This window comes from Amblyomma maculatum, chromosome 6, assembly GCF_055883805.1.
Source record: "Amblyomma maculatum isolate TAMU_Amacu chromosome 6, ASM5588380v1, whole genome shotgun sequence".
In the NCBI taxonomy this organism is placed as follows: Eukaryota; Metazoa; Arthropoda; class Arachnida; order Ixodida; family Ixodidae; genus Amblyomma; species Amblyomma maculatum.
Window position 1 is genome coordinate 107,484,495 of NC_139349.1, and position 144,179 is coordinate 107,628,673.

Genomic DNA, 144,179 nt, shown 5'->3' on the forward strand with positions numbered 1-144,179 from the left:
CACTTCCGCGTGGTGGATGAACGAAAAATGTAGTTGTCGTTTGATCAGAATCGAGCCATAAGCGTGTTCGCAACACAAGCGTATCATTTAGAAATTCCTGGCTATATGCGCATTCTCTTCTGCAGGCGCCAACAGCTGCGAATGACTTGCCTGCATCTCTTCTTGTCTTGCTGTAGATACGAGTGGAAACAGTTTTGATCCCATTAAAAAACTTCATGGAATCGTGGACACAAAGATTAGGCTGTAGTACCGCATTTACCTTTGTCTTCGAAACTGGTGCCACCGGAAGTTGGCGTCATCATTTTTCGCCCATGGAGAGAGAGGGCCGACAGTTATTGATGGCAAAGACAAAATATTCCAGTGTTTTAAAATGTTTTACGTATTACCTCCCTTGCTCCGGGGAGAGGAGCAGCGGGATACTAAAGGAAGAAAGGTGAGCCGTTGCAAGCAAACAAGATCTCCTGGCGAGTTATACTGTACCTAACTTTGGCCAGGAGGTTGAACACAGAAAAAGGAAAGGGAAAAGGAGTAGAGAGAGTGATGGAGGCTACCGACAGGGCATGGCACGCAGGTGCCTTGTCACTTGCGTGTCCCACGAAACCGGGCCACTCGTTCTGTCAGGCTTTCTTCGGCTCTGTGTTCCTGCCCCGTGGCTCGTGAAACCAGCGGGAGCTCAGTACACGAATGTGCGCCACTGCTTCGGACAAGTGTCCCAGCGTGAGGGCGGGTCTCCCTCGAAGAGAAGCTAGCAGCGGCGATTTGCTTCATACTGTCCTCTTCGCTTCTGCCTCTAGCAGGGTACATCTGGCAGCCAAGCAACAAAACAAGAAGCACCAGAGGCAGCCGGTCTCACTACCACACTAGACGGGAAAGAAAGCACGGCAGGATCTTCGCGGATTCCCGGTCGTGCCCGCGCCGGCGGATTGCGGCGTTCAATTACGGCAGCGCAGCGGGCTCGCTTGCGCATGAAGTGGCGCGGCAGCGAGCTGCAGATCGGGATGGAACGAGGGTGGAGAAAGAGGGGGGCCCCGAAGAAACACGCCGCGGCTGCTGGCGAGCACACATACCCGGGCTTCAATGCACGGCGCCTTGCACACAGCGGCCATCCATCGTGCGGCTGACGTCGGGGCCGGCCGGCCAAACCTGGCGTGTTCTGCATGGCCCCCGCGGTTGCCCCTCCCCTTCTTTTCCTACTCCTCCGGAGCCGATCCTGTGTGTGTGCACGCGCTTCTTCTCGAAAACCCCGTGAAAACTTAATTACACCGCCGCCCGGACCGGCCACTCACCGCGATGAGCACCACCATCTCTCTCATGGCTCTCTCGCCGAAGCTGGCGTTTTTCAGGCCCCGACGGAAGGAGCGGCCGCGGATCGTGGTCGTCGTCTTTTAATTCGTCCGCGCTCCCTTGAACACAGACGGCCGGCCTCGGAGGCAGCTGCTCTCGACGCGTTGCGCTCACGGCCGACTGCGGAAAGTGATTTCGGCACCCGCAGCAATAATCATCCCCGGACTGGCTTTTGAGACTAGGATGCTGGGAGAAAGAGCGGAGAGACGAAAAAATACGCCGACACGCCTATTTGTTGTCATCGACTCCCACTCACCTGTTCTCTAGAAGTAAGAAATGTCACTAGCTCAAATATTTGACGCCCGGGTGGCCCTGGCGACAGGTCGCGCTGTCGTCGAGCGCCTGAAAGCGATGTTGAATGCTGGCATTTCGGGCACCTGGCCAAGGTGCAGACGGTTTTCGAATTTCAGGCAGTTAGCAGTTTCGGTATCGTGGTACGCAGGCCGGTATGTGGCACTTGCTTGATGCGCACCTTGTCAGTGTGATGGATCGCTTTCTTTTTCGGGAGTGCCATTGGATGAAGCTTCCCATGAAAGAAACTCTACAACGCAACGGCTCTTCTTGGTTATGTGACGTGTGTTGTAGGAAACCAGTAGCCGATGAGGAGGCCACGAGACGGAATACTGAGCATCCACCAGGCAACGCGGTCGTATTATCTTTCTTACGTTAATGTCGCTTTCCCGACTTTCATTAATGTCATGACGTATCCCGGGATGTCCCTTGGGCATGCAAATTCTCCTTCATGCGCGGAAAGTCCGCCTTCCCGCAGGCAAAATCAAATTATCTTTACCGAAGCAATCTAATCTGCTCGTTCAGGAAGTCACGGTACCTTTATTCATTCGTGCTAGAGCGTCCACAGAGCAGAATAATGTGTAGAACTTGGAGCGCCCTTCGCTCAGAAAGGAAACTTGATGGCGACGTTTAGCTCTCCCTTTCTCTTACCGAGAATAAACGTTTTTCAATCAATCAACCTAGAGCGAGTCAACACCCGCATTGGCACTAAAAACACTCGCCTTGTATCAACGAACATGTAATCTCACAGCGGGCGTTTTTTTTTATCTTCGACGAGGGATAACGCGCGGTTCTACCTATTCCTTTCCGCGTCACACTGCGATGACTGGACAAGAAAAGTCGGCCCACGTTCTCTGCTCTCCTCTGCCAGGTAAAAAGTGGTGCTACGGAGGAACCTCCAACATGGCCGTCCGAAATAGAGTCATACAGAAAAAGAGGGAAAGAGAGCGGACGTCCTCCTTGCATTTCGCGAAAAACATGAGGAGGAGGCTTCCCTTGCAATGCCGAAGCGAGAGGCGGCGGTAGTAGTGGCAGGGGGCAGCACTCTTCCAAGCAACGCACGGCGACCGAGCAGGAAAAGCATCGGAGAGGAGGTAGCTTGCCAGAGAGAGAGTCCAGGCTGAAAGGGAGGAGGAGGCTCCCGAGTAGGGGAAGAGAGAGAAAGAGCGAGCCGCATACTCTCGTTCCCGTGGCGTGTCATCGCGGCGAAACGCCTTGGCGTCTTCATTTGCTCCTGCTGTCGTTGAGTGCACGTGCGCGCAGTTCTTTTCGAGTGCGCGGATTGTTGCTCCAAAACGCTTTCGCGGGTTTCGCCCGCCGCCGTGTCGTTAAAGCCCCGTGTTGTTAGCTTCAGGATACTTGCCACAGTCGACGAGGATTACGGCTCGATGGACGACGACAGGCCGGGCTTTCTGGCGCGGGACGGCCGCTGCTGTCCGCCGGGCCCGCTGTTATGAAAGCGGCCGGCTGGCTGGCTCTTCTGCCGTCTCCCGTCCGGCGCATCTCTTCGGCTGCTCCGTGCGCGCGCGCCGGTTTGCAGTGTTGGTCGTCGTCGTGTGGCCGTGCTTTGGCTTCTGCGGGCCTCCCTTGAAAACGACCGTGCCGTGCGCGTTGAGGATGCCTCACCAGCTGGTGACCCATGTCTGACGTGCCGCGTCTGGCGGCCGCGGGCCTGCCGCTGCAGTTCCCCAGCGCCTTCGCGGCAGTGCATGCCGCCATCCCCGTAGACCAACGCACACACGAAGGACGCTATGTCTGGGAGCCACGGCTGCACGCCTTTCCACATGCCCCGGCAGCTGGGTGAGTTATGCGAAGCTTTTTTCGTGCTCTCTCCGTCCCGCCAAAGCCGGCACTGTTCCTGTGATGACACGCTGTCGTGTCTGTGCTGTCATGCCGCGGGATCTGCGTATCTATGCTGCGATTGTCATGTTCGTGCGCAACAGCATGAACACACGGGACTTGCTCATTGGGACTTGCATTACTGCGTTTCACAGCGTAGCTCCTTTTAGCGGGAGCAGTCGGTATGATTCACACGCGACCATTTAGGCGCCATCGGTTGCATTAGCCACCTAAAAGTAGTATTGCTGGTTGCATTTGCCGAGGCTGCTGTAGGGAAATCTTACAAGTACAAGATTTTATTGCTGAGGTGACGATCGGCGCGCATATACAGTGGCACGGATATCCAGTGGTCATAATTTGCTTTAGTGCAGCTGTCATGCAGGACTTCGCTAAACCTCTGTCATTTAGCTGGTACCATGCTGCCCATCGCTGAACTTCCTTATGAGGTATCCGTTGTACATGTACACAACGCACAGTGTTGTGACGCATATGCTCGGCAGGAATGAAAGTCTGCCGTCTGGAAACTTCATTCAAGATATCGTAAGTTCAAGAAATGTAGGCACATTTTTTTCGCTCTTTTTTATTCAGCTCATGTGTGCCGAGCACAGCCGTTACCGCCAACACCGTCAGCACGTTTTCTCTGTCATCCAGCTGTAACGCGTAGAGGAGGCCGTAAAGATACAGAGGCGATCTGTACAGAGATAAGCAACGTGCGTTATTTCGAGTGCTTCGTTACCTGCCAGTTCGATGTAGGAATGCCGTAGTGAACAGAAATACGATGCGCCTGTTTTGACTTTCCACTGTCGTGGCGCCCAGCCGCTTCTGGAAACAAAATAAATAAGCCGGAGTTTCGTCCCGAGCTGCGTGCCTGAGCCGGATCTGCGCCCGCAGGAGGTCTTTATTATGGTCCATCTTCCGTCCAATTGAAGGTTCCCGGAAAAGGAAAATATCGGTTTGCCAATGCTTAGTGCAAGCCCTGGAGCTCGAGAAAGCATTCGCAGAGGGCAAGGGCTGCTTCAGTACAAAGAGCTTATGGCTTTTAGCGCTTAAGTTTTCTTTTTTCTTGTGCCGCCAGTCCGCATGAAAACGCCTTGCACCATTTAGTCTGACAGGCCGTTTTATTTACAATACGAGGGTGTCTTGGACGATTGGGAAAAGCATATGTGCACCGCGTGAGAAGAAGTCTACTCGAGAAATTCTTGCTTGGTTTTAAAATTGCATCCCCGATCAGAGACCTCTAATACTGTCTCTGAATGAAGGCAAAGAGGACTGAAAAAGAACTAACATTTAGTAATATTATTCAGACAAAAGTGTGCCTCCTGGAATCACACAGAAACGAAGCAACAATTTGAAGTAGGCACGGACACTGCCACAAAGTTGGGAGTCACGGCATGACATTAGGCTTAAGTGTGTTGGCTAAACCTCATTCTGTGGCATCAATACACGCAGAAAATTTTCTTGCAGAGTTAGTTGGAGCACGGTCATTAAGATAAGAGCGGAAACAAGGAGGCGCTGCCTCGGGCCGCGCAATTTTTCTGCATTGGAATACAGGGAAGTCTGTATTTGTTCGCATTCCTGTGAGTGGCGTTGTTGGCTTCACATACACACCCAATCGATGCTCAACTGAGGATGCAAGAAGCATTGGCAGAATTGGTCTGTTGGTGGCATTTCAAATCACGGACACCAAACCTCCTTGACGTGCGGTGTACAATAGCAACTTGGCTCAGAATTGGTATTCTGGTAAGCTGCATGAATAAATTAGAACTGCTGCGTCTTTAACTAAAGAATGAAAAATTCTAGGCAGCATCAGTAAGTTTTGTGGAGATTCCTATTCCGTTTAAACGCACACCATGCACTGCAGCGCCGTTTAGTTTATGCTCGACTGCACTCCACATTGCAGAACAGTTACCAATCATTGTTTCTTTACGTGAAAGTCGCGATATTGCTCTCTGGGCTGTTTTGTGCACCTAGCGAAAACACGGTGCCAGGAGTAGCTCAAGCTCGCCGCACCTGCTCATAAATAGCTTAAAGAGTAAGTGTTTTGATATTGCGTGCACCCAGTCTATTTATTAGCCTTTTGAGCTGCAGTTAGCGGCGCAACATGTGTAGCGAAATTGCAGCCCTACCATGTTGCGCCATCTAGGAGCCGGCTTAAAAAAATGCGGTCGTTTGGATCCGACGCCGCCGATATCGCCTTGTGCTGTGCTCCGATTACGTCAAGGTTTTGGGCAGGAGTAAAAAGAAAACGTGTGTTAAAGCACGCAACATCATTTACTGTTACGCTTCTGGGGGGTCACAACAGCTACCGGAAAGCTGCCGAATGCGATTTTTTTTTTTCTTTTCGAATTCCGTAATACTTTTACGAGAGCGAACCGAGACAGAGCAAGCCCATAGCAGTACGGCGTGGAATATGCCAGCGTTTCGCTTATCTGGTATGTTTACTATTCCGTGAGCGCGCAGTTAAGGCTATGCTCAAAAGAACGAAAGGAGCCCAAAGAACGGGGACAGAAAGTACGTCAGCGCGCGAATCACCACTCTGCGTAATCAGTTCACCCATGTTGCAGTGAACATGTCAACAATCTCTTGATCTGGGCCAGTCCGGACAGGAGCTTGTGGCAAGCAGGGTATGGAAGTTCGCGAAGACGTACGTATAGCGCACTTTGTGAAGAACCGAGCCGCAAAAGAATGAAACCCGCCTTTAACCTTGCGCCGTACACAACGCCTTTCATTTGGTATGCACAGTTCTCGCAGACATCCGAGGGCTTTGCTGCGTTGAAAATTTCTTCCTGCAAATTGTACCCGAGCTGGCCGAAGAATGGGCGTACTTCCCTTTCTTTTGAACTAATTTAGCAAAGCGCACATGGTGTGTGCGGCGAAATGCACAAAGATTCCGAAGAAGCTCAGTCGACGCAAAGCAGACGTTCTCTCGTGGCTTCTTCCACTGTTTCGCATGCGAAGCGCCGCTTCTCGCGCGCGTGAGGTGGCGCCACTTGCTGCGGAGCAAAGGGCTCCGCCCTATAGTTCAAGGGAATGGGGCAGATTTAGCCAGAACACTGGGGTTTAAGGATAATGGAAGAAAAATAGGCTTTAAAAGGGTAAAAATAACCAAACGAAGGTGTTAGCTGATTGGTGGCTGAAATCAAGGCAAGAATAGGTACAAATTATATTACTATTTGCGGCTAGGCGGCCTGTGACGCCGCCGCGTCACTTTTGAAGAGGAGCCAGAACTCTGACGAGTCGGGACCTTTCTGTTCGAGTCGACAGCCTGCGGAGCTGACCAGTTGCAGAATTTCCGAAGTGACCCACTGGGTTACAAACGGCTGTGCAAACAAGAGCGTTGTTCGCTTACAGTTCGCATTTGCCTTTCAATTTCGTTGGTAGCTTGCACGCATTTCCGTTGCGGCTTCATATATCTATTCCGACTGCCTCGAATTTCTGTGAGTAATAGTAGTAGTGTAAGACTATTCCGTCAAAAATTACAGGCCAAGTTACAGGGCTCTTTGATATCCTGTGCACGTCAAAAATTACAGGCCAAGTTTCCACAGTGACGGGCCTCTTTGATATCCTGTGCATTTGGTAACTGGTTTGCAGTCACATTCCCGACTTCTCTCAGAAGCCCATCGCTGAATCTGCGACGCCATTGTGGTACCGAAAACTCGCTGTGTTCTTTTCTCAGAGCCAGATAAAAATCGTTGTTGTGGCCTCGAGGCCCTTTCATACTTTTGCTATCCCTTCTCCACCGTTTTTAAAAAAATTCCTCACTGTTGGCACTTCGTGCGCCCATGTGACCCTTTTCATACCCCTAACTCTTGTATATAGGCTGCAGCTGAATGTGGTCGTCCCAGCGTGAATCGCGCCGACTCTTTGCGCTGTTGTTGAGCGTTCTAATATCTCGGAGCCGGAGCCGCACAATTCGTCCTAACTGCGATGTAGTTCACTCATTCGCTTTCCATTGTACTCATTCCCTGCTTTAATTGAATGAATTTTTGCCCACCTATATAATCCTAGTGTTAGCTGAACAGAAACGAAACATGTTTTGTGAAAACGCGGTATGACGCGACCACTAAAGCCGCCTATCGGAAACCGTTAGCACGATAGTGCGAATTTTAGAGTGCAGCGCGTGCTTTACACTGAACTTTCACTAATTATGGGTTAGCTAGCTAAAGAGTGACGGTTTCAATTCTTAGGTCTTTCTTGAACACTTCGGTTCACGTCGATAAGTAAGCGTGACGCATGCATGTGGTTACACATCTGGGTAAGGCGTCTATCGCAGATTGTGTTGGTGCGTTTTTTTTTATAACTCTCTGGCGATGGGCAGAATGATATTGGAGCTGTTGCCTTTGCAGTCTAATGTATGGCCATTTATTGCCAAAGTGCATGCAGTGCTTATCGGCAAAGTAATAGTCACGGGACTAATCTGTTACAGACAAAATACTTCTGTCGTCCGGGGGTTAATTAAATGTTTTCGTCTAAGAGCTAGTTGGTTAGTTGTTCGGATAGTCGCTCCTGTTCGACGACAGTTTATAGGAAAAACGACGTCTTATATAACTTCTCAAGGTGCTGGCAATCACACATGTACGAGTGGAGAGGGGGGGGGGGGGGGGGGGGTCCACGGTTTAGGTACGATAACTCTTCTTTAGGAAAATAGAAATATGGAGTGCTGACACAGTTTGTTTCTTTGTCTATACACAGGGCTTCGAAAATTTCTTGTTCTGTCTGCGTTTTCTTGGTTACCAGTATGACATAACATGTTTTTCTAATAAACGGGTAGTGGGCGGGCTCGAAAAATCTTAACCATGATGATGCGATCTGTTAACGTAACTCTGATATCGAGCGCAGTTCGGGTTTTGAAAGTTTTCGTGGCTCTGGCGTAAGCATTCAGAAGGGACAGCGGCATAGTGTGCCAGCTGCATAGCTAACCCTGCCAGATGTCACGCGAGTACACAGAGCACACCAAGCCGTAACCAGGCGTTTTTGTGTTCGCTGAACAGGAACTGCAGAAAGAGAGTGCCAAACTTTATTGAAAGGCCAGGCAGAGAGGCCGGTGAACACGTGGCTAAGGCCTGCCACTCCACACCGATGAAAGGGAAAAGTAGGTAGTTGGGTTGCGTTTCCTTCTTCATAGAATGGAAAATTTTGCAGAGGGAAATTTTCGAAAAAAGAAGAAAAGACCAGTGTTGAGAAGGTCCTCCCCAGGAGACTGCTTCATTGAAAAAAGACGCGTGCTACGGAGGCACGAGGCCGGGTAATGTGGAAGAAAGGCAGGTGCAATGAAGCCTGAGAATCTCTTGAAGTAACGATTTTGGGTACCAAAGGCGCTGATCTCGGCACGGAAGGAATGCGCCTTTTCCGCTTCACAGTCGCGAACGTGAGCTTCGAGCATCGAAGCTACATTTGTTCCGAACATGGCACCGACCTGCTACTCGGCCTTTCCTGCCGCGGAAATTTGGCCCCCAATAAATCGTGAAGCTGAGTAAGGGGAACTGCCTACGCCAATACACGTGGACGACGAGAAAAACGGGGATGCCACTTCGATCGGAACTGATCTGTGTGGGAGCTATGTCGGAGGGAACCGTGTATGAGTTCCTGAGCCTGTTGAAAGTCTCACAACAAGACCAAGTGTGGCTGGTTCTTTAGTCAGGATTGGCTCTAAGACTGGAATGATTGCTATCCGCTAGTGCAGCTTCTAGCAAGAGGAGCTCCGGCTGCCGTGGAACGAAAACAATGTACATTCACTGCGGCAGAAATAGAGGAACAGAGGCCCTCGTTATGCATCATAAGACTCGCCAGGGAAGGGAAAGTAAAGGAACACCTAGTTTGATGTCTGATATCGATAGCAAACAGGAAGACGAAGTCGAGCGTTTTTTAAAGCGCTACTCGGATGTGATCGCTGCATCATAGTGTGGCCTGAGAATGCTGGGAAGGTAAGGTAAAGAAACAATAATGGAGTTTGAGATATTGATAAGAGGAAATGAAATAGGCACCTATTCACGCACATAAGCTGCAAGAACTGTTGGAGCAAATGTTGTATGTCGCAGTAAATGTTACAAGTTAGCCAGGGTTGTTCTGGCTAACCTGCTGCGTTGCTTTTCTAAATCGCAGCCCTGCAGGCTTAGTCGGCGGTCATGTTCACACCGACGGAGCTGACGAAGCCCTCGTCCTTGATAAAGGCCGGTTCTTTCCCGGCTGACCCCAATAGCCTGCTTTTCCCGACTGCAATGTCCAGCGCGCAATGCAGCGCCACTTAATAAGTTATGTATCCTCTCTATGGATTGGCTGCCGTTGACGCCCTTTCGCTGTATTTTCGGCGCTATCGCATGTCCAACATAAACCTACAAACTAAGGGAGGAGACTTGTAATTGCGGACAGGGTTAACAGTAACGCCAACCTCTCTCGAAAGTAAACATCTCCCTTGTAGCTAGTGTTCGGTGAACGAAGTTGTGCATCGCGCGTGGGGTGTACTGTTTTCCGGGGTGCGGGTGTATCGAAAGTTCAGCGTTCTGTCCCTACGGCTTCGCTAGTTCTATCGTGACTAGTACTCGTTTAGCGTGTACCCTCACAGATGCAAGACTGCTTACCGGCAGTAAGCGGCCACACGGGGATAACCATGCCGTCTATTCAGGCGACTACCCTGAACACAGCTGTACTTTAGCGCATTGAACCCGCATCACGCGGTCATTTGTCCATGATTACAATGCGAAGTACCTATGCGGAAAGGCAGCAGGCATTACAGTCGCACGTAGTGCTCCTAGCTAGACGCGTTGGTTACCTGTAGGCAGCATACTGCTTTGTTGAAGCTCGTTAACGCGTCCTGTTGGGCGCGCTCTTCACGCTGGAACACCAAAATCTCGACGGGACAAAATGAAGGAGCCGACAAATTGGCGTCCTTGTATGTGTGTATGCCTGCGCCCGCGCGCATGAATACTGGATTGGCAGATTTCCCTCAGAGCAGAAAAAAGGTGAAGGGGAACTGAGGTGCCTGTTCAGGTAGACTAGTGAATTCCTTCATATGACGGAGCTTCGGTCCGCGGATCGCGTATTACGTGTTCATCCTCACTACTATGTGAGGCGTGCTGTCGGCCCCGTCCTGCCCCATTCAGGATCACGCCCACTATAATTGTGCTCCTGCGCACTACAATAGATAATTGTCCTCCCACTGTAGCCCCCATCAATTCGGGGCGCGAGAGGCGGGGAGAAGCACAATTACGTGCGCATCATCCTAAATGGGCCTCACAAGATATCTGCAGCACTGCGAAAGGCCAAGGAGCCCTTGCAATTGTGCTCCTAAGTGCCTCTCGCCCCTGTACACTATAATAGAGAATTGTGCTCCTACTGTCACCCCCGTCAATTTGGGGGGCTAGAGGCGCGTAGGAGCACAATTGCCTATTGTAGTGCGCGTGATCCTGATTGGACCGCGATGCCTCTGCCTGTTGCACTGCTGCAAACAGCTTGTGAGGCTGAGTATAGTAGCTTTTGTCCGCAAGCAAATCAGGCCTTTACGGATCCCCTCTGTTGAACTTTCCCCCTCAGCACCTCTATCCCGAACAATCAACTACAGTACATATCAATCAGGATGATGCACACTATAATAGGTAATGGTGCTCCTAAGCTTCTCTCGCGCCCAGAATAGGTGGGGGCGACAGTAGGAGCACAAGTATCTGTTGTAGTGCGCCGGAATGACCGGCTCCGTGTTGACACAAAATTTTGCAGGTTTACGTAGAAGTCGTCACAATAATTTTTCTGGGATGAATGGGCGACTTGTTCGCCCTTACCCTTATAAGTGTAATCCTTGCGTGCTGACCAAGGGGCCTTCATGGTTGAAAGGGATGTCCCCTCACCTGTGACTGTGTACAGAAAACCTTTTTTTTTCTTGCGTGACTATGCCGTGCCTTGCCTGAAAAACCAGTTCCTGTTGACAGTCTTTGTGTAGTGCTACTTATATATCCATGATGAAATATATATGGTGCCGCTGCCCGCCCCTAGGCGGCGCCACCTCACGACACTTGCTTACAACGTCGCGGATGCTGCAGCCCTTGTATTGTTAGCGATAGCGCGAGCTCCAATTTCCCCCAGTTGTTTGTTTCTGCGAGCGGAAATTGCGAATTCTACCGAGCAGAAGTAAAATTTTGCTCACCTTTGGCGGCTTCGGAGGCTAGGCGTGTTTCTGGGCTCAGCGCGAATGTGCGGGTTCGAATGCCGACTGGTGCGCCCTGAGTGGACGCCGGCAAAATGCAGAAACACAACACCCTTTCACTCCAACCGAATTTAAGGCGGTCATAATCGTCGTGGGTTCCATCACACCAGCGTGCCTTGTAGGTGACCGCGCTGTTTCCTGATCCGGCGCAGTACACATTTCCACCCGCGTCCATTAGAACCGATATACATGAATTCACGTAACTCATTTTCTCAAAATTCGTATGCTATAGTGATCACTTTGGACTTCAAAGAATGTGCTGTAGTGTCACTCAGCTTATCTGAAGCGATGCTATCTACAGCGGTTTCAGAAGTGGGTGAGGTTACCGTGAAGAAAGTACGCAGTACTCTGCTTCTTTATTCTAATTGTCTTGTCTTGCGCGGGGTTTCATTCACAACCGCTCCGCTGCGAAAATTAGCTATAATGCAAGTGTGAACGTGGCCAAGCCACGCCTGCGGAACATATTCTTCAAAAACGACACCGCCGCTTTGTTTTTCTTTCTAGAAAACCTCATAAGTACGCCGTGCTGTATTTACAAGTCTCCTTTCGCGTCGGCTCGCCTTACCAATATGGTGAAAGCGAAGTCCATGACCGCAGCCGCAAGCATAAAGGGCAAGCGCGTCAACCAATCGACAATAGTTATGTTTTCAAGCCGTCGAAAAAGAAAGAAAAAAGAAAAGTTTTCATTTTGCATTTGACTCCGTCGACTTGCCATTTTGAGGTGTCTTCCAAGGTGATCGGCAAAATTTTTATTCAGCGGGTTGCATTAAGTACGATTGGGAGAGGACTTACCTTCCGAACAGTGTCGTTTATTTGCACGCCAAGCTATAAACAATGAATATATGTATAAGCAGATCAATTAAAAGGAAATGAGGGTGCTCGTTATAATACATGAAGGAAAGAAGCCAACAGTCGGCGAGGCCAAGGAAAGCTTTGGGGATTGTACTGTATGTCGTTTTTTTTTTTAAACTATTACTTGGATAATCACAGAAATTAGTAATGTAATCTGTTTAGGGGAAAGATAATTAAACACAAAGTAGAAGAAAAAACAACGTGCCGAAAGTACCATCCCCAATGCTTTCCTTGGCCTCGCCGACTGTTGGCTTCTTTCCTTCATATATATATATATATATATATATATATATATATATATATATATATATATATATATATATATATATATATATATATATATATATATATATAGTGTCACGCACTTCCCGCGGTACTTCTTGAAGGAAGATGAGGTTTGGCGGGATAAGCAGAAGAAGAGGAAGCTGGTTCTGCCCCTCTCTTGTGTGCTATTCTCTAGCGCAGCCTAAGATCTGTCTAAATAAACGTCGTAACAAGTGTGGTGGAGGTGCGGGGTGTATATATATATATATATATATATATATATATATATGCTAGTATACTACGTCGAAACCCGGGATGAATCGCTCGCTAACAGGAAACTTAGCTGATAGCTAGAAGTCCAGATTATATATGTATGTGATACTATCATGGACTAAGTGATAAAATTAAAATCGCTCAGAAGAACGAAGCATTATCATAATATTTCTTTGTACTGTACAGAATGCCATTGCCATGCTCAGTAAGTTGAAGAAAAGACCACAAAAGCAGATGTTTCTATGATGAATGACGGTGTCAGCCTGAAGGTTGCTTGTTCATAACTAGGCCAGTCAGGTGAATCGGCATAACAACAATAACTGATTAGTTAATGGACACGGTGTTGTCTGACAAAATAGTGTGACGATCTGCGTAAGCAGCGGGAGTGAGAGAACGTATTTTGCGGGCGAATAAATTACGGCGAACTCGTTTTAGCCCCGACTACAAGCATAAAGTTGTAACCAGTATAGCATTGTACGGGTGCCATTAAAGATAACGGCATTAGCGGCCCAAGGCCCCTATTTTTATTTGCGTGTGCTGCACATGGGGCATAAAACACGTCGAAGGCGTGTGCACAGGCGATACAAGTATAATACATATCGAGATTGCGGTCACACTGATAAGAAGCGTCGTCCGCGCGTCGTAATTGGACCGTTTTATGCGAAGCGTATCGCTTCGCATTTACGCACATGCTTATATGCGCGGAGTCAGTCTGTAGCAACCGAATCTGCGGCGGGCATTTTTCTTCCGTTCAGCCAATGAACGATCGACGTCAGGCTGATTATAAAGCGAACGAACCTCTGTTGTCTTTTGCCGTTGTTACGACCAAGCATCCGCATTTGCGCGCTCTATTGTTCGCCTGTGGGCATGGAAAAGTTTTGTGAATATGTGGTGATGGTCCATTGGCTCTAAGTGAGCCTGTTTCCAGGAATCCTGTTTTGTAAGCATGTTTTGCTTTGTGGACAACCTGCAAATGCCAAATTGGCCCTGTCAAGAGAACGTCTGGAAAAACACAAAGAAACGTCCCCCTGCGGGAAATAGCAGGAAGTGCTTTCTTTTGTTCACCCTTCCAGTCGAGAAGTGCTATCCTCCAGTGATGAATGCCTCCTATCCAAAGGAGACGACAGAGTGACATGTCCGCTGACGTGCAGGACAAGAGAAGAGCATGACTCATACGGCCATTAAGTGATTTCCCGGGAATGCAGGAAAGATTTGCAATTGTCGAAAAGGGACCATGTTGGGAGCCCTATGCGGCGCCACGTGCACTCGGGTTTCTGAGAAGTAAAACCCCCAGAACCAGCCTGTGGTTTCTTTGCTGAAGAATAGAAATGTACCTCCTCTCCTCGCCGTTCCCAAGCTTTTCCCGCCAACAAGTGATCACGCCCAACGAATGAATGCCGGACCAGTCAGTGCTTCAGACCATCAGTGCAGTGATGTGTTCGATTGGATGCCGATACCTGAGGGGCGTGCCCTGGATTTGGTTGGTCAGCATCTTCAGAGAGGGGCTGGACATAGGGGGTTTTTAAGGACGCTGCAGAGCACGAAATGTCGCTCTGGGCCCTGGGTAAACGGCTCATCCAGTCGCTTCTCGCTATGAACTCTTAACGCTTGCCATTTTGCTGATGTACCCTTCTTTTTCGTGTAAATAATCTTGTAAATAAGTTTCTCAAAGTGCCATTAAACCTGCTTGTACATATTTCACCAACTTCGAAGATTCAATCCTACTTCAACCCCGAGTCTCTGCACGCTACCAAGTGAAGGCCGGGTCGACATAGCCCCAGCGTCACGACAACTGGTGATCAGCGGTGGGATCTGAATCTACAAGCACAACGACTGGTGAACTGCGTTGGGATCTGAATCTACAAGCACAACGACTGGTGACCAGCGGTGGGATCTGAATCTACAAGCCACAACATCTGGTGATTGGAGGTGGATCTGAAGCTACAAGCCACAACACCTTGTGATCGGAGGTGGCATCTCAAGCAACAAGCAGGAGCAACAATCGGCCAACAAGAGGGCAGCTCGGAACATCGGTCGCATGTGTGGGTGAGTGCTTGGCTTTTCTTCTGATGTGGACCAGGTTCTAGAACAGGGTTAGATTTTAGAACTGGTAAAGAGAGTGTGGAAACGCCTTTAGGTTTGGTAGTTTGCACTGTTGTTTTGGAAGTAGCCGACACTCGGAGCGATCATGGACCTACAAAAGCTGCAGAAACCGGAACTGTTGCAATTGTGTGAGGAATTGGGAATTGATACAAGTGGTTTGGCACGAAAACCTTTGATTATAAAGGCAATCACAGATTTGGGAGCCGATGATGAGGAGCTCAGTGAAGCATGGAACCTCATCGGTCAAAAAAAGGAACAGCTCAGACAGCAGAAGGAGCGGGAAAAAGAGCAGAAAGAGCGGGAAAAAGAGGAAAAGAGGCGTGAGCGTGAACTTGAGAGGGAAAAAGAGGAAAGGGAGCGCGAACGTGAGTGGGAAAAAGAGGAAAAGAAGCGTGAAAGAGAAGCAAAAAAGCTGGACCAAGAAATTGAGCTCCGGAAATTAGAACTAGAGTTGAGCAAGAGGTCGGGCAATTGTCCCCAGCTAGCGGTACCTCTTCTCAACAAGGAGGCAGATTTCAAGATGTCAAAGTACATGCAGCCATATGTGATATCAGGGGATATCGGTCTGTATCTGGCTAACTTTGAGCGAACCTGCGAAAAACTGTCCTTCCAGCGAGACACTTGGTCTCAGAGATTATTGACGGTTCTGCCCTGCGAGGCAGCGGAGGTTGTCGCGCGGCTAAGCAAGGAGGACGCGGACAACTACGAGAAGGTCAAAGCTTGCCTTCTGAGAAAGTATAGGCTTAGCGCCGAGGCGTTCAGACAACGTTTTCGGAAAGCTACTAAGTCCAGGGACGAGAGTTACCCTGAATTCCTGTACAATTTAAGAGTTAATTTGGGCGAGTGGCTAAAGAGCACAGATTCCTACAGTGATAGGGACGCTGTAGTCGAGCAAATTCTTTTGGAGCAGTTTTATAACTGCCTCCCAGAAAAAGAAAGAAATTGGTTACAGGACCGAGGCGAAATTAAGTCGGCAACTGAAGCTGCCGAACTTATTGAGGAGTATGCTTCGCGCCGACAATTCAGCAACCCAGCAGTGGATAGGCCCCGCAATCCCAAGTTCAGTATGAAAAACCGTCAGGAAAGGCACTTTGCTAGAGTTGGAAACGAAGAAATGAAGGTTTCTTCAGGCAAATTCCCTAGAAAGGACGGCAGTGAGAAAAGTGGGGAAGTGACCAACGTGCAGAACACAAAGAATAAGCTTGAGGCTAGGAAGCCGCTCACATGCTTTAGGTGTAATGAGCAGGGTCACATTGCCGTCAACTGCCGGAAAGAAAAGATTGCTTTCTCGTATGTCAGGGACTGCGATGAAAATATGCAGCTTTTAGAACCCTACCTGCATGACCTAGTAGTCAACGGGAAGCCTTGCAAGGTACTGCGCGATTCGGCCGCAACGATGGATGTTGTCCATCCGGCGTATGTATCGCCTTCCGACTATACAGGACAGTGTGCATGGATCCGACAGGTAGTTGAGGAACAGAGTGTGTGCTTGCCGATCGCGAACGTGGTCATCGAGGGCCCTTTCGGCGAATTAACAACCGAGGCTGCCGTTTCAGGAAAGCTTCCTAAGTGCTATCCGTATTTGTTCTCCAACAAATCGGACATGCTGCTGCGAAAGAGGGGCATCCTTTTCGGAGACAGAGTTGTGCAAGCCTTAACACGTTCAAAGGCGCGAGAACTAGCTACACTGCTCATTCCAGAAAAATCCACAGCGGAGGAAACGGCAGTTAAAACAATGGTAAATGCGGAAGATAGCAGGTCAGAAAACTTTGAGAGCGAGGCATCTCAGATAAGTCAACTTGAAAGTGAGCTTGATGAGACGCGGAATGAGGACGTTCTTGAGAGTAACCTCTTGCCGCCAGTGTCTAGTAATCTCACGAGACTTTTAAGTGGAACCCGAGAGGACTTAGCTATAGAGCAAGCCAATGATCCCAATATACAGGAGATAAGGGAGCGCCACCGCGCCACTAAGACAGCAAACAATATTTCTTTCGAGATGAGAAAGGGAGTGCTGTATCGCTTATTCAAGGATAAGCGCGGAGTAGAGCGGGACCAATTAGTCGTCCCCCAAAAGTACCGCGGAGACTTACTGCGACTTTCCCATGGCAGCTCGTGGTCATGTCACCTTGGAATAAAGAAAACAAAGCAGAGGCTGTTGCAAGAATACTATTGGCCTGGATGTTTTAAGGACACGGAAAATTTTGTACGGTCATGCGACACGTGCCAGCGGGTTGGAAAGGCGCAAGATAAGTGGAAAGCTCCGATGGTGTTAGTACCAATCATTACCGAGCCGTTTCACCGGTTAGTAATAGATATAGTTGGGCCACTTCCTGTGACCGAGTCAGGGTACCGTTATATCCTCACTATGTTATGCCCAGCCACAAAGTTTCCAGAGGCTGTTCCGCTGCGCGAGGTGACGTCCGAGAGTGTAGTGGATTCGCTGCTGTCAGTGTTTGCACGAGTTGGATTCCCTTCCGAGGTACAAAGTGATCAGGGTAGCGTTTTCACGAGTGTCCTCACCACCTCATTTCTCGAGCGATGCGGCATTAAGGTAGTGCATAGCTCGATCCATCATCCGCAGAGCAACAGCGTAGAAAGATGGCACTCTGTTCTCAAACGAGTCCTGAGGGGACTGTGCTATGAAAACAAGCGCGAATGGGATACCTGCCTGCCTGCAGCGCTTTTCGCTTTGCGGTCAGTGCCGCACGAATCCACTGGATTTAGCCCAGCCGAGTTGGTGTACGGAAGGTCACTGCGCTCACCTTTGCGAATGGTGCGCGAAGCCTGGGAGGGGCGCGGAGAAGACCCAACAGTAGTAGAATTCATTCTGAACCTCTTGAATCGCTTACATAACACTAAGGAACTCGTTGAGGCCAGCATGAAGTCAGCCCAGGCTCGTTCCAAGGTGTACTATGATAAGTCAGCCCGTCAAAGGACGTTTTGTATCGGGGACCAGGTGATGTTGCTGAGAAGTTCAAGGCAGAATAAGCTCGAAGTACAGTGGGAAGGACCGGCTGAAGTCGTTGCAAAGCTTTCTAACACTAACTACGCAGTGAAAATTCCCGGTAGGCGTAAAGAAGTGCGCATTTATCATTGCAATCTTATGAAGCCTTATGTGCAGAGGGAAGCCGTGGTAAATCTAACGTTAAACCTTCCCGAGGAGATGGGGGACAACTTGATTTGCCTCAGCGGAAAAGGAAGCAACGCTCAGGAGCTTCTCAAAAAGACGGAGCAGAGAGGAGAACTAAAGAAATCCCAGCTGTCCGATCTGGGCGAGATAATAACAGAGTTTGAGGCCTGCTTCGTGGACAGGCCAGGCAGAACTGATTGGACTGAGCACGATATTGAGCTGACTTCAGACGTGCCAGTGCGATCAAGGTGCTACCGATTTTCTCCAAGGCAAAGAGAAATTCTGGATAGGGAAGTAACTCGCATGCTGGAATTGGGAGTAATAAAACCCTCGGAAAGCGATTATGCTTCGCCAATGATCTTAGTAGAAGCTCCAGGTAAAGACCCTAGGCCTGTGGTAGACTACCGAAAGCTAAATTCTCTCACCAGGGATCAAGTGTATCCTATTCCGAATATTGAGGAGAGAGTAGAACAGGTCAGTAGAGCGGCATATGTGACTACGCTGGACCTTACTCGAGGATACTGGCAAGTACCGCTCACTGAACGCGCCAGCAGATACGCGGCTTTCGTCACTCCGACGGGCAGCTACCAGCCAACAATGATGAGTTTCGGGCTCAAAAATGCTCCATTTTGTTTTTCCCGACTCATGGATAGGGTTTTAAAGGGGTGTGAAACATTCGCGGTGCCTTATTTAGACGACATTGCGGTTTTTTCCGACTCATGGGCGGACCATATGGTACATCTAAGAGCTGTACTGAGCCTTTTGCGTCAAGCTGGACTAACCGTAAAGGCCGAGAAATGTTGCCTGGCAAGGGCGACCGTGGACTACTTGGGTCACAATGTAGGTCAAGGTTTCAGGAAACCCAGCGAGATTAAGATTTCTGCGGTAGCAGACTACCCGCGGCCGAGCACGAAGACGGAAATTCGAGCATTCCTGGGTCTGACTGGGTACTACAATCACTACATCCCTAACTATTCAGCTTTGGCTAGCCCTCTGACCGACGCTCTCCGCAAGACAGAACCGACAAATGTAGTCTGGGACGAACAAAAGGAAGCCTCCTTCGTAAACCTGAAGGCTGTGCTGATTAGCCGTCCGGTATTGCGAGCTCCAGACTATGGCCGAGAATTCACGGTCCAGTGTGATGCCAGTGATCGAGGGTTAGGTGCTGTTCTCTGCCAGAGAGATGACGACGGTAATGAGCACCCCGTGCTCTACTTGAGCAGAAAACTGAGTTCTAGAGAGAGGGCTTATTGCGCGTCAGAGAAGGAATGCGCTTGCATTGTATGGGCCATTCAAAAATTGCAGTGCTATCTTGGAGGGGCCAAATTCACCGTAGAGACGGACCATTGTCCCCTGGCTTGGCTGCAAACTGCGACATCGAAGAACAGTCGCCTTCTTAGGTGGAGCTTGATTTTACAGCAGTACAATTTTGAAATAAGATACAAAAAGGGGAAGTTAAATGGGAATGCGGACGCGCTTAGCCGCTCTTTCTAAGCGGTCCGAGATGTTCCTCACCATGTATCCAAATTGATAATCAGGTTTTTTTTTTTTTTCGTGCGCTTGAATATAGATGACTATGTAAAGCAGCACGTTTGGTTTTCGAGGCATACGTGGGTCCTGAACGTCTTGAGAGTGGGCTTTTCTCGAACAACAATGGCAGTTTTCTTTTGACCTGGTCTCTTCAGACGGGAGCCGAGTGCTTGCTTCGACATGTGGTTGAGTTTCAGATAGCTCAAGCAATTTGGCCTACAACAATCAAGACAACGCGACATGCAACAGCGAGCTTCAAGCGTTCACGTGCAGGCCATTAAGTCGTCTCTTCATGCAGCAGCTGCGGCTGCTGCCCTCCGAGTCTCTTCTGGCGGGGGAGGAGGCTGTTACGACCAAGCATCCGCATTTGCGCGCTCTATTGTTCGCCTGTGGGCATGGAAAAGTTTTGTGAATATGTGGTGATGGTCCATTGGCTCTAAGTGAGCCTGTTTCCAGGAATCCTGTTTTGTAAGCATGTTTTGCTTTGTGGACAACCTGCAAATGCCAAATTGGCCCTGTCAAGAGAACGTCTGGAAAAACACAAAGAAACGTCCCCCTGCGGGAAATAGCAGGAAGTGCTTTCTTTTGTTCACCCTTCCAGTCGAGAAGTGCTATCCTCCAGTGATGAATGCCTCCTATCCAAAGGAGACGACAGAGTGACATGTCCGCTGACGTGCAGGACAAGAGAAGAGCATGACTCATACGGCCATTAAGTGATTTCCCGGGAATGCAGGAAAGATTTGCAATTGTCGAAAAGGGACCATGTTGGGAGCCCTATGCGGCGCCACGTGCACTCGGGTTTCTGAGAAGTAAAACCCCCAGAACCAGCCTGTGGTTTCTTTGCTGAAGAATAGAAATGTACCTCCTCTCCTCGCCGTTCCCAAGCTTTTCCCGCCAACAAGTGATCACGCCCAACGAATGAATGCCGGACCAGTCAGTGCTTCAGACCATCAGTGCAGTGATGTGTTCGATTGGATGCCGATACCTGAGGGGCGTGCCCTGGATTTGGTTGGTCAGCATCTTCAGAGAGGGGCTGGACATAGGGGGTTTTTAAGGACGCTGCAGAGCACGAAATGTCGCTCTGGGCCCTGGGTAAACGGCTCATCCAGTCGCTTCTCGCTATGAACTCTTAACGCTTGCCATTTTGCTGATGTACCCTTCTTTTTCGTGTAAATAATCTTGTAAATAAGTTTCTCAAAGTGCCATTAAACCTGCTTGTACATATTTCACCAACTTCGAAGATTCAATCCTACTTCAACCCCGAGTCTCTGCACGCTACCAAGTGAAGGCCGGGTCGACATAGCCCCAGCGTCACGACACCGTATTATCTCGTTGCGATCGACGTGATGAAATAAATCAGCGGGGATGAGAGACGTGTAAGCCGAGATGGACTCTTGGTTTCTAGTATACCACCCGTTGATCTTGTTTTATTCAGGTGTCTTTTGAGAGGAGAGAGTGATATAGTGGGCTAGTTGGTGTTTCACGGTGATACAGAGCAAGGAACAACGACCTCTTTTACTTCTGGGTGCTCCCTTTCGTCCTTGTTCAATTTGCTGTTCCACCAAATATCTTTTAAAACTTGGTTGGTTGGTTTGTGAGGTTTAATGTCCCAAAGCGACTCGGGCTATGAGAGACGCCGTAGTGGAGGCCTCAGAAATTTCGACAACCTGGGGTTCTTTAACGTGCACTGGCATCGCACATCACACGGACGCCACTCCGTTTCGCCTCCATCGAAACGCAGCCGCCGAGGCCGGGATTCGATCCCGCACCCTTGGGAACAGTAGCCGAGCGCCGTAACCACTGCGCCACCCCGGCGGGGCTTTTAAATCTTGGTGGCTAGGAGGTTATTGATGACAGATTTCAAAATTTCAGTGCTTTCTGAAGACATTCCAGGCGTCGTTACATTGTTCTAAACCGCGACAACGGAGGTCTAGGAGTAAGATATAGTCACTTAGGCCCTGGAAACAGACTGCGCGAATTATATTAACGCTCCAGTTTTCGCTACAAATTATATGTTTTCTCTCGCTTACCACTAGAATGTCGTTAACTTTTTGTTTCCTGAATAGCTCGTATCCCCGACGTTAACATGAACATGACCCCAATCAAATGAAGCATGCATATTGCTTCGACTGTTATCGGGGCAGCTAAGTTTTGCTGTTCTCTAAGTCTTTAATATATTTCCTTTTTATTTTTGTGGCCATTGACTTGGGCAGCATTCCTTCACTGTGAGCCATGTTTTCACGATCGTTGCCTGGAAAACGTGCTCTCTGTTTGGTACAGTCGGGCTTGCGTTTTTTTCCCCCTTCTTTTCCTTGCCTGCATCTTGTTGTCAATGCACCTGCGTGCAGTCACCAGTACCAAGCGATTTCCATTCCTTTGTAAACGAACGTCCCGAGCACGAATGTCTACGGTTTGACAGAGCGGGAGGCTTGATGACTTTATCTCCACTTTCGGCGAGGGCACAGCTTTACTCGGATCCGAACATTCCGGTCTGGAGCGGTTCTAAGCTCTCGTTTAAGACGCGGTTGCTACCCTAATTGGTGGACGTTGTGCCGCCATCTTTAAGGTCCATCTAACCCCTGCCTCGACCTTCGCAATCTGCGCAGCGTTGACGGCCTGGATCGTTCGCGCCGTCGCCAGTCAAACGTAATAACTTCATCCAGGCCGGAGGAGAAGGAATAAAAAAGTGCACGCGCGCAAGAATGCCGCTCCAGGCTTTTAGTATAGGCAAAGCACGGCTCGAACACTCTTGACAGGGAGAATTCGATTTGTATCGACGTTCCCACAACGAATCGCCATTAGCTACGTGACTTTCGCAGGTCGGTCTCTGATAGTGATAGGCCAACCTCGCGGCGGACTGGGCGACCGTGGAGCAACGCCCCGCCGCAGTTGCGTGCAGCGGCGTTGGTACCACGTGTTCGAAGAGGCATCGCCGTGGTGCCTACGCTAACAAACAAACAAAAAGAAAAAAAAAACCTAACCCCGAGTTTGGGCTACCTTTCAATCTAAAGCTCGGCGTTTTCGTTTTTATGATTCTTTGTGTACGTGACGTTGGAGAGGTAACTCTGCGCAATCTCTTGAGAAAGAAAATACGAAGTTCCTTGCCGGAGTGATATGGAGGGCTTAGATTATCTACTCGTTTCGGATTGGACCAACTGTGGGACGCTGTGTCCCTCTCGAGTGCACCCAACTGCGAAGAGGCAGTTCTCAAAGACCTCTTGCTATCGCTGTCTCGTTTTTACGGCTTTCCTCTGTGCGTGGCATCTTCTCCTGCAGAGGCACCAATCGCGCTGTCGGTTCTCATCGGCGCAGCCAATGGGAGGTGTCAGGACCTCCTTTCCCTCTGCTTTTCTTGGATAGACTCCACTGTGGGCCGGGCCCTTTTAAGGTGTCACTTCGATACCGTCGCAGTCAGGGCTGCAGAGCTTTGCTACGTGCCTATTGCCTGCTAACACACTCCCCACGCGACGTTATCTCCGGAATGGCGAAAGAGCAGCATCTGTCTGGTATCGAAGAGCTCCTCTCACTCGGCGCTCGTTCCAATCTCCGTCTCGGATCGTTTCCCTTGTTAGAGGCGCAATGCCTTGCGATGCCCTCGAAATTCTCCGTTCTCGCGTGAATAATTCCTGAAGTATTGCCCGTCGGCGCGGCGCTTGTTTTTGTATTCATATATTTTTTTGAGATCGTACACAAAGATCAAGTGCAGAGAGGCGCATAGCATAAAGGCGTCCATTATTAAGGTGAAATTATTAGACGCCAGTGTTCTCGAAAATGTCACCTGAAGTCAGTATCTGGGTGGATTATTCGTTGACGTCACGAGTCATGTGAGGTCATAAGGTACGTTACGTCACTACCAGTGACATTGGTGATTTGATGACGTCACTGGGTCATAGTTATATACATGAGCCACATGACGTGATGTGATGAGTATGTGATGTCACATAGCCAGCCAATCGGAAGCCTACGTCAAACTGCACCCTGAATGTCGCGAGACACCCACGTCTGACTGACTCAAAAAAAAAAAAAATTGCACATTGTCGAGTGGTAGCATTGGAGGCCGGAAGAGTGGCGGTAGGATCTTAGCGGAATGGAAAAGTAGATGCAGAAAGCCGGCAATTAGGAGGACTGAATAAAGTCGCGGCATCGCTGTTTTGGCATTGTCAGTTTAGTTTCTGCAGTGACCTCTTATATTCTTCATAACATCGATGCAACTGCCAATTGCTCTCTCCTACAAGTTTCATTCATTTCTTTGGTGGGTGGTCGGGAGCAATAGTTGCACCAGTTTCTTCCTTGTATATTCAGGGCTTTTTTTTTTTTTTTTTTTGTTGCCTGCTTTTCAAATGGCTACATTTTTTGCGAGTTGCCTCAGTCCTTTACATCTTTTCACTTTACGTGCACCACCGGAGAAGCATAAGAAACGTCTTAAAATATACAGCTTCTGTGGCAGGCTCGTGTGCCGCAAATTCGGTTTAGAAAAAAAAAAACTAACAGACAATGTTTAGTCATGCATTTAGTTTCGCCTTGCGGTCGGATTGCGTTGCGACAGAGTGCGAGGAGTACGCATCAAAGCTGAACGTGTTAGAAGGCGCGAAAACCATGGTGAGGAAAACAGATTTGGCCGAATTCAGTACTTCGGACAGTTCTGTAGGTACTCGTTCAACATAGCTTAATATGTAGCGAAACTGTAGCGTCGTGCAGATTTTTTTTTCTTTTTTTTTTTTTTTTTGTTCGGAATGGCCGGTAATATCCATCTTAAAGCTGTGCGTATGATGCGCGCACATGGAACACGGAGACATTCTCCACTACCTACTCTTGTCTGGCGACCACCGGTGCTATTAAATCGTCATTTAGAGTCCCAAGCAAGGTCTGAGAGCACGTTGCCAGGAAGCTCTAAAGGTTTACTGTTCTCGCCGATTTCATCGTTTTTTTCAAAAGCCAGTGGTTAACGCCAATCTTTGCACTAGAATGGAAGCATGAGCGAGTTGGTGCGACATTCTAACCAAGACACAGCGCAACGCATAAAGGACAGGCGGGTAGACAGGGTCTTCCCACGTTCTATTGCTCGCCCTACCGCGCAGAAGATATTGTTTAAAAGTACATTGCGAACCACGTCGCCAGATACTTGCTGTGTGATGCGATGCCGCTGGTGTGAGTAACCTGCAGGTTGTCCACCCTCGCGCGAAGCAAAGCCTTCGCGAAAAAACATCAAAAAGCTTGAGTGCTGTAAAAGCCCGTAGCCTGCACGGCGTTTGCCTTGTACAGTCGTCGAGGGATACTCTGTCAGCACTTTGAATGAAATATGAAGATATGGTAATGCCGTACCGTGGTGTCTGGAAACGAGAAATGGAGGGAAAACCACTTGCGCGTGCATGTTGCCAACGCCTACCACGTCGTGCGCGAAGGCGTCGATTCATTACGTTTAGGGCTTTAATATACCGCTTCAGCAAAAGGGAACATAAAACAAACGCAAAACAGCTGAAATGATAGCAAAAGATGGCGCTAACGGAAGGTTTCAGCTAGAGTTACTATATGTTCCAGCTTATCAGGTACCCGGCCTCGAGTGCTGAGCCCGACACGTACTGGATGCTAACAGGCATGCGCAGGACTCAAACCAAGCTTGGCGCATCAGTGTTGTTTTGCTGGCGTTGCCGATAAGCCACAAAAGCAAAAAATGGCTTGTGCCACGTGCCATGATGCCAAATCCGATCAGGAAACAAATGCGAATAAATCTGACGCGTTAGAGTGTGCATGCACGTTATTTGGAAGCTTTAAACGCTCTTCTTTGCCAACGAAGATGGGCGCTTAACGATTTCACTTGTTTAGATTGTTTTGTTTTTTATAATTCGGAAGTTAATTCACCCATTACACGAAAAGTCGGCGTCATTTTCTATACACGAGAGCATTAGAAAAATAAGTCATCAGCAGCGGCGCAACAAGAATAATGGATGCACTTAATCAAGCGGCTGTATGACGCACACAACAAGCCGAGCATCAACGGTGCATCACTTAGATACGTTTAGAGCCATCCGAGGCCACCGCCATTTCAGACAATCATATACATGTCATTGGCCAATGTCTATGTGGCGCCAGTTTTCCAGAGTTTCGTACCAAATAGTTTTGCGACCGTCTGTTGTACAGTGTTTCGAGTGTTGCCACACGATTTATTATTGCTTACAGCATAGCTGTGCTAGCGAAGTTGGAGGCTAGCTCGTGACGGGGATTCGAACTAACGACTTACGTGCTTTTAATTGCACGCTTTCCGACCTTGGTTCGACGAATACGGCTCTCAGATGCCGCGTGGAGTATAGCAGTTTACGGGAATGCACAAACACATACAGCAAATACAATACCACCAGAAACAATTTTAATACATGTTAGGAATCTCGCAGACATTTCAACGGGCGGAACTATAATGGTTTCACATTCATACGTGTAGCAGTCTCAAGTGTCTCTGCCACTCTTTTTCCTCTTTGTATGAACTGCTTCCATGCTGAGACAGGTGAGAAAAATCGATTCACACACTGCTTGAATTCGCTGCAGTGGTTTCGTTAAAAAGAAACGTTAAAGGAAAAGGGAAGGAGTTAAAGGAAAATAAATTATGCAAGTATAGGCACCAAAGCGTTCCTATGAATTCTCGCTATGGTGCGTGGGAGCGAGAATGTTTGCAGTAAATTAAATGAGCGCTGCTGGTCAATAGAAGCCGGCGCATATAGGTCGGATAGCCTCGACCATCACCTACAGGACCGTCCGTCTCGGGGACGGTATATAACTTCAGTGAAATCGAGATTTCCTGTCATCGGGACAGTCCATTATTCGTGGCTTGAAAGCGATCCACTCATTCGTTCTGTATCTGAAAGCAGCCAGAAAATGAACAGCCATCACGCACACTATGTTACTGCCCCTCAGATCAATTACTTGAGGCGACTTCGTCTTCCCAACAACGTCCAGGAGCGGACGCAACCTTGCTTGCGCCGAGGGTGCGGTGTCTGCGCTACACACAAAGGATACGATCGACGTCCGCTAAAGGCGGGCGTATTTATCACAGCGCGCATAGTCGGGTTACATAAGCGAGCAGCGTTTTAATATATACCTACACCGCGCGCGATATCCTGCGCAAAGTTCGCGGGCTTTCTTTCTTTTCTCGGGAGGCCCAGCATCCCCTCTCTTTTCTGCCTTTTCGTTCTGTTTTTGTTTCTCCTTTCTGGTTGGTGCTGCCGGCGCCGGTCCGCTCTGTTAATATTTTATCGGCGATAGCCCGGCGCGGTTGACAAAGAGGAGTGGTGCATCGTGTGGACGCGGTAACTGGCGCGTGTTCGCCCCTCGTCGCCGCTCCTCGTCAGGGTCGACGGGGCGGCTAGCTCAGGAAAAATGCGTCTCCTTCTCCGACTTTGGCATCTCTGAGGCAAGCCTCCCTTCTGCGTTCCCCCTTTCGTAGTAGGCCTTCATACTCCGCACTAGCCTCCGAGATGTTGGGCTGGCGGAAAGGTGAAGGGGCTGGGGAAGTCTGAGCAGACGGGAACGGCGAGGTGCATTCATGTGTTTTCTGCAGCGTGCGGCCGACTTGAAAACTGGCTCTGGGCTGCTTGGCGGGAGACGAAGACATGTCTCCCTCCTCCCTTCCTCTTTGCGTATGTGTTCTGGGACGGCGCTGACGTCGTAATCGCGTTCGAGAGCCATAGATCATACTGCATCACGATCTCGCATCTTATCTCAGGCCCCTCTCTCTCTCACACACAGGCGAGAGGTTCACGAGCACTCGCCAACACTGAGCTGCTGCTGCTGCCGAGTTGCGCAATGAGGCCGCCGAGACTTTTCTTCAGAGCGACTGCAGCGTGTAAGAAAGCGCGCCTCTCTCTCTTGCTTCTCTTCCATTCCCCACTTTTTCTTTCCCTCGATATCTGCGGCTCTTTTTTTTGCGAAATGGGCTCTCGTTAGGGCGCCACAGGTCGTCCGTCTTTGCGGGACCAGATCCGATCAGACGGAGAGAAGAGGCCCATAGTCTTTGCTAGAGGCAGCCATTTTCTCTCCTCCCGCTCCGGTCCTTTCATCGTTCGCCGGACAACAAGCGGGCAAGAAGAAGAAGAATACGGAGGCAGGCAGGAAGGCTCGGGTCTTTCTTCTTGAGGATCACGACAAGCGACAAGGCGTACACGACGCTGACGGTGCCTGGCGTGGCCGGACTGAGGATGGATGCCCGCGCGCACTTGACGGCCGATCCTGCGAATGACGGGGACTGGTTCTAGTAACGTTGCTGGTGTCGTCGGCGCCGGTCCTTATGTCTTTCTGGGCATTGCTCCCACCCTGCAGATGATCTGCCTGTTGTCGGAGCGGCACTCTCGTTTACCGAGGCCATGTAGCTGTGAAAATGACCCATCTCTCGCTCTCATCTTGTTGAGGCAAAGTCCTTATATCTTTTTCTATGAAACCTCGGTAAGGACATTTTACGAACGTGGCACATTTTATTTTTTAATTTTTGTTAGCCGCGCCCGCAGTGCTGTCGGATTGATGAATCGCTGCACGGTGACTAGAAGTGAAAACATGGTTGAGATAGAGAGTAGTGTCGTCACGTTGGGTTAATTAATCGTTCCTACTGCGCCCTATCGCCAAGAAAGCACCTACTTCTAGCGGCCGTGAACGCCTTGTCCTCGAATGTGTGGCACCGATCTATATCATATTTTGCTAGAGCTGCTCCGCGGCGGCAATATTAATGCCTCATTTGCATCAGCTTGTTCGGCGCGCTGTTTTGCGTGGAAGGGGAACCATTTATATATTGAGTTGCGCTGACAGCTGCATTTAAGAGCTCTCCAGCATCTACAAGCTCTCCTTCGCCATTATATACAGGGCAGGCCTGCGAAAACGTTGTCTCCTCTCCCCCGTTTCGGGATCAAGGACAGGATACTTTTTGACCTTTGTTATAATGAAAGGAGAGCGTTGAGCTAAAACAGGCCGGTGAGGTTGTCGATGCCCTTTTCGGCTTCATATTGTCGCATAGCGAGCTATGCCTATGTCGCGCGCCGTTTTCCGGACCCGTGCACAGCCGGGGAGCGGTCCTTTTTTTCTTTTGCACGGCGTCGCTGTGCTTTCCCCTTCTTCTTGGGGGGGGGGGTATTCACGATGTACGCCGTTCGGAAAATGGTTAACGGCTGTGAGGGAGGCGAGCTGTTGAAAGCTCGCGTCCCAACCGGTTAACGCCTGAGGGCTTGGGGGCGACGGCTGAGAGCACGGACGGAGCTTTGTGTTTTGTGCCGTCTGCGTCCTTGCGGCCCATGTGTTTTTGGTTTACCTTTTGTGTGTTTGGGTGCCAGGCGGAGATGCGCCGCGTCTTCTAGAAATTCACGCGGTGCTCGCCAGGAAACAACCTCGCGGGCACCGGCGTCCTATTGGTTTCTCAGCTGTAAAAAAGTCGTCTCATTGGCTCCGATAAGCGCATTTCCGCCTGGTAACAAACACTGCCTGGAGAATCCTGAACAACGTTGGACAGAGGGATTTTGGCGGCAAGTAAGGGAGGACGGCGACCATCCGAGCTGCTGCTCGGGACCCCTGCTCGGAAGATGTCGCGTTGGCGGACTGATGTGTTGTTAATTTGAATTAGTTGTTTATTTGGTACTACTGGATTCGCTTTAATTATTGTTTGAGTTCATCTTTATTAAATTCAGTTAACTTGTGTTATCAAACGAAATCGCCTGGTCCCTTTCTTCAATGCGGCGGAGCCGTCGTGCCGTCAAGAAAGTTCAACGTGCGAACACTTCGTTACAAGTGGTGGAAGGTGCGTGGTAACGACGACCCCGCTCTACCGGAGATGCGCCCCCATCTCAGGAGTGATCCGGACATGCAGGCGACAGCTGACTTCGCTACGATGACGAGCTCTCAACCGAGGATGTCCATCCCCCCTCCTGTTTTTAAGGGAACCCCTGAGGAGTCCGTGGCGGAATGGCTGACCTGCTACGAGCACGTATCATCGTTGAACGCTTGGGACGACGACACAAAGGTGAAATTTTTATACCTTGCCCTTGATGGCGATGCGAAGAAGTGGCACACCACACAGCTGCTTATCGGTGCGCCGATTTCGTGGAGTGACTGGGCGGCGAAGCTCAAGACCTGCTTCAGCAGCCGCCACGCGACGGAAATCGCGCACCTTCGGCTGCAGAATCGAGTACACCTGCCGTCGGAGTCTCCGGAGCAATACTTTTATGATGTGCTGCAGCTGTGCGCCAGGGTCGACCGCAAAATGCCGGAAGAAGACAAATTGCGTCATCTGCTGCGGGGCCTGCAACCGGCGACAATGGAGAAGATGATAATATCCAATCCGTCCAGCTGCGCCGACTTCCTGCAGACACTGCAACGCCTCAGTCAGGCCGCGCTGATGGGTTTCACTTCCCGGGTGCTGCCGGCCACCGCAGCAAACACCACCTACCTGGCAACGGGACCCTGTGTTTGCAATTCTAACATATTGCCAACAGCTGGCAGTGCTGACAACGAGCCTCGTCCGCTGACTGTGCCGGGATCTGGGCAGCCCCACCTACTTCCCACCTACACTGCTGCCTCCCATGGTCAACAACAAAGGCTCGCAGGTGAGCAAGATTTCAAGGCGATCGCCGCCTCTCTAGAATCGTTATCCGGACGTCTAAAGGCAATGGAAGAAGAAATTTTTCGTGGGCGCGCGCCATGGCCCCAGAGAACCTCGCGTGACGACGATGGACGGCCGCGATGCCACTACTGTAACCGAAGCGGTCACATAGCTCGAAATTGTCGCCAGCGATGGAGAGACGAGGACCGCGAACAGAGAAATGCGCGCGACGAGCAGGCTCCCCATCCGGGAAACGGGAACGGCCGGGCTTAGGTGGTCAGCCTGGCCGATCTGTGAGCGTGATGACCGAAGACCAACTCCTCACGGTCCAAGTCGAGGCAAATAATTTGAAGACCACCCTTCTCATCGACACTGGCGCCTCCGTAAACATCATTTCGTCCAGCTTCGCGGCTAAAATTGCTTCAAAAGTCGAACTAACTGAGGGCACTGCTTTTATCAAAGGAATCAGCGGAGACTTATTAGCACCTGTAGGAGAAACAGAAGTAGTGCTTCAATTCGGATCAACCAGATTCAGTGTAAAATTCATTGTCCTCAAGGACTGCCCTTATGAATTGATAGGGGGGCTCCCATTTTGCCGGCAGGCAAACCTGCTGATTGACTTCCTCCGTAAACAACTAAAAATAGGGAGTGAAGTGTACCCGCTGCACGTCGATACTAGCGTGCAATCGCAGTCAAATGTGGTCACTGCACGAAGTAAAGACCAAGTTTCCATCGAGCCTCGTACGGAAGCCATTTTAAGGGTACACATACCGAGAGACGGAATTCAGCTTGTCGAGCCAAAGTCAACCCTTAGAAGTGGACTGCAGGTGGCGCGGACCGTCGTGAACGTGGTTGGTGGGATCGGAATCGTCCGTGTTGCAAACCCTACCTTGCTGCCGATCGTGGTACATCGCGACGCGAAAATCGGCTGGGCCACATCACTTCATGAGGCGCAACTCGGACTCGCCGTGCCACACGACCCCACTGCGACAGAGGACTTCGACGTCCAAACTGGGCCACACCTGACGTCATCTGAGAGGGATGAGCTCTTGTCCGTTATTCATAAGTTTCGTCACCTGTTTACCGGCGAGCACAATCCGATTCAGCGCACTCACGTAACGGAGCATACTATAAACACGGGCAGCTCAGCACCCATTTATCAACATCCGTACCGCCACTCACCCTTCGAGAGGGAAGTCATTAAAGCGCAGGTGGAAGAAATGCTTCGTGACGGAGTGATCAGAGAGTCGCACAGCCCCTGGTCATCACCTGTCGTTCTCGTGAAAAAGCCGCAGGGAGGTTGGCGTTTCTGCGTTGATTTCCGAAGGGTGAACGCGGTTACCGAGAAAGACGTGCACCCATTACCGCGAATCGATGACATTTTGGATCTGCTGCAGGGTTCTCGATATTTCACGACGCTCGACCTCACTTCAGGCTATTGGCAGGTAGGAATCCGCGAAGAGGACAAGTCGAAGACAGCATTCGCATGCGGCTCCGGTCTTTACGAGTTCAATGTCGTTCCTTTCGGTCTGTGCAATGCCCCCGCGACATTCCAGAGGATGATCAACAAAGTTTTGAGTGGTCTTCTCTGGAGGGTGTGTTTGGCCTATTTGGATGACATTGTGATTTTCTCGAAGACCATGAAAACTCACCTAGAGGACTTGGAAAAGGTGTTAAGCGCTCTTGATGAAGCCAACTTGCGTCTGAAGCCGGAAAAATGCAGCTTCGCGCAACAAGAAATCAGGTATCTCGGACACGTGCTGACTGGAGAGAACATCAGACCAGATCCGGACAAAATAGCCGCGATCGAAAAGCTCCCAGCGCCAAAAAACAAGAAAGGAGTTCAGAGTTTCCTGGGAATCTGCAATTATTATCGGCGTTTCATCAAGGATTTCTCCCGAATCTCCCGACCTTTGACTAATTTGACAAGGAAGAATGTTTCGTTTGAGTGGGACACGGCATGCGAGGCGGCAATGCACGCGCTCAAAGAGAAGCTGACTACAGCGCCAGTTCTGCGTCAATTCGAGCCAGGCAAGCCCATCGAAATCCATACGGATGCCTGTGACTACGGTCTTGGTGCTGTGCTGGTTCAAAAAGACGAGGGTCGGGAACATGTCATCGCCTACGCCAGCCGTCATCTCAACAAAGCGGAAGCTAATTACAGCACCACAGAAAAGGAATGTCTGGCTGTCGTTTACGCCTGTAGGCAGTTTCGACCTTATATATTCGGCAGTAACTTCACCGTGATCACAGATCAAGCCAGCCTCGCATGGCTGATGAATGTCAAGAATCCGAATGGACGCCTCATGAGATGGTCCCTGCTATTGCAAGAGTTTGACCTGACTCTCAAACACCGCCCAGGTTTGAAGAACGCAGATGCAGACACCCTTTCTCGCCTGCCACGCGAGCCGGCACCGGTTAGTGAAGATAACTTTGCACCGCTGCTTGTGCTAGGTCGCGTGGATGTAGGCATGAAGCAGAGGGAAGACCCTTGGATGAGGGAAGTGATAGGACACCTGGAGAACCCGGATTCACCCGTTGCCAGAACACTGAAAAAAACGGCACGGTGTTTTCGAATGATCAACGGTGTGTTGCACAGGCGAGCGAAAGGTTTCGAGTCAGACTACGACGCACTGGTTGTACCAAAATGTTTGCGGTCAGAGGTGCTAAAGGGCTGCCACGATGATCTCACGGCGGGACACCTCGGGGTCAAGCGCACATGGGAAAAGATACGTAGGCGTTACTTCTGGCCTAAGATGTTCGCGCAGGTGGCAAACTACGTGCTGTCTTGCCCTGACTGCCAGACGCGCAAAGCCCCACCGGGCAAACCAATCGGGTTTCTCCAGCCTCTTCCACCGGTGGGAATGCCTTTTAAACAGGTTGGAATGGACTTTTTGGGACCATTTACGAAGAGTCAATCCGGAAACCGGTACATCCTCGTGATGACTGATTACCACACGAAGTGGGTCGAAGCAGTAGCATGCCCGGCGGCTACAGCTGCTGAGGCCGCGCAGGGCTTTGTGCGAGAGATCGTCCTACGCCACGGGGCACCAGGCCGCATCATTACGGACCGCGGACAACATTTTGTTGCTTCCTTGATTGAGGAAATATTTAAAGCCATGGGTACAGACCACGTGAAAACAACAGCGTACCACCCGCAAACCAATGGCTTGTGCGAACGTTTCAACCGCACGCTTGCCGACATGCTCAGCATGTATGTCTCCTCGCATCATCGGGACTGGGACGAATTCCTGCCTTATGTTCTTTTCGCCTATAATTCGTCGCAACACGAAACGACAGGTTTTTCACCGTTTTTTCTTCTTCACGGACACGAGCCAACACTTCCTGTTGAGGTGGCCCTCGGTGTCGCGCAGGACGACTGTGACGAAGTGGATGCTCACAAGGTGGTGCACCGGCTTCGCCAGGCGCGCCAAGTCGTAGCTCAGCGTGAGAAAGACCGGCAAGAAAAGAACAAAAGGGCATACGACTCCAAACGACGGGATGCTGTTTTCTATCCGGGAGACCTTGTGTACCTGTGGACGCCTTCTCGATCGAAAGGAAAGACCACCAAACTGCTCCACAGATACCACGGGCCGTTCCGTCTGCTCCGGAAGGTATCAGAAAATAACTGGGAGGTCATCGATCGCACCGGCCGAAAGCGGGATATCGTCAACGCTGAACGTCTGAAACACTACCACCCACGGCTTGCTTCTGATGAGGACGCCGACGACGAGTCAGCAAACGGTGATCGTGGTGATGGTGTGCATGCGTTTGAGCGCTGTGTTCGTGTCTCCGCAAGGCCAAAACGTGTAGCGGCCTCGACCGTGAAAAACAGTGATCGCGGTACCTCTGCTGGAAGTGCGACTGAGACATATTCATACTCCGAATCAACATTTCAGTGTAGACCCACGGGAACTCGCACCAACCCCAAAGGAGTAAGGACCGATTATGACAGTGATACCGAGATGTATTACAGCGCGGACGGAAGTGTTAATTAATCCGCCGTGACTTTGTATATACTCCCGAATGTTTTGTGTTTTGTGTGAATACGTGCAAGTGGACATTTTGAGTGTGCCCTGTAACATTTTGACTGATATGCCAATGTTTTATTGCGTGTAAGTGTTCTTCTCTACCTTCCTGGTTGTAATCTGTTTCACCTGACATTTATATTTTCTCGTTTTTTCGGCATTGCGTATATTTTATTCAATTTTGGTATTGTTGTGTGGTCCTATCCAGTAGACGTAATTTCATTTTTGAACCTTGTACATAGTTATTCATAGCATTTCCTTGCGGTTTATTTGTACGGGCATGATTGTGACCGAGTGGGACACTCTTTTTCATAGGGGGGAGGTGTCGCATAGCGAGCTATGCCTATGTCGCGCGCCGTTTTCCGGACCCGTGCACAGCCGGGGAGCGGTCCTTTTTTTCTTTTGCACGGCGTCGCTGTGCTTTCCCCTTCTTCTTGGGGGGGGGTATTCACGATGTACGCCGTTCGGAAAATGGTTAACGGCTGTGAGGGAGGCGAGCTGTTGAAAGCTCGCGTCCCAACCGGTTAACGCCTGAGGGCTTGGGGGCGACGGCTGAGAGCACGGACGGAGCTTTGTGTTTTGTGCCGTCTGCGTCCTTGCGGCCCATGTGTTTTTGGTTTACCTTTTGTGTGTTTGGGTGCCAGGCGGAGATGCGCCGCGTCTTCTAGAAATTCACGCGGTGCTCGCCAGGAAACAACCTCGCGGGCACCGGCGTCCTATTGGTTTCTCAGCTGTAAAAAAGTCGTCTCATTGGCTCCGATAAGCGCATTTCCGCCTGGTAACAAACACTGCCTGGAGAATCCTGAACAACGTTGGACAGAGGGATTTTGGCGGCAAGTAAGGGAGGACGGCGACCATCCGAGCTGCTGCTCGGGACCCCTGCTCGGAAGATGTCGCGTTGGCGGACTGATGTGTTGTTAATTTGAATTAGTTGTTTATTTGGTACTACTGGATTCGCTTTAATTATTGTTTGAGTTCATCTTTATTAAATTCAGTTAACTTGTGTTATCAAACGAAATCGCCTGGTCCCTTTCTTCAATGCGGCGGAGCCGTCGTGCCGTCAAGAAAGTTCAACGTGCGAACACTTCGTTACAATATGATTTATTTGTTTTACATAGAACGCGCGCCTCTCACCGAAGGTGGGCCGTGATATGCACCACCAAGTGCGTCGTCCGGGGAGTGTACCCGACACGTGGCCAGCTCACGCGCCTACCTATGCATAACTCATGCCAGAAGCCGACAACCGGTTCGGGAACGGACGCAGGGTCACTGTTATGCACACATGCAGGAGTAGCCGGACTGTAAATTGGACTAACGTGTTTCTGAAACATAGACGCATTTATTACATTTATTATACTGGACACCGTGTTATCGTTGTGAAGATAAGGCGGTTCTCGGTACGTTAAACCTGTCTAATGAAAACAAATACCGTGCCAATAAAGGTACCTGTGGTTTGGTTTGGTTTGTGGGGTTTAACGTCCCAAAGCGACTCAGGCTATGAGAGACGCCGTAGTAGAGGACTCCGGAAATTTCGACCACCTGGAGTTCTTTAACGTGCACTGACATCGCACAGCACACGGGCGCCTTGCTTTTCGCCTCAATGGAAAAGCGGCCGCCGAGGCCGGGATTCGATCCCGCGCCCTTGGGAACAGTAGTCGAGCGCCGTAATCTCTGCGCCACATCAGCTTGTAGTCTAGTTGCGTCAGCATCAGTTTCTTCATTTCACTCTGGTCCCAAGGGCGCACGCAGGACATGCCGGCCTACGTGACACTTGTGGGGGTGCGCGTCCTTTTAGATGACACCTGGTGAAAATGACGACGCTTCTCCCCGAGAAAGTGCGGTATACTGCTCGTGCAAAAAAAAAAAAAAAAAAAAGGAATGAAGTCACGAACTGCTGTGAAAAGTATCGATGGCCCCGTTGTCTAAACCCGAATCGAGTTTCTAACTCCAACAAGCTTGCCGTAAACAAACTTATTATGCTACCGAGAGCTCACCCCTAAGTATTCTCGAATCCGCATTTGTATATCCACTCCAGCTGCGAGCAACACTGGTGTGGCGGACTCTCCCTGATGGACGTTCGTTTCATTTGGCTCCTCGACTCCGAATCAGCCATCCTGCGTACGCGCGGAGCTTCGTAGCAGGCTCGTGCGCTGTGTCAGCACGCGGACAGCACTCTCTCGGGTAGCGCGTCCCCTCCTCTGCGCGCGCCTGCTGAACAGGCCGATGAACTCGTGCGGTACAAGGGTTCTCTCTTGTGCGCGGCATTTCGCCCGCGATGCGCGCGGCCTTCGCCCCTGCGCCGGTTTCGAGTGTCAGTGGTGCTCTTGTGCCTGCTGTTGCTGCTTCTTTGCTGTGCTCTTCGCCACCAGGACGAAGTATAGCTCCTTCATTCTGGGCGTAGCCGTCTCGACAACCCGTCCAGATTTCTCGGCGCTGAATTAGCGCCCCTTGGCGACATGTGTTAGGGTTGCACCTCGGATGCTGGCAGTGTGCTGAGGCAGGAATTCTGCCTCTACTATGCACATTCAGTTCACAAAACTTTAACGTTATCTGCGCGCTTATCTGTCCGTTCACTTTAGTATTGCGTTAACAGTACGAGGTACATCACGGAAAAAAAAAGACATCGGCATCCGGTTTTTGAAGCCTGTTGTGAAACGTGAATATAACGAAAAATTGATATAAAGGAAACATACATATAGTGAAAGACTCGAATGCAACTAAAATTTGCATATAGCGAAACATTTGTGTATAACGAAACACACGGATCTAACGAACGACTCGGATATAACCCACGACCTTTGAATATCGTGCGCAGTTTTCTGCCAGCTAAGCTACGGCGGCATATGTCGTAAGTGCATTACGCATAATTCGTTGCACGAATTGCAATAATCGCTTATGATTATTATTTTTTTTCCCCTCAGCTTTAGCATTAGGAACTTTCGCTGTCCCGGTGACGCCGCAAGACATGCCTCAGTCTAAAACGCCACCCTCTGTTTGGCGGCATTCAGGTGACCTCAGTCGTATCTGGTAATTCGGGCTCGTGCAATCTGTAGACATGCTGTGTACAAGCGACCCCGAGGTTGCGTGTCTTTGGCAGTGGGGAGCGAAGGCGGAGGATGTGGGCGGTCGTTTTTATTTCGTCCAGAATTTCGGAGACATGCTCTTCCGCTGACGCGTTTACGCGGGGCAACGCCTACGTCACCACGAAGATCGTGCAAAGCTATGCACCGCACTCCGGCGTTGGGCTTATCTGCGTCGACCGGCATTATGCTGCGGACCCTGCAATTTGCTTGCAGCGTGGTCCCGCTACTTCCATGCAAGGCTGATGAAGTCGGGAACGTGAAGGGTGTATATTCGCATTCGTGTGTGTCAGGCTTTCAGAACTGTCACCGTCGTCGTCGCAGTGGCTTCTTCCATAATGCCGTAAACACGCGACATGCAAATTGACGAGGATGCATATTTCTAAGCCTTCAAGCATGCATAACCGATTTACGGTTGGCGGGCCACTTGCAGCCGGCGAATTTACACACGTAACACCGTACGTGTGTTCTTCCCTTTGAATGTGAGGTTCCGGACTTCAGTTTCCACATCACTGCACAGTAATAACGTGGGAGGGAGCGTATACTATGTCACTGTACGTGGATTGGTTGTAGAGGGAAGTGTAGGGAGGGGGGTAGTTGGTTCGTACGCAACAAACCATCGGCCACTCCCTCGTTGCTGCTCATCGTGACGCCGTACACTACGTTTAAGCATCGCTGCAGCTCACGCACGCCAGCCGAGCAGCAGAGATCTCCACCGTAGTGCCTCCTCCCTCTGTAATAGTTGTGCCGCTGCTCGTCGGGTAAACAAGAGGGGCGCACCCCGGACGGAGGGTAAAATTGCCCTTGTTTGGCGCTGTTGTTTTCAATCACGCGAAGCTGCGGAAGGGAGCAGCAGCCCGGCCCCGGCGATGGGTGCAACCCCGGAAAATGCGGCGTGCTCACTCAACGAAGCCCAGTGATGAAGCCAACGTTCGCCCAGTTTACGCGATGCTCAAAAGGGAAGAGGAGGCTGAGCTGAGACGAGGGCGGCGGGAGGAGGGGGGAGGGGAGGGTGTAGGCGCCGTCGTTGTCATTTTTCTTAAAATTTTTCTTCCCTAATGCAGCGCATGTCAGGTTTTTTTTTTTCTTTCAACGCTGTATCACTAATGCGGGTGAAACTGGTCGTTCCACATGGGAAAACAGCGCTCTCCTGAAACTAGCAGGGCGGAAAAAAGAAAGCTGCTCACGGAATTGACGGATGCCGTGACGTGGACGTTTGCGCATCGTTTACTCTGTTTCTTACGCAACCAGAGGCAGCTGCCGGGACTGTTCGGGTCGTTTTTCTTCCGACTAGCTGAGTGGTTTTATGAGGTTGTCATTACGTTGTAGTCTCTTCCCTGGAAAGAAAACTCGTTATTGTGGAACTGGAACGGGGAAAGCAGGGTCCGTGCATAGCGGTATCCAGGCATTTAGGAAGTTGGCTGACTCGCGTGGTCACGCACCTGGTAGCATACGTTTATTCATCCTCTTTTGTGCGCTAACGTGCTAGTCGTGAGGTCGTCGTTGCCGACGGCGAACGTCTGGCTCTGTTTAGCTTCGTCATGGCTCGATGAAAAGCGCCTTTTTTGTGCTGGTAAAGGGAGAGTGTTCAAGGTCGACATTGGTAGAGAAAGAGGCTAGTGAGAGTAGAAATAAATACCTAGGTGCTACACGGTGCAATGTTGAGAAGCACCACGATATTCCGGCTCTTTTCCCTCCGTGTATCCCTTCTAAGACAAGTCCACTTGTCGAAAAGTTGGCTCGGCTATCGAACTGAGGCTTCCTCTCTACTCTTAGTTCAGTGCTCTTTCATATTGTGTTGCCATCTTTCTCTCGTTCTACCGCGTATTCCTTCTGGTATAAGAAGTTGTACCTTTACGCTGTTATTTATTTTGTGTGTGTGTGTGGGGGGGGGGGGGGTGGAGGGGAGGGGAGGGGTATTTAAGCAAGCCCCATTTTCGCGAACTTAGACGCTTACGCGCCGACTTTGTGGATGTGTTCGCTAACCGGCGAGAACTTTCAGAGACAAAGAACGTGTCTTTATCGACTTACACGAGACAGGGGTGAGGAAGTGACCAGGCTGCTTTTTGCCATATAATTTCTAGCGATATCCACGCTTGGTAGTCTGAAGACATCATTGTATGCGCAAACAAGTTTCCGCCCTCAGCCGGCTCCTGCAAACTTGGGCACTGTAATAGTAAAACACTGTGTTGCGCTTTGCTGGGAAGAGGCGTTGATCTCCACTCTTAAAAAAACGAGTGCTTACAATAAGCACTCGAACGTCGCAATTTACTTGTTTTCATCGTCACAGTGCGTGCCTGCGCCGGACTCCGTCGCGGATGTTCCGTGCGGCACCGCGTCTTCGAAGCCGCCGCCAGGGCCCGTTCACACTAGCTCAGATGGTGCGTGCAACTCAGTGAAGACTCGTTCACACTGGACAGCGACAGCGAACCAATTTTGACCACTTCTTTTTCCTTATTTTTTTTTTTGCGTTTGGTGACACCTAAACAAATCGCGAGCGACCGTATAATGAATGGTCCAAATCGACGCGCGGTGTCGGAAACTCGACAACGCGAGTTCTCCCAGCAGTGGATTTCGTTCCTGCCGGTCCGCGATATTCTTGCGGCCGGTGTGAACGGAGTGCCGAGCGAGTCGCAACGTGTCGGCCTTTGCACGAACAGCCGCACTAACCGCGCCTGTCAGCGCTTCCAGTGCCGGTCACGCACGCCAAGGGGGCCTGTGGGTGCCGTGGAAGACCGCGTAGACTCCGCAGCTGCGCGCCTGCACCCGACGCGGCGACGGCTGCTTGGGCCCCGCGCAAGATTAATGGCACAGCCCCTCTCGGAGGTCTGTCGCGCGGGCGCGGGGTCGACCGGAATATGTTATGCGTGGCTTCTTGCTCATCCTTTTCCCTTCCTTCGCTTTGAGCTTTTATTTTAGGAGCTCGGGCGCACTCGAAAGAGAAGCGGACGATGTGGAGGAGGGTCAAGGAATGCCGGCGCGAGATAGCACTCTCGTCGCATATAGCTCTCTCTCTTTCTTTCTGACTATGGGGAAAGCGTGTGCTGGGTGGTACTGGCTGTGTTCTCATTACTGCGTGCATGAATCGGGGTTTTGCGCGCGATGAAGGTTTGCTGTTTCCTCCAAAATTATCGGATCAATCAATTACAGATTGGTCCTGTAGGAGAGTTTTGGGTGTTTGTGTAACTTTGTGTACTCGTTATGTAACCGGAAGCTATCGCGCCACTTGTTTAAACCTGGAAGCGACGCTTTTTATCTGAAATTTCATAATTTTTTGGTTAATAACTCCAGGTGGCCGTAACTGTCCGGTGGTCGAAACTACGGCGTAGCTTCAGTCGCGTTGGGCCAGGTTGTGCACGTTAATTAAACCGCATAAAGTAGTCTTGTTAAGGGCAAACTTTGATCGTGCAGTCTTGGACGACTCTTGTTGCGTCTGGACACGAAGACAGATTTATTGTTGATAACTCTGGGAGAGAGGAGAGGGGAAAGCTAAAACTAGCCAAGTTGCACCGGGAATTTAGCGAGCAGTTTTGCTCCTGTGTATGGACCACTGAGCCAGGATAACCTATTACAAAATACTGATTGTATTTTGCGTCAAGTTTTGTAGTGTGATTATGGTGCGTACCATTCACAACTTCTGTTCACGGAAACAAGCAGGTAAGCAGTAAAGCCAAGGCGATCCAAAGCGATTGCCATGCCAACGAAACAACGCCAATTGTCAGGCTTAGGGACTGCTCAGCCGCCGAGCAAAATGAAAAACAGAAGTATAAATCACTAACTGTCTGTGCTGAAGGTTACATGAGGCAAAGCGGAAGCTGCGTGTGCCATTTATAGACACGAGCGTGCCCAAAAACACGCTAATGAAGGCAAATTCACACTGAAGCTGGGGACCTGGACGCCGCCATCTTGTCAACGCTAGTTCCTCATCGTACGTGAGAGCGTGGCGCGATAAACTCGAAATTTGACGTACGCTAGCGTCTGCGCAGTGTGCATCACGATATTTTTGGCGTGTGCTATTTCTCTGCGTGTGCTTGTGTACGCTATACTAAAAGTCTCTATTGACTTGCGACCCTGGGTAACTTCATACATCGGTAACCTCCTCTCCTCTCGTACTCAACAGTCATTTATGTTTATGCGTGTAAGAAAGATAGCGCTAGAAATACAAGGCTGAAAAATCATGATTGCGTCCACTTTACGTTTTGACCACATTCCGACTCAGTTATAAAAAATATTTCCAAAGTTTTGTCCCCGGAAGGCGTCGCATACATTTTAGGATTTTGTATCATTTACAAAAATGTGCTAGCAGACTCGCTGATGACTCTAAGTAAATTTTGGCTATTCGGATGCGTGAAGCTTTAGTCCTGGACGTTTCACGCTACCGAACTTCATGGAATCCGTTGTGACAACACGTCTCATGTCGGATCACGATCAGGTCTAGCTGTCAAGGCACAACGCGGGGTGCTTGAAATGATTGTTGACTGCCGTTAATCAGGTTAGAGTACTTCTGGGCCGGAGCAATTACGTGGTTAGTCACTTTCCTACGCTGGACTCTTGATGTGCGAGTTAATTTCATGCACACAGCGATGCAAGGCACGCACCAGCTGCTTTCGGGCCGCAACATTGTAGCGCAAGACGCTCAGCGAAGCATAAATGAGTGTGAGTACGCCGGCTGCTGCGTTCTTCCATGGCGTCAAGATTAATAACGCGAGATCCGGAGACTCTGTAACGACGCGCAACACGAAATGACAACGGGCAGCCTTCGGGCAAGCGGGATCCGCCGTAATCGCGCGCAATTTTCACCGCGTTCAACGCTGTAAATTCGCACTGTAATCTGGTTCTATCAGCTTGCTTGGAAATCGCCGTTTTGTCTAACATCCCCTCGCCAGTGAAAGAAAGGAGGAAATATAATACAACATAAGACTGCGGGTTTAATTATATCCGCTGCATAGAACTTTGATCACCTGCAAAGCTTATCCGATGCACGGCAAAAAATGGAAAGGAAATGGAAACAGAGTCACGTTCACAAGCAAGGAAATAAAAACACTCACGTTCACCTGGCGATGTCATTGCCAGGTGCGGTCTGCACTGAAGCACGCACAGTTAAAGCGCCCCATAAATTTCTCTCGGATGAAAGTACCTCTCAAAACGTGCGTGAACGTGCTCTTTCTCCTCGGCTCAGTGTCTTCTCCCATTCGAGTACGTATATGCATCTTACGACTGCAGCGCCCTGGTGTTCGGAAACCGCCCTTGTGAATGCGCAGGGTGAGACGTCGTAAGGCAATAGTAATTGCGGTATAGGCATTCACACGCCTTAACAGCTCCAACAGATTGGCCCCGGTTATCACTCCTCCGTATCTTGAACTCACACACACGCACTCTCATTCTCTTTTATATGCCGGGCGCATGCGTTGCATGTTCGGCAAGCGCGCGGCAGTGTGCAACTGCCGGGTGGTCGATTTCACCGTCGTCCACGCGCGCCGATCATCTCTCGGCTGCGGCCGCTTGTTTGGCGAATGCCCGTGCATCTCACGAAGCGCATAAATCCTGGGGCGTGTAATGGAGTGCGCGCCCCGCGCTCACGCGCCTGGTGGCGGGGGAGGGAACTAAAGGCGGGGGGGAGCTGAGAAAGAGGAACTGCTCTAAGAAGTTACGCTGCGGGCATGTATATAATAGTAAGCGGGAGGGCAGAAGCAATCTCCGCCAGCGATGTGTAGTAGATGGAGGTTTAGTTCCTTCTCTTTTGGAAGTGGTCTGGTCGTGATACCGCAGAGCAACGTGAAGTTGGTATTGCGGTTTTGCCGCGGGAATTGTGCTGGCAGGAACCGCGGCGGGAGGGCTTTATTGCCCGAGTCTTCTTCGGCTTCTGGGGACCGTGTTAGTACGCGGGTTGTTAACGGATACTCGCGAGTTCTCCAAGTGGGATTTGAAGATGAGAACACGGAACGTTGTTAAAGTGATCATGAGGTGGTCATCCTTCAATAATAGGGGCAACAAACGTTTAAAAGGACTTTAATAACAATGGTTGCAGGTTGACGACGCCTTTTTGAAGCGAAACCCAAACAAAAGCAGCGCTTGTTGGCACTGAGCGCTGAGGCCGACAATTTCTTTGACGATGCTGTGACTATACTGACAAGTGCCTCTGATATATTCGCTCGAGTGCACACACCCAGGTGCCCACCAGTGGCGTGGCGGTGGGTGGAACGTACGAGCGTGGTATTGTGTAGAGCAAACTCAAAGAATTAGTGCAGATTGCTGCTGAGCTGTTTCTGCATGACTTGTGCTGCGGCAATGAGGAATGCGAGCACAGTGCCCCGCCTTTTTTTTTTTTTTTTTTTTTGAAGCGGAATCTTCTTACGCCATGTAAAGCCAAAGTCATGCACCGTGCCGGGCGCAGTATACTACTGCGCATGCGCCCCGTCTTCATCTTCGTCTTGACGTCATCTTCCCGTCTTCCTGTCGTATTACAAATCTTCCTCCCGTCTTCCTCTTCTTGGCGTCTTCCGAATCTTCTTGCTCCATTTGATCTGCTTCTTCTTCTGTAAATAAAGAGTTTTACCTCGTGTAAACATAAGTAACGAAGCTTTCGCGTATACACTAGGTTTAATCAAGCCAAACCATCCGCAATTTTCATACGAGGTGGTGGCCAGTTACCATGCCAGCTTTTTCCTCTACCCGGAACCAGAAGCAGCTTGTCGATGTCCTTGACAAGACGAAAGTATTACTGACATGTATGCTGCCATTACCGGTGTATGGGGCCGAAATATCACTGGCATCAACGGTCCATCCAGTCGCAGCCATGCGGTGTGAGATCCGAACGGTAAGGCAAGCGTTATCAGAGCCGAAAAGAGTGTTGGTATGTCAGATGGGAGCGGACGCTATCCTAGATAAAATCGGGAGCATGAAGGATGTTGACTTCTGAACAGGCCTGCGATTCGGAGAAAATAGCTGATGGTCCGTCAGGGTGGCAAAGTAGGCACCAATGGAAGTTATATGTAACACGTGACATGGTTAAAATACTTCCAGATTCGGCGCGGCCTGCAATTGATTCTGAAGGCTCCCTTGTTTTCAGAGCGAAAGCAGACTCTGCTAGCTGTCACCCCTCGCACCACTGGCAACATCGACCGCGTTAATGACAAAATCCCAACAGAAGCGATTGCGTCGTGTCGCCACTGCGCTCAGTTCCACCCTTCGTGGTATGACGGTTACACGACAATGCTCGGTAAGCGCTGGAGGGAGGGAGATCAGTGTCACGTGTGGTCTCCGTGATTCAATGAAGAACAGCATTTACGCGCTAATGAGACGCGCTGAGCACCGTTTGATGTCGATGTTACCTTCTCGACGCTGCACAAACCACAAAGGTTGGATGACAAGAGACACTAAAGGGAATCAACCATGGAGTTTTTTCTCAATAATAATGTGGCGCCCCGCAGGCGTAAGGACCATGAGGCCTGTGCACAAAGAAAAAAAAAAAAAGCTGATGCATCCGCGAAACGCTTATCGTTGTGCTGGAAAAGTGCATGCCATGCGACTTTCATCAAACACGCATGTATTCTTTCCTTGACCGCGCTCATATACAGCTATGAGAACTCAGTACTTTTCGTCCAGATGTCCTCGCACTTGGATCGCCAGCCATCCAGATTCGGTTTAGCAAAATGTTGACGTGGAACCCTCAAAATCTTGTTTTTTAGCGCAGAAAAAAATAAAATGCACTGCAATCGTGAGACCCCTCGTATAGTAACAACCGAAGGAGATCCCGTACTCGACACCGCCGCAGCAGCAGCAGCAACAGCTCTTCACTCGGGCATCCGTCTAGGCGTCTCTGCTGCGATCTGGATTGCGAGAACGTGACTGGCACCGCCGCCCTTTTTTCGGCCGTGCGAGAGTCATGTCGTGCGGGGGACCACGCCCATTTCCTCCGGGACCGACTCGGAGGCACCGCCACTCATCTCCGCAACTGGAGCGGGTGGCCTCCGAATGACGTGTGTTCCATCGGCTTCCGCTCTTACACGAGGACGCACCGGTGACCGCGCCGCATGCTCGTTCATCTGTGACGCGCCGAAACGCGCTTTAACCTAGCTTCACTGCCTGTCCTTTAAATCGCGACTCCGTATACCTACCAGGAAGATGAATGAGTCCTATTGCGCCTAGTCTCTACACGATTACGATGAGTCTACACTGGTCTGTATTCACGGCAGATATGTATGCAGCACATGCCTATATTTTGCAGCCAATGCGTTAGAATTTCCATGCTGAACGATGCCGCCTCTTGCACGCTTACTTGGGCCCACTAATAGCTGTACTCGGATACAGCTCCTGTACGAAGCGGGGACTCCCCTCAAGAAGGCCTTCTACCCGATGTTGATCGGCAGATCGTACGGAGACAGCTGCCAATAGCCTGCAATACAATTCTGGGCAACTTAACGTGACGCCATGTCGTAGGGCCGACACCATCGGCTTAATACTCTGCTTTGAGGCTCATTTGTCGCTTCATTCTTGAATTACATCCGACTATAGTGCGCTGCCTTTTCTGTGCCCGCGTCCTGACTGAGGTCCGCAAAACGAATTGTTAGCGTCGCTCAGAAATTTACAAGTTTTAATGAAATCGCCAAAAGTAGGAAAGAAAGGGAAAAAAAGGAAGAAGGAACAATACAAATTAAAGGGCATTCTATCTACTTTATTTTGTTGGGACCTTGATTTGTGTCCAGAATTCTATTTTTTTTTTTCGAATGGCAGCTAACAAAGTGCGTAGTGTTCATATCACTCAAATTACAAACGATTGCCAAACATACGGAACGTGTCCAATCGGTCGATCGCACATAAAATGAACCGGAGTTCACGAGAGGAACGCTTCTCAACTTTTCCACAAGGGCGACCGGTGCAGACGCATTTCATTGAGTTGTCAGGAAAAAAAAAGGAAAAACAAATGCGGTGTGGAATCCGCAGAAACCTTTTGCATGTTGGCGTATTCGCCCCTTTTTCAAATGGCCCGGCCATAAAAATTCGGTTAAGCGGGGCCGGTGCTCTAAGACCGTACAGGCTGTATAAAAGCCGTCGAGAACTGTGCCGCGGCGTCATCATTTCTCCCGAGGAATGGTCCAATTCACGATGGCAGCGACCTCGCGCAGGAAGGTTTTTCGCACCTCTGGACAACCTACCATCGCACTCTGCCTCGAAGGCGCGAGCCAACGCGAACATGCACTCAGGGTGCTTTCGGGTCGCACGGCAAGGCACCTCAGCATCGCGTCCGTGGCGCGTTTTCACTCGGTTTCGGAGAATGCCCGACCGTTCTTTCCGCTCACACCTCTCCTCCTCCTAGTCCCCCTCCTCCGCTGGGCCCGCGGCATTGTGTATCGGGGTCGGGATGCACGATCTTCGTGTCCAGAGCTCGCGCGAACTTTTTGCGTGACCTCACGTCCAACTAAATCGTTGTACGCGGAAGCTCGCCGCGGCCGCTTGCGAGCCCAAAAAGCTTTCGTAACTTGCGCTGCAGCGCTGGCGCGCTTTTTTAAAGAGCGCGCGCGCTCTTTCTCTTCGTGGATTAGCAGCACGACCGCGGGAAGCTTTGCTTGATCGTGCCTTATCGGCTGTAGTACTTGCATACCTCGGCGCTCTGGCTCGTTGTTGGGGCAGTGCTTGCGCGCGCGCTCGTAGTAGTGTTGCACCTCGTTCGGATAAACGCGTTATGGTCGCCGGCGCTGTACGGGATCGCGCTTTGGGAAAAACGTTTCGTAGAGCGAGCGGGGGCTAACCCGGACGAGCTTGCGCAGGGCTGCTTTCGTACGGGAAATAAGCGATAACGGCTTCTCTCGCGCACCCATTTGCGATAGGAGATCATTGTTCCGTCCAAAGCGGTTCTCTTCTCTTGACCAAGACTGAGGAGCTCTTTTCTGCGTGCTCCTCCCCTCATTTTACCCTCTATCCCGTGCTTAGATGGCGCGCCTGGGCGGGTTAGTTCGCATCGAAAACCTACTTTTCGAGTGTGGGTGATAAATTTTGATAAAGGGTTTCTCATTACCCGCCCGAAAAGCCGTTCGCTCTCACGCTTAGACAAGATCGTCTTGCTTTTATACTAGCCCGCACGGTTTGTTGTTCACTGCGGGCTTTCTTGAAAAGCGCTCCTGTCACACAACCCCGTGCGATATCCTAGCGTTCTTTGTTTCTTCTGTTTGTTGTTTCAATTTTTCGTCATGACAGCGATAATTACACGGTGCCGCCCCTTTGAGCCGCTCAGCTAGTTCTGCTGAGGACCCACCGATCAGCGCGTGCGTCATCACGGCAGCGGCGGTGGCGTGGTTAAGCGGCGGGCGTGTTTGCATGGACAGGCGCCCGCGATGGCCCGACGATAACGCGAGAGCACCCTGCGCTGCTTAGCCCACTTGTATTGCGCGGTCGAACCACTTACAGGCGGTCGGCGTGGACGCCTGCCTTCCTCTACGATGCCAAGAAGTTTCGTTCTTCTACTTCGTTCTTCGTTTTCTTTTTCTTTTTTTTTTCTTCTGCGAGCCTCGGGGGCAGACCTGCGTTGTTGCTGCGCGTGTAGCATACTGTGGAGGCTCTCTCTCTCTCTTTCTTTCTGGAGCTTGATTTATGCGCCGCTGACAGGTCCAACGACGCGCGAGACCGATCATGCTGTTGCGAAGAGGATAGCCTGTATGCACACCTCGAGAGGAGCTAGTTGTGCAGTACAGAGGTATATCAGTCTTGTGGTGTAGCCGTTCTATTGCTTATCCTCCTTCTGTTAATTTTTTTTTTTAGTTTTTTTTTTCTTCAAGGTGCTGGCAGCTATACAATGCGCGTAGCTGCATTCTTGGGTTCTTGCCTCGCTGGCTGCTGCAAGTCTGTATCACGCGAGCTCATTGTGGGAGACGTTTGCGACGCTTACAGAATCTTCTTTCAGGCAGTGTATGAAACGACGCGTATTGAAACTTTTACGAAGGTATACACCCAGCTCGCAGCTAAGGATGAACGATCACCAGCGTTTGCCTACCGTGTTATAATAGGAATGCGGTTTATCCTGAGACATATACGGATACGTATTTAAAACAGGCCACAGGATAAAATCCCTGTAAGATTGGTTGGTTGGTTGGTTGGTTTTGTGGGGTTTAACGTCCCAAAGCGACTCAGGCTATGAAAGACGCCGTAGTGGAGGACTCCGGAAATTTCGACCACCTGGGGTTCTTTAACGTGCACTGCCATCGCACAGCACACGGGCGCCTCTTCGTTTCGCCTCCATCAAAACGCAGCCGCCGAGGTCGCGTTCGAACCCAGGTACTCCGGCACACCAGTTGGGCGTCTTACCACTCCACCATCCCGGCGGGACAAAGATCCCTGTAAGAATTTTTAAGGATTTAGTTTTCACCACCGTCAAGGATTTTTTGGGACGTCCCGGGTAAAAGGCTATTGCCGCTTTGGTCATCGCGGGTTTAGTGAAGAATATTCTTCAAAGCCATTCCTTAATAGCAAGCCTTCTTCCCCCTGCCCTTATCTCTCACTCTCTCTCTCTCTCTCTCTTGTATGCTCTCGTTCACGTTGAATATGACGATGACGTCACAAACAAGCGAAAAGCTGTAAGCCTCGTGGCTCGTGGTTGGTATTTCGCTGACGTCCGCCGTCGAGTATCGACTCGACTCACTAGCCGTACCTCCATTGCTTGTAGCCTGTCCACGACAGGTTCGCGTCTGGCCGAAATACTTGACAAGCGAGGTGGACTCGGGAAGGCACGACAGAAGCGACGCTCCGCTAGCATATGCACTACTCGTCGTGATATTGTGTGGTCGCCTAGGTATTCTAGGAATCCAGATAGACAGAGAGACCCGCAGTAATTGTGCGAGGATATGATACTTGGACACATTACACGATTTCATGTTGCCAAGCTTTCAACTGGCCACTAGGAAGCTGTTTCGTTTTGTGCGCAAACGCATCCTCTCTTCTTTTTTTTTTTTTTTTTCATGCTACTAGCTGCACAGGGTAACTTATGAATTAAATTGTGATGCCCTTGTCGCAGTTATGAGGGTAGGGGTAGTGTTCCGTTCTCAACAGAACGATCTATGACGGCACTGCTTCGTGATCACAGGGTTGCCTTCCGACCTCGAATATGGCGCGTTCGCTCAGTGATCAAGTGACCCGGGTGTGCGAAGTGCCGAAGAGAAGCAGAAGAGTTAGAAAGATGTGCCACGTGGTACAGCGTGGCGCATATATCTCTACTCTTCTGCTCTTGTGGGTTCTCACTGAGCAGGAGGCACTGCTACCCCTGTCCCTGGCTCTCCTAACATCAGTGCAGTTTTTCTTTTGATTTGCTCTTCGGCAGCAGGAGACACAGCCAGTAACGCAAAGGCGAAAGCTTTTAGTGGCAGCTTGGAATGATGGGACCCACTCAGCGGGGAGGTTTTTGGGCGTTTTACGCGCCTCATCTGCTGAGTAAACAGCGGGGGCAACAGCAAGGAACGAAACAGAAACGCGTTCAGCGTCTGCCGTGCGAATGCGAAGCGCGTCAGCACGAGAGGAATAACCGTTTCTGCGAAGGGAAGAAGACGCGGCAGCTCTTCGCGCTGGCCGGAACACCTTTCGCCCGCCCTGGCCCGTTCCGGGAATGGGCCCGTTCGGGTGGTTTTGGGGGTGGTGGGTGGGTCCTATCGCCTGGCCATCTCGCTTCTTCCTTTTCTTTTTTTTTTCTCTCTCTCTATCACTCGGTCACGGTCTCTTTTGACATGTTCTCTCGCCCTCTCCCTGGAAGCGGAGTGCGCCGTGTCGCACTCCTAACCTCAGAGGGGTCGAGCGTTGTATCGCTCGCGTCCGCCAGCTTTTCAGCGTGCTTTCACCGCATTCTTCGAAGTGCTCGGAAGCACTTTGCGCCAGATCAGAGTAGACCGTTTTTTTCGCTGTGGTCGAGCGGTTCACGACCGACCCGACTTGTCGCAAGTTGATGGTCTTTCTGGGAAACTCGCTTGTTGGCATCTTGCTGGCTGGGCTTTCCTTTCTAGAAAACGCCCCTGGAGTGTCGTAAGTGGCGCAGCTGCTGCTTAAGCAGCTCCTATAAATGCAAGTGTTGTTGAACAGGGCTCAGGAGCATCCTCTCTACAAGGAATCCTCGTTGATACAAGGATTGCCGTTGGTACTAGATTGCCGAATTGCTAAGAGGAATCATTACTTCTGCGAGGGAGTATTGTAGCTACAAGGAATCGTATCTGCAGCAGGCCATGGTTGCAAAGCGAGCATCATTTCGAGAGTCATTGAAGCAATAGATACCGGCACACTGTCGGTGACACCTGCTGCTAATTGAGTGGTAAACGACAGCGAGCCTATTTCCTTTCTAAGACTTTGCAAGCCGACCTGCGCCTGCACTACGTGTAAGGGAATATAGCTGTATGCAGCACTGAGAAACGCAGGGGAGACCTGGCCCAGTCAGGATCACGTGCACTAATTATAAAGGGTAATTCTGTTCCTATACAGGTTTCACCTCTGCGCACTACAATAAATAATTGTGCTACCATTGTTTCCCCAGCCGATTAGGGAGATTAGAGGGGAGTGGGAGCATAGTTACCTATTATAGTGTGCATGATCCTGATTGGACCAGGGCGCCCTTGTCTTTAACAGTGCTGCATACAGTTTATGAGACGGAGTATAAAATGCTAGCTTGGTGTTTCTTTTTCTACTTTTGCGAATAACAGTACAGGGCCAAAACAAGCTTAGAAAAGACCGTAATAAACACCTCAGGATGTCTCGCTAATTAAAGTTTAAAAAGCCGTATTGCGCACCTTTCTTTTTTAATAAAATAGCAGCAATATTAAACAACCCCCTTGCTTGCCTTGGAGAATGCGCGAGACAAGCTTTGGTATACCACATCAGCAACTGCAGCCGAGCGGTTTGGCAAACCACAGAACCGTTCTCCTTCCGGTTGTGGGTTGTAAGCGCGTGGCCTCAATGTCGGGGCGTTGTTTTCGCTCGCACCCTCTTCCTCCGTGCTCGCTCCCTGGCTCGCCAGCATCATCGGCGCCTGTGTGTCGAGATCTGGCGGTGCAGCAACGGCCCGACTGCCTTGCTCCTCAGACTGACAGGTTATGAAGTGGTGTCGGCGGCTGTGTGCAGTGTGAGGAGGATGAGGGCGCGAGGAACAAGAAAAGGGGAAAATTGAGGGGGGGAGGGGGGGGGGGATTGCAAGAGCGCCTAGGAATCTCTCCTGCGTCCGCCAAGAGAAAGAGATAGAGAGAGGAGCCCCCATTGCGTTGGGAGTCGAGATGAGGCGTCTTGCGAGACTCACGCTGCGGCGGAAGGCGCGACCGCGGCTCGTCTTCAAAGGCGCTCGGCGAAGACGGGCACGGCGCGGTTTCGTGCGCGCCTCACTCTGGCCGCGGCGGAGGTTACCCATCATCTTGTTCTCGTCCGTCGGGCGTCCCTTGATCCACTTGGTTGGCAGGGGCTCAATTGCGAGCCCCGCTCCTCTCTGTCACGGCGGCGGTCGCCGCCGCTGTAGCCGTGATGTGAGGATGAGGAGGAACCCGCTCCTTGGGCAAGTCTCGAACCGAACTGGCGGCGTGGTCGCATAGTGCGATGTCTACAGCTCAGCGGGGCTGGCGGTTTCTTTTTTGCCCCACCGGTTGGGTCTCCTCACCCTATTCTTTGCTGGGACGGTGCGGACTTGTCGTCAGTGCACGGGGGAGGGGATGTTGTTCCGCGATCTTGCGGTAAATCCCACTTGTTTACGGCGACAGCTGCAGCAGCAGGAAGGGGTTTTAGGAGCTTTACGGTGATGCAGTAGTAAGTATGTTGTAGCACTCAAAGGTCAGTGCCGCAACCGTCCTCGACATCTTGTGGTGGCGTTCGGACCTACTGGAATGGAGTTTTGCCTGGACGGTCTCCTGCCCAGTGAGGACGCGCCCCATCTGACGTCGTGTTGTCCAGTTCTGTAAATCGGCCGTTGTTGACTGAGCAGTACGGACGTTAACATTCCGTCATTTCGGGAAGGATCGAAATGCCTGGGAGCATTTTCTGACGTCTCTGCGTGCTCAAAAAAAAAAAAAAAAAAAAAAAAAAATATATATATATATATATATATATATATATATATATATATATATATATATATATATATATATATATATACACACACACACACACGGATTCCCAGATGTCCTTTGAAATGCGAGGCAAGACGATATCAAAGGTGCCTCACTAGAAACCGCAGTGCTGGGCATGGGCCACGCGAAGCTGAGAATGAGACTACCAAGCTATTCGAATAAATCCAAAGGAGACCGGTAAAAACACCTATATTAAATCGTAAAAAGAAGTTGAAGTGCCTAGCGGGAATTTGTTCTAAAAACAACAACAACAAAGCAAAACAAAACCATGACTGCAGCGTCTAGAAGACATCCCATGTGACAAGATCGTTTCCGGTAAGCAAAAAAAAAAAAAAAAAAAAAAGAAAAGCCGAGAGGCGGGTCAGAAGTGTGTTTTAGGTTTTATTGTTAATTTGAGCCAGTAACTGCAACAGTCTATGCGGTGCTTGAGTGCACAATGTAGGGCACACTGTACGTACCTCCTGTCATTCCTCCCCGCTGCCTTCATGACTGCTGCTTATTCGTTGTTTTTTATTTGTTTTTCCTACGTGCTCCGCGCTTTTTGTATGCGCCATTCGTGTAGTTGTGTTTGTATGTATGTAGGCGGGGGGATAGGTACTGTCCTACCTTACGCACACTGGCGTGGCGAGCCGTCGAAGGGGACTGACAGACGACAGCAGCCACTAGGAGTTGACGGCTTCCCGTTTGTTGAAAGTTGAAACATAAGTTGCAAGAATGCTGTCGAACGACAAACCGACCCTTCCTGATAACCACGTGCCAGCGCATCAATTTCATAAAAAAAAAAAAAAAGTTATATGCACTAGCAAAAGAAGAATAAATAATAGCACGAGTCTCGATGGAGGCAGCGCCTTTTGTTTTTAAGCGGTGTAATTTAGAAAATGCACAATGTTACCGTTATCACGAAATTGCTTTTCGAGCGGTGCCGTGACACAGCTACTCTATGGGAGTGTAGTTTTACTCGCCTGTTCCGATGCCGATTACATCTAATCTTTTCACCCGCTTATTAGCTCGCGTCTGATGACAGTTGCCTGCGCAGCCAGGCCCAAGACACCCTGCTGGTGCTTATGATAACGAGTGGTACTCTGCGGACAGGCGCGCGCTTCTGATTGATGCATTGCCCCCAGGCTTAGTTTCGTCGGCCTGGCTGTAGAGGGTGCTCCGCCTCGCGCGCGCTTTACGCGCGCTGGCTGCACGGACTGCGTAGCGCTCGCGCGTGCGTCTGACGTAGCGGCAGCGGCGGCGCTGCGCCTAAAGCCCCTCTGGACTCGACAAGCAGTGTCGCGTGATTGCGTCTAATGGGAGCTGGCGTGGCGCGGGGCGTTGCCGCGAGGACGTCCCTCGCCTCCGGCGCGGGGTGTCTTTGACCCGCAGCAACGGCTGTCGCGCGCCTTGTCGCTCGGTGAGAAGAGGCGAGTCGCGATTTCCAGCTCCGACGACGCCCCTCTTTCCTCGCGCCGCTCTTAATCCCCCCCCCCCCCCCCCCCCCCCCCCTCTATCTCTCTCTCTGCCCGGCTGCGGGGCTGGCTATGTCTTTGTTTCGAGTATCTTGGCCCCTCATCCCGCCCAGTTTTCCTCCCCCAGTTATAATCATGATGGTAACAATAGTCAATCGAAGCACCATATGTTTCGAGTACTGGCACGCCATTCACAAAAACAGTGAAACTTCGACATTAAATATAATTTACAGTAGCAATGGTATTAATTGGTTACGAGGGAAGGTATTGCGCAGTACATGTATGATTATAGAGTTGGACGCCGACCGCTCTTGTACACGTCCATATCTGCGCAGCTTGGCATGAACTCTGCAGTGGTGTTAGCGCTCCCGCCTACTGAGCCGGAGGCGGGATGACCCGGGTTCGATCCCGGTCGGGTTTCGATGGCTGCAAGACGCAAAAGGTTCCCGTACGGTTACGATGTCAGTGTACGTTGAGTGTCCACTATAGCATCTCTTTCTCTCTTTTCACTCCCCCTTCCTCCACTCTCACGATGTGGTTGAGATGTTCGCCGATATGTATGCCATTAATTTCCTCAAAATCGAGTAAGAAAATTTTCTGTTTCTGCTGCGGCGTTTCTTTTACAAATGGGAAAGGGAGGACGTCCATTGCGAGCTCAATAATTCTTGTTACGTGGAACTTCGGGATCTTTGAAAGGCCATTTGCATTCATGGGAAGTTCTCGTCGGCGTCACTGGTTGTCGTCTCAACCGAGCACACTGCTAGCGACATAAGAGTTAGCTTTTTAGGCGAATGTTGGACACTGAGGCGTTTCAGGAGATGGCCGTATATTCCATCATTACTGCTTCCAGTGGAGTGAAGGCTGCTGTGCAGCTGAGCGATATTTGAACTTGCGGACCCAGTCTAGGGCGAATATTCTAAGATGGTTCTTTCCTTCGGATAGGTCCGGAAATCATGGACGGAACAGAAAGTGGCACGTACAACCCAACCAGCACCAGCTTTTGAGAGACTCCTTGGTTCAGTTCTCTTGACATCTGTGGCACTATCACACGAAGCTTCTTAGGCGAAATTTTGCCACAAACTGACTTTTATTTGATAAAGCGGAAAGGAAGAAATGGCATTGCTAGATATACGTTGAACTGGTTGGAATAAAGCGTATTGGGATTAAAAGGTGAACAAAAAATATCGTGGCAATCCGCAACAAGTGACTAAATAAAAAAAAAGAACCTTCTAATCTTTTCCGAAATGTAGTTTACAGAATATAGGTATTTGTTTCGGAAATGAGGCTGCAGACCAGCACAAAGAAAGGTTGACGGAGTTTTGTGGTGCTTACTATTTTATATTGGTTCGTAACCTAACCAGTTTTTTGGCTTCGAAATCACGGCAGTGATGGCGCAATGAGGACGGTTTAAATTTTTTTTTTTTGTGCATCTTAATGGGGAAAATTATGATATGAAACAGTCTTCATCTACGCAGGTACTAGGCATAATTGTTTCAAATATCGGACTTGTTGCGTTGAGAATTTCAATAATCAATGTCTTGGCACGGTTAGGGATACCGTAACGCTCGCTTGTCAACAGTTTTCTGTTCGGGATTTGGGAAGATTGGAATTAAGCCGCTTTTCTTGCAGGGGACGCGCAGTCCCAAATGCTGCAGTGAGATCTGAGTAATTAGTCTCAAGGCGCGTTGAATATGTCGTGAATAGCAACACCACGGTGGGTTGAAATGCGCGCCGAGAAGCCTATACAACTGCAACGTGCGCGGTGCTTTAAGCGCGGAGGCACCCCCTAAATGCTATAGCACTGTCGCCGGCGAACGAGTTTCTCTTCTTTTCTTGCTTTCCTAACGCTGCTTGTTGTTGGAAGTTGTGCACGAAACTGTAGTTACTGAAGTGACTTGCGATGAACAAGAGAAAAGAAAAGAAAGAAGCGCATTATTAACAGGCTACAGGTAGGCCCATTGTGTACGTGACCGGTGGAATACAACGCCGGTCCTTTACATAGGTGGTTTATAGGGGAGAAAACGTTTAGGAACAGTTCCGCATGGGAGCTCTGTGTATAAAGCTCGACTGCAGGTCTATGCATGGATGTCCCGACAGTGCTCTTGATTGCCGATTCCGCTTTATTGCTGTTCACTTTCACCGAGGTTTCGTTTCGGCACGATTGAATACGGCTTCCTGCGGCGGAATATGTTTGTCGAACCAACGTAAGAAACGCGAATGGCTGTATAAGGTTTGCGAACTTTTTAAGTGAGGTGCGCGATTTCACGAAGCAGCCTCTTTACTGCGCACCTTTCCTATTGATGTTATCTAATCACCGTGGAGCATTGACGAGGGCAGTAATGGTTATTGTATTAATGTTTAAAACCAGAAAAAGAACTGTGATTACCTACTGCGCAGAGGAACCTTTGCGAAGTATACCGATGAAGTGTCGCACGTCAGTGCGGCTGCTCTGCTTGAAGACCAAGCCTTCAAGTCAGCACCGAAAGAGGCACGTACTATAGTTGGTCGTACGTTCCTCAGCGTTTGCGTTTTTGCCTCGTTTTCTTACGCAAAAACATCCGGTACGACATTGCAAGTGATGTAGACTTCTCCTCTTACTCTGGAACAAGTCTCTTGCTCAGTCATTGTTACTCCGGAAAATTTCGTGTACTTTCGCTAGCCAGATAGGCATAAAGACATAAGCACGCCGTTTTCTTGGTGCACGTGTCTTTGCAGGTTACAGGACTACTGCCAGAAAGATGCCAAAAACTTTTTATTTTTTTCGATTGCGAAGCAAGGCATCGCTATAGCCCAGAGCAGTACGAAACGGAAGGTGTATATAAGCTAGCGTTTCGCGTGTGAGTTTTGATTTCGCTTTTTAAGTCTCTGCTCAGTTTGCACGAAAGCATCGCAGTGAAAGGGAACAGAAAGTACGTCAACAAACATTCGAATCGACACTCAGTATCAGTTCGCGTATTTTCCACATCTCGTGATCTGCTTCTGTCCGGCTAGAGCCTGCTGCAAGCTGTGCATGGAATGCATAGTGCGCTGAGTCGAGTTGCGCACTTTGTGAAGAACCGAGCCGCAGAAGAATGAAACTCGCCTCCAACTCGACGTCGTACAAAACTCCTTTCATTAGGACGGCGCACATTCCAAATTTATCCGAGGTCGTTGCTGTCTTGACAACTTAATCGCGCACATTGCGCCCGTGCTTTTGTACAATTTGCGACCATGCATAAATGAAACTGTCGTTTTCAAAATTCGCGTCAACATTTGCATGTTTCTCAAAGCTGCACAGCTGCAGCACGCGTTAAAGAGCTTTGCCCACCCATGCTTACCGAGTTAATTTTTATTGCGAAAGCAATACTACTCGCACTTTCGAGCCTTCGCGTGACCCGGCCACAGTTACGTCTTACCCATGTGACGCTGTGACGTCACACCCCACGTGACACACGGGCTGGCAGGAGCTGCCAACTTGAGTCTCACGTTTCACATGGGACGGTTATGTCAGAATCAGCCTGTTAGGCCTTACATTCACGTTACCCCTATATGCCACTAAGGCACATTCATACGGCTGGGTTAAAGCGGGGCTTTATATGTGGCTTGAGGAAGAAGAAAAAGAGAAGAAGAAGAACGCTCGGTCACCCGCAGCTAATGCTTTCGCTCAATATTTGGTTCAGCAGCGTTGAACCCTTGTAATTTTTTCCGGACACTCGCTAAAGCGAAGCACGGCCCCGCGTTTGGACCGAGTGATCATGAAAGAACCCGAATGGCGGTGGCGGCAGTAGACCGTGCTGGTGCATTCCAACGAAGCTTTCGGAGCAGTGCTGTCACATGCGCCCACGTCTGGCACCCAGATCCTTAAGGCAGATTTTCGGACACGACCAATGAGTATACATGGTCTGCCCGCCACGCGCAAGTTTTTTGCGAACTCATTACAATGACAGCTACCCTTAGCGCTCCTATGGGTAGAGTGCTATTATAGCCCGTGGTCGGCTGCTTACAGCGGGTAACAAAGCCCAGTGGACGCTTGTTTGCTTTGTGATATATTTTCTTCAGTTCAATCTGACGCAATGTTTGTGTGCTGCTTTTAATTGTACAAGCGGACTCCCCAGAATGTTCAACTTGTGGCATCCCCGAGACTGTGGGCCGTATATTATTGGTGTGCCCAGTGTATGCGCGTGAACGAAAAGTGCTGGCCATTTCCTTGAAGCGTTTAGACAAGAGGCCTCTGTTGGAGGAGTCGCTGCTGGGCGCTTGGTAGGACAAGGGGAGGGGTGTCCAGGCAATGCGGGCTCTTTGCCGTTTTTTGTGCGCCACCGGACTTGACTCGCGCTTGTAAAGTAAGTTGCCGTGCCTTTATATATATTTCATATATGCCTTCTCCCACAACATCACCCATTATGATCCTGTTCCTTTTCCCCTTCTCCTTTCCCAATGGAGAGTAGCAGGCCAGATTTTAATCGTTCCGGCCAACCTCACTGCCTTTCCTTTTAATAAACCCATCTATCTACTCTGTGTTGAGCAGAACTCCTGGAACGAAGCGTTCGCGCGTGGATTCTGATGAGGCCCCGATGGACTTTCCGGAAAGGTATCCCGGCTTGAAAAGATCGGCGGCTTTATTTGCTTTATTTTTTGTTTGTTTTGCAAAACATACAAGGTGTATGCGTGTCTGCGGCGAAAGGCACGCGAGCAGCCGGAAGAAGCTGTGTTGTAATGCGCTGACGCCATCGGGGAACACACATTTCGCGTGAAGCGAACAACCGCTCTTCGCGCGCGCCCACTTGTTTTGGTGCAGTGGCGCCTCCATACCGGCGTACGCGGCCCTGCAAACTCGTGACGTCTTCGCCGAAAAGCAAGTAAATGCCGGCCTATCCTGCTTTAGCCTCCGTGATCCGTGCATATTACTTGCGAAATCGGCCGATGGCATAGCTGTATTTCGTTTTTGATCGTGTTTTCTAAGCGTACAAAAGTTTCACTTTTGGTGAGAGTTGTCTCCTAGGGATGAATTGGAACGTGGCGCTACGGTCGTTTTACACTTTGCGTCGAAATCTGACCGCTGCTGCAGGCAATCCAAGCAACGACCTGATGCCGACCTGATGCCGACCTGATGCCAACCTGCTGCTGCTGAGTCTGTTTCTCGTTCGCAGAATGCTTTCCGTTTCACAGCTTGCTCATTTCATGATAATGCAACCAATGCGTGTCATCGACACCCCCAAAAGATCAGGGTCATCAAAAATATCCATCAGCTGTTCACAACCACAGGCGGACATTTTCTCCATTGTTGCAAAGATGCGTAATGTATCGCAGTGACTGGGACGACGGTAAGCGCATCCACTTCTTTGCTGCCAGACTGTTCCGAGCTCCAGCGACGTGCTGTTCTTCTCCTTTTATATTTTTAGCAGTGCGACGCTGTTGTGGGAAATTTATGAGATAGTAGTTAGGTGTACGCGCACTGAATCATCACAAGTCGTCGTGGCATGACCGAGGTTCCTGCGAGTCGCATCGCGGTGCGCCTATCGGCCTCTCGCATCTCCTTCCAAAGCCCTTACGTGCTCACACGAACGAACGGTCAGCGCAGCCATCGCACTTGGCGACTCCGGACGCCGGTGCGGAGAAGGTACGCAGTGCCAATTTCGCTGGCCGGCCGCCGCGCAGCACCCCTCCACCACCGGCGGCAAGGACTCTTTCGCGAGCGCGTTGGCGGAGGGGCGAGCGGGCGCGCGCGGCGCGCGCAAAGGCGTGCCGCTTACAATGACAGGTTAATCTCGCCGATGATGCTCGCCAAAGGCCGGCCGGCCGGACGGCCTGCAATTGCGGCGGCGCAGATATTTCATTATATATCGGTCAGGCTTCTTTATTCGCCTCCACCCCCTCGCCCCATTACACCCTCGCGGAGAAGACGTAGCTCCTTTCCCGCCATCCTCTTGTTCCGGCGAAGCGGCTCGCCTTGCCCGATAGTCGGGTGTGTTGTTGCCCCCCCCCCCCCTCCCCCCAACTTTTCTTTCTCCCCCATACTACCCCTCCGTCCCTGGCTGCATCCGTGTACTTGCCCCCCTGTGCCCTTCCCCGTTGTCCATTTGTTAAAGGCTGGCAGGCCGAGGGGTTGTTGCTTTGGGGTAGGGTGGGAGGGCCAGTGGAGCCTCACCTCACGGTGAGCCCACTGCACAACCTTTTGCGGGCTCGGTGCAAGGGGGAATTGTTGCTTGCCTGCCGCTGCTGCCGCGGAGCAGCTTTGCTCCTCTCTCCGTTTGCGCCTGACTGCCTGGCGCCGTCGGCTGGGCAGCTTGGGAGCGCGCGCACGTGCGCATGGCAATTTTCTCGCTGGCCAGCGCGGAATTCGAAGAGCCTCGGCCAGAGGACAGCGAAGGTTGTGTGGCATGTTCCGGGCGCGGCGACGTCTCTCCTTTGGCGACGATCGTGTGGACTCTGTTGCCGCCGCTGGCATTGTCTTAATGTCCTGGAGCCACTTCGCTCTCTTATTCGAAGGCGCCGGTTGTCAGGTCAGGTTTGACGCCGCGTCAGGAACTGCTTGCCGGGTCGTGAACGCTTTGCGTGGCGTGGTCGAGCGTCATCAGTCGCCCGTGCCCCTTTTAAACGTGTCCCCTGGAAGAGGGAACAGCCTTTCCGTCCCGGTCGTTCTGTAAAGGCCGCGGGGTCGCTCGTCCACCCAGCATTTAAGAGGCGGTCACGGTCATGTTCTCAAACACTGTCGTCATGCGCTTGGCTTTGCGTTTCACCTGCATCGAGCCGATTACTACGGTTTAGCGTACGGTTTATACACATGTTTACTAGTCTACTGATGAGACCGACGGGTCGCGGTGAACACTTTCATTAGAAAGGAACAAAAAAATATCAATGTTTGTTTTTTAACGCACAGTCGTGTTTCACGTTGACCGTCGGTAACGGTTGATAACGCAGTTCCACGTCTGGAGGCTTCTGATACCGCAAGTGAAACGAAGTGAAAAATCGTGAGGGGTTTTACCTGGTTAGGTTGATGCAGCGTGCAGAATAATTCGGGAGGGTGGGGGAGGGGAGGGGGGGGGGGGGGGGGTCTGACACCGAGCCCCGCCCCACCCTCCGGGCTACGCCCCTTCACTTCCGGACACATGAACTGTGACGCAACGATCTCGCTGGCCAATAAAGAGTAAGCCATACAAGATACAAGACTGTTTCTCGGCTTTAGCGTCCGTATGAGTCCCTTCGCGTTAAAAAAAAAAAAAAAAAAAGCGATTGCAACTTTTGCAAGAGAACGACCTAGATGAGCAGATCACGATTGTCGTTATGGCTTTCGTGCTGCTGTTTTTCGCGCTGCTCAACATTTCCTTCTAGAAATATATCTTGTGCTGAACACCTTAGAAATTATGCTGAGTTTGCTATGACCACATTTTCGCAATTGCATTAATAAGGACATGCTTCTTTTTTCTTCATACGCTGGCATCCAATCACAGCTGTTTAGCCTAGTTCCATCACTAATGCTGATTATTGGGAAAGGTGGCTTCAAGCTTAAAATGTATTCATCTTCCTGTCCAAGACACCATGTGGACCCGCCATGAAGCGCCATCTTCTCGTGACTAATGCTACCGTGCATTGAACTCATTTGTATCATTTTTTCTCTTTTCTGTCAAAGAACAACCGATGAAGCGGAGTTATTTTACTCATTCGCTCCGAGCACTTTTTTTTGAAGCTACTGTACGCCGAGCGATTGTACCGTTTCGCCTTTACCTCTGCACTTGTGCCCTGCTGGGCACACATCGTCGTGTCACGCGGTCTCGTCACAGCGTCCGACACATGCGCCACCGCTTTGCCCCCTAGCAGCCATTTTCCAAGCAGCCACTTTCTCTGCGCCCCGCTTTTCCGCGTTGTCGTGACGCTGGGGCTACGTCGACCCGGCCTTCACTTGGTAGCGTGCAGAGACTCGGGGTTGAATAAGAACTGAATCTTCTAAGTTGGTGAAATATGTACAAGCAGGTTTAATGGCACTTTGAGAAACTTATTTACAAGATTATTTACACGAAAAAGAAGGGTACATCAGCAAAATGGCAAGCGTTAAGAGTTCATAGCGAGAAGCGACTGGATGAGCCGTTTACCCAGGGCCCAGAGCGACATTTCGTGCTCTGCAGCGTCCTTAAAAACCCCCTATGTCCAGCCCCTCTCTGAAGATGCTGACCAACCAAATCCAGGGCACGCCCCTCAGGTATCGGCATCCAATCGAACACATCACTGCACTGATGGTCTGAAGCACTGACTGGTCCGGCATTCATTCGTTGGGCGTGATCACTTGTTGGCGGGAAAAGCTTGGGAACGGCGAGGAGAGGAGGTACATTTCTATTCTTCAGCAAAGAAACCACAGGCTGGTTCTGACAAGGGGTTTTACTTCTCAGAAACCCGAGTGCACGTGGCGCCGCATAGGGCTCCCAACATGGTCCCTTTTCGACAATTGCAAATCTTTCCTGCATTCCCGGGAAATCACTTAATGGCCGTATGAGTCATGCTCCTTTCTTGTCCTGCACGTCAGCGGACATGTCACTCTGTCGTCTCCTTTGAAAAGTAGACATTCCTCACTGGACGATAGCCCTTCTCGACTGGAAGGGTGAACAAAAGAAAGAAAGCACTTCCTGCTATTTCCCTCAGGGGGACGTTTCTTTGTGTTTTTCCAGACGTTCTCTTGACAAGGTCAATTTGGCATTTGCAGGTTGTCCACAAAGCAAAACATGCTTACAAAACAGGATTCCTGGAAACAGGCTCACTTAGAGCCATTGGACCATCACCACATATTCACAAAACTTATCCATGCCCACAGGCGAACAATAGAGCGCGCAATTGCGGATGCTTGGTCGTAACAGCCTCCTCCCCCGCCAGAAGAGACTCGGAGGGCAGCAGTCCCAGCTGCTGCATGAAGAGACGACTTAATGGCCTGCACGTGAACGCTTGAAGCTCGCTGTTGCTTGTCGCGTTGTCTTGATTGTTGTAGGCCAAATCGAGCTGTCTGAAACTCAATCACATGTCGAAGCAAGCACTCGGCTCCCGTCTGAAGAGACCAGGTTAAAAGAAAACTGCCATTGTTGTTCGAGAAAAGCCCACTCTCAAGACGTTCAGGACCCACGTATTCCTAGAAAACCAAACGTGCTGCTTTACATAGTCACACATATACAAGCGCACGAAAAAAAAAAAACCTGATTATCAATTTGGATACATGGTGAGGAACATCTCGGACCGCTTAGAAAGAGCGGCTAAGCGCGTCCGCATTCCCATTTAACTTCCCCTTTTGTATCTTATTTCAAAATTGTACTGCTGTAAAATCAAGCTCCACCTAAGAAGGCGACTGTTCTTCGATGTCGCAGTTTGCAGCCAAGCCAGGGGACAATGGTCCGTCTCTACGGTGAATTTGGCCCCTCCAAGATAGCACTGCAATTTTTTGAATGGCCCATACAATGCAAGCGCATTCTTTCTCTGACGCGCAATAAGCCCTCTCTCTAGAACTCAGTTTTCTGCTCAAGTAGAGCACGGGGTGCTCATTACCGTCGTCATCTCTCTGGCAGAGAACAGCACCTAACCCTCGATCACTGGCATCACACTGGACCGTGAATTCTCGGCCATAGTCTGGAGCTCGCAATACCGGACGGCTAATCAGCACAGCCTTCAGGTTTACGAAGGAGGCTTCCTTTTGTTCGTCCCAGACTACATTTGTCGGTTCTGTCTTGCGGAGAGCGTCGGTCAGAGGGCTAGCCAAAGCTGAATAGTTAGGGATGTAGTGATGGTAGTATCCCGTCAGACCCAGGAATGCTCGAATTTCCGTCTTCGTGCTCGGCCGCGGGTAGTCTGCTACCGCAGAAATCTTAATCTCGCTGGGTTTCCTGAAACCCTGACCTACATTGTGACCCAAGTAGTCCACGGTCGCCCTTGCCAGGCAACATTTCTCGGCCTTTACGGTTAGTCCAGCTTGACGCAAAAGGCTCAGTACAGCTCTTAGATGTACCATATGGTCCGCCCATGAGTCGGAAAAAACCGCAATGTCGTCTAAATAAGGCACCGCGAATGTTTCACACCCATTTAAAACCCTATCCATGAGTCGGGAAAAACAAAATGGAGCATTTTTGAGCCCGAAACTCATCATTGTTGGCTGGTAGCTGCCCGTCGGAGTGACGAAAGCCGCGTATCTGCTGGCGCGTTCAGTGAGCGGTACTTGCCAGTATCCTCGAGTAAGGTCCAGCGTAGTCACATATGCCGCTCTACTGACCTGTTCTACTCTCTCCTCAATATTCGGAATAGGATACACTTGATCCCTGGTGAGAGAATTTAGCTTTCGGTAGTCTACCACAGGCCTAGGGTCTTTACCTGGAGCTTCTACTAAGATCATAGGCGAAGCATAATCGCTTTCCGAGGGTTTTATTACTCCTAATTCCAGCATGCGAGTTACTTCCCTATCCAGAATTTCTCTTTGCCTTGGAGAAAATCGGTAGCACCTTGATCGCACTGGCACGTCTGAAGTCAGCTCAATATCGTGCTCAGTCAAATCAGTTCTGCCTGGCCTGTCCACGAAGCAGGCCTCAAACTCTGTTATTATCTCGCCCAGATCGGACAGCTGGGATTTCTTTAGTTCTCCTCTCTGCTCCGTCTTTTTGAGAAGCTCCTGAGCGTTGCTTCCCTTTCCGCTGAGGCAAATCAAGTTGTCCCCCATCTCCTCGGGAAGGTTTAACGTTAGATTTACCACGGCTTCCCTCTGCACATAAGGCTTCATAAGATTGCAATGATAAATGCGCACTTCTTTACGCCTACCGGGAATTTTCACTGCGTAGTTAGTGTTAGAAAGCTTTGCAACGACTTCAGCCGGTCCTTCCCACTGTACTTCGAGCTTATTCTTGGGATCATTGGCTTGCTCCATAGCTAAGTCCTCTCGGGTTCCACTTAAAAGTCTCGTGAGATTACTAGACACTGGCGGCAAGAGGTTACTCTCAAGAATGTCCTCATTCCGCGTCTCATCAAGCTCACTTTCAAGTTGACTTATCTGAGATGCCTCGCTCTCAAAGTTTTCTGACCCGCTATCTTCCGCATCTACCACTGTTTTAACTGCCGTTTCCTCCGCGGTGGATTTTTCTGGAATGAGCAGTGTAGCTAGTTCTCGCGCCTTTGAACGTGTTAAGGCTTGCACAACTCTGTCTCCGAAAAGGATGCCCCTCTTTCGCAGTAGCATATCCGATTTGTTGGAGAACAAATACGGATAGCACTTAGGAAGCTTTCCTGAAACGGCAGCCTCGGTTGTTAACTTGCCGAAAGGGCCCTCGATGACCACGTTCGCGATTGGCAAGCACACACTCTGATCCTCCACTACCTGGCGGATCCATGCACACTGTCCGGTATAGTCGGAAGGCGACACATACGCCGGATGGACAACATCCATCGTTGCGGCCGAATCGCGCAGTACCTTGCAAGGCTTCCCGTTGACTACTAGGTCATGCAGGTAGGGTTCTAAAAGCTGCATATTTTCATCGCAGTCCCTGACATACGAGAAAGCAATCTTTTCTTTCCGGCAGTTGACGGCAATGTGACCCTGCTCATTACACCTAAAGCATGTGAGCGGCTTCCTAGCCTCAAGCTTTTTCTTTGTGTTCTGCGCGTTGGTCACTTCCCCACTTTTCTCACTGCCGTCCTTTCTAGGGCGTTTGCCTGAAGAAGCCTTCCTTTCTTCGTTTGCAAATCTAGCAAAGTGCCTTTTCTGACGGTTATTTACACTGAACGTGGGATTGCGGAGCCTATCTACTGCTGGGTTGCTGAATTGTCGGCGCGAAGCGTACTCCTCAATGAGTTCGGCAGCTTCAGTTGCCGACTTAATTTCGCCTCGGTCCTGTAACCAATTTCTTTCTTTTTCTGGGAGGCAGTTATAAAACTGCTCCAAAAGAATTCGCTCGACTACAGCATCCCTCTCACTGTAGGAATCAGTGCTCTTTAGCCACTCGCCCAAATTAACTCTTAAATTGTACAGGAATTCAGGGTAACTCTCGTCCCTGGACTTAGTAGCGTTCCGAAAACGTTGTCTGAACGCCTCGGCGCTAAGCCTATACTTTTTCAGAAGGCAAGCTTTGACCTTCTCGTAGTTGTCCGCGTCCTCCTTGCTTAGCCGCGCGACAACCTCCGCTGCCTCGCAGGGCAGAACCGTCAATAATCTCTGAGACCAAGTGTCTCGCTGGAAGGACAGTTTTTCGCAGGTTCGCTCAAAGTTAGCCAGATACAGACCGATATCCCCTGATATCACATATGGCTGCATGTACTTTGACATCTTGAAATCTGCCTCCTTGTTGAGACGAGGTACCGCTAGCTGGGGACAATCGCCCGACCTCTTGCTCAACTCTAGTTCTAATTTCCGGAGCTCAATTTCTTGGTCCAGCTTTTTTGCTTCTCTTTCAAGCTTCTCACGTTCGTGCTCCCTTTCCTCTTTTTCCCTCTCAAGTTCACGCTCTCTTTCCTCTTTTTCCCTCTGACGTTCGCGCTCCCTTTCCTCTTTTTCCCTCTGACGTTCGCGCTCCCTTTCCTCTTTTTCCCTCTGACGTTCGCGCTCCCTTTCCTCTTTTTCCCTCTCAAGTTCACGCTCACGCCTCTTTTCCTCTTTTTCCCGCTCTTTCTGCTGTCTGAGCTGTTCCTCCTTTTTTTGGGCGATGAGGTTCCATGCTTCACTGAGCTCCTCATCATCGGCTCCCAAATCTGTGATTGCCTTTATAATCAAAGGTTTTCGTGCCAAACCACTTGTATCAATTCCCAATTCCTCACACAATAGCAACAGGTCCGGTTTCTGCAGCTTTTGTAGGTCCATGATCGCTCCGAGTGTCGGCTACTTCCAAAACAACTGTGCAAACTACCAACCTAAAGGCGTTTCCACACTCTCTTTACCAGTTCTAAAATCTAACCCTGTTCTAGAACCTGGTCCACATCAGAAGAAAAGCCAAGCACTCACCCACACATGCGATCGATGTTCCGAGCTGCCCTCTTGGCCGATTGTTGCTCCTGCTTGTTGCTTGAGATGCCACCTCCGATCACAAGGTGTTGTGGCTTGTAGCTTCCGATCCACCTCGAATCACCAGATGTTGTGGCTTGTAGATTCAGATCCCAATGCTGGTCACCAGTCGTTGTGCTTGCAGATTCAGATCCCACCGCTGCCACCAGTTGTCGTGACGCTGGGGCTACGTCGACCCGGCCTTCACTTGGTAGCGTGCAGAGACTCGGGGTTGAATAAGAACTGAATCTTCTAAGTTGGTGAAATATGTACAAGCAGGTTTAATGGCACTTTGAGAAACTTATTTACAAGATTATTTACACGAAAAAGAAGGGTACATCAGCAAAATGGCAAGCGTTAAGAGTTCATAGCGAGAAGCGACTGGATGAGCCGTTTACCCAGGGCCCAGAGCGACATTTCGTGCTCTGCAGCGTCCTTAAAAACCCCCTATGTCCAGCCCCTCTCTGAAGATGCTGACCAACCAAATCCAGGGCACGCCCCTCAGGTATCGGCATCCAATCGAACACATCACTGCACTGATGGTCTGAAGCACTGACTGGTCCGGCATTCATTCGTTGGGCGTGATCACTTGTTGGCGGGAAAAGCTTGGGAACGGCGAGGAGAGGAGGTACATTTCTATTCTTCAGCAAAGAAACCACAGGCTGGTTCTGACAAGGGGTTTTACTTCTCAGAAACCCGAGTGCACGTGGCGCCGCATAGGGCTCCCAACATGGTCCCTTTTCGACAATTGCAAATCTTTCCTGCATTCCCGGGAAATCACTTAATGGCCGTATGAGTCATGCTCCTTTCTTGTCCTGCACGTCAGCGGACATGTCACTCTGTCGTCTCCTTTGAAAAGTAGACATTCCTCACTGGACGATAGCCCTTCTCGACTGGAAGGGTGAACAAAAGAAAGAAAGCACTTCCTGCTATTTCCCTCAGGGGGACGTTTCTTTGTGTTTTTCCAGACGTTCTCTTGACAAGGTCAATTTGGCATTTGCAGGTTGTCCACAAAGCAAAACATGCTTACAAAACAGGATTCCTGGAAACAGGCTCACTTAGAGCCATTGGACCATCACCACATATTCACAAAACTTATCCATGCCCACAGGCGAACAATAGAGCGCGCAATTGCGGATGCTTGGTCGTAACAGCGTTTACACGGAGGCCGGAATCCACGAATCTCGTCGCGTGTCGAAGCCTTTCCCGGTTTCGATGTTGGCCCGCGATAAACAAGTCTGCTGGACCCGGCGTACATATGCGCATATTTCTGCGATATTAATCTCCCCGACTCTTTCGGGTCCTGGTCACTGCACGCCTCGAGGGCCAACAAATGAGTGCACTGTGCGGAAACACGGCGGCTCCTGCGCTGAAGTACGCGGGGGCGGGGGTTCGACTACCAGCCTTTCCGCTCTTCACTGCGGAGGAGTTCTGGGAGTACTACTGACGCCCCGGAGCTGCGAAGAGTTGAAATCTGAAGTTGTTTGTAAGCAGGAACAGGATGCGAAAACTATCTACAGTAAAGTCTGCGAAGAAAGGATATGTACCCGTTCAATTATAGCGCTCTTACAATGAACATCGTACAACACACACACACACACACACACACACACACACACACACACACACACACACACACACACACACACACACACACACACACACACACACACACACACACACACACACACACACACACACACACACGCACACGCACACACGCGCGCACACACACACACATGCGCACACACACACACACACACACACACACGCACACTAGCACTGTTAGCATTGCTCACGATCCAGTTCCTCGCTGTCTCAGTCCAAACTTCGAGACCAACGCACCTGTCCCTCCTTGTCCGCGCATTCCTTTGTTCACCTTGACCACACGTGATGTCCGAAGCGTTCAGTCACCCCGCTGCAGCGCTGTGTGTCTTACTAACCATGCGCTGATGAATGACCCTCAGACACGCATGTCCGCTTTGAATCGTGCACTTCGTGAGGCGCTCGACTCGCTTTCCGTGCGTGGTGCGATGCGGATTGCTTCGCTCTGATGTTCGCTCACAGCTTAATGAACGGATGGCTATCGCGCCTGTCATCGTGCGGTTGCCCTTTGACCCGTGGACTGCCTGTTCGTGGCGTATCCCCTCAAGGTGGCTGCCTTGATTCCCTTTCCAAAGGCGTGCCTATTCTTTATTTGCCTTGTTCGGCCGCAAAGACAACAGCAGGCAATGAGCACTACTATCAAGACCGCATGCAATTGACCTTTTGTGTTGGCTGAACTAGTAAATCACCCTCCTGTTAGTGTCAGTTGTGGTCTTTCTTCGTCGAGTCTTACCAACGTCGTTAACGTACCAACAATGGCTGGGACAATAAACTGCCGTGCATACGAATTTCTGCCGTGGCTCTTCGTACGACCCGCCGTGCAATTGCTAGCCAGTCCGTGCACGGAAGTTGTGAGGAAGCGGAACAGAATTAATCTTCGAGTTGATTACTGTGGATGGGAAGCCTGAGAACAATACTTATCGGTAATTGTCTGGGACGCAGATTGACATCATTCTTGCCGTTAATTTTAATTAAATCAGCAAACCGGCCTCTTTAAGCACTTCGTTCAAAAGCGCTTAGGCGGTTGCCGGTGGCATAGACCGCCCCGCTACCGTGATGTCACTGCGGGAACTGGGGCAGAACATGGCACATATCAAACTTGCACATAAATAAATGAATAAATAAATAAAGTTTATTTTACACGATCAAGAAAGGTGGCGGGATATAAAGCTTGTGCCCATTAGAAAACCAGTGGATACACGGCGGCTCTGGGGATCGAACCCAGCATCTACCGAATCCGAGAGGTACGCTCTGCTTCAAGCCTTGCCAGGCCGCCTCGCCCGCGTTTCCTTTCATTAGGGTGTGTCACGGCTATATCGAGCCTTTCTAGTTGTGCCCAAGTTCTGATAACCGAGATTTGTCTTTATCGCATGCAGCACTAGAGATTTATGGCTACCAAGTCACCGAGTGAAGTGCTCTTGATCTGTGAAGTTCAGTGTAGCCGCCGCCTTTCTTTCTTTCCCCTAACTTGCTCCGATGTTTCTCTTTGTGCAGACTGCCCGGGGCCGGCCTTTCGGCAGCGGGACTGCAGGACATGGCGTACCTGCAGCAGCAGCAACAGCAGCAAGTGCAGCAGCAGGTTCAACAGCAGCAACAGCAGCGTCGCCAGAGCGCCGACGCGGCGGCCGTGGCGGCGGCGCTGCAGTCGCAGTACCGGCTCAGTCCGTACATGGACCAGATGTACAGCCCCTTCCAGGCGGGTTCGCCACTCGCCATGCGGGTTCTCAGCCCCCTCGAACACAGGGGTGAGTGGCAGTGAACGTTTGCTGCTTTCTGCCGGTACCACATGGTCCTGGACGCTGCAAAGCGCCTTCACCGGCACTTGCAGGCGCCCGCTCACAAAAGTATTCGCAACAGAGCTTAACAAAGCTGAACTGTCTTGAAGTGTAAGCATCTAGACACGAACTAAAAATGTAATCGGCTCTCCCTTGCTATACTTGCACCACACAGTCCGTAAATATACCCCTTAATATACCCGCAGTACACCCCTAAATGCACCCCTGAACATACCCATGTTTAGGAGCCTCAGTGCAAGCCTCAGTGTTTGGTTGCGCCTATAGGCGGCGAGGAAATTCAACTTTCTTGTGGTTTCAGTGTTCCGAAAACTTTTGTTGGCACGTGTACATCCACGGGGTTCCTTGATAGCCGTCGGCAACGAGTCAGTAAGCGATGTTGGCAGGACATCGCTGCTCAAAGACTTGCTTTTTGATGTCGGCTGTAGAGCATGTCTCCAGTAAACCAGTCAGCATGAATACGTGGTAATGACATGCTTGACGGCCGCATAAACATTTTGTTCTGGAAGTAAAGGATCAGAGTGACCTTCAGCTACGCACCGCAGAGTCCATGCGTTTTTATGTCCACTTTATCCTTCGTCTTGCAGAACCCACGCAACAACAAAGACACAATGAATATTTTAAAGGGACACAAAGACAGATAGAGGTTGGCCTGTATCGACGGAGCACCACGTTGTAATGAAAAAGACATTTTTTCTATAAAAACGGAGCGTTTTTTTTGTTTTAAATTTAGAAGAGGTAGAAAAAAGAAAAGAAGTAAAAGTGTCGCTACCAGTGCCGTTTTCGCCATCAGAAGGCAGCATGTATTTTTTAGTGTGGGCTACATTCCCCTTGTTTATCTTCCAAAAATGTCATTTAATCAGTAGAGTGCCACTTGCTTGCGGACTCTGATAACATGTGGTAATTTTTCGCCTTGGCGTCCGCAATTTGATAACAAAAATAAATTTATGTATTAATTTCTTTCAGCAATGAATGCGTTTTTGTCCCCCTCAGCAACATCTCCAGAAACAGGCGTAGAATCAATCTATACTAAGAACAAAGTTTTGAAAGAGAGGTTGTCCGTGTCGTCCAGTTAAGCTAGGAATGATAGATGGAGGGGTGAAGTAGTAGTTCAGATAGAAGGAGAAGTTAATTCTCGGTGGAACGCAGGAGCTGCTTCTACAGGCGACCAGTGAGAATACTTTTCTGCTGCAGTTCCATCCAGCGTGTGGAATGTGTGTCGACAAATTTTTCGTCAGGCTTGTTCGTTTCGGGAACACGTTCCGAATACAGCTGAGTTCCAACCGCGATCAGGACTCGCAGGTAGGACTCCTATTGCTGCCCCTCTATCTTGATCTGGGGTGAAATGGACAGGCACGAACATTAGCACAAAGGCTGCATTTTGCCTGCCTGGTAACAAATGTACTTCCCGTCGGAACGTCGAATCTCTACAGTTCGGAGAGAGATGTAGCGGCTGTAGCAGACGAGAAGTCGGCGCAGATATTGCGCCCGATATACACTGGCTGGAAACAACTGCACGGGCGCTGCATTGCCCGCGGGACTCGAATACTACGTGCTCAGTGACTCCTGAGAGTCGGAACCTTGCGCTGGAACCCGGAACGGCATCCAGGGCCCGCTGCGCAGCTCTCCATTTTCAGTGTCCCTCCAGGATCACGTTTCTGTACATTAACATCGCGTTACCACTCTCCTGCTCTCGCTGCGGCCTATTCGATCTGTCTCCTCCTCCGTTGCGCTCATCGCTGAAGAGCCGCCTTTTCTTTCTCTCGTCGACATCGTTCCCATTCCGAGCGCGTCTGGTGAGCGAGACGCTGTCCCATCCGGCATGCGCCTCGTCGTCTGCTCAACTCGTCTGCTCAACCGGGCGCGCGGACGGAGAGAACAGAACGGCGGTGACTCTAAAACAAGCGTTCCATTCGGGCTTCACCGGCAGCGTGTCTATTTTCGGAGGAGCAGTACCGGCGTTTGTGTCCGCCGCCCACGGCTGATGACCGAGAGAAAAGCGCGCGCCGCAGTTCACTGACGCTTGCATTCGCTGGGCGCCTGCAAACGTCCGCGTGGGCGGCTGTGGCTTGCCCGTATGAGGAGTGATACGGAAAGGACTGTGAAAGCGCGCTATCTGAGGCACGCAGAATCATATATAGGAATTCTCAGCCTCATTTTGCACACGGTTATAATAGTAACAATAATAATTGGTTCACAGGAAGGGAAAGGCGCAGTATCTGTCACACTTGTTTCTGTGGGCACCTGAACCGCGCCGTGGGAGATGAAAAGTGGATAGAGAGAAAGAGGAGCAGCAGTGGAGGGCTGCGGAGTAATTTCGACCACCTGGGGATCTTTAACGTGCACTGACATCGCACAGCACACGGACGCCTCTTCGTTTCGCCTCTATCGAAACGCTGCCGCCGCGGTCGGGATCGAACCCTGGTACTCCGGCACAGTGGTCGGGCATCTTACCACTGCACCACCCCGGCGGGACTCACGCGGTTATCATTCTCACTTTCCCTCGCCGAATGATGTCGACCTATAATGAGACGGTTCTTACGACTTATTTCCTTCCCTCATGTTCAGTTAAAAATATATTTGCTCTTTAATCCGTGGCTAGATTATCCCACCGCTGGAATATTGTACGCGTGCGTGCTGTTCAAAGCTTTGATCTCGTGCATACGCAACTAAAGGAACAATTATTACCATCCATACAAGCGCAGCCGAACGGCTACAAAGGAAATTGCGATGCAGCATCGAGGCTAATTTTTCTTCAACTTCGAAGCTCCTGCGAAACCTCTATAGTTTTCTTCTGTAGCCGCGTGGTTGCGCGTGGAGCGGACGCTAATGTGTAAATGTTCCCTTATTAAAAGTTTACTCCACTTTGGGGGATTCGTCTAAACGGCCCCAAACACTCGATTAGCGAATAGTTTGCTAAGGCCGACTGCTAAGGGATTTCACCCCGAGGGATCCCCGCAGGCTACCGCGCCCAGTTCTCACCGTGGTTACCAGTGCGCTCTCACGTTTCCTTTTGTTTGAATATTTGCCTTCCGCCTTGCACTTCGCTGCGTACGAAATGAGTGCGTCTCTGTAGCATTGTTGTAGTTGCTCATCATGTCGCGTTAATCGCAAGCTAGCTGTTACGTGACCGAGCGCCCTTTGCAGAAGTTTCTACGACCTGCGTGCATGTGGAAAGAGGGGAATGGGGTATCGGTTGCCGAAACAGCCCCCGTAGCGTACGCGGCTAATGCGAAGCGCGTATTTTATCTAAATATTTCATTTCGAATCGGCCCTCCTCTCTTTGTGCACGCGGCAGCGGTATAGTTGGAGCCAGTCGACAGGTCCCCGTTCACTTTTTATCTTCCTGCAAAGCATCAGCTGAAAGGAGTAGCAGCGCGCTGCCTGCTTGCGTCGACGTAATCTGCTTCCTTCCGCTGCGTGGTTCATACTTAAAATAGTGGAGGTTTGAGTCTTACTTCGACCTATACTTTTCTTCGTGTGGATTTTTTAATGTGTGATCATTAAATCCCCATGTTGTGCAATCCTGTCCGTCTAAAACGTTTGCGTCATGAAACCAGTGATTCTATCTAGAGGCCACAGGGTAAGTGGTGCTCGAAGTTAGAGACTTGCACAGTGGCGGCCTCTACCAGGATTAGAACCGGTGGTGGCGCGAGCAGGGCCTGTATTCCCGAGTTTCTTCGTTTTCAGAAGTTTCGTTTTTTTTTTTTCTTTTTTTTTTTTCCCGTGTCCGCCCTCATCTGATTGATGGAAACGCCGGAATCGGAAGTGGTGGCAACCGAGTTGTATCCGGTTCCGATGTTTCCACCAATCTAATGACTTGAGCTCAGGGAGAAAATGGCACCTCAGAAGCCGGCGCAAACTCGGAGTACGGATCCAGCGGCCGAACGACGCTACGATCACATCACAAAGACTGTCTCAAATCTGTCACAAACCGATTGGCTAGCCCCGTTCCTATTGGTCGATTTCGACCGGCTGACCTGTCGAGCAATAGGAGTGGCGGCTGAGTGACAGGTTTTTTGCGATTTGATCGTAGCGAACGTTATTTGGCTCCAGGTCAGCTTCGCTAGACGCTGCGCGATCATTTCCCCCCGCCCACTCGGTCATCGTCGCAGTCTTTCTCCCTGCATATCGTCGCCTTTATCAACTTTTAGTCCGCGCTGCAGTGTGCGGACTGTATTCCGAATCCGTGGCCTGTTTTGTGCGACAGCTTCTACACGCAAGAGCACGCGGCCAACTTCCACGGCACTATGTCAGGGGATTTGAACTTCCACGGCACTTTAACAAAGGTTTTACAAATCTTCATTGGGATGAATTATTTAAGGTCCCCAACGTAGAGCAGTCTCGAAATCGATGTCCACATGCGAACCCGTTCCCCTCCATCGCAATCGCAATGGTTGCAAAACCGGTGCAACAGGGCCCCGTGCCATGAAATTCGGGATTGGTAGAGAGGGTCGTGACGTCATGCGTAAGGGATTCAAGGTGATTCAAACACCAGATAAATTATGAATATGGTCGCATCATGACTCCTATGTCATTATGATATGTAAGAATGCCGAGTAAATTAACTACGATGAAAAGAAAACTGACGTGATTGGGTGGCAATCGGTTCTGCGAGCGGTCGCGAGTCAGACGGCGATGGTCAGACACACTGGCAAGGCACGTTTATTCGGCTTTAGTTTAAGAGATGACTTAGGAAATAATAAAAAATGCCCGTATTTGCGAAGCCATACGAAAAGAGGGCCACAAGCCGCTATCCTTAAGGCGAAGCTGAAGTGTCCCTGTAATCGTTTTTGCTTTTGGCGTGGAGAGGCGCCATTTTTTATTGTAATTTATATTGTAATTTATTTTAATCAGGCACAGCATAATAACGTATATGTTCAGAAAATTAAGATGGGATTAGAGTCACAGGCCTGCCTGCGTTGTTCGACCTGTTCGTGCGTCCCCGACATCTGTTCCAGCGGTACGAATCGGCAGTCTTGTGCGCGAATTTATAAAATCTTGGGAAAAACAAAAAAAAAAAAAAGGAAAGAACGCTTTTATGGCGGATAGGCGGCCGACGCAGATTGCTTCCTGGACGCCGAACAACGATTTTAGTATCTAGGTTAGCGTTTCGTCCCCTCTGTACCTAAAATGCGCCAATTTCGCACGAATCGGCCAGTCGCAAATGAGCAGTTGAGCTCGTGCGCGCGTGCAACCATATGCTGCGCTTTGCCTGTCGTGTGCCATAAATATTGCCTCTGCCTTATTTTTCTTTTTTTTTTGTACACGACGGACTGTCGCGCCAAAACCCGTTGACTCTCGGTGCTAACGCGCGCCGCTACTGCAGGAACCAAACCGCCACCGCCGCAATCTACAATCTCGCTCGCTGCACAGACGGCGAGAACTGCGTGATGATTATAGGCCCTTGACAACGCTCGCGGCATGGTTGGCGGGTGCATTTCGTTTGAAGACCCCCCCCCCCCCCCCTTTTTTTTTTTTTTTTTTTCATCGTCTCCTTTGTGGGTTCTTGCATTTTGAAAGATATGGGGACACAAATGGCAATTTACAGTCTGCTGTCACAAAAGTGGCTGCAAAGAACCACCACTGCACAGCAGAGAATCCATTCAATCGAGCTGGTCCCATTTTCAGCTGGCTGGCCTGGCTTCAGGACTGCCTACATTAGCACATGTGCCCAAAGTTTAGGGCTTGCTTACACTGTGCAACCAGTTTTTTATTCAGCCTAGTGTGCATTTAGCGCAGAACTGTTGTTTGTAAATACCCAAAACAACTGCACTTTCAATTGCTCCATTGTCTACATTCGCTCTCCTGAAAGTGGGAGACTCAATCGGTGTGGAAAGGCAGGTGAGTTCCATTTGTAGAAGCAAAGGAGCCTCTTGAGCTGGTTGTACCATTGTTGCATTCAGAATATGTGATGTTGTCAAGAAAGAAAAGAAGAAACTGTACTCAATCTAAAACTTGTCCTTGGTGTGAATTTTTTATTGATGTTCATCGTGCCTACATTCTATGTGGCCCTTGTCCGTGTGCATAGACCATCAACGTCGAATTTGTAGTGGTGTGTTTCTTGAGAATTATAAAGCATTTTCAATTTGAAATTAATATTTGTTGTTGATCACTGTAAATATGAAAATTATTTAAACCACCAACATACAAACTGCCAGTGTTGGGTACTTGGATTGTGCGAGTAAGCATTTTACACACCTGCTGGACAAGTGTCTAGCACCATCATCACTATTATTGTCTTCCCATCTGTTGTGATAATCATTGTCATACCAATGCTTCATCTTTTCTTCACTCTTTCAGGACTCCATATGGATTACATCAGCCAGCAGATGGCAGCCATTGGCCAACGGGGCCTCATGGACTTCCATAGTGCCAGCGCAGCCGTCACACCAGACATTGCGTTCTCAGCTGAAGGTATGTTAATTCAGTTGCATTAACAGCTTCATCATACTGAGTAAGCTTGGCATGTGCACAACTGTCATGGTGGAGTATTTCCAGGCGAGTTACTATAGTTTCATAAAACTCAAGTCTGCAATAACCATCACACAGAATTCCTCTATGACAGAAGGTTACCTGCTGTTTATTACTGTTCTGGTTACTTATGAATAAAAAGTTCAGCATCAGACCAGATTGAAACATCAGGAATTTTGATACTTCTGGCTTCTTTGGCATGGTCAGTTTTCAAGAACTGATTTCGATTACTGTTCAGCGGAGTAATTGAACTGCAGTATACCATGGCCAATAGTTAGCAACTGCTGTTTTTGTAGGTTGTAGATAGAATACAGGAACACGAGCAATGGTTTGCGCACTGCCGTCATGGTTCCAGTTTAGTGATGGTCAGATGAGAACAACATGCACAAGAATCATTTTCTGCACGCACGTGGTTGCCACTGGTGGCTTGTAGCAGGTTTTCGATGTTCATAATCGCAATGCGAAGCGAGTTGCACATTCGCAAATCAGTACGCAGTCAATTTTTTCATTGGAACGGACTTCTTTTGAATATCTGCTCACCTTTCGTAGTTTTTGTGGTAATCAATTTTCTGACCTTTGTGCTAATTGTTGACAATGGTTTGGCGTCCCACGATGTTTCTGCAGGGTCCCGGCTTGCTAGTCCCAGAGCAGGAGCGCGAGGCCGCAAGCGGGCGCTCTCCAGCTCACCTTACTCGGAAACCTTCGACATCGGCTCGATGATCCGCCTGTCCCCAAATTCCTTGGTGTCCTTCATGAATGGTTCTCGGAGTTCCAGTGCCAGTGGCTCCTATGGTCACCTTTCAGCGGGTAAAACTCCAATTTTTTTTGCGCTTTTTCTTCGATCTTGCGCTGTGTTGAGTGCGAAACGGACACTGCATGCATACATGAATTATTTTACCTTTATCAACAAGGTATACAGGAAACTCAAGTGCAGATTTCATATTGGGAAGCTGCTCTGAAGTTTCCTGGTGCTTGCAGGTTACTGCAGGTTACTGCAGACTTGGCCTTGTTCCAATCAGTCATATGTGAACTACCTGTGTACTGTGTTTGTGACTAAGTTGCAAGAACCTGACTTGGTTGAAGCTTGTTCTGATGTAATATTTTCTCCTCCTTTGCTACGCTTTCACGTTGGAAAACTTTGATTGGTAAGTGCTTGAAATTCTACACTGAGTAATGTCTGTGCAGTGGCACTCTATGGGGTTTTTTACGACTCCATATTTCTGCATCATGTTTTCAATCTCAATTCTAGGCTGCACAAGAGAGAATACCGGTTAAAAAGAATGGTTGCTATATTTTACAACCGGTATAGTTATTCTCTAGCTGTCAGCAAGTATATTACACATAGGCATTTGCCATCTCAGAAATGCCTTCATGGTGACATAGTAGATAGACGGGTGCATTTAGAGGCCTTTTTTTGCATTTTTCTTGTTTGCATATTTGCATCATTTACAGCCTGCTGATAAGAAATTTCTAATGTTTTGAGAAAACATATTGTCAATAATTACTAGATACTTTAATAATTGCTTTTTCATCCTTTCTCATGGTGATCTCAAGCAAAAAGTTGGAAAGTTTCAAAAGTTTTGTGTGCATTTTTCCTAAAGTTACATTTTTGTAAGTGTATGTATTTTCCCCCCGATAAACTATGACGTGTTAGCAAACAAGTTCCTAGAGATAGCAACCAGTGAATTTTACACGAGCGCAACTAGAACAAATAGGCAAAGTAAATTTGTGGTGACAGTTTTATTTCAGCAGAAAGAAAAAAACACAAAGAACATGATCAATCAATTTTTTTGCATAGACTAAATAATTCTGGTCGGGATTGTGCAAAATGACTGTGTTTACTCCCGCAAAATTTCACTCTACATCTATGGCACGTTTCGAGAAAAGTAAGAATAAGAAACTTGTACTAAGTAGAATTTTCAATCTATTTTAATGCTCTAATGCAGGGTGCATTCATTTGCAAGATTGCTAGAAAGTTTCATATCCATAAATTTCATTATGAGCTTTATGCAGTCGATTTTGAAAATCCGTTTTCACAGTTTCAGCCAGCCTTCAGTATTCAGTTTCCCTTCTCTCATGCAAATTTTTGAATATGCATACATCAGCTCATCGTTTTGTTATTGCTGTTTCTTCCTCAGGAACACTTAGTCCAGCCATGAATATGGGTGCGCCCACTGTGGCTTCCCATTTGCAACAGCTGCATCAACTGAACCAGTTAATGAGGCCCTTGCTGCTGCCCGGAGCTGGAGCCTTCGCACCTCAGACAATTCTGCCTGCACCAGTCATTCTGGGTACCCCACCAGGAAAAGTCGACACAAAGGTGAGGGCACGCTCTTTTTTTGAGATTGCTGAGAGGCTAAACCAGAATAAGCTTGCTTCATTCCAGTTTAATAAATTTCTCTTACGTTTTGTTGGACTCTTTTCCGAGGATTGTGTTTTGACATAAAGACATTCTAGTTTTGCAGCTGGCTTTTCTGGCAAACTCACTTGTTGCGCACTTTTTGTGTCGCTCTGTCCTCCCTATGTGATATGAGCACCTTGTGCTGTAGGATGTTGCCAGTGGACGGGAGACAGCAAGCAACATTGTGAGCAGCACGGTGGACACAGAGGAGGCACGGCGACGGGTCAAGAAGGAAATGGATGGTGCATCGGTAGACGATGACCGAGATGGCTCAGGGGACATGAAAGATGAACCAGGAGACTTCATTGAGACCAACTGCCACTGGAAAGAATGTACTCGCGAGTTCCCCACGCAGGATGACCTGGTCAAGGTAAGGTGTGCCGTGTGCCTTCACGCCAGTGCAAATGTTTTGCCTTGCACGGGTCTAACGCAGAGTTAAGAATTCCATCTCTTATGTTATCACTTTTGGTACCTAAGCAGCAATGGGAAACCAATGAATGATTGAAAATTTTGCTTTAGAACGTAATTGCTTATTTCTGAAATTTTGATGCAGTCTTAAATTTGCATTTGTCTAATGTCTTGTGTAATATAATGGTGAAAGTTAGAGTTGTGAAACAGTCCATGCTGCTGTCTGTACTGCTATGTGCTTTGTGATTTTTCAGAATTTCATATTGCAAACGTATGCACACATAAAAAGGGAATGCAAAGGTTGGGTGTGGTGGGCTGAAATGTGCAGTTATTGTCGGTGTGTTCAACATGATTGCCTTTGCCTGCAGCACATCAACAACGACCACATCCATGGCAACAAGAAGTCCTTTGTATGCCACTGGAAAGAGTGTTCACGAGAGGAGAAACCATTCAAGGCGCAGTACATGCTGGTTGTGCACATGCGTCGTCACACGGGAGAGAAACCTCACAAGTGCACCGTAAGTGCTCCACCCTTTGTGTAAGGGACGCTGCAGTAAGTTGCGATTATAGGAGACACTGCAGTAAGTTGCGATTATAGGAGACACTGCAGTAAGATGCGATTATAGGAGACACTGCAGTAAGTTGCGGTTATAGGAGACACTGCAGTAAGTTGCGATTATAGAAGACACTGCACTAAGTTGCAATTATAGGGGACACTGCAGTAAGTTGCGATTATAGGAGACATTGTAGTAAGTTGCGATTATAGGAGACACTGTAGTAAGTTGCGATTATAGGACTCCATATTGTATAGCACGCAGTGTGGCATAGGAGGAAACCAGGTGTCTAAGCTTTTGTCTCTTCCAGCCTAATATGCACACAAAGCAGAGCATGGTGACGCATGTCCCCTCAAAAAACCCAAGCTCAGTTAATCTGTGTCTCCATAGTGAAAGAGTCTCACAGCATGATTAACCCAAAAATCCCACAGGCTAAAGGAAAGGTCAGGTTTGAGGCATGCGTGAATTTAGATATTATGCAATGCACAGATGCAGAAAATCTTTGGCAGTTATGTGAATGTCTCACCTTGCATAATCCTAGATTACATATAATTTTCATCACACTCACTTAAATATACTAGATTAGTGAGTCACTCATGTTGGTAGCTGTGTAACTGTGACCATATCCATTTGAACAAATGACATTTCTCATTGTATCCAAAGCTCACTCACTGGAAGTGCTGCTGTGGAGCTGGAGATGGTACAGCACAGGATACTGAGAGTGTAGCTGCTGTGGAGCTGGAGATGGTACAGCACAGGATACTGAGAGTGTAGGAAATAAAACGGGCCTCATTGAAAGAACTTTTCCAACAGAAAAGAAGGACATATCAGACCATAGTGAATTTGGTTTGGAGACCAAAACTTCATTAATTGTGATAGTAAATAGGCAACATGCAGTCAAACACAGACTAACTAACCTAAAGTGATGGAACGATGGCTAAACATTGCTGGTAGCTACATTCTTGTACCAGTGCCTCGCTCCATATCAGTTCATATTCTGAGAGCTGCTTGACATCAGTGGTAGCAGTTGGCATCTCTGTGATCTGAAGTGTAAATCGACCATGACTGTGTGTTAGATTTCTGTTAATCCTTTTGTCTTGCCTTATTGCTCGTTGTCTTGCTCGGCTAAAAAAAAAATGCTTTTGTTGTGTTTCGTAGAGCCAAGTTACGAGTATTTGTAGAAACTTGCATTTTGTGTGGGTCCTCAAGTGGTTTCAGTTTGATCAGAGATGTTCCCAATTTACAAGCAAGTTGCAGACTGAGAACAAGTAGTGTTCATTTCATTTTAAAAAAATCTGTTTAGCTGCAACTCCAGTTGCTAGAAGAGGTCTGGTGGTATGCTGGGTTAAGCTTACATTTCTGATTAACATTTTTTTTTTAATATAGTGTAATAATAATAATATAGTGTAATAATAATATAGTGTAATATAGTTCTTGAGACGCGTGTACGGGGTCATATTTGTTATCTGAAGCGAAGTGCCTTCTTTCTGCCTTGCTTCCAAACAGTTTGAGGGTTGCTCCAAAGCTTACTCTCGCCTGGAGAACCTCAAGACGCATCTACGGTCACACACTGGTGAGAAGCCGTACATGTGCGAGTTCCCGGGGTGTACCAAGGCTTTCAGCAATGCATCGGACCGAGCCAAACACCAGAATCGTACCCATTCCAATGAGGTGGGCATCTTCTCCACTTTGTCGCCGGTTTATGTCCATATCTTGTACCGTGGGTCTCGGAGTGCATTGTTGTTTGTTTTTAGTTTCAGACAGGAAAGGAGATGGGCAATATTTATCACTTCACAGTAGAAAATGTTTTCATGGTGTCATCAGTCTTGGTAGTTTTCAAAGTGACTGTGTGTCACCGTACGCCTGCGCTTTTTGACATAGAGCTTCATGCTAGAGTGGTCTTCTGAAATTATGCAGTCCTTGGTATGCTGAGGCAAAACGGAAATAAATATGTGCTAGTCCTTCGCTACCACCGAAAAATGCTGTTGTGTTTGCTCTCTACTCACAAACTGGTTATGGCTAATGTTTTCTACACTGGGCCATTTCTCATGTCTTACCCTCGTGGTAGTAAAATTTATTTGAAAAGCAGCTGCGGCAGTGAAGCTGTTGAAATGGTACGAGTTAAATGCAGCCTTATTTTTGGCTATTAGTGACCTTGAAGGAGAAAATTTGTGCAGCTTAATGCATTAGCCAATGCCCAAAGCAACTGCAGTACACCCAGAAGCAGTTATGCAGCTAAATTTGGATGCATGTTACATAGTTTTGTGCAGTTTATAAGAAGAATGCCTGGAGCTTGATTGTTTAATTGGAATGCTGAAAGGTTTGAATGTCAAATCCGGCCTGGACTGTGTTTGCTTAAAAGCACAGATTTGGGTGTAGACCCATAGCTATTTCCCTAGAAAAACTGCTTTCAAATTTTTAATTTTTCTTTCAGGTTCAATGCACCCAAAACAGATGATTTTGTGATGTTTGATATAATGATAAAATGGCAAACAAATGGCTAAAATAAATTTAATTTATGCTCCTTGAGAGCGGAGCTGGCCATATTTATGTAAAACTTGTATAGTGCATAAGTATTTCATAGAATGAATTACGGTACAATTTTTATCTTCATATATACACGCTGTAGATTTTCATGGAGCTTTAATAACTTCGACAGTGGCGCAAGTCCTAATTTTGTAGCTAAATCCACGTTTTCTAACTGAACACTGTGCGAGCCAAGCAAGTTCTATCCATTCTATTCGTGGCTAAAGCAAGCCTTAAAAAAATAGAAAGGACAGTGACACCTCTATATGTTTTTTAAGGCCTGGGAAAACCCAAAGTCTTTTTATTGTGGTGTTAAATGTGGGCAAGTAGGTTTTAGTATTTCTTTGGGCTCATTCATGTCATGACTGTTCGTACTCCTGATCTTTCTTCAGCAAAAATTGTTGGCATACCGGGGTTCTTTCTGTCATCCTTGTAACATTTTAAACTGAAACTGAAAATTTGCCTCCTGGAGGTTTTATGTAAATTTATGTTTTTTGTTTATTGCATATGTTAACCATTTGTTGTGTTTCATATTTGCATTTTGTCATCTAACATATGCATCGCATTCTTTTGTAAATTTACCGTGTAAATAGTCTAGTGACGGCTGATTTTTATTCACGCCTAACATCTTACCGGAGGTGCCTACGCAGTTTGCGACTTTGGAACTCTTGTTTGCATATAATACAGACGTACCACTGTTTTGGCATGTGATAAGTCTGATTCGAATATAGATAAAACGGAAATTAGAGTAGCTTGACCACGGGACAGGTATTTGAGTGAGGGCCGGTAACGACAGTGTCCCACGTCTTTTCCTCAGAAACCCTACGTGTGCAAGGCTCCTGGTTGTACCAAGCGATACACGGATCCAAGCTCGTTACGAAAGCATGTGAAGACTGTACATGGGGCAGAGTTTTATGCCAACAAAAAGCACAAGGGCTCCGAGGGAGGCCCTGGAGATGGAAGTGGAGCCCTGCGAGACGGCATGGACCCAGCTGCAAGCAGCGAAGGCAGTCCGCGGTCCGATGATGGTGCCAGCAAGCTTGCAAGCGTCTCAAGTCCCAGCGTCAAGTCAGAGGTGAGCGCTTTTTTTTGTTTAAAGTTGGATGCAACTCTACTTTTGTGTCTTTGAGTAGAGTGGTTCATTTGAAACTATCCAATCTTTTTGTGCACTTCTTTTTGTTCCTTTCTTTTTTCTCTTTTCCTTCTTTTTTTGCTCTTTTTAGAATAATCTTTGTGTACTGATTCTCTACCTTGTTTTCCGAAGTATAGTAACAAATATAACAAGCCTGACAGTCGCACAAATTTCATATGCTGTATCTGAAGCTCACAGCGAGTGCACTTCTCTTACGTCAGTCAAGAAAACAAAGCCAGACAAAATTCGCGTTTGCTATTCCTTAAGCAAAATGTTTTTTACGCACTTGTTTTCATGTTGGTGTGTTTGTTCTCTGAGCCCTCCAGAGCAGTTGCGTGTTCTTCACCGAAACCATTGCTACTGACGAGCTACTCTAGGCATCTCCTATATGTATGCTGCTAACTACGATTGAAGTCTAAGACCACCAATGGATGGTCACCTTGTTGTCTCCATTCCTTGAGTCTCGCTCTCAGTGCTTGCCCCGTCTCGTACCTACCATGCTTCGGCTTCCGCATTTTGCTTCTGCGGCCGAGACTCATTCACATATACTGACATACCTTGTAGCCTATTGGCACACACTTTGCCGGTGGCTACTATAAGTTTCAATATTGCCTTTCTTATTGCTTTCTTGGTGTCAGCTCATGCTTTTCACAGGAGGGCTCTTCTAAATGCTGCCGGAAGGTGCTAGTTTTGCGACTTCTGGGGCGAGTTTAGGTTGCTTCTTCGTTCGCTCTAACTGAGCTGGCCACAGGTGTTAGTTTTATATCCAAGACAAAATACTATGCCATTGCTGTAATGCATATTTGAAAGTAGCATCACTCTCATTTGTAATAAGAAAACATTTGATAAAGCTGTGGCCTCTTTGCTCAACTGTATAACATTGTTGCAAGCGGGATCTTTTGTGGGTTCATCAGATTCATCCAAATTTCTTTATCTGTATAGTTATTACCTTTGGAATTCGAGTAATACACTTGTGCCTGAGATAAGAAGGGCTGCAGCTGAAATGAAGGATACTAACCAACCTCTGGAATTTGAACACTTTGTAGATTACATTTGTTCAGATGACAACATTAGCAGCAGGTTGCAACTATTGTCTTTCTTAGCTGAAAAAAAAAAAGGATTTTAAAAAGTGGAAAATCTTGAAACTGCCATCGGAAGCAAGAGTGATGCATGCTGCACACTACTGTGTTTTTCATTGTATTTGCGATGCTTTTCAGCATTATACATATGTTATAGCGCTTTTACATGTTATAGTGCACCACTCTTGCTCAGAGCTGTAGATTTGGAACCGCCTGGCTACATTTCTTTCTAATGTGGTGTTGGAACTTAATGGCAATTATATTCTCATAATTCAGGACCAAGGCTCACCGCAGCACGACAGCAGTCCGTGTGAAGAAAGCACCACAGATGGCCTGGGCTCATTTGATCAAGGGTCGTTGGATGCCCCTATCAGTGACAACAGTGTTTCCACTACCTGTGGTCAGCTGGAAGCCCTCGACACCAATGACAATGGTTGGGATGTCATGGACCCTGCAGACCTTGAGGTAAAGCATCCTTTTCAAACAATTGTTTGTACAGTAGACTCCCAATAAGACAAAGTTGGATAAGGTAAACTGTACAAATCCATTTGGTTGGTTTCACACCGGACTTAATGTAAAAAAGAATTCACCTAAGAGGTCACAGCAACTGCGAGCCCTGGTGACTCTGCACAGCGGCACCCCTCGTGGCACTTTCAAGGAACAAAATATACAAAGTGCTTCTGTGGTGGGAAGAAAACATTTTGCATGAAATGGCAAGGAAGCTGCCTTTGAGGAGTGTACTTTTTTGCCGTCACCTTAACATCTATGCTGGCATGGAAATCTGACATGTCCAGACCTTCGTATTGCGTGCACATCACATGAAAAAATATAAATAGCTGCCATTGTAGGATGCGATACAGTGAGAGAAAAAGAGATTGAAGAAAAAGAAAACTATAGGCTTATGTTATTTTCAAGTAGGATAGCGTGAGCTTGTTTCATGCCCTCGGTCTTCTCACTTGATGCAGAATGAAATAAATGCTGAGTTTGCAGTTATCAACCCACTGATAAGCTATTATTTTCTTCATCGTTTTCATGTAACATATATTTGGATGCAGCCAGCGGGCTCACAAGCCTTTCTTAGGTGCACTTCTGTCAAGGTGAACTTCTCATAAGACAGGTTTTCTGGTCATTCAAGCTTGTGTTAAAGAGTGTCTACTGTAGTTGGCTGCTTCCCTGCAAGACGGGTTATTACTTATTGAGTATGGACGTTTTATTTGATCGCCATACACTTGTATGCATGCATGTCTGTCAGGTAGAAGTAATGGCTAAGACACGGGTTCCTCAAGCACTTTTTGAAAGCCACTCAGTTCCCCAGAGACCAAGATAATACATATTCAATAATCGTGCTATATAAACTTCTAGCTCTGTACAATCTGGAATGTTCTGTCATTGAACAGGAGTTTTATGCTGCCAGTGTGTTGGTAAAAAAAAATATGCTGAGTTGTGAAGAAACATTTTTAGAAGTCATACAATTAACTGTAATAGTAGTAGTAGAAGAAAGAATAGTAGAAGAAATCTGCATTCATTCTTTTCAAAAGTCCGCTCCCCCATTGTGCTGTCCAGATGGTCTTTTAGCTCAAGCAGGATTAATTTTATATATCAGACACATATGCCTCGTTGGCTTCATTTGGTGTTGTCATCCATACAAAACTTTGCGATCGCTTAGGAGTACAGAGAACACCAAGTATTTGCTGGCATGTTTTCTTATCTCAAGTGACACGTTAGGGATTAGTTATTATTAAAGGGAAGCTGAAAGGCTTTTTTGACATTTTCCCGAAATGCGCGCATTAGAATATATGAAAGCTGTAGATTAAGCTCACGAAATGGTTTTGCGCTACCATATGACGTAACCTAGTATTAAATTCGCGAAATTGAGGCTTCTCTTCACAACACCGCAGCAGTGTGGTGAAACTAGACAATGACGTCATTATGGGTGACATTTAGTTTCAACACCTTTCGCCCAATTCTTTCTGCGAGTCACCCGATGCGCCAAATGATGCTCGCAACCTTTACCTTCGTTGGCATTGATTGGTCTTCTTCCTCAGAGCAAACGCTTCCGCGTTGGAAATGCATCATCTCTAAAGATTATATCATCACTAGCATCCCCACTTGTCACCGTGTACTGCGGAGAAGCCTGAATGCCGAAATAGATTTATTTAGCGATTACGCCATGAATATAAATGCTAGCTCGAAACGGCTTGGCATGAATTAACCTTAGCCTTCACACATTCGACTCCTTTAATTTAGTTGAATTCTAAAATCTCTTCAGTTTACCTTTAATGCATCATCCTGTGGTATCTTCGGCGACTGCTTAATAATTTATAATTAATTTCTTCTTGATGCTGTTTCAGTCTGAGAAACTGAACATTTACACTGTTACAGGCAAGAAGTGTACCGTTCACATGAGGCATGACGAAACTGCTGTATAATCACTCATGTCTATGCCAGCCTGCTGCATGAGCTGGTCACTAGGCACTTTTTACATGTCACAGCCATCGTTCAGTTCACGAAACAGAAACAGCACAAGGGAAGAAATCTAATTCTAAATGAATTAGTGGTTGTAGGTGAATACCATAAGGCGACTCATGTATTTTACTGTTTTTTGCTTAATTATAAAGAAAACATAAACAGCTGAGGTGAGGTCTCTATAGTCCTTTAAAAGCAGGTACTTGACGTATTCTAGAGCTCAATAGTTTCAAAGGATCCTCGGATGGTTACCTGAGTGACTTGACAGTTGCTGGTTTTCATCGTGTACTATATGATTTTGTTTCCCCGAATGTAGACTGCAAAAAGGTTTTAACACATGTGTTGGTTCTTGGAGACCCGAATATCCTTTATTTAATGCAGAGCAGTTGTTGCGCACTGCTTTAAATCTTGATGTGTAATCACAAAGTCTGCTTTGTAATGTGGTCTTGAAGAGCATTTGGTGCCTTAAGAGGTTAAAAAAAAGGGAGGAAATTGCATAACATTTTCTTGCTGTTTTCAGTCAATGTGGCAAAGTGCATAACATTTTCTTGCTGTTTTCAGTCAATGCGGCGAAGTGATCCTTACCGTGTACTCTTTCACACGCAGGTCGACGAGTTTGCAGCAGCAATAACTTGCGCAGTGACATCTTCGGGCAACCACACAGAAGCCGAGAGGAATGCCCACAACAGACTCAGAGGGAAACTCCACGCGCCGTTCAAGAACATTGGAAGTGCAGGCTCTTTCATGCCAGGGCCACACATTAGTGAAAATGGTGAGTGATTAGCTCCCACTTATTGGATCGTTGCTTTAACCAGGGGCTGTCATGAAGAGATAAAGTCACATATGTAAACACTATAGTTGAACGTGCACATAACAAAATTGAGAAAAGTCTGTGCAACTTTTTCTTACATTGTAGTTTTCGTTGCAATCAGTTCTAAATGGTGGTGATGGGCATGCACTCTCACCTTGTGTCCTTCTCTCTAGGACCAGTTCTTTTGAGCTACTTACGGAGACGGATCATTGGATTAGCACTGCATGTAATACTACGAAAGCGATGAAATCTGCCTTCGACATAAAAGGTTTCTATTGCACTGGAGTGTGCTACATGTGAGCTTTGCTATCGTAGACATTCCTCCAACAGTGGCGAAACTTTCGCGGGGTGCAGCCAAGTTTAAAAAACTTTGCACCGGCTAACGAGTATTCAATCACTGTTGATGTGAATTTCATGACAATACAGATCTATAAAACACCTTAGCCAGAGTGCATTGTGCACAACGAACAGGAGGATTTGACGCTATTTATAGATTCTTCCGTGCCACTACGGATGATATAAATATGAAAGCCGTGGATGCTCAGGCAATGCCCACGCATTGCTGACACCGCGATTGCCAGTCGTGCGATGTTCGCCACAAGCAACAAACAGCAGCGTGCGGCTTCCTCATCACCCAAACTGCAATTGACAGTCGCACAGTACACATCTCAAGTTAGCAGTTGCTGATGTTATGAGCAAGAAGTGGCCCATGAACGGGAATAAATTCCATCCTGCATCTGCAGTGAGATCGTTGCCCCGAGTGAAGAGGTTTAGCTGAGCTTGTACAGTCCAGGCATTCACTTGCTTCCACTGTCTCCCTATGTAATCTGTGGGCAGCAGACTGCAGCCAACGTTATCAGTTGCGAACTTGGTTATACAAATGACAAGCACTATTTGATGTATCAGCTAATAGTAATGTTTTTTATTTTGTAAGCGTGGTTTTTCTTGCTCCAACGACTGTATACAGTCAAATGGAACATAAAATATTTCTGTGCGGTGTAAGGGCTGTTCTGTAAAACAGGTTGTGATATCATGGCAAGAGATGAGTAGAGGGTGCATTCGAGCAATTGGTCGTGCTTTTTCCGCTGTACTGATACCAGCTTTTTTTTCTTCTTTTTTTATTGCAGGAGGAACACATTTACATCGACACAGTGGGAGCCGACAATTGTACAGTGGCGACCAGAAGAACTTGGCCAACCTATGCAGCTCTGGAAATCCAGTTCAGGCTCCAGGTAATGCATTCAGACTTCATGTCACTAAACAACTAATGTCTTATCTGAACTTAGAAGCATGAAAAAAGTAGTTGAGAGACTTGTACAAAGTTTTGGTGATTTGTCAGCGTCGAATTTTGTACCAAAGCAGGAACTATCGCACACAAGAAAGAAAGAATGAAGAAAAAAAGAAAAAAGATTGTAAAACAGTGTTTAAACAAATTTGGAATGAGACTCCATTGTTTGTGACAAGTAAACCTGCACAAATAAGCGTGTTTTGTGGCAAAGACAGTCGAGTACTTGTGAAGTTAAAAGTTTTGCTATCTATAACATACATTTAGTCTGCAGTGTTAATGTGAATCTATGTGAGCAGCTAAACGTTTATTGCCTTGTGCACTGGCTCAGTGATTATGGCGTTTTGGCTACTTGGCGCAATGTGCCTGGCTTAAGCGGCAAGCAGAATGTAAAGGCTGTCGAGTACTGAGATTTCAGGATTGGTTTAATTTGATCTGGGGCCATAGCCGGGGTGTACTTCATTGCCCTTATGCAGCTGTGGCTAGTAAAAGTTCATTCAGCGACAGTATTTTCGTTACCACGTGAATTAGGCGTCTTTCTAAACACATGCGCCATCATGTTTCAGGTTGCATTCCTCGTCAGACTACTTTGCTGATAAGCCGTCGAGGCAGCAGTACAAGCACGGTAAGCTCCTTCTACAGCAGCATGTGCTCTGACGCAAGCCCACAAGCATCAACTGGAAGTGAAGCGTCACGCAGCCTCGCCACCAATTCCTCTTGTGACCCGATCGCAAGCGGCTGCTCATCGAGAAGGGCTCACGATCCAATCAGCAGCCTCTCCACTCATTTCCGGCGAGTACACATACCAACGCTAGCAAACACTTCGAACCTCGTCGTGCAGCCTCAGAATGTAGCCATGACTGCCAGCATGATGCTACCACCAGTGACACCGCAGCAGAACATGGAAGTGCTGCACGAGCAGGAAGATTCCTCAAGCATGCAGTCGCAGCTGGGCTCTCCCGGCTCCCAGAGTACCCAGGTCGGCGGCACCCAAGGGAATGCCAGAGCGCCAAGCTGTGCACCACCCGTAGCTGTGGAGTACAACGGGGACCACCAGCATCCTAATGAGGGAGCAGCGCTCAACTGCGGCACCGACAAGCCAGTGGAAGAGCTAGATGACCTGGTGTTACCGGACGAACTCATCAACTACTTAGCACAGAGAGAGCGACCAGGCTCTGCTATGAGTCAAGCTGTGTCTAGTGTGAGCCAGTATGACGAGATACGCAACAAGAACTGCACAGCGACCAATGCCAGTGGACCCCTGAGCAACAGTCATTCCTGCTATTCCAACTCCTCTTACACGAGGCACTCCCGTCAGACGCAGGCAGCTACGGCCAGCCTGCAGCCAAGCAGTGCGTGTTCCGTTGGCTCCCAGCTCAAGAGTTGTAGCAGCGGTGCGTGTCCACCGCCTGCGCAGACCGCCGCTGCCATGGCAGGCAACCAGGCCTACTATCAACCTAGTCAGGAAGCTGTTCCAGGATGCCAGCCTGTCAACAGCTGGCATACCCAGCACCAGAACCATCAGCAGCAGCAGCAGCAGCAGCAGCAGCAGCAGCAGCAGACACACACTGTTCCAATGGGCCACATGCCACCTCCGCTACCGCACCAAGTTCCTCACCAGGCTAGCCATCATTCTGGCATGCACCAGCAGGGACTTCACCCCCACCACAGCAAAATGCCAAACCAAGCTACGCAGTCTCCAGGCCACCATCATCATAATCACCAGAGCTCGCAGCACATGCATATGCCAGCTTCCAGCTATGGTCCTGACCAGCAGCAGCAGCAGCAGCAGCAGCAGCAGCAGCAGCAGCAGCAGCAGCAGCAGCAGCAGCAGCAGCAGCAGCCTTTTGGACAGGTTCAACAACAGGGCCACATCTCTCAGCCGGGATACTCAACTTCAGTACCTTATCATCACCATCATCATCAACAGCAGCAGCAGCAATCAAATTTCCAGCCTTCTTACAACGTGCAGCCCCCTAGTTACTGTGATAGAAGCCAGTTCGGGCACGGTGCTGGTGACCCACAGAGAATGCCACCTACCAGACAGATAGAGCGTCATGGGTGTTCGGGCAGCTATAGCCATGCTCAAAACCAGTCAGTGAACAACTGCTGTCACCAACAGCATCCAAACGAACATCTGCCGCAAGATTGCCATTTGCACCAGGCGAACAGGCACATGCCACCACCAGCGTACAACCAGGTGCAACAACTGCCACTGCCACCACCGCCTCCTCCTCCTCCTCCATACCAGCCAAGCCATTGCCAGCAGCAGCAGCAGCAGCAACAGTATGCCACCTATTGTCAGTGCGGTGCAACCACCTGCAGAAATGTGCCACTCCATCAGCAGCCATCTTCTCACGGTGCATACCAAGCAAGCCACATGCAACCGTACCAAGAGAGCCGTGGTACATACAGGGCTGTGCCAAACAGTGCAGTCCACATGCCTCAACCAAATCTCGTAGTACAACCCCAGCAAGTCTGCCACCCACCCGCTTCACCCATGAGTGCGCCGCTTCCTCCTTCGCCGGCCCCGCAGACGCCGTCCGTGCAGTCAGCCGTCGCAACGTACGGAACGTCGCACTCGAGCAGCTGTCAGGGAGCATGCCTGCACAGATCTCAAAGTAACCAGTGCAGCAGCTACCCAGCATCTGTTAGGAACAGTTGCTTTGACAAGCATGCTCAGTATAGCCAAGCCAGCCAGAGCCTCAGCAACCACAAATGCTCGAGGTGCAGCAACTGCTCAAGGCCGCAACCGGAGATACAGTGCCGCAGTGTGAGCCAGTCCTCGCGTGCTGCCATGCCTCCGGACACGTATCGGCGCACCTTGGAGTACGTACAGCAGTGCCAGCAGCTTGCTGCCGCGAATGGCATCGAAGGACCTGCGATTCAAGACCTGCCGCCACCTCCTCCGATGCAGCCCGTGGCGCCAGTTGCACAGACAGCTACCGCGCAGCCGGCTGGGCCTGCACCACCTGTAGCCGCTGCGCAGCAATCCGGAGCTGCACTCCAACCACCCGAGGCTTCAGCTCAGGTGGGAATGGTCTTGTCTCCCGGATGCAACAAGGTTACGAGCACAACGGATAAGTCGGAGGCGCAGCAGTGTCCCTTGGTCGAAGGGCTACAGGTCAAGCAGCAGCAACAGCAGCAGCAAACGCAGCCAAGCACGGTGGAAAACTGTGGCACAGTGCCGTCCCCCAAAGTGTCACCCAACAAGGCAACCGCGCAAAACCCCATCAACCCTGCCAGGGCCTTGAGTGCGAGAGAAAGTAGACCACACCCACATTCCCCGCTCCTGTGCACCAGCAACATGGTGATCAATGACATGAGTGCCACGCTGTCGTCCCTTATGCAAGAGACAAAGTGCCTGCAGCTGTTACAGTGAAGTGGAGCTGTGGTGGTTTTTAGTGTGACTGCATTTCGAAGGAAAGACATAGCTCTTGAACAGGCTTTGTGTGTGTGCCTTGAACGTGAAGAGCAGACTTGTGGTGAATATTGACTCCTATAGTTTCTTATAAACTCAGGAAGTACTGTTGCACTTGTAAATAGCTGTACAAAGAAGTCGGCATGTGCATTTCTTGTATCATTGAGCCATGTTTCATTAATGCCCTTCTATCATTTTGCTGCCACCTCGTTGTCACCAATGTTGCCTTACAAAAGTGCAATTCCTGTGTATACAGACTTGCAACAGCAGTTCATAAATTATTTGTTTTGTCCCAGTAATGAAGTAGCTTTATTAAAGCTGTGCTGTTTGCCCCATTCATCAAAGCTTTGTCTTCTTTAGCAGTGTCATTTGCATGCTCTTTATTCTTACCAGCCAGCCATTCTGCAGCATACACAAGGTACGTAAGGCAGCTCGCTTTGAGAGTGACTTTAGCTTTAAATGCTGAGTTACATTTTTGCACCGTAAGTTGGGCTACACATGCATGTTTGCATGACAGGCTTATAGCAAGCATTATGGAGGGTGTCCTAATTTTTGTGAGTCATTACAAAGTGCCCTGATTGCAAACATAGAACAAAGAAGGCTAAAACAAAATAGAATGCTTGAGTAAAGGGTGGTGCAAATCCGTGATTTCATTATGAAAAGTTCTGATTGTTGTACATGTGTAACACAATAACCTTAAGAGTTTGATAACAAAAACTTTCATAATCTAGAGGTAGAGCTAAGTGGAGAAAAAATATGCTACACAGTGGTGGACATGTAAAACTGGTTTGCAGATCATAAAAAGTGACTTTCCAGTGTACATTTGGATGAAGTAGCAATGGCATTTAATCATCACGAGAAGGCACAATCAAATAATCACAATTTGAGAGGGTTTTCAGGTGAGGCATGTGACAGCATTGCAACTGCAAGACAATGTAATAGTATGTTCACTCAATGCGATGTAACACCAAAACAGATAGCACACAGAAAGAAAAATAATGTGCCTCTCCTGTCTTTCTGTGTGCAGTCTGTTTTGGCACTACATCCTTTCAAGTGAACATGCACCAACTAGCTCTTCAGCAAGCATTGCTAATAATAGTATGTTGCATGTACCATATCAGAACAGGTGGCATTTTCGAAGAACAGCGCGACTTAGAGAGGACGGAAGGACGATACACATCCGTCCTTGTCTAAGTCTCGCTGTTCTTCAAAAATGGCATACCAACTTGCCCAAGAATCGGTTCTAAAGAGAACAGGTGGGTAAAATTAAAGAAGACAGCTACATAGTGCTTTGATGCTGCTGGCTGCACAAGCACGCGTAAAAAGTGCTGCCAGATGAGGCAAAGAGAGTTGAGGCACTCGTGTGTGGGATTCTTAATTGCCTCACCAGCTGCAGTGTTGTCACAGCTCTACACCTTCATGCATGGATGGAAAGTGACTGAAAAAGGGGTACATTGTTGGTTTGCAACCTAGAAGAGGATCACACTAGCCTTTTTCTCCCTGTCACTTGCTCTCATTTGTAACACACGCACGCATACACACTCACTCTCTCTCTCTCTCTCTCAAGTACTGATTCATTGCAACAATGCACATTTTTGTTTTGGTTGAAAATTATTTGAATGTTTTAAATGTCATTTTCTAATGTAGCCGTTTCACATATATATAAGTGTTACAATAACCTTCCTCTAGCATTTATTAAATAGCAAAAACGTAGCATTCTTGAAAATGGTAAAGCAACAGAAATTGAAAGCTCTCCAAAAACCTACAGTGAGGATGACAGTTGAGCTCCACAATACAGCACAACATGCAGCTTCTATGCTCAGCTCCTGATGCTGATGGCCAATAAGGAAAGGTAATAAAATAATGTGGCTCTGCATGCATTCAATGGCGAGCACTGAAATTTGGTTGCACAATGCTAAACATTTCTGAAACCCAGTGTGCGAAATATATTTGTAATGTGGTTGTGCAGTTAAGATTCAAACATAATAGTGTGCAGAACCCTATATTATAACATTTATTAGGGCTCTTAAATTATTGCTTATAATGAAATATTTGTCAATTTATAACTTATAAGAACATTGGAAAGTAAGCATTTTGAACAATGTTAAGTATTATTAAAAACCTGATGCAACTTCCATTTTTATAGCAATATCTTAAAGTTTGGTGTTACCTGGACAGATGGAATAAACTGCACCAAGCTGTGCAAAATTGAATGGTTTTGAATAGGGTGCTGCTGCGTGCTGGCTAATCGGGCATATTTGCCATTCCCTGATGTAAAGGCCCCGATCTGTTGAGGCCACGAAAGCCGGTCGTGGTTGAGGTGTTGGGGACCATTTATAACGAACACTGCAGCCATGTGGTACTTGTGCTTAGAGTCCCGAAGTAATGAATTGTGTACTTTTCACACTGTTGAGCCACCTTCAGTCTGGTGAAGTAATGGCTCACGTTTTTGAGTTGCTGCCCGTTTCTTGCGCAAGCAGACATCTGGCATGGCGACCTGCGCGGCGCACGTGCGGGCACCTGCACGCCGCGCGTCACCACACGCCAGGTGCCAGAAAGAGTAACGAGTCTCCAGGTGCATTATACATTATGAATTAAAGGCGCCAAAACAACTCACACACACAAGAAAAAAAGAATGGGTGCCGCTCCTCGGATGCGAGCGCGTTCTCAAACTTTTCGGTAGAGTCAGATCAGAGCATTGAAGCTCACGGTGCTAGATTCTAACGTCTTGCGTCGCGTGGCGCATGTGCGGTTGAGGTTGTGATTGACATCAAAATTGCTGTGGACGGTGCTTTGGGAAACGCCACCGCCCACCATGAGAGGTGGTCGTACTTTTCAGCGCCTATAGGTATCGCGGTTGTATCACTATCATGGCGAGCGCAGCGGTGATGGAGGTCATCGTTTATAGATATGTAGGTCTCGCAGTAGCGCGCACGTATGAAGAAGATTGCAGCTCCCGGCCCGGTTGTGAATCTTGAGACGATTTTTGCCACTGGCAAATGAAACGCTGAGGTGTCTCGGGAGGGGGGAAGGGGGAGCCAACATTTACCACATGAGGTTACAATCCTTGGCGATTTGTCACGCTACGACGCCAACGCCTGTCGCACAACCTACTGGGTCGTGGCCTGTCGTTGCCGCTGGTGCACGCCGCACGGAGCGGCGGGACTCGGCGACAGAGCGACGCGTTTTCAGCGTTTTTCTGTTACCGCCGCCACGTAGTTCGCTCTAGAGGAGTACAGTTAAGCTAGTATCCTGTTTCTAAACGCTAAACAGCACGAAATACGATAACACTGATGAATTCTTTATTGTAACGCATCGCGTTAAAAAAAAAAAAAAGTTACAGCGCAGCGGTGCGCGCTGCTAGATTGTGGTGCAGACTTGCATTGCAAGAAATTGCTTTCTCCTGTTCCTTTCGAAAATTAACACTATTTAGCCACACTAGCCTTTTTTTTTTTTTTTTCGTTTACTACTATACCAATTGCTTTTACTGAATTGTCTCGATGCGCTCATGTATCAGACGAAGTGAGCGTCTCCAGGTTCTTCGCTCAAACCGGACTAGGAAAATAAACTTCACATAGCAAAAAAAAAAAAAAAAAAAAAAAAAAAAAACAGAATGGAAGTTGAGTACCCAAAGCCTTCCGCGATTGGCTGCCTCGCGAGCTGCTTCCGGGCGACACGCGCAATTTTCTAAAAACCCAGAACCTGAGCGACGTCGACGAGCGGCAATGCTTTGGCGGCCCTCAGTCCACCGCGCGACGCTATCGCGCGGCCTGTGCCGCGAATTGTCGCCTCATGCGGTTAGCGATTAATACTGGCCATGTGATATGCATGCTGCGGCATAAAAACTATGACGGACATCGACCTTTGCATCGAGTCGTTGTGCCTACAAACAAGCGCTCTGAAAACCCCACTTACACACAGTGACGGTGGAGATCTGCCGCAAAAGAAATGCCATAAAGGCAAGCAACAGTGGCGTAGTTTTTCTTTACACATCGCATCGAAATGCGGCAGGTGTAAACAAACAAGCACAACTCCGCCGCTTGACTGATTTACCGCTGTCGTACAAGTAGCGCATGCACTTGCAACATTTAAAAATGTTTGTCAACGGTCATACATGCGCTTTGAAGACACGGACGAACAAGAAAGATGACGTGTTCGTCCGTCGCTAGGAATTTTCAAGAAGATATTCTGCGAGTAGCGCAAGCAATAATTACACATATCTGATTTCGTTATAGCCGGGATATACTGTATACTCCTTGTAAGCAAGCAGTAAATAGCACGGGAGATCGTGTCTCCTCGCCTGACACGCATTCCTTATTGGCGTTTTATTGCTTTTTTATAGAAAACTATGGTTGCTGTGCAGCGACTGTAGATATATCTTCCATTACTTTCACATAATTATGGCTATCTACATAATGGATCCTCAACGTCTGCTTGATTGCAAGAAATTTCGACGGAGTCAAATGCCCTCTCGCTCAGTGCATTTCTCTATATTTGATAGTGTGAATACGACCAATTGCCGAGTGGCCTTTACGAAAGCCTGATTGATCTTCTGTCGATAATAGTAAAATGTTTGCTTGATTCTATTAAGTTGCCTAAAACCGCATACATAACGGACAATGTCAGCTGATTGGTCTGTATCCAAGGTTGATAAGCTTATCGTTCTTCCGAACTTAAACTTAAAATGTTCATGTTCATATTGCGCAAAGTGGGAACCAAAGGCAGACAGAGCTCGTATTCAACATATATTTGGTTGTACCTGGTGCTTCGCAACTGGCAAATTAACTAGTTGAAAATCAGAGGTTGTACGTGCGACCGACGGTCTTTTTTTTTTTTTCTCGTCCTGCGCCACTCCTGCCTTTGGTTCACTGTTCTTTTTCTTTTTTGTTCTGTCGCGTAAAAATTAAACCGTGGGACAAATATAAGAATCTATAAAATACTGTGCCTCAATCATGCCCGTATTTGGCGGGGCGCTCCTCTTTCCATCTCAACCAAGTTATATAGTCCAGGAAATGAATGATTCCGCCAGCCGGAGATGATGAAGAACCTCTCTGGGAGAAGCCTACCAAAACGGATTTTTAAAAAAGAACAAAGACGCCAACAGGTACAAAAAGTTAACAAACGTCTCCGATGGGCGTGCCGCCCCTTGCTGCGGTCGGTGGTGGTGAGCCTATAGACCGTGTGGGATTCGGGCTTGCTGCGGCTGCCCTTTGCGCGGCCGCCGCCCGCTTCCCAGTTGTTCTCCCCGTTCCCTTTCTCCCGCCTGAGGCGGCGGAGAGGGGCTCGAACGACTTGTCACTGTCGTTCGGGCCACAGCTCCGCCCTGGCGTCCCAGTGGCTGTTCTCATTGGCGCCTTTTAACGGGAACACGGTACCGCTTCGACAGCCGCACTCGCGCGACTGTCCGAGCGGAGCTCAGAGAGAGACCCCTCCGAGACATCGCAAGGTGCGTACGCTACTGTTCTTGTCTGCCGGCCTTTGTCCGCGCAGACCAGTGTGTACTCGAGTTCGTCTGCTCCGGGTCGTACCTGAGGGCGAAGCTCGAGCCTGTCGATCGTGATCCAACGATCCGCGACAGGCGTACCTTGCGGTGGTTGCCCACTCTCTCTCAAAGGAACCCTTTGGTCACTGCGAGAGAGAGATCACAGCACGCCCTTGCGTGCTTGCGGCGCGCACTCCGTGTCACTTCGTGCGCGCAGGGGAGCCTAGCTCCTCGCGCGCTCCCTTTACACGGTGACTGCGTATGTGTGTGTATGTGCGTTTTGTATATATGTGTATGTGTGTGCGTATGTGTGTGTATGTGCGTTTGTAAATATGTGTATGTGTGTGTGTGTGTGTGTGTGTGTGTGTGTGTGTGTGTGTGTGTGTGTGTGTGTGTGTGTGTGTGTGTGTGTGTGTGTGTGTGTGTGTGTGTGTGTGTGTGTGTGTGTGTGTGTGTGTGTGTGTGTGTGTGTGTGTGTGTGTGTGTGTGTGTGTGTGTGTGTGTGTGCCGCTGGAGGGTCGGCTCGCGCGACGCTCGAACCCGCGGTGGTTGGTGGCCTATGACCACGTAGAAACCACAACCGTTTTCGCGGCGAGGAGGAATATAGTCTCGAACCGGAATGCGCTGCGCGGCTCCTCCTGTCTGGTATGTGGGGACGCGGGGGCGGCAGGGCATTCTACGGAGAAAGGGCACACGTTGCAGTCTTTTGCACACAGAGTGTCTTAAATAGCCGCTAAGTATCTAAGCCGATTAGCTGATGTGAGCGATGTGCTCTCTTTCCCTGTTCTTTCTTCTTTCGCCCCTTTCTTTCCTTCATTTCCCTGATCGTTTCATTTTCGCCGGCCGCAGTTTAGCTGCTAAGTGCTGCCGCGGTTAATGCAATCTTTTTTTTTTTTTACTCAGTTGTTTGCATTAACAAAAAACTAACAACCAAAAGGAGATAATTAACAGAAGATAAAAGATTAACAGCGGTGGTATGCGCGTGTGTCGCTCTATACTGTTCCACTTGCAACTCACTCAATTGGGCGAAGACGAGCAGCTTCACAATTTCAAGCCCCAACCGAAAATGTTTCGCTTTGGCAGCCTTTCGTGCGAGTTCCAAACACTGTGTTTGTAGAGTAGGGACCGGAAGAACTGAATACCTGTGCAACAACGGCAAACTTTGGGCAACAAGCGGATGATATTCCTTGCGGCAAATATTTACGAGATGCCGCCAGGTTAAGAAGAACTATTTCGATTCAGTCACCTGAGGTTAATGCAAGTATGAAAGAACCTGTCCCACTTTAAGACAACGATATACTAATAAATTGGTTGTCAACTTATTTAGTGAAACAGCGCTAAAATAATTTTTCTTTGAAAACACGCATCTCGTAAGATTTTGCTGCCGATAATAAATGGGAATATGATCATAGGAATAGCAGCGATTGCTTGCAGTCAGCAAACCTTGCGTCGAAAAATGGACTATATAATTGTTGACAAAAGCAACTTTCGATGAGGTCATGATGGGACATAATTTAAGGTCCCTATTCCATAGATATCATTTGTCCATTTTATCTTGTATTTAAATGTCAGCATGACGGCAGCGTCAGACAAACGCAACTAACGCCCAGTCAGAGAAATTGCAGGATAGGTGCTCCCGCCATTGACAGTCGATCATCGTCACTCCCCGCACATACCGGCAAACAGGTGGTTGAGTCATGTAGGCAATGCTGAAATCCGATTGCCTGGTAGTGGACGCTTGAACACCCTGCCTGATTGTCACCCAACGAAAGTAGCCATGGGTAAAGTAAATGGATCCGAAATGGAAAATGGATACTTAAGAATAGAACCCCAGTGGAGGTGTGGGAACTTCCGCAGTAGCCGCTCAAGCAGTAAAGAGTATATGAATGATCGGTTGACCCAACAAATCTAGCGCGATTAGCATTGCTCCTAAACGTGACATGAAACGGCTACATTCGCTTTCTTTCTTTCCCAAATTGTTACGGTAAGCCGTCTCTAGAAATCATTTAAGAATAAGAAGCAGATCGAAAGCTGCCATCACTGCCAGTGGTGCGCCGCCGCCTCTCTGTGCCACATAAAAGTTACACACTAATTGTAATCAGGCTTGTAGCCTTCAGCCGACCTGATCAGGAACATAATTTTTGTCATTTCTGACCGAATGGCTTCGCTGCTACTGAAAACTTTTTTTTTCTTTCAGCTAGGTACTTTCAGAAAGCAACAATTTGCACGCAAAAGCTCCAAAATGCCAATTTCCGCTACTTGTAGCCTGTTCCGGAGATGGAACCCCACATACCAGCATGGCGGTTGTTCACAACTCGGCCGCTAGATGGCACCAAATACACAAAATGGCAGCGCCCATGATAAAACGGTCTTTCTTTTATTCCCTTCCCTTCCCTGCCCATTTCCCCTGTATATTTATTTTAAATTCCAAAATTTTATTTCCCGCTCAGCTTGTTTAATTATGATTGCACCTCCCCCTCACTCACTCACTCACTCACACACACACACGCGCGCACACACACACACACGCACACACACGCACACACACACACACACACACACACACACACACACACACACACACACACACACACACACACACACACACACACACACACACACACACACACACACACACACACACACACACACACACACACACACACACACACACACACACACACACACAAACACACACACACACACACTTCCGCGATGCATTCTGGCGCGGGAGCAGTCTCCTCACTTTAGGCCTTACTCTATATTCTTCCTTTAATTATATACTTCTGATTGGTCCATTACGTCCTGCATTGCTAAAAAGACAACACATAAGAAAAAAAAAGGGATAAAACGATGAGAACGGGCAACACATGTTGAAATTCTTGGTCCTGACTTGTCTTCTAAAAAGAAACAGCCGCGATGATAGCACCGTCACCTGATTTTTCCTGGGATATTTTGCTAGGTCAGCTGCAGGTTTTCACTCATCTCTAAGGCATGCTAATACGATTCGTAGTAGATTAATTGCTTGTCAATAAATAGTAATGCTCATGGGCGCGTTATGCGATGACAGCAGAAAGTTTCCTTTTTATGGTTGGTTGGTTGGTTTGTGGGGTTTAACGTCCCAATGCGACTCAGGCTATGAGAGACGCCGTAGTGGAGGACTCCGGAAATTTCGACCACCTGGGGTTCTTTAACGTGCACTGACATCGCACAGCACACGGGCGCCTTGCTTTTCGCCTGCATCGAAAGGCGGCCGCCGAGGCCGGGATTCGATCCCGCATCCTTGGGAACAGTAGTCGAGCGCCGTAACCCCTGCGCCACCCCGGCGGGGCAGTTTCTTTTTTATATTTGTAGAACCAACCTCATGTATGTGTAAGGAGTCCCAAGATACATTATTTCCCCATTATAGAGCTCTCTTAACGGGTTAGCATGTCGCATCGCGAAATAGATTTAAAGACTAATGCTCTTTCGCTCTTACGTCCCTGTAACTTATTTACACGGGAAAGTTCTGCCTTTTAGCTCTGTATTGTTTCTTACCTCGCTTGTCCTGATCGTATCATCTATCAATGGCAGTATACATATTCGTTGTCTAACACTTGCACGGCTATGTTACCACAAAGTGCTAGGTAATGTGCAGTAATAGTCTGTCCTTTATAGACCAGCAAGCGCGGCGACAGCTGGGCCTGTCACACTAGCACGACATGACGCCGATTTGGTCTGCCAACAGCGCGTCTTCCTGATGTCTGCGTCTATGTCACACTGCGCCGACGGAAACAATCGGCCGACAGTCGGTGTCGGCGGCGCGTCGCTGGCAAGACGGCTGTCGGCCGACGGTCGCCCAACTCCTATGTCACACTAGCCAGACAACGTGCGAAACCTCCCCACCGACTAGGCCCCTTCATTTTCTCTCTTCTCGTGTCATTATACGTTCCTTTTCTTAATGCTTTTATTTTTTTTTTCTACCATTCGAAATTCTCCTTTCTGTAGCTACTCCCTATCCTATTTTTCTTGGTTTATTCTCGGAACTACAAAATTAAGGATCGCTTAATTTAATTCTATTTCATATATTCGACCATACCAAAACAAGCGCCTCAACAGTCGTGATTATGGGCCGAGACTGAATAGTGCCCAGTATTTTACGGCTCAGGTTGCCGGATCACAACGTCGGTGTTCGAATAATAAAAGCTGTCCACGGTGAATAATAGACAGTGTATATTAAAAGCTGAAAAAAAAAAAAAATTCCACCCTGGGATCGAACTCACGACATCCTGTTTGATAGCCAGCTGTGCTAACCACTGCACCACAAAAGTTAGGCCTAAGCGGTGCTTTCAGAGGTTGAGATAGCTAATATCGCGTCTTGAATATTTGGGGGCTGGGATTTAAAAAATTTCTATGCAACATCTACTACCCCTTTCGAGCTGAAATAACGTTCACAAAGTAGCAATATATAGTCTACGTTATCTGACAAGTGATTCAACATCGGTGCTTGCCTAGATTTTCCGAAATCGAGGAAAAACTGCTCTCGGTGGCGTGCACAATTTTCGCAGAAGAGAGTCGAAAAGCTATTTTGACATGGTGCGTCATCTGTCGGGCAGCGAGGCAAGCAAGCTAACGGCCGGGATGGACCTTGCCTCAATGCTCGACAGATGACGTACCATGTCAAAGCAGCGTTTCGACTCTCTTGTGCGAAAATTGTGCACGCCGCCGAGAGCAGCTTTTCCTCGATTTCGGAAAATCTAGGCAAGTACCGATGTTGAATCACTTATCAGATAACGTAGACGATATATTGCTACTTTGTGAACGTTATTTCAGCTCGAATGGGGTAGTAGATTTTGCATAGGAATTTTTCAAATCCCAGCCCCCAAATATTCAAGACCCTGTATATGCTGTCTTGCAGTGTGAACGTCGCGAAGGCAATAGGAGCGTTTACCGCTTAACTGACTGTCCAGCTTGCTGATAGTAAACTGCAGATAATTTGAATCATGCCGTGTTGTGCAGTAACAGAAAAAACTTTCGGCGGATTTCATAAAACCTTAGGCGGATTTCACAGGGCTGGCCGCGGGACCATGACTGCTGTTGGTTCTGCGTAAGCATTGCGTAAACGCAATTGTAAACGCAAGTTCTGCGCTTTTTGTGCACACAATTCTTGAAACACATTGAATTATGGAATATGAATTTATTGCGTGATGCGTAACATAGCGTTGAAATAGGCTTGTGAAGTAGCGACGCAGCGACTAGATGTTATGACTGTAAACACAACGATCGAAGTGCGCAGGAGGATCGGCAGCTCTAGGCTGGCTTCAGGAAAATAATCGCTTCTTTTGATAATTTCTTTGTCACGCACTATGTTCATTTTTCACTATTCTGTGCTGTTCGAAAACGCGGAAAACGCGGCGTTGATTCTACTTTTTTTTACGTATGTTAGTGCTGAAAGATATTCGCCGCCGACGTGGTGTATAGAGTCGGCTTTGCGTTTCGAGAAAGTTTTTGCTCGGCGGACGATCTCGGAAAGACTCGGTCACCGACAGTCGGCAGACTGGTTTTGTCGGTGTCCCCGGCCTCAAAGTCTGTCACACTGGGAAGACATTTGGTTTTCGGTCGTGTTGGTGTCGTCGTCGGCCTAGTGTGACAGCTTGGTCGGTCGCAGACACGGTCGGCCGACGAGTTGGACGACCGTCGGTGTCGCTGTCGGCGTCGTGTCGTGCTAGTGTGACAGGCCCTTTAAGAGATTTCTGCGGCGTTTTGTTTTCTTAGTGGTTTTTATGCGCTGAAAAGAGCTACAAATGCTGCCGCGAACAGAATTAAGCATGAATTTAAGGAACCTTTTGGGTGAAGAAACTCACGGTAACTTGTTTCGACAAAAAAAAAAGTCACGAAGTGCATGATGGAAACAGAACGCCTAATAACTATCTCCCACCCCTCTACGGAGGTCCTTAATCTCCCCATTCGAAGACTGGCCTATATTTCTGTCACCTAAAAAAACTCGGCGCTTTTGCCAGCAGATAAAGATAGAAATACGATACAGATAATCCGATGCGTTTATTTTAAGAAAGGAATTTGGTTGCCGAGGGAGGGGACCAGCGCAGCAGGTGTAGCCCTGCTTTCATGGCACGTAGACATACACCTCGGCGTTTTCCGGATCCCTCTCCAGGTACACGCGGTCTATGAGTGCCTCTATTCTTTTCTTAATGACTTCGGGGCTAGGAGTGAACTTCGAGCTCAGCAACTCAGTGAGCTTGGCAACGAGTTCATTGTGCGATAGCTTTCGCTCGGATTTCATGATTCGTACAATGGCTGCCTCGATTGCAAACCTTCGATCTTCGTCCAAGTTACGCACGACAGTTTCGCTCTCTTTCGAGCTGTCCTCTTTCCTGGAGGAGGTCGTTCCTATCTTCACTTTGGGGAGGTCAGACGTGTAAGACTCGTTCACAGAAAACACATGACCTGCCTCGAGATCGCTCGTCGGGGGTTCCTTGACAAGGACTCGTTGGTCGACCCTTCCTTGAGTTAACGACTGCAGGGCGCGCACTAGGCTCGCCTCAGGAATGTCCGTAGCGGAGGCAATGTCCTCGTAGGTGATCTTTTCGCGACTGTTGAATAGCAGCAGTACGCACATCTGATATGTTGACACTAAAATAATGTACGCCTGCCTCCCGTTCGGCTGGTCGGAGCTCGATGACGAAGCAGGTAACGTTCCTGGTGGGTAGAACTCCGCTTTCAGTTCCGCCCAGCCTAACTGCGCCTGCAAAGTCAGCACTCGACAGCTGTGCTTAGCGAGGTAGAACCGTCGGAACATCTCAAAAGCGCCGAAGGGAGCAGAGGGAATGCTGCAGTGTTCCTTAGTTGCCAGCAAGGGCCAGAAGCCCGTTGTAAGTACACGTACATTCAAGTCCAATATCTGTATATCCGGTCTGTTCGAAGCCACGGCGGTCTTGAAGTCTTCCACTAAGGTTTTAGACACAGACATGTCTTTCAACATGGCTTCAAACTTCGAGGTGAATAGAGGACCACATTCGAACTTGAGTTTGGAGACCATGACTCGCTCGGCATAATCTGACGCGCTCCTGTTGAGTAGCAGCCGCTTGCTGAGGTGATGCTGGTAGAAACGTTGGAAAAGGTCTTTCTCGTGCAGGAACCGGATGAACAGAACAATTTTATCTAAGAGCTTCTCAGCCTCTTCGTTGGCAATTCCTCGTATCCCTATCCTCAGCATGTCGTCCGCAAAAACGGCTACGTGTTCGGCCGATTTCCGGGTCACACTCAGGATGTATTCAAAGTCGGCAGTGATTATCTGCTTTACGAAACGCTTGTCTTTGAAACAGTCGTTCAGAAGATGTTCAAAGCGGTCTTTAAGATCCATCAGTTCTTTAACCAGACACAGCGAATCTGCTTGGTCGCCGTCTTTCGTCATGAGTGATCGGCCCAGCTCGCGAAGGTACTTGCTCACACACTTTGCGAGTGCTTTGAGGCCATTTTCCGCGCGGCTCAGCATTCCGAACATGCGCGTGAGGTCTCCCACATTTTGGGTCTTTAACATGGCCACGATGCCTGAGTCTTCCTTCTCTACGATGACCTTCACGTGGTTGGCAACAAGCTCCTGGTAGACGACTTGCTGGATTCGGGGCTCGGTGCCAGGGTCCAGGCAAAGCTTTGCACGCTCAGACTCTGCGTTCATGCGCTGCTCTGTCATATCGATATAATCGATCGCGCTCTTTTCTGTCAAGTGCTTTTGGCTTTCCAGAGCGTAGAATTTAGCAGATTCGTCCAAAAAGGGTAGCTCGAAGTCTTCCTCGTAGACTGATCTCGAATTAACGCCCAGTTCAACCAGCATCTGGCAGGCGTTCTTGAGTGACGGCTTGTCAATTATCTCTCCCTCGCGATCTTGGCTCACCGTTTGCAGAAGAGTCTCTCGCAGCTTGTCTCGTACGTCTTCGTGGCGCACTACCTCGTCCCGGAAGAGAAACAGCCCGAGGTTGTGAACGCTGCAGACATTGTTCTCGGGAACGTACATTTGCTCCATGTACATAACGATGTCCCTGATGCGTTTCATTCTTGACTGGTGGTTGTTCCAGGCTTGATTTAGAGTACGCAGGAAGGCGTCGGGAGCTGAGGTCGCGACAGCTGGCCGAACATTGTTCCCCAGGTGTCTGGTCACGACTTCGCGGAGCCCGTTGTGGAGCAGCGCCCCTTGTCCCTGGACCACTATTTCGTAGGCTTGGCGGTATAATTCGTCGAAGAGCTTCCCGCTGTCACCCTTCTCCAGGATATCCTGGATGGCCCTCCGCAGGGACTGCCAGACAGTCTCAGTGTCGTCTTCACCCGCTGCATGCGGGGGCTCTCGAAACTTCAGCACCTTGGCGTCCTTCCTGGAGAGCGGGGCCATGGCGTCCGACGCTTGTTCTTCTCCCTCGGCTCTAAAATGCCGCTCGAGAGATCCGCATGTCTTCGTTCTCTACCATCACAATTATTTTAGATGGGTGTCTGCGTCTGTAATAAAATGTAGGTTCTATATATCTTAAAGCGCTGATGATAGACGCAAGGTATAGAATTAAGATAAAAATATAAAACAGCAGCGCTCTGCGTAAATATGAATTAAAGTCTCCAGTGCTCAGTAACTGTGTCAGCATCTTGACTTTTGCATGGTTTCGTAAGCGCCCGTTCATGCTTCATGCGTCGCTGTCGTCGTCGGCGTAACCATAGCAGCTAAAACGTGGCCCAGGGGCCACCCTATCACAGTCTTCATGGCCAACCTGGGGCGCAACATTATGATCGTTCTCTTGCAACCAGCCGTAGTTATCCGGAACACAGACGTCTCGGAAAGTTTGCAGCTTTGGGATCCCAAGGGGCCTGCCTTTTTACTCTCCTGTCCTAAGCTTAAAGGGGCGCCGTGACGTTTGCCAGACCGCTAATTCCAGCCGGCCTTCTAGGTTGTTTACACGTTCCCGATGCCTCAAAGCCTAACCATAACGGCGAAATCGTAGCGACTAATATTTTAATCCGTTTCAATAACCAGCGTTTTGGCACCGATGTGAGCGACACACGACGGCGAAGTTCGTTAATGGATATGACGTTTCTTTTCGCTTGGGCGCTGCTTCGCTGATTGGTTGAGCACGCACATTAGATTTTATAATCGTGTTCTTCAAGTTACTGCGAGAAAAAAAAAAGGTGTTTTAGTTCCGCGTGTGCCCTTGAAGTGCTTGTAAAGATAGCTCCACTCCCGCAGGATCCTCAAATCCCAAGGCTGCTGACAACGTTCGGATCTTGGAGGTCGGCAAAATCGCTGGCAAAATTCTCCTGGCCTCGGGGAACATATGGTGTGCCATAACCGTGTGGGAATATGTATAAGGATACAGCCGCCTCCACGCGACTGCCTGTCTGTTGTTTAATTTTGGGTCTGGTGGGGGTACCAGTCTACGATCCAATCAATAATGTTGCGTGATCTTCCCATATTCTACCATGCGCTTTCCACTTCCTCAGTCATAGAGGGACCCTGTAGCGGCTCGGCGGTAGAGATCTCTAGCCAGCTCGAGGGCCGCCTCGTTGCTTCGTGCGCCGGAGTCCAAATAATCTGAATTTTCCTATACAACTTTCTCTGGCCTAGGATTCTGGCCGCAAGGGGCGAGATCCTTCCCCTGCTCAAGTTTTGTGTTGTAGTTTTGCTGTCACTGATAACAAACTTCGCTTCTATTCTGACGCAAGCTAACGCGATCGCAATTTCCTCGGCTACTTCTATGCTCTGCCTGGCGCGTCTACGAAAGGAGATAAGCTTTCTGTCTGAGGAACCTCTCTACCTTAGGTAGCGAGAGCTCCTTCGCCAATGGGGTTGCCCCATTTGTTTCTGTGTTCGATGGACATGTCCGAGATGATTTTAATCCACTTTGGTGCCTGTGATGTAGCGTAAATATCTGTCAATTCACAGGTGTGCACATTGCAACACGTATATTACACACTGTGCATGTTATTGCTGTATATGTTTGTACCTATTTTTACTTGTCAAAGTATTCCACACTGTGTATTCCTTCATTTAAATTGTCATTAAAAATTGTATATAGTGTGAGCACTGTGTGGCGCTTCATCTTCCACACTGCTGAACGTGCTGCTTCATCTTCATCCTGCTCCCTCTTGTAGATACCCATCGCCATCGCGGAGTGTGGTTGGCTGCAGTGTGCAACCAAGGCTTCAGGTCTCGAATAAAACCTGATCCCCCAAGTCCGACCTTCGCGTTACCTTACACTTGGTGGTGGTGCGCCTTGATTTCCCCGCTGCTTCGTCACCTGCATCCACCTGGAGCTCCGTTCTGCCGCCGTTTGACCCCGACCAACATCGTCATGACCCAAGAGGGCCACTCCGCTGTTCTGGGTTCTTCCAACTCAAACCCAGCTCCCCTTGCCACTTGGAGTGTCAGTAGCCATCAACGCGACCCGCAGATGTTCGCCGGTCTCCACGGCGACGACGCAGATGACTGGCTCGACAGCTACGACCAGGTCAGTGCTTTCAACCGATGGGACGATTCTCTTAAACTAATTAATGTGTCCTTTTATTTGACGGATGTGGCCAAATTAACGTGGATCCTAAATAATGAATCGACGATTCCGGACTGGGCTACCTTTAAACAAAAGTTACGCTAGATTTTCTGCGTTCCTACTGTTCGCACGGAGTCCGCCAAGAAGAAGCTAGAAGCCCGAATTCAGCGGTGCAATGAGACCTATACCTCTAATATAGAATATGTTCTTGCACTTTGTCGGAGCATAAATGACACCATGCCAGAGGCCGAGCGGGTTCGGCCCGTCCTTAAAAGTATTGGGCCACTCGCCTATAACGCCCTGGCCGTGCAGAACCCTGCCACCATCGACGCCATCATATCGACTTGTCAACGCCTTGACGAACTACAGTCAATACGCCTGCAGCCTGATCCCACTTGCATTGGTTTCACTGCCGAAGCTGACCTCCGTGCGCTTATTCGCGGATTAATTCGTGAGGAGCTCTCGGCTCAAGGTAATTTGTGCCGCCCTGCATCTGAGCCACATCCTTCAAGTGCCGGCCTGCGTAGCATTGTCAAAGAAGAGCTGGCCTCAGTGACCTTCCCCCCCCCCCCCCCCCCCCAACACCGGTCGCTCCTACCATCTGTCAGGTGCCAACGTACGCCCAGGTCACGTCCTTGCCGCCTACAGTTGGAGCGCCTACGCCACCGGCGCCTACCACTGCTCATGTCGCCGCATTGACACCACCTGCCGCGGCGCCGACATACTACCCCACCTGGCGCACAGCCCGCCCTTTTTGTTAATACTGCGGGTACCGGGGCCATATTTCCCGCTTCTGTCGTCGCAGGCTCCAGAATGTACGCTGCGGCTACGACTCATTTGAAGCAGACTACCCTCCTCGCTTCTCCGGCTCTAACCACCGTTCATTCCCCGATTATCCCCGACGTTCATCACCCCCGCCAGGAAGCCCCGCTCCGCCTGGTAGTTACAGGCCTTCAAGACGCCGTTCTCCTTCGCTTTTTCGCCGCTCAACCTCGCCTCTCCGCCAAGCTTCTCTGACGACCCCCCGCCTATCGGAAAACTGACCACTGCAGTTTTAGGAGGGAAAACTGCACTGTTCGGCCATCCCAAAAATCCTCCGGTTGGCTGCAGTGTGCGACCAAGGCTTCAGGTCTCCAATAAAGCCTTATCCCCCAAGTCCGACCTTCGCGTTACCTTACAACATCATCATCACAAGCAGCCAAATTTTTTTTTTTCGGAATGTAAATAGTAATTTTTGATGTATTTCCTGGTCATGATGTATGTGTTGTGCAGTATTCCCTGTTATTAACCGTGTACGTTTTCTGTTTTGTTCGTTTATCATCACTCATGTCAGTGTGTAATCTCTAATAGAGCTTTTCTAAACACCCGAATGCCAATTCCGCAATGCTACAGTTGTTTTATCTTCTCGTTCACGTTTTTAAGTTGAAGCATATTTTTCATGGACGGACTCATCTTGACACCAGCGTTTCCCAGGAGGGGGCACTGCACCTTCGAATTTGATGGCCGCGTGATCACCTCCGCCCCCTGATCGCAGGCCTGGGAGACGGGGGCCACCGAGTTAAAGGCTGGCTGGCAGGCCTTGGCCCATGGCAGCCTCCTCCGCCAGGTGTACGACGTTCCGCTGGAGCTCAGGGTTTCCCAATTCTCTCTACTAGCCATATTTTGTCCCACCTCGGGAGAGTGTTGGAATTCTCATATTATGTGGTCGAGGGTCCCTCTCACCCCACAGTGACATCTATCATTCAGTATCGTCTCGAAGTACATATGGTACGCCAAGACTGGATTCCTACACGTATTACTTAAGCGCCTCCACGCAGCAGCTTCTTTGCTATTCAGTTCTGGGTTTGATGGGGGTACCAGCTTACGCGCCAATCGATAATTGTTATATATGTCCCCATAATTTAACAACCGCTCTTCATTACTTCAGCCATCAAGGGTCCCATGGCTGCCCGGATGTAGAGTGCTTGCGCTAGCTCATGGGCCGCCTTGTTTCCAGGCAAGGAAGCGTGCGCGGGTGTTTCTGTTGCTGCGCAAGCTAACCTAATCGTCACTTCCTCCGCAAACTCTATATTGCATCCCTGAACAGCCGCAGGGGAGACTGGCACTCCTCAGCAATTCACAACCGAAGTCGCTGCCGCTCGATTTGGCCTCCGGCCGTATCAGCGCAGGCTACCTTTTTGCCTTCCATTTTTCCGAACCTTAGATTTAAGACCTCAGCTTGCTTCTCTCTTCGTTTTTTTTTTTTTTTTTCAAACTACGGGTGCATATTTTAGGAAGTGAGCGGACTACCACACTGTTCCTTATCTCCCTCTGTATGTCCAATTTTTGTTTTGAACCCTTTCTCCGGGTTTATTCCTACTTTTGTAAGAATTACCCCGCCCGTATTCGTCGCGGTAAGTCTCTATATTTCAGAGACTTTAACCGCCTCCGCCAGCTCTCTCCACGTATTCAGTCGCTCCGTTGAGGTACACATAGGTAGAGCTAGTGCTCTCTTTGTGCGCTTGCGTATGGAGGCTTCTATCCTGCTCCTCCCCGCTGATTCGATATCCAAGTATGGCATCTCGTATTTTTGCTAATCATGTACACTTGGGCTAGTTTCATGAGGTTTCTCTCTTTCGGTCCTCTGCCTTTGACTGATTTGCGCCTAATAAGGCCTAGAGTCTGTATCGCGTGATGCTCGAGCTTCTTTATGACCTCTTCATTGTACCCATTGGCCTGTAGGATCAGTCCTAATATTCTAACCTGTTCCTCATTCAGTACGTTTTTACCTGCCACCCTAATCTTTGTGTCCGTCGATGTTTTGCATCGGAGGTGTTTTCGATTACGAACAGAGTTCAGATTTTTGCGGCGAGCACGCGAGCCCCCTGTCAGCTGCATATCCAACAGTGATGTCAGTAGCAGAGTGCAATAGGTTCTCGACTCCCACCTCACTCCTCTGGCTTACCCAAAGATTGATGGCATCCGCGTATAGACGCTAAATTTTAGCTCCTCGAACTCTGCGAGTTTGCCTGGGAGCTTTCTCATTGACACGTTAACGAGTAAAGGGGATATCATCGAGCCCTGTGGCGTCACCCGGTTTCCTATTTCTATCACAGCCGATTTTAAATTCTGAAACTTTGTGCAAGCATTTCTGTTCGACAGAAAGTTCTTGATGACGTGTACCTGTATGCTTTTTCCATACATAGAGCTCGTTGAGCCCGTTGAGGATCGCGTCGTGTTTGACGTTATCAAATGCCCTTCTGAGGTCTAGCCCTAAGATCACCTTCGTGTCTTTAGCGTGCAAGTCCTCTATGTCATGTTTGAGTCTGAGCATCACGTCCTGCGTGCACAAGCGTTGTCAAAACCCGACCATCTCGCGTGACCACAGAGTGTTCTGCTCCATGAAGGCCGCCAACCTCGTCTGGACAACATGCTTCATCACTCAGAATAAGGCAGCAGAGCAGGTAACAACACAAAACATAAGAAGCACACCCTACGCATGACGTCAGGAAAATTGTTCTAAGATTCTCTAGCCGCGGCGGCTTGTCCGGCTTTGGTATATTTGCCGCCTTCCAATGCTCTCTGTCCGAAACTTCTTGAATGTACTCTGTTATGTATCTAATCGAATCATTGTCTAGGGTTCTAAGCATCTTATTCGTAATCCCGTAAGGACCTCGGGTGTATTTAGCTCTGAGCCGGACATTCTTTTCCCGCACCTTAGCCTCCGTGATGGGAGCATCTAGGGCCTCGTTGGGCGCCCCACCGTACTCCGGTAGGGGAAGCGTTGGGTGTCCCCGATGTACGTCATTGTAATTTTATTCGTGGACGTACACGCGCTTATCACGAGGGCACACACAGACAAGGTATTCCGCTCGGGACCTGAACCCGCATGTGTTAGCTGGGGATTTTTATTGCAGCGTTGATAGGGGACGCGGTATGCGAGGGGAAGGGTGACAGCTCTAGTAGGATCGGCCGCAGTACCTACGGTACTGTTGTCCCGCTTGGCGTTTTGCGAAGTCCATCCTTTTCCGCACGGAGTTGTGACCATTTTCCGGTTGTGGTCGCCCTGCGTTGCTTGCCATGAGGCTTCTAGGATTTCCACCTGGCTCATGGGCGCACCGTTGCTGCATCACCCCCGCAGCGTTCGCGACATACGATCGGAGCAGGTCGCGTCGGTCGTTGACATAGGACAGTTGAACCCTGAAGCTTGGGATGTATTAAAGCTTCAATAGCGCTATATTCTCCTCTGAGCTGGGAAAGCAAAATATGGCCGCCATACTGCTGCACAAAAATACGTGTTGCGGTGTCACTGTCCCGCGCTGAGACAAACTATTCCACTAAGGAAAACGAATGCCTTGCAGTTGTGTGGGCAACCATGAAATTTAAGCCTACCTCTGTAGCCGCTCGTTTAAAGTGATCACCGACCATCATTCTACGCCGCCTTCAAGCTATTCTTGACTCTTACCAAGACTGCTTTGCCATCACTTCCAGGCTTAAAATGTGTCATAGTAATGCGTCGCATTTTGGATGATTCTCCCACCGCCTTGTGGTCGAGCTCGGGTGACTGGCACGCGCTCCTCCTCTCTGGGAGCTCGATCGCCGTGATTTGGTTAGCCCAGCCGTGTCTTCTTTCGCCAGTGATTGTGTGTTGGTGACAATAATATGCTTACTTAGCTCTATCGGCTTCTGTTACAATATATGCCGCCAGTTGCATGCACCAGTCACCTCACTACACTTCGCGACGTAGCGCAGCGTGCGTTTTCAGGAAGGAGTGGGGAGCGTGCTGTCAGAGAAGCAGAAAGCGTAGATATGTACAGAGGGCATCACACTGCCAGTCGCAGCATGGCGCGCACTACAAGAGGAAGCGTGGGAATCGGGCGTCACTGCGCGAGAGGTCTTTCGCCTTCGTATATACACCTAGGTGGTCCTACTTGTCTCGAAATTGTATGTTATGCACGTGTGATCAGCGCGTGTGTCGAGTCATTAAAGGAAGTTGGTATTATTTTTTTTTTCATGGTGTTATTAGAAGTTATCGTCATCAAGAGGATACTTCTGTCAGTCATCTTCGGCCAGTCATGTGAACCGAAAAAAGGTGAGGTGTAAAAGTGCGCTGCAGTTTACCTAATATCTACATAACAGGTGTGGAAGCTCATACAAGGAAGTTATTAACACGCTCGCATTAGAAGGAATTGTGGACGCGAAAATGAGTGCCGTCTTTCGGACATAGCCTTGGCAGGTGACATGGCCGATCTCTGATTAGCCGCCGGCTTGTGATTGTGGCTCCTTGCGCGAACCTCTTTTATTGTTCCAAGAAGTTGGCAGACATATATGCACAAACAAGCACTTACACAACCGGCCCGATCCACGGCCGGGTGCGTAAAGCGCTCGGAGGCCAGCAGTGTACGCCTGTGGCAGGCTGTGACACAAGCGTGCATCTGAAACGGTGGATCACACATGGGCCGCCGGTGATGGCGACCCATGTTGGCGTTCGCGCCAACAGGGGTGGGGTGGGTGTACCTCTGAGCCAGTAGCGGTGTACGCATGTATATATATATGTATATATGTATATAGTATTGTACATGTCTCGTTATTGTGCTCTAGTGTTTGTAACATGCTTATGTATTTCATCCCCATTTGTAATGTATGTACACTCTGTGTATGTACGGATAATGGCGCCGGTGACGCTATATATACTGTGTATATATACGGCGCCAGTGGTGGAAGTAGTGATACATGATGAAGCTCCACTCGTTCCTTTGGCCGTTCTGTACATAGTTCATCTGTACATAGTCCATCGTAGCATGTTCATTCACATATGTGAATAGTTCATTGTGTTTGCGTATTTAAGTGTTATGTAGTGTTTATAATGTTTGTTATGTTTGTGCCTCCCCAGGGCTCTTATATATACATGCGGAATAAAAGTGAAAACTAAAAAAAAGTATATAATTGTGTTTGTAAAATGCCAAAAAAATAATAACACTTAAAACGTAAAAAAAAATACACCGCTATTGGCTTAGGGGTACCGGGGAAGGGGGTGGGAATAAATCTTTTTATTCGCATTCGCAAGGTCCTTTTTTTTTTTTTTTCGGCAGTTATCAAGAGGAAGTCTAGGTATAAAACAACGTGTATTTGAGAGGGCATAAGCACCAGAAATTCTATACCGGTTCCAGCATTAAGAGATATCGTGAATCAATAGCTAAAATCGACATCGCTAACTTGACGCCACCATTGGTCTAAGACGATTGTCGTGACATAGCAATGATAAAATTTAAAATAATGATTACTACAAAATGATAGACAATTAGATGTTAAAGTACCTTGCACGGGGAAGCAAAGCGCAAGTTTTGACTGTCAGGTGTAAACCTTAGTAAAAAACAATCAGTGCTATAATCGGATACAACTGAAGTGTATTGTGAGGAGCCACACACAATTCTTTCCGTTAAAAAAACGTAGTCTCTTCTTAAAGCTTTTCTTGTTACCTAAGCAGAAAGGTCACCGAGGGGAGAAATCACATGCTAATATGTTTTGGTGTATTTTTCGCTTTTGACACTGAGAGACACGGAGAAACTGATCTTTTTTGCTGCTGCGATAGGTTAGCGCAGCACAATGTTGTGGCTGTTACCAACTGCGTCTTTTTTTTTTTTATTTGCCCCCGACTCTAGGGGCACTAATAATATGGACATAAATGTGACATAAGTTGTACAGCGAAGGTTAGAAATCACTTAGTTTCGGAGCATTCAGGCATTTTACTAGTATCTCCCCTGCGAAGATATAGCCGATTTTCTAACGTCGCAGGAAATTTGGATTTTCAAGCAATCGACGTCCTACGGCTGCCGCTTCGCCATCCTGTCGATGGAGAGCTCGGTCAGCAGACTGGCACTGCATGCTTCTGGTGCTGCTTTCGAAGCGAGCGCTTTCGATCTGATCTCGTCCCCAGGGAGTCGCGGCAACAACAGATACCGGCAGCTCTGCTGGGTGCCTTTTTGAATGTCAACGAGACGGGAAACCCGGGAGTTTTCACCTGGCGAGTTTTATCCTTCATTTAAAGGGACACTAAAGAGAAAACTGAAGTGGGCTTGCATCGATAGAATGCCAATTGCTGATTACAAAAAATCCACTCTTACTGAAAACAGAGCTGTTATAAGCTAGTAAAGAGGAAGAACAGAAATACAGGTATCGCCGCCACAGCCGAAACTCGGAACTACAAATCACGTGACGCGCTGGGGATCACGGAGGCTGGCAAATGCGAATTACGTTGTCCGTTTGTAATGCGGGCGTAGGTTTTGTCTCGAATATAATAACACGCTTTTATCATACGTAAACGACGGCGAAAAGACAACGTAAACGTTGCAAGGCAAATACAAAAATATACTTGGACAGTTTTGGTTATGTTTCGGCTCAGGCATTTCGTGCGCACTCGGATAGTTTGTTTGGAGCTGCAGCGCCCGAATTACGAGCTTAGAGCAGCAGATGCGCCTGGCTCGTTCCCATTTGAGCATTCGGAGGCGCGAGCGAGCGAAATCCGCTGCCGCCGACACGCTCCTTCGTTCACACTTCTGCGCCAACATATCGCGGCCGTCGCGGCTTCGACTGCGACGCTCGACTGCAGCTACGTACGCCACGAAAAGCATACATATGCTAAGTACCGAAGGAAAAACGCATTATCATTCAATTGTTCACTAAATCATGGCACATCTGACCATCATACTGCGTCAACAAGACCTTCAACGTGCTATTTGCAGGCATCCTAAATAAAAGGGGCATATGCCGCTCATACCAAGGAGAGCGTCGATATATTGCGCTCGTCGCCCGTCGAAAAAAAAAGGGCCTCGGGTAAAAAGTAAAAACTAAACATAACGAAGCGCCAGAAATACATTACAAAAGGTAAAAAAAAGAAAAATCGACTTGTGGAAAAAAAAAAAAAAACGCTAATAACCGTAACGTTCGGCGCTAACCGCTCCGCTACGCCACGCAACAGGAACACCGGAAATGTTTCTGCACTTTATGTCATGGCCCCATTTACAATAAAATGTTTCTGCTGCCGGTCTAAAAATTACAACTTCTTGACCATCGGAGCATGCTGCCTGCTCTCACGACTTGCAACTAATGTTCTGGATGCCTATGCGCACTATATTGTGCACTGGATCCATTTTAACATGTGGAATTTCACAGCGCTGGCAAATTTAGTGGCGCCGGCTCTTCGGTCATGCTCTGCTACCCTGGAAGTAATTTTCGCTGAACATGGAGCTGTAGCACAAACCTTGAAGGAAAAAAAGTGCGACGAAGCTTCAAAACTGACAAGCGCAGCAGCGAGGACACTATTTTGGTGGTAACTAAATCTTATCTGTATGTAAACATGTCGGGAAGCGTTGTGATGACCGAGGGCTCGGTTTGTTTATACACAGTGCAAGAAGGAGCACAAAAGCTTGAGAAACATGTAAAGTATTGTGCATTACAAGCGCTCTATGTCTTTTTTCTTCCTTTATGGGCCCATCGCTCGGTAAATTACTCTCTTCATCGTTTTATTTATTTCGGCTGTGGCCGTCATTGCGAGTACGCTGTTGCCATGTTGGCCCTTGAGGGATGCGATGCGACGCCGCGGGCCGCGCCGACTCGCTAGCAATCACGGAGTCTCCGCTGACGTCATAGTGTGCGTCACTCAACTCCGACTACGTAGTCGGAGGGAACAGTTTGAATTCGACCGGCGGGCACAAGAAAAAAACCTCAACTTGTTATCGCAATATCTCAGCAATTATTCAATTTTTTGCTGCTGGATATGCGGCGACAGTGTCGCCAAATGTAGTTTATTAGATTTTCATAGCATCTTTGGATGTCTTTAGTGTCCCTTTAACCTGGCGAGTTCCGCTGGGGTTGGGGGTAGGCATGTGAGAGGAGTTGTTAGGGTTCTCGGGTGAGGAATGCTCAGGCTGCGGCGTGTGCACACTCATTTCCCTTTACTCCTTGATGATCAGGTACCAATATTAGTTCTTTGTCTGCGGCCTGGTGTCTGGCTTGAGGTAGGATTTTTCAGGCCAAATGAGAAACCCGGCCTCGCATGTAGTTTTTGTAGGCTGTGTTTGGTAGTCCGTGACGTGACGATGTATATGGAATCGGTATTTGTTGTGGCTAATGCGATCGCTGCCTCTGTCCTTTGTGCGACGTCTGAATTTCCAGCTCTCAGGCCCGCTACCGTATGGTCTAGGCGAGTGACGGCTGTTGTGATGTCTTCGCAGGGACCCGCAGCATCCACAAAGAAGGCTCCTTTGTCCTTGGAATAGTTCTTATCCATCATCCTGGCCCGTGCTTTGCGTCATGCCTTGTGATAATCGGGATGCGTATTGCGTTGTAGGGCGGGGTGCGGCGTCTGCCTCTCCATTCATGTCCGCTGGCGGGCATGTCGTAACTCCGAATGGCCAGTGCATGGCGAGAGTCCAAATTCCCAGCTGTACGTTTGTTATCAACTGCCTCATAATACCTGACTGCTCCCACGACTGTATCCTTGGTGTAGATTTTTTCCACGAGTATGGATCCATTATTGATCTCCGGAAGCGTACCGTGACCTTTTCGACCGAAAATGTTGAGGATACTGACACAAAAGATCGCCAACGCCGCGCCGCTCTTCGATTTTCCACCGAGAGCGTTTCTGTTCCGCCATGTGCCAGTGTTTTTGTGACTGTTAAGAGCGACGAACTGCGTGCCGGGACGGTGATCGGTGAGGGCAATCAGCCCCCTTTGCTTACCCACGACAACATCTCAGCGCGAAGCGTCATCCACCTCCGTGACGGCCGATCTGAGCTCCTGGTTACTATCTTCACGAATAACTCAGTCATTTTTTTCGTGCTACTGCAATCGAATTCGCCGACTTCTTAGTGGACGTTTCTGAATGTATTACATTCGGAGCAGTTGAAAGTGTGCGCCCGTCCCTTGACCGTCTTGATTTTAGTATAGATCTCTCGGAAACACAGCAGCGCGAACTGCGTACTCTGCTCCTGGAAAACGGCGCTTGTTTTGCGAGCTCACCGAAAATTCGGCAAACTCCTCTTGTGAAGCATGGCATCATTACGGCCGACGATGCCCACCCTATACGCCAGCAGCCGTACCGACGGAACCTGAGGCGATTCAAACACATGTTCAGGAGATGCTTTGTGATGGTGTCATGCAACCCTCCAACAGTCAGTGGTCTTCCCCTGTCGTGCAAGTAAAGGAAAAGTATGGGATCCTTCGCTTCTGTGTTGATTATAGAAAATTGGACGTCATCGCTAAAAAAGCCGTCTACCCGATGCCCCGTATCGACGACTCGCTCGACAGACTGCATCGTGGCCACTATACTTAACCTCAATCGACTTGAAGAGCGGGTACTGGTAGATTGAGGTCGATGAGCGGGACCGCGAAAAAACGGCTTTTGTCACCCCAGACGGACTGTATGAGTTTAAAGTGCTGCCATTCAGTCTATGTTCAGCGCATGATGCACACAGTTCTCGCTGTCCTTAAATGCCAAATTTGTTTAGTTTATCTCGATGACGCCGTTGTGTTCTCTGAAACCTTTGTCGAACACCTTGAACGCCTGCGCATGGTGTTAGGCGCCCTTCGGTCAGCTGACTTAACACTCAAGCAAGAGAAATGCCACTTTGGTTACAAAGAGTTGAAGTTTCTCGGTCATCTTGTGAGCGCCGCTGGCCAGAGAAAAGTCCCCGACAACACTGCTGCTGTCGCCTTATTTCCCGTTCCTGCCACCAAGAGAAGTTTGAAACGCTTCCTGGGTTTCTGCGCGTACTACCACCGCTAGAGTATACTAGAAGACCCTTTTAGTACACTCTACTGCCGCTTCATCGTCGATTTTTCCAAGGTTGCTGCTGATCTGAATCCCCTAACGGGCGATGATACACAGTTAGTGTGGGGCGCCGAACAACAGGAAGCTTTTGCGGAGCTGCGCAGATGACTACAAACAACCCCTGTTCTTGCGCACTTTCATGAAGACGCTGACATCGAAATCCACACAGACGCCAGCAATATCGGTTTCGGCGCTGTACTTAGCGTCGAAAAGGTCATCGCATATGCCAGCCGCACGCTCTCCCGCGCTGAGACAAACTATTCCACTACGGAAAAGGAATGCCTTGCAGTTGTGTGGGCCTGAAAGTTAGGCCTACCTCTGTGGCCGCTCGTTTAAGGTGGTCACCGACCATCATTTTTTGTGCTGGTTGACCAACCTCCGTGACCCATCGGGGCGCCTAGCACGATGGAGCTTTCGCCCCCAAGAATTTGAGTACGATATTGCGTATAAATCTGGCCGGAAGCACAAAGATGCCGACGCGCTGTTGCGCGCACACGTCGGTTTAATCGATGACAGCACGGGTGGCGAGAGCAGTGTTCTTGGACTGGTGAGTGCCTCAGATGTAAATACCCGACAGCGAGCTGACCCGGACCTTCGATTTGTCATTGAGCACCTGGAGGGTCACGCTGCCGATATCCCTCGCCAGTTTGCTGGGAACCTGTCTGCTTTCTATCTCTGGAATTGCTATCTGTTCAAGAAAAACACCAGCACTGTTTACCGAGCATACCTCATCGTAGTGCTGTCTGAGGTCCGTTTCGATATCCTTTTTGCTTGCCATGTTGAGCCCACCTTTGACCACTTGAGCTTTGTACGCACACTCGCCCGAGATCGTCAAGCTTATTATTTGCCTGAACTTGTTGACGCCATTCATCGCTACGCCAGACGCTGCCGTGAGGGCCAACGCCGAAAGGCGCCGCCTCTCAAGCCTGCGGATTTTATCCAACCTATTGAGCCTTCCCGGACGCCATTTCACGAAATCGGCATCGGCCTTCTGAGCCCACGTCCGCTGACATCGGCCTGTAACAAATCGATTATAGTCACAACCGACTATCTTACACGGTGTGCGGAAATCGAGGCGGTGCAGCGTGGCACGTCATCTGAGATCGCCAAGATGTTTATGCCGCAAATCGTATTGCGCCATGGTGCACCGATCCCAAGTCATCACCGATCGAGGAACGACGTTTACGGCACAACTTATGCACGACGTATTTGAGCTCAGCCACACCATCCAAGGCAAAACCTGCCTATCGCTCACAGACGAATGGCCTCACGAAGAGACTCAATAAAACGATCGCCGACATGATCCTAATGTCCATACACTGGCAGCACAAAACCTGGGACGAGATTCTCCAGAGGCTCTTTATTTTGCTTTCCTTTTGCAGGCCTCAGCATAATATATATGTGTACTTGGTACGGACAGAGGCATTTTATTTTCCTTCACTTTTGGGCTGCCATAATATATGTATATCACATATGTCTACAACACTACCATTCAACAGATGACGCGCTTTACACCATTTCGCCTGCTCTATACGGACGCGACATTCAGACGATGTTGGATTCCATGCTTCCGTGCTGCACTGGTGATCATCTGGTCACGCCAGACGCCGAACAGTTTGCTCAGCGCACCGAGGAAGCACGTCACCTTGCTCACATTCACGTTCAGCAACAGCAGGGCACGGATGCGCGTCGCTGCAACCTCCGTAATCGACCCGTCTCATACCAGCCTGGAGAGCAAATGTGGGTGTGGACACCGGTGCGCCGGCCCAGTTTGTCCGAAAAACTGATGTTGTGTTACTTTGGACCTTATGAAGTTCTGAGCCGTGTCGCGGAAGTGACATATGAAGTCTTTCCAGCTGGTACTGTGCAGCCCTGGCGCCGGCAACCATGCTCTGAGGTCGTGCACGTTGTCCGCATGAAGCCGTATTTCACGCGGTAATTTGCAGTGTGCTATGCGCTTGTTTCAGTGTGGTGGTGGTGACAAACGTTTAATGATTTAAAAAGGGTGGAGGTATGCATCAGCCGGATCTTTGAAGATCCGGCCCTTGCAGATACTAGGTAGGGTCCCTATTACGGGACCCCAATGGTGTCGGCCGCTGCCCGGGCGCGCTCGACCAAGGTCTTTTGAGCCTGCAGGTCATAGAAGCCGAGCAGGGTCACCCCAAGTTCTCCCAAGTGGGGTTAAGGTGAGGAGGTTTATCAGGGTTGGATGGGCAAGCCCACACCTTGTGGTAGATATTCGAAGACATCTCCGCACAGTGCGGATAACTGCCCGTGAAGGAAGGATTAAAATGTTTTAGTGCTGCCGGGCACAGCAGTGTTGGTATATAGACAGAGTAGAAGCCGCTCCTCCGTCTTAGATAGACCTTTACTCGACGAGGGTAAATGTTATGGCAAGATTGATAATAAAGAACAATGTCTTTAAAAGAATACGCGGGTTCGAATTCTAGATCTTGATCTAGGGGGCCGAGATGAAAGGCCTGGAAAGACAGCTCGCGGGCGGCGGCGTCAGCTGCCTCATTCCCCTCGAGACCCATACGAGCAGGCGCCCCTACTATTTTTTTGGTACGCGGGGTCCCCAGTGTAGGTGCGATTTTGAAGTAGACAGTAGGCTAAGTATGGTGCCCAGCTTTGCTCGAGGTTCCGACAGGCCCTTCGCGTTTCAGTGTCGCGTAGGGCACCTTACCCCGCCTCCGTTATCTGTTCTTGTGCTGATCCTTTTTCGCTTGCATCGTCCATCGCTCGCGACCAGTCTCTGCTTTCGTTTTTTTAGGAAGGGAAGTAATACCACCTAGTGTTTCTGATGTTCTTAGCTGGCACCTTGAAGATAAGGACGCTGAAGTCGGCTCGGGTGGCGCGGAACTCTGCCTGCTCGTACAGTCTAGACCTGTTGTCCGTGACAATACGGTTTACCCTGTTCCTGCTGCGTGGTACTATGAAGGCTAATGCCGATCCTGTTCAAGTACTTGCAGTCCAGTGGTGATATCAGAGAGGCTGACAGTTTTGAGCCTTGATGAGTTCGTCGATGGTATTGTGGATACCAATATTAAGGAGCCGGTCGGTAGACGCGGTGAGGGATAGCCCTAGCACCCGCTTGTAGGCCATGTGAAGTATGGTGTCGAGTTGCTTGGGGTTGGTCTTTCGTAGCTTGAGGTATGGGGTTACGTAGGTTGTGCGGCTGGCGACAAATTCCTGGATTAGTCGCAGCATGTAGTTTTCTCTCATACCATTCTTCTTAGTCTTTTATCATGTGAGATCATTCTACTTACTTGTTCACGTGTCGTCCGGAGCTGATCGCTGTCGTATTGACCGCGCTTTGTTGCTAATGCCGAGCATGCGAACGGTGTCTGCGTCGGGAATGGACGTATCATGGATCTTAATTTGGTTCGGTTCGTTGCTGCCACGGAGGCGCATGGCTAAAATTTCTGACTTGGTCGAAGGGCAGGTGAGCTCGCAGTCGCGACTGTTGTACTGGAGCAGCTGCCGCAACGAGCTGAGCAAAGAAAGGCTGAGATGAGTGTCACGTGCGACAAGACTGAGCCAGGCGCGGAAGGAGCTGGTCTTACCAACAACGTGCCTCCGAGATCGACGATCACCGGGATTCATTTGCTCCTTTGGTGAAAGAAGTATTCGTGCCATTCCTATCGCCTGATAGGACCACAAGTCAAACGCCGGTGATGGCAGCGCCGGTGCCAGCCCCGGTGGAGACAGCGCTCGTGGAAACAACCCTCCTACATCGAAGTGGAGAAATGTGGCATGGTCAACCTGAAAGCCAGCACGCAGAGCACTTTAATACCCCTGAACTCGGACCAGGCGACGCCGCCATGAACTCTATCATCAAAAATCAGCCAGGTGGGGCATAGCATGATGGACACGCTCGACGCGACCGCGGTGGCCATGTCAAAGGCGGTGCTACCGGACACAACGTTAGAGACGGACTTCGAAATCGACGACTGCTCCGGAGGCGACAAGGAGATGATACACACCCCCTTATGTCAGTCGCCCAGCAGTACCCCAGATGAAGTTGCAGCCACGGGACCCACAACAGAGACGGGCTGCTGCCATCGCAGAAAGGCAGCACATGGGTGGGTATACGACAACCTGCGCTACCAGAACCATTCGCCGCCGATGTACAACGCTCCTCAGCACCACACATCCTATCTTATGCACTGAAGAGAAACGTGGGCGCCCTATCTGGGAGCTTCCAACCTGAAGTCGGTGGTGCTACGACCATGGACGCCGATGACCCAGTGTCTGTTGTCATCACAGTACCCTGCCCCATCCGCCCTCTACGCAGCAGTCATCCTCGCCCACCTGATTTCACCCCTCAACTCGACGGCACTTCATGGACCTCTGACCCGAGCTGACCTGTTGCCGCTTGACCTTATAGGCTCCTTGGCAATAAGTATTTTCCGCCCTGCTCTTTTCCGTTTTTTATGACTAAGTGTCTGGGGGGCTGTAGCGACAAACGTGGCAGTACCAGACCTATGCCGAAGTAGCGGAGTCAGCTCCGCAACGAGAGAAAGAGAACGCTCTGAATTTTCGCTTTGGCCGGGCGATGCCACTGCTGCTTCTCCAGCTATTCGGAATAAGCGCGGACGCGATCGCCCCCGACTGCCAACCTCTACAATACTTTATTTACCCGCTGACATTATTTGGCGCTTTTATGTGACGCTATGCATGACGTTTGCACCTGTTGTCATCGAGTTTTTTGTTTTTGTTTTAATAGTTGAAGCTTTGCCTGTGGTTTGCTATGACGGTAACTAATTGATCAGCCGGTTCTCTAATCTTCCCTCGTTCTTGTTTTTGGCCTCAGGCATACGTGACTCAAGACTGCCTTTGGTCTCCCTGGTTTGATAAGATTATTGCAGTGTTCACAGTGATTGGGTTTCGTACTCTGCGAGTAATGGTCTTGCGTGATTTTGGAGCTTAAAATAAGTCGCTTTTTTTTTTTGTAAAAACCAGTTGACAAACTGCGCTAGTTCCGTTTTCCATGTGTATAGTTGTTTTCTTTGCGCTGATTCTCTCCATGGGGCAATGCAACAAACCAGCGCCAAGGAATGCCATGCGTCAGGAGCGAGCGTGTACCGCCCATCCCACGCTTGCAGGATCACTGCAAATAAGATGTGTCAAGAAAATAAACTTTCCACTCCACGGCACGAGCCCAGGCCTTGCTAGCAAAACCTATACAAAAGGCGCGCGATGTACCGTCCACAGCAGCAGCGTTCAGGCCTTCGCATTTCTCCAGTGCAGAGCCTTTAGTACTCTCGCAAGCCTATCTAAGCTCATGGTGTGTCTGCTGGGCATACCGCCGGGCGCGTCATCGGTAAATGTCGCTATTTGAAGATAAGCTAGAGACGGAAAATGATTGCTAGTTATAGTGATAAATAGAGGTTATATTAGATTGACAAGAGGTTATAATCAATAGAGGGGGGGGGGGGGGGATCCTGACATGTATATGTTGTCCTGATTGCATCCAGCAACTCCTCGTTTCCACCTTGGAATTTATGCTTGATCTTAATCTGGTCTAGTCTGGTCCGTCTCTTAGTGTTACTGGGATGAATGAGGTAGCGGAGGATAGCCCAGGTCTTGGGAAGGCTCATGTTGAAGCTCATCTCATCACACACCTCGACCCAGCTGCTTTCGGACAGCTCAATTTCCTTATTGAGGTTCGCAACCCCTCTTCTGAGATTTCTGTTCCATTTTTTTAGTTTTCCACTTTCCCTCCAATTCTCTCTTGGATTTAAGGAGATATAGGAGGTGTTTGTCTAATTTTGGCACTTGGAGATTCGTCGCCTGTTCACTTTGTGCGCTGAACGCTCGCTTCAAAACTGCCGCGGCGTGAAAGCGACTCGCCGCTAGGGGCCTGGCACCGTCTCGTCTGGAATTCCGGGCGTGTTGAAATATGAATCTCGTCGATGGCTCCTGGCAATGCGCTGCTGCCCTGCGGAGCAGCATAGGGCTTGTGAAGGGGGCGTTGACGTTCGGTTGAGCGTAGTGTTGAGCGGAATCCGGGTGGCTCGCCCGGGCACAACAGGCCCTTACCGTTTTTGCGCCGAGTCACCGACGTCACATATAACAAATCGCTCTTCTGAACGCGAAGTCTGCACCACTAGCCTCCGACATTATGTGACACGCCTCTAGCCATATCATTCACGCTTGCTTCGTTCACCTAGAAAGCACCGTGAGTGTGCTTTCGCGGAGGAGGTAATGTTATCTGGCGTACCATGCTGGCATTCTGCAATTGAAAGACGAAGTGTCTGGATCGGCCTGATGGGTCGGCAGAGTGTGTAGGGTTAAGCGACGCCCATCGGGCCTGTACTAGTGTTACAGCAATATAATAATTACAGCAGAGCTGACTACACAAGCATCACTGACACACTGTCTCTTGAACAGAACTCATACATGATTTAAACACAAACTTAGAAACTTTATGGCACCGTTACAATTCGATTGTGTCATATAGCATCACTAACTACGTCCCCTTGAAGACTAAGAAAACGCGTAAACACAACCCACCGAATAATTCGAATCAGTATCCACGCAAAAAAGGAAGTTCGCCGATTCAGAAGAAACCGACTTCATTTGTCAGAACGCAGTGAAACAATTAGCTTCCGCTATTGACCACGAACATAAATGATAAGAAAGCCAAATCATAATACTTTACAAAACCACTTGGCAATTATTTTTAATAATGCTTCCCAAATATTCTGGCGTCATTTAGGCACTAAAAACGAAAGACAAGCATCTCCCGAAGATAACAAAAATACTGGAACTACTCTGAACAACTACTTTTGCTCCATGTTCACAAGTGATGATGGAAAACTGCCCATAATAAACTGCAGCACAAGTGTGAAGGTGGAGCCAGGAATTATAACACACAAAAAAAAAATAGCTGGGGTTTAGCTTTAGTTAAAGCCGGTAGGTTGCGTAAGCAAAGCCGACGTAGCTTCTCTTTCTGTTCTTTCTTCTTGCTTTTCTTTTTTTCTCTCGTTCTTTCTCTTTTTCTTCTATTTCTTTTCCTTCTTCTTCTTTTCTTTCTCTTTTCTTCGTTTTTCGTTCCCTTCTTTTTCTTCTGCTTCTTCTGCGCCGTTCAAAGCGACGGCAGCGCCCCCACTAGGCAGCGGCGCCCCTCCATCTGCGGCGCGCCGTGGCTACCGGCCGCGGCCACGCTACGACTTGAGCTAGGAGCCCAGCCGTAGCTGCTCCTGTTGCCATGGCGACGGCAGCGCCGCTCCATCTAAGGCGCACCGTGGCTACCGGCCACGGTCACCCGACGGCTTGAGCTGGGAACCCATCTGCAGCTTCTCTAAAGGTCCCTGTGGCTACCGGCCTCGGCTACGAGAAGGGGCTGGGACCTGGAGTAGTATTGCTTACGCAATAAAACTGGAGTATTGAATCTTTTACTAAATTTAGACACTAATAAAGGACCAGGACCAGATAAACACCTCAAACATGTTCTTACATTGATATGTCCAGTGGGTGGCTAAATTTGTAGTAATATCCTTTAACAAATCTTTATCCATTTGCACCCTTCCCATGGAATGGAATTCAGCCAAAAATAACGCCAGTGCACAAATCAGGAAATAAATCTGGTCCCTCGAATTTCAGACAGACCAATACCATTACCCACACAGTATGTAAGCTACTAGAGCATATTATTTTAAAACGCATAAATAACTTCCTATTTGTAAATGATATTTTACCCCGTGTCAGGACGGCTTTCGTAACAGACTTTCCATTATTACTCAGTTAATTAAATTAACACATGATATCTCCATCAGAACTGATAACCCGAAACAAATAGACCTCATATTTCTAGGCTTTTCAAGACCGCCTACCAGACTCATAAAACTTGAACTAACTTCCGGAACTGTCGCTATCCTAGATTAGATTAAAAATGATCTTAGTAATTGCACACAATTTGTTGAAATTAGCAACTAGAAATCTTCGATAACTAACATGTCATCACGATTACCCCAAGGAAGTGTCCTGGTTCCAGAATTATTAATTTTTATAAATGACATACTACTTATGCTTCACATAACATCAAATGTTTTGCAGATGATTGTGTTGTGAGGATATTAAATCAATTGATGACCATGGCATTTTAAACAACGCCCTAACAGCATTGCAAACAGCTGAGATTGGAGGCCGTATGTTCTGCTGGATACGTAGTTATTTACCAGAGTGGTCGCTTTTTATCCAGACTCAGGACGGACCAACCTCTTTACACCGATGCTCACGCTTAGTCCCACAGGGTGGGGTGTTGAGGCTAACCTTGTTGAACCTTGCTCTTATCGGTCTGATCGATTTGCTGCCACAATCTGCTCAGATGTCCATTTATGCCGATGATGTCTGCATTTGGACGTCAAGTGACTCATCCCCAAGTCCGTGCGAGACCAAAGGGCAGCATCAATCGTGACGTCTTACCTACATTTGCAGGGCCTTAGCATTTCAAGTGAGAAATGCTCTCTTGTGGCCTTCACACGGAAACCAATGTCACACTACACCTTATCTATAAACGGGAAAGCCATTTTCTATGAAAAAAGCCTTCGCTTCCTGGGAGTTGTCATCGACAGGAATCTCGTGGAGCCCACATTTGAATAACATGAAAAAGAGACTACTTGCCATTGTCCATGTTCTCTCCTTCCTCGGGGGAAAGTCATGGGGCGCTTCAGTGAAATCAATGCTACAACTTTATCGATCATTCGTTATAGGGTACATGCGGTACAGCCTTCCGATATTAAACAACATCAAGAAGGCTAACATTCGGACTCTCCAAAGTACGCAAGCGCAAGCTCTCCGCATCTGCCTCGGTTTGCCTACAGCAACTGTTTTTCAAGACGGGGGACATCTTGTCACTTCTTATGTTGCTGTCAAGACCCTGAGAACACACATTAGACACCTTGCACGAGTTCCCAATCACCACCTGGCAAATCTCCCAGCAACTAGACCATGTACTGACTTTTCCAAAACCATTGAAGCTCACCGCACTTATCTTCCCTTGCAGTTCAACCCTGCTTCAAGACCGTGCGCACCCATATGGAGCCTACATGAACCTCAGATTCATCTTTCAATTACTGGCATAAAGAAGAAAGCTGGGGAACCAATGCCTGCCTTGCAACAAATAACGCTGGAGCACCTTCATTCTAAGCAGAATCGCCGAATACATGTGTACACGGATGGCTCAGTTACGTCAGCCAGCTCCGCGGGGTTAGGGGTGTACCGGCAAGGTCCGTCTTGTTAAAGCTAAAGACTACATATCTCACCTGTTCGACTGGTACGGAACTAGCTGCCCTACGGGCTGCAGTCGAATACATCAGCCAGGAACTCCCCCAAGAATGGTCAGTTTCCAAAGACTCCAAAGCAGCGCTTCAAGGCATGCAAGCAGCACTGCGCTACGGTTCAAATGAACAACTCATTGCAGAGATCCGCACGCTGCACCACACCGCAATATCCAAAGGTCACGACATCATCTATCAGTGGCTGCCAGGACACTGTGGCTTTGCAGAAAATAACCAGGCGGACGGCGCTGTCTGTTCTGCCCACAACGACCGACTTCCAGTCCAAATCCGCGGTTACCGAGAGCTGATTCAGCGAGCCGGCTTCGCTGTTTGGCTGTAAAACAACGTTACTGTGCCGCCTATGGCTTGGCGTTGCTTTCGCAAACAAATACGCCTTCCTGATCAGGATGGCTGACTGCCTTGGTTGTGAACGATGTGGCGTTGACGAAACGATTGAGCACCTCCTTTTTGAGCGCCCTGTTTTTGAAACTGAAAGACATACGCTGTGCATTGCATTGAATCGTCTGGACGCTCGCCCCTTAACGGAAGGGAAGATCATGGGACCCCGGCCACAAAAGTCATCTTCGCTAAAAGCCTACAAGGCACTTCGCTTTTTAAGAGACTAGCCTGACTGACAGACTCTGACTTCCTCTCCTCTTATAATGTCTCCCTTTAATCCCTCATTTCTCTTCCCCAGTGCAGGGTAGCCAACCGGAATTATTTCTGGTTACCATCCCTGCTTTCCGCCCTCCTTTTCTCCTCTTCCTCCTCCAACAGCAGTATCTAAGTGGTGCCAGGACTAGCAGGTGAATATCAATTTAAATAGTCTAACTAATGAGTTAATAAGTTGTTTTGACAAGTTTATCTGGAGACGGTACAAATAACGACACTAAGATATGTATATAATAAATTCTCTATTAAGATTCGCTAACAAAATTACCTACAAGCGCGAGGACCTCTAACCTTGGAAAACAGAGCCTGCCTTACAAGGCCTAAAATCATATACCAGGTACTCTCTCTCTCTCTCTCTCTTTGTAAATATAAATAAAGAGTTATGAATTCAAGCCGAAAATTCCAGGCGCAAGTTAGGCTTAGCTCGGTGCTTGCCGAGCGAGGCCCTGCTACGCGTCTGTGGCATTTACCCTGCTTCGTCGGCAGCGGCCACGTGGCCACCTGCACCCTCGATGCTGATGCAAGCTTTGGCGTCTACATAGTTTCCCCCGGCAGCATCTCCCGATGCTACGACTGACATGGATTGCTCCAGCGGCTCCGTGCCTCTCCCAATACCCCAAGAAACGCTTCCCGTGATGACACCAGTAACGTCTTCCCTTCCGACATCAACAGTGTCGATTGAGCCCTTGAAGTCTCATGAAATGGCTCAAGGAACAGCGTCCGTGGCACCAGTAGGATTTTTCAAGGACACCGTTACCGAATGCGTCTCTACCACCTCAACAGACGCAACCCGTGAGTACCCCTTCTAGTGCGCTCCTGCTGACTCCAAAACAGTTCCATGTCACCATGAAGCTTACATTGCGCTCTGGCATAACTGCCGTCCCTGCACGTTATGTACAAGCCACAATTGATCACGCACTGGGCTCTTCGAGCTAGTGTGATTTGTCGTTCATCGCCATTCCAACACCATCACGGTGAAGTTACCTTCCTTAGCAGCCGTTGAGAAAATATGCATGGTTACGCAGATCTTCTTGGACTCAAGCAAGCATGTCCCTGTACAGATAAATTTTGCATCTGGACCTGACACCCTGTGATGCATTGTCTACCGTGTAGACAGCACTAGCCTTCCCGAGGAAGTAAGAGCATATATTTGCTACTCAACATACACAGTACCCCAAGCCCGGTCTATGGGACGCATGGCACTTACCTCCTTACCCTTCAAGGCCCTCCAAGTCTACCAGACCACCAATGGTGCGATCTCAGGCATCAGCCCTTTCGTTCATGCCATATCATCTCTTATGATTGCCATAAAGAAGGGCATATGCAAAACACCTGCCCCAGTCTTGCAGCAGTGGTCGATATGGACGAGTTAGCCGGCATTGGTGCCCTTTGAAAATCACCAGGTCATGATACTCGTTTTCCAGTTTGCCCAAAGAAGAGGGCAAGAAACAGTGCTACTCACTAAACAGTGCTACCCGTGAGCATACATGGCAAAATTACTTTTGAAAAGGAATAAAATTACATTACTAATTACTTTGCTGAAAATTGTAGAAAAGTAATTAAATTACACTACTCATTACTGCTCCCCAAAAGTAATGAAATTACATTACAATTACTTCTACTGAGTAATTCAATTACTTTGAAATTACTTTCTAGTTTCCATAAATGCAAAAACTAAGTAAAGCTATTAAGCAAAACACAACTTGTTCTCCAGAGTATTCTAGTTGACTCTAGTTCTGCTCAATTCTGTCTCCTTTTGCCTATCCGTTACGCTGGCTTCGGATTGCAGCACGTCGTTCCTGCTTTCGCGCACTCTACTTTGTTGCCTATTGAAGGAGTGATGGCGCACTTTAGTAAAAGTAATTCAGAGAGGAATTAATTACAATTTGCTGAGAAATTGCTACCAAAACGTAATTCACTACATTACTAAATTAGCAATCTGAAAAAGTAATTCATTACATTACAAATTAGCGAAAAAGTAATTAAATTACAGTAATTTCATTACTGTAATTCAATTACTGTCACGTCTGCCCGTAAGACACTGCTACCCACTAAAAATAGGCCTGCAGTGAGACCTTGACTGTGACAACAGGAAGTGGACAATGGACAGTAAGTTTATCGGCAACTTATGCGATTAAGAGAGTCCTGTTTACACTCATTTTTCTAATTTTCTCCTACTCCCCTCTCCCTTTTCACTACGCTTGATGGGAAACTTCTCGAATAATATATATATATATATATATATATATATATATATATATATATATATATATATATATATATATATATAATTATATATATTGTAGGGGTGTGTTTATTCGGTAAACCCAGATGGATCCAGCCGCTCAGGAGGAACTCGCTGCGGAGCGTCAGGCGTGGCGAATCAGCAAGGCAGCGACCAACTTTCTTTCGTCCTCGAGTGTGTCAGCACGCGATGCATGGCAGTGGCTACGAAGCCGAAGGTTACCACACTACATTTTCCCCCCGGGTAGAGAAGGAGCCATCCTGGCGACTTCTGGAGCCGAAAGAACAGACGGATCGTAGTAGGGCTTGATTCGGTTCACATGAACTGTTTCGCGTCCACGGCGACGCAAGTCCTCAGAGGGCGTAACAGGCTCAACTACGTAGTTGACAGGAGATGTTTTTTGAAGGACTCGGTATGGACCGTGATACCGAGCAAGAAGCTACTTTGAAAGGCCGGTGGTTGTGGTAGGAACCCGTAGCCAGACCAGGGAGTTGGGTGCATACGAAGGCGCCTCGCCAGTGTCATGATGGTGTTTTTGTTGCCACTGGTTTTCCTTTGTAAGTGAACGAGCGAGCTGACGGCATTCTTCTGCGTACTGGGCGGCATCCGAGAGTGGCGTCGATTCAGAATCAGGGCGGTAGGAAAAAAACGCGTCCATTGTGCAGGTTGGCTCAAGGGAGAGAATCCAGTGGTTGTCTGTATCGCAGTGTTGTACGCGTAGGTTATGAAGGGAAGAACCTGGTCCCAACTGGAATGAGCGTCGTTGACGTACATGGCCAGCATGTCACTCAGAGTACGGTTGAAGCGTTCTGTCAGGCCATTCGTCCGAGGGTGGTAAGAAGTAGCGGTGCGATGAATGATGCGGCATTCTTTCAGTAGGGCCTCAAGAGCATCGGACAAGAAAACGCGTCCGCGGTCACTGAGCAGTTCCTTCGGAGTCCCGTGGCGAAGAATCAAGTTGTTGAGAAGGAACAAAGCAACGTCTCTTGCAGTAGCAGAGGGTAACGGTGATGTTTCAGTGTAACGAGTAAGATGGTCTACTGCCACGATAATCCACCGGTTTCCAGCGGGAGTAGTAGGCAGAGGGCCATAGAGATCCATGCCAAAGCGGTCAAACGGACGAGCAGGACAGGGTAACGGCTGCAACGAAACAGGGAGTTTTTCGGCGTTGACAAGATTCACAAGAGCGCTCGAAATGTCGTACAAAGCGGTACATTCCACGCCAGTAAAATCGCAGATGTAGGCGCGTGTAGGTTTTCAATACGCCCCCGTGAGCACATTGTGGGTCACCATGGTACGCAGCACAAATGTCGGCACGGAGACGACGCGGGATGACTAGAAGCCACTTCCGTCCATCAAGCAAATAATTGCGGCGATAGAGAAGACCGCCACGAATGGAGAAGTGGTGGGCTTGCCGGACGAGTGCTTTGGATGAATGACCGGGAGTAGGACTTGAGAGAAAATCCAAAAGGGCATTGATCCAGGGGTCATTCCGCTGCTCGGTAGCCATGTCGATAGTGGCAAGAGTCGACAACTCGTAAGCACAGACGTGGTCAGACGAGGTATCACTTGGCAACGGCGAGCGGGAAAGAGCACCTGCGTCCGTATGCTTCAGACCTGATCGATAAATGACATGGATGTCATACTCCTGGAGGCGGAGAGCCCAGCGAGCAAGGCGACCGGATGAGTCTTTCAGAGAGGCCAGCCAGCACGAAGCGTGGGGATCGGTCACAACATAAAACGGTCGGCCATACACATAGGGACGAAATTTTCCGATGGCCCAAATAATGGCCAAACATTCCCTTTCTGTGACTGAATAATTGGACTCTGCTTTCGTCAATGTTCGGCTGGCGTATGCCACATACTCGCTGTGACCAGGCTTACGTTGTGTAAGGACGGCACCAAGCCCGATACCGCTGGCATCAGTGTGGATCTCCGTAGGCGCAGTCGGATCAAAGTGGCGTAGAATGGGAGGCGAAACCAAAAGGCGGCGTAAAGTGTCGAAGGCTTTATCGCAGGCTGGAGTCCAGGCGGAAAGGTCGGAGCTGCCGGCAAGGAGCCGGGTCAGAGGAGCAATGATGGAGGCGAAGTTCAAGATGAAGCGTCGAAAGTAGGAGCAGAGGCCGATAAAGCTCCGAACCTGCTTCAGGGAGGTTGGCTTCGGAAACTCTGCAACTGCGCGAAGTTTGGTGGGGTCGGGAAGAATGCCGTCCTTAGAGACTACGTGGCCTAAAATTGTGAGTTTTCGAGTGGCAAAGTGGCACTTCTTCAAATTCAAATGAAGCCCAGCGTCGGCGAGACACGTGAGGACATGCTTTAGGCGGAGAAGGTGAGAAGAAAAGTCGGTAGAGAAAACTACGATGTCATCTAGATAACAAAGACAGGTCTGCCACTTGAGTCCACGAAGAACAGTGTCCATCAGGCGCTCGAAAGTAGCTGAGGCATTGCAAATGCCAAAGGGCATAACGTTGAACTCGTATAATCCATCCGGTGTTGTAAAGGCAGTTTTCGAGCGGTCATCATCAGCCATCGGTACCTGCCAGTAGCCGGATCGCAAATCCAAAGAGGAGAAATACTCGGCTCCCTGTAAACTGTCCAAGGTGTCGTCGATTCGCGGCAGAGGGTAGACGTCTTTGCGTGTGATTTTGTTTAGCCTACGGTAACCGACGCAAAACCGGATGGAACCATCTTTCTTAGTGACCGAAACAACTGGAGAAGCCCATGGACTGTTAGATGGCTGTATGACGCCCCGGCGAAGCATGTCCACGTTATCAGCAATGACTTGGCGCTCAGAGGCCGACACGCGATAGGGACGCTGTCGTAAAGGTGGGTTTGTACCAGTGTCGATTGTGTGCGTACCGACAGACGTGCGACCCAGCGCGGTGTGAGGAAGGTCGAAGGCAGAAGTGAAGTTCTGTAGAAGAGCGGCGAGTTAATCGCGTTGTGTGGGTGGAAGATCTGCGTCAATAGCTTGTTGAAGAACATCGGGTGGTGTCGAAGCGGTCGCTATATCGCAAGAGTTGAGAACATTAACGCCTAATGAAGTAGGTGTGGCAGGAAAAGTATTTACAAGCGCAGGTTCAAGTTCTTCAATACGACCGAGACACTCGCCGCGTAGCAGGACGGACGGGCACGAAAATGGATTTGAGACGTACATTGCACTAAGGCCATCTTCGAACTTCAGAACAGCAAATGGGAGCAGGAGGCAGGGATGGCGTGAAGCGGCGTCGGAAGGTGTGAAGAAGACAGTCGAAGTAGTAACGCTTTCACAGGAGAGTGGAATGAGGGCAGCAGAAAATGAAGGAATGTCTGGGTCATTGGCGACAACAAGGACAAGCTCGCCGCGTTGCCCGCCTCCGCATCCTAGACTCACAGGAACGTTCGAAGGAGCCTTATGACAACCGACGCCCACATGTCTCTTATGTGCCCGGTGATTTAGTGTTGCTGTGGACGCCGCTGTACAAACGTGGTTTAGCCCAGAAGCTGCTATTTCGTTATAGCGGCCCTTTTGTCGTTTTGGAGCGCCTGAGTGACGGGAACTATGTAATTTCACGCCGCACCGAAAGTGGCCGATGCTCACGCCGGACCCAGGTGGTGCATGTTGCTTGGTTAAAAAGGTTCCATCCCCGTCAGAGGGGGGAAGTGTCACGTGCTTCGGGGCGTCAGGAAAGAAAGAAGAGGCTGGAGAGAAGAAAAAAAAAACGGAAGACACAGTGGTGTGTGCTGGTGTTCTTTGCGTGACTCGCAGCGCTTTAGACTACCAATAAACACTCCCGTTACGTACTGAGTACGTAACAATATCATATCAGTTCAATGTCAAAATAACAACATAGAGACAATGTTGGCATCAGAGCGACGACAGTAATAGACGAGGACGCATACCCTCAGCCTTTATTCCATTACTACTAGGTCCCTAGATGAGGAGTGCAGTTACTTTAAAAATTAATTGAAAACAAAGCATTTTATTTACTTTGCTCAATACTACAACGCACGACAAAAAATAAAAGGCTGCCAACCGGAGCTTGAAAATCTACCTGTACCTATTCTTCACACGACGACCAGGCTTTAGAATTCGGGGAGGTAGTATGAGATTTTTCTAGTTTGTACACAAAAAACAATGTATTAGAACACAATAATTACATATCGCACATGTCAGTAGAATTTTACGAATCATAGGCGCAGAACTTGGCAGGAAAAAAAATGTTACATGAAACTTTTTTTTTTAAAGTTGAGTGCGAAACAAAAGACGCGAAAACGCCAAGAAAAACATACACCGAAAGGTGAGGCGTTACAGCTAATTATTTTGCATGTTTTTCTGTGGTCATGCCATGTTTCGCAAGACTGTTCAGTTGCTTCGGGAAGTTGCAGCACAATGATTGCGTGTGATTAGTGGTGCGGCAAAGTGTAAAGGACCAAAAGTTGCGGTCTTGCACTGGATAAGCAGGCGTGTACCAAATTAAATGGAGCATTTTAAGCATACAGTTAATGTTACCAGAAGAGCAGTCTTATATAAGCGTAAAAGTATAAGAGTGTATAATGTAACTGACCTGTCAATGGTAAGTTATAAAGTACGTATGCATCAGTGTGCACATTCGACGGCATGTTAGCAATTGTTTGCGTTATGAATTTTTGTGCGACAGATATTCTGACTATTATGTTTGGTTATCGCACTACAGACGCGCAGGCTGTACGTGATAAATGGCTGAAGGGAAACAATGTAGATTAGAATTGTCACTGTTGATGGAAGACTGCTTGCGGGGACATTGGATGCCAGCCGTTTTATTTTATTTACTACGAACACTCTACACTTATTATTCGTCTCACAAACAGATAGAGTGACGTACGACCGTCCACTTCGCTATGATCTTCCATACAAACATACTCGAGATTGCTTTATTGCACTCAGCATCGCGACCGACATACCGACCGATATAGTGGGTACTCTTCAGCCAGTGAAAATGGAAAAAAATGTTTCTTGGTAGGTCACAATAACCTCTGTCACATCAAAGGAGAATCCCACCACACCACAACCAGCTACAAAAATGCGCTTACCGCAGAGCGCAACCCGCGAATTTGCCAGAAGAGCGAAGAAAAGGCCGCGGACGCCCCTCCTCCCGGGGGAGGTTTTGTGCCAGCCGATAAAAAGCCCCCCATCGCCGAGGGGACCCCGGGAAACCGGTTCAGGTTCCCAAAGGCGGCTCGTTTTCACAACATCGCCGTCCAGAGGGGTGGTTTTCTCCCCCGTGTGAATACCCTTTAACCGCGCTGTAAGGGAAGGGAAGAAAGTGGGAGTGAAAGTGAAAAGAGCGAAAGAGGAGCCGTAGTGGAAGGCTACGGAGTGATTTCGACTGCCTTGGGGATCTGTGCGCTGGCAACGAACAGGGTGAAGAGTGGCTGCTCATGGCCCTACGGGGCTGGGACTGGTAGGTCAACGCCGCGTGCGGCGGAGGGTAGCATGCCACCGAATTGCTATGTGTTATAGGCTGTCATTGCACCCGCCACCACTTCAGCGGCGGACCACGGCTTTTGCGACGCGCGTTTTTCTCTCCCTCTACCTTTTCTTTCTTGTCTATTTTTTCTTCTGTCCGCACGAGGCAGCAGGGGTGGCTCATCTACAGAGCCAGTTGCAGACCCGTGCATTTTTTTTTTCTTTAGGAATACAGTAGGAATACAGACGCAACAATAACATCGGACAGCACACTGACGCCTCTTGTTGTTGTGGCTGTAGGAAGGAGGAAAAGAAAGTGCACGGGCTTGCTACTGGCTTTTTAGCTGAGCCACCTCCGCTGCCTCGTGCGGACAGAAAAGAAAATAGAGAAGAAAGAAAAAGAAGAGGAAGACGCGCTCCGCAACAACAGCAGTCGTCCACCACCGAAGCAGTGGCGGGGGCAATGATGGCCTACAAAAATAAAATTCGGTGCCAGGCTAGCCACCGCCGCAAGCGGCGACCTACCTGTCCCAGCCCCATCAGGGCCAGGATCAGCCACCCTTCACCACATCCCCCTCGACGCCTCTTAGTTCCGCTTCGCCTCCTTTGAAACGCGCCCGCCGCGGTTGAGAACCAATCCGGGCACTCCGGCCCAGTAGTCGGGGCGTTACCAGTGCACCAATGCTACAGAGTGTGTTGAATTGCGGTTTCTTGAATTGCGCAGCTCTGGTTGGTGGTTGCTCCTGGCCACGCTGCAGTGTAACGGTGGTAGTCACGGCTAAAGTGTACTCACAGCGTAGCTGTGACATGTCCCGTATTTTTGATGTCGCGCACCGGCTATTGCAAGGCTGGCTTCTCGGAGCCGAGTTTCTCGCTCCTGCTCGGCCAGTAAAGCCTTCACTTTAAAAGACAACTTCCATGGTATGCAACTTCAACAACACGAAATCCACCATGCGCCTAAGCCTGCCGAGGCAGGCCCGTGCGCTCGCGCCATCTGACGGCAGCTATGCGTACTTATTGCGATTGGTACCACGTTCTCCTATTGCGCGGCGCTAGCCGCACGGTATAAAAAAAGCTTTCTAGGGGAAGAAAAAAACTAGGTTTGGAGCGCGCGCAGCCTTCGCAAGTCAACCTCCTTTGACGCCGCTAGCCACCGTAACGCCGCTCCCTTCTCTCTCTTGCGCGCAATGATTCTTGGGAATTTAGCCAATATTGTTGCCAGACTCAAAATCAGCAGGGTGCATGGTATTTTTTAGTGACTGGATGTCCCCGCGGAAAGCTTGCCGGAGTGGACTGCCGAAAGTTGTGCGTCTCGTCGTAACACATAAGTTACTTTGTTTACAATTGTTTAATTGTACTCTGTGTTTATAGGCACACTAGTGAGAACTGGAGAACTGCAGGTGGCTTTTTCATCTTTGGTTTCGTCAGGGAGACTACGAATTCGACATAGCATTGCATGCCTGGGGAACTGGCTTCAGCGTAACAATGTGTATTAAAGGTCTGCATTTCCTAAATGAATCAAACGATTTTCGTCTCGAACAATACATGCACATGCTCTGACAAACAAACGTTTCGTTTCTCGAGGAGTGCGCATAACAGGATACTCACCGTAGGAGCGACAGCCCCGAGAGGTATATCGTGTAGTTCTTGCATCCTGGCAAGCAGCATTTCATATGGCAGTACTTTTTGTTGGGCTAGTTGGTTTGATCCCATGCTTGCGGGACTCAGCGCACAAATACAGAGCACAAGAACACAACTGACGACAGTACGAAGCTATGATCAGCGCTTCGTCCCCTCATCCTTCTTGTTCTTGCGTGCCTCGTCTTTGTGCGCCGAGCCCAGCGCAGCTGGCGCAGCTGAGGGTATCCAGCCATACTTCGCGAAATATATGGGTGTACTGCGCGGCGGCAGCCCCCACGGAATCAGCCCGTCTAAAATCCAAAGTTCCATCCAATCCATCGCATGCTCGCAGCGCGCGCCTCAGGTTTCTAGTGCAGGCGTCGCGTAGCGAAGGCCACGCGAAGGCATTCCTTCAGAGCGAAGCGTGTGAAACCGCAACCGAAACCAGCTACCGGCTACCGCTTGCCGTATCACGTGATGGCTAATTTCCCATGATTCTTTTCCCTTTTCCGCCTTGGCGCTCCCTCCTAGGTTTGTTTTTCCGCACTAAGCAAACATGGCGGAGTTACGGTGTGGCCGGTATCTCAAGAAGGAAGAAAAATCACTTCAGGCGGGAATTCAGTACCTCAGAGAACAACTGAGCAAGCTGAAAGTCGAGGAGATGACTATACGAAATGCACTCTGGGAAAACCTAATGGCAAGTGCAAATGCGGGACAAGCCAACAATTCAAGGGTAAGGCTGCAGCCCGTTTTGTGAATACTTTTCATCACGTTATATACCTTCTCTTCCGTCACACCAGGTTACTTCTGCAGCAGCTGGAGCCGTTGAAGGAGTTCCTACTCAGGCACATGGGCATCTAACAGGCGTCGTCGACGAACGAGGGAACCTTGGAAACGGTAAGATAACCACGTTTACTTTTTTCGATGTAGTGAACATTGTACCCCTTTATTTTTAGTGGCATCGCAAGCAGGACGCCCAAGCCACGGCCCGGGCAGAATAACTCAGGGACCGCAGGGCGAGGACGGAGATCGACCGTTGTACTTCACTTGGGATATGCGTTTGTAATAAAACAACTTCGTGCTTCCGTTACGCGTTCGTGCTTTGTAATTCCTCGACTCGCCGTCTCCCTTCAAGGTTACAAAAGTCGATGCTCACAGGGAAGGCTCCCATTCAACTCTCAACAAGAATTTCCTGGATGGCTGTAAGTATCACTTCATTTTTGCTTCATATTTCTTTGTCCACTGCTACAGTAAGCCGCAACGTAACGTTGGGCGCAACGCTTGTCGCCGTTGTTCAACGCTTCCATGCGAGGTTGGCGTACATCATAGAGCCCCAAGCCGGATTTAAATGTACAACGGAGCCATAGTGGGTAGACAGTCAAATAAAAAGTATGCAAATTAATTTATAATGGAATTAACTAGGGGATTAATTTTTCGAAAAAAAAAAGAGTTCCTGCAGAGGCCGGGACGCATCGCCATGCCGCATGACCATGCAGTGAAGTTAAAAAAAAAAAAAAAAGAATTGTATGCTGGAGGGATACAACGCGTGATCGGAAAGTAGTACAACGGCGGCGACGAGGGTGCCAGCTTTGTTCTGGTCCGAAATCCACGAACGACGTCTCAGCGATCAGCTGTATTAGAAGTATTAGACGCAGCGCTCGACGTCTACCAAAGTTTTTTTTTCTTTTTAATGCGAATGCATTACTTCGCTGTGCTCACAGATTTTTCCGACTTGCTTTTATAAGTTCTGGGGAGCGGCCACAGTAGCGCGCGCGCTGTTCGTTGGACCGCGGCAATTTAGGAACATCGCTCTGGCTATGTCACGTTGGCTCCAGTTCTGCTTGCTGTATCTTGTTGGTGATTGGCTGCTTAAACTGGTGGTGCGCACGGCTGATAGCCGTTTTTCAGACTCTCGCCGTCGCCGTTTCGCTATTCGCTCCTCTGTTTTCTCAGGGGTCTCCGTCGCTCGTTTCTCCCGGAGCCTTTCATTCCGCTCTTTCTGCGCAACGTCTGTTCTGCGTCGTCGCGAAGTTCGGCCTCCTCCTGTCGCCGTTTAGCAAGGCGAGCCTTTCGCTCTTCCGGCGTTTCATGCAGCTCGTTGCAGGATGCTGCTCTTCTTATGTGGTGTAAGAACTATTTTGCGAACTTGGGCCGCATGTAAGTGCACTCCGTTAAGGAGTTGCTTATAACTTCTGTTCTCTGCGACCATGACCTACACGGCGGACTTCCGTCCGCAGACCGTGTGCTCAGATCGTGTCCGCAGAACGTGTCCGCAGCACTTGTAATTGAGAAGTGGTAGAGCTTAATGAGTTGATCAATCGATACGGGGCGACGTAATGTGTCCAAAAGTAGTTAGGCCAATGAGTATTTAGGTAATTAGAATAACTGGTTCACAAAAAGGAAAGGCGCAGTATCTGCAACACTTGTTCTGTGGACGCCTGAACCGCTCCGTAAGGGAAGGGAGGAAGATGGGAGAGAAAGTGGAAAGAGATAAAGTGGTGCCGTAGTGGATATGCCGTCAAGGATGTGGCGCCACGCAACCGGGAGTAGAGCCGAGAAAGGGCATTGAGGGGATTGGCGCGCAATTTTAAAGTACCAAAGACTAAAATTGGTAAACAAGAAGTGAATTAAGCAACTAGAAGCAACCAATGGCAGCATCAGTGCTTTCGCATTACTCCAATGCAGATTCTGCAGTGCTCTTTTTTTTGTTTAACTAGACACTACTTCTGATAGGCGTCTAGCGGGGTCTCCGATTTCTAATGCAGCTGATGGCTGAGACGCTGTTCGTGGAGCTGCTGGGCCGGCGCCTTGGTCGCGGCCGTTTGCTCGAGCTCACTCCGCCGCCACAAGGTCTGCTCTGCTGTGCGACTCCCGCCTCTTCCTCAGCCGCCTTCAAACCACAGGCCGGGGAACCCCGCTGCTGTGCTAGATTCGTGCGCGCCATTAGCGTTTGTTTTAACATGGTTGGTTGGTTGGTTTGTGGGGTTTAACGTCCCAAAGCGACTCAGGCTATGAGAGACGCCGTAGTGGATGACTCCGGAAATTTCGACCACCTGGGTTTTTTAACGTGCACTGACATCGCACAGCACACGGGCGCCTTGCTTTTCGTCGCCATCGAAAAGCGGCCTCGAAATTTTCGGAGTCCTCGACTACGGCGTCTCTCATAGCCTGAGTTGCTTTGGGACGTTAAACCCCACAAACCACAAACCAAACCAATCCTTGTTTAGCGTTCCTGCCATCTGCAATCCCACACTTGTTGTTGTTGTTGTTGTTATGGCTGTAGAAAAAAGGAAAAGAAAATACACGGGCCTGCTACTGGTTCTGTACCTATTGCAGGTCGTCATTGCACCCGCCACTGCTTCGGTGGTGGACGACGGCTGTTGTTGCGGCGCGCGTCTTTCTCTCCCTCTTCTTTTTCCTTTCTTCTTTATTTTCTCTTCTGTTGTGGCTGTAGGATTGATTGATTGAATGTCCTTTATTGAATGGGAAGGCTCATGGCCATGGATGGGGATAAAGTGGAGTAGACAGAATCTTCATTGTTTAGGTCGTCACTCGAATCACATAGTTCTAACCAGGCCACTAAGCGAGCCATACTTGTCAAATATCATCTGTGTGTTAGCATCAGTTTCTAGAAGGGAACGGTAGTTCAGTCGGTAGGGTTTGATCTCGGAGCGTCCAGTAGAAAAAGCAGGCCAATCCCAGAGTAGATGAGATATGCCGCCGCGAGTTAGAGTCGTACAGTGGGGGCACGTAATCATTTTCTTCGTATACTGGCGCCAGCGGGCCATAATACGTGGCGTTTAAGCCGCATGGGCGATGAGCTTATTCAAAAAGACTTCTTGACTTCGGGTGAGGTGGGTTCTTCTCGTAAAAGGTGGGTCTGGTGTGGCCACCTGCATGCGATGCTGACTGAGGCTACGAAGACTGGTCCGAGTATAGTGCATCAGGGCAAGAGAAGGGGTGAGTTGCCCGCCCAAGGTCGAATAAGGATGAAGCAAGGGGGGTGGGGAAGTAAATGTGGACATCCCACCTGCCAAAGCAGCCGCGGCGTGTGCCGCCGCATTGCCCCCTGATTCGTCCGAGTGACCTGGGGTCCAGTGAATAGCGACAGTTCTGGTCGCGAGTTGGTGGCGTTTAAGGAGGCGCTGTATGGCCGTAGCGGTTGCATCTTGTGAATCCGGAGTAGCGATTTCCTTGCAATCTTCATAGGAATCAGTAAGAATACGTATTGAACCAGTTCCAGTGCAAGGCACTCCTGACAAGGCTCCCCAAATCGCGAGAAGTTCTGCATGAAGAGGGGTACCTTGAGGTAGGTGGCAGGCATAAGCGCCTGAAAGGGAAGGGTTGTCATCACATACCCAGCCCATAGATGCAAATTCGCTTGTAATCGATGCGTCGGTGTATATGTCAGTCGTATCAGGGATTCGCTCTTGTCTGTGATGGGCAGCGAGGAGCTCCCGGGGAATGACAAAATCGCGGTTTATAGGTCGGCGATGGAGGCGTATGACTACTGGCATCTCCCAAGGGGGAAGAGATGCATACAGGGCTGGTGTGTTGTCGTTACGCTGTTCATCCCAGGCCAGCAGGCGACGCCCTTGGACAGTGTTCTCTAGACGTATTCGATGACGCGTCTATGACTCGGTAACGATGGTAGTGAGCAGTGGAAGAGCGGCCAATAGCCCAAGTTCGGCTATAGGAGTGTGCTTAGGTAGACCGGTAATAGTGCGTAGTGTTGAGCGATGAAGGCGTTCGACCTTAGCGAAGTCAGTCTTCGACAGTTGGAGGACGGGCGTGCCATAGAGGATTTTTCCGACCGCCGCTGCTCTGGCCATCGCACGGCAGGCATGTTGCCGCGCACCGCCGTGCCGGTTGGACAGGCGACGAATAGTATGTGGCAGTGCTGGCCAAAGGCGTTGTAGCGGATGAACCCATTTCTAGGGACTGTTGCAGCTTGAGATGGGCAGGCCAAGAATGTGGATTTGCCCATTTGAGGAGGTGATGGTGTTGCCTCGATGTGAAGATGGATCTGCATACTGGGGTTGGTTTTATGTTTTCCGTCGATACTAATTAATTCTGTTTTATGTGGTGCGAGTTCGAGGCCAATTTTGGTTAGTGTATCTTCAAGACAAAGAAGGGCCGCCTGAAGTTCAGTCTCCATAGAATATTT

At 49.0% G+C, this 144,179-nt stretch overlaps 2 protein-coding genes and 1 pseudogene across 2 annotated transcripts; 2 read left to right on the top strand and 1 right to left on the bottom strand.

The window, feature by feature from the left end:
• The first annotated feature begins 3,274 nt into the window (after positions 1 to 3,274).
• ci (transcriptional activator cubitus interruptus) lies at positions 3,275 to 93,273 on the top strand. The gene is made up of 14 exons (XM_084608060.1): positions 3,275 to 3,435; positions 70,090 to 70,340; positions 76,692 to 76,805; positions 77,487 to 77,669; positions 79,001 to 79,182; positions 79,412 to 79,633; positions 80,040 to 80,189; positions 81,732 to 81,896; positions 83,569 to 83,826; positions 85,239 to 85,427; positions 88,035 to 88,200; positions 89,367 to 89,471; positions 90,091 to 91,297; positions 91,349 to 93,273. The coding sequence occupies exons 1-14, from the start codon at positions 3,275 to 3,277 to the stop codon at positions 92,904 to 92,906; spliced, it is 4,911 nt and encodes a 1,636-aa protein (XP_084464186.1). The 3' UTR covers positions 92,907 to 93,273.
• Positions 93,274 to 104,530: 11,257 nt separating this feature from the next.
• On the bottom strand, positions 104,531 to 106,810 carry LOC146186530 (cullin-3 pseudogene; annotated as a pseudogene).
• Positions 106,811 to 139,567: 32,757 nt separating this feature from the next.
• LOC146186531 (uncharacterized) lies at positions 139,568 to 140,098 on the top strand. Its single transcript, XM_084605706.1, has 3 exons — positions 139,568 to 139,745; positions 139,813 to 139,909; positions 139,969 to 140,098. The coding sequence occupies exons 1-3, from the start codon at positions 139,569 to 139,571 to the stop codon at positions 140,076 to 140,078; spliced, it is 384 nt and encodes a 127-aa protein (XP_084461832.1). The 5' UTR covers position 139,568; the 3' UTR covers positions 140,079 to 140,098.
• The last annotated feature ends 4,081 nt before the right edge of the window (positions 140,099 to 144,179 follow it).

Coding starts and splice junctions, on each gene's coding strand:
- ci (XM_084608060.1), top strand. CDS start 3,275: ATGTCTGACGTGCCGCGTCTGGCGGCCGCGGGCCTGCCGCTGCAGTTC. Junction 3,436..70,089: donor CCACATGCCCCGGCAGCTGG/GTGAGTTATGCG, acceptor CTCTTTGTGCAG/ACTGCCCGGGGCCGGCCTTT. Junction 70,341..76,691: donor CAGCCCCCTCGAACACAGGG/GTGAGTGGCAGT, acceptor TCACTCTTTCAG/GACTCCATATGGATTACATC.
- LOC146186531 (XM_084605706.1), top strand. CDS start 139,569: ATGGCGGAGTTACGGTGTGGCCGGTATCTCAAGAAGGAAGAAAAATCA. Junction 139,746..139,812: donor GACAAGCCAACAATTCAAGG/GTAAGGCTGCAG, acceptor CCGTCACACCAG/GTTACTTCTGCAGCAGCTGG. Junction 139,910..139,968: donor ACGAGGGAACCTTGGAAACG/GTAAGATAACCA, acceptor CTTTATTTTTAG/TGGCATCGCAAGCAGGACGC.